At 41.2% G+C, this 144,179-nt stretch overlaps 1 protein-coding gene across 4 annotated transcripts; it reads left to right on the top strand.

Moving 5' to 3' along the window:
• Nucleotides 1-12,941: 12,941 nt before the first annotated feature.
• On the top strand, nucleotides 12,942-90,506 carry NGF (nerve growth factor). Of its 4 annotated transcripts, none has more exons than XM_069945198.1 (3): nucleotides 12,942-13,363; nucleotides 82,160-82,281; nucleotides 89,691-90,506. In XM_069945198.1, exons 1-3 carry the CDS (start codon nucleotides 13,231-13,233, stop codon nucleotides 90,399-90,401), a joined length of 966 nt encoding a protein of 321 aa, XP_069801299.1. In that variant the 5' UTR covers nucleotides 12,942-13,230; the 3' UTR covers nucleotides 90,402-90,506. The 4 variants fall into 4 exon arrangements, with proteins under 4 accessions (XP_069801299.1, XP_069801300.1, XP_069801301.1 ...); XM_069945199.1 differs by having other exon boundaries at nucleotides 82,163-82,281; XM_069945200.1 differs by lacking the exon at nucleotides 12,942-13,363 and adding an exon at nucleotides 17,383-17,607.
• The last annotated feature ends 53,673 nt before the right edge of the window (nucleotides 90,507-144,179 follow it).

The following is a 144,179-nucleotide window of genomic DNA, read 5'->3' on the forward strand; positions in this document are numbered from 1 at the left end:
TGGATGAATTGCAATTGTTTTTCCAATAGAGGCGATAACATCTAGGCATTCACAATATGTCACCATTCTGTCCCCGGTAATGCTGGATTTGATGTATTTATTACAGCCTAATCTCATTCCCATTAATATACATGGGACCCTGTCATCATTAATATAATGCACATTTCACATTGGACGTGTTTTGACTTCTGTGTTATCTCTATGGCACGTTACACTCTGCTATCCCAATGGCAGCAGACGAGTTGAAGCTACCATTTACTTCCCACAGAGCCTCTTATCTCAAGCACGTCAGAATATGGCTTGAAACGGAGGGTGCCATTCACGAGACCAGACAATGATGCTATAAATACGCAGTGAGAAATGAAGACCGCAGAAGGAGCTGGCACATTGCACACTCTAGTAATTCTATAATGAATATACTCCAGAAGGACGGAAAAAAGGAAAAGACGCGGGGAAGAGAATAAAACACAGGCTACCGGGGAAATAACCCAGTCTTTTTCTAATTGTCTTTTTGTCCTTGAAGTGTGGGTGTTCATCTGTCTGGCAGCTAATAGTGGGTGTATTTGGCCATGTCTCCTAGACACTTTAATGCCTTTTTTCCTCTCTTGTCCACTAGGGGGCACAAACACACCAAGCTGATATCTATTATTTAGTGTGATGTGATGATACACCTAGGGGATGTGACATTACCAGAACACCATTTTACAGTCTTGTTTCATTAAATATTACAAACTATTCAGATATCAACTACTAATTTACTTAATAGACGTGCTATGTACAAAGATGTTGGCTGCTCAATTCATTGCAAAAAAACAAAACAAACAAGCACAGGAGTCAGTGGCAGTCTTGTGCAATTGTCGTACTAGTGAATACATTAGGGGCATACATACAGTGAAGCATTTCAAACAATTATAATAAACAGAATTTAAACTGGCAATATGAGTCTAGACTACATTAGGTTGATCATCAGAGTCAGACTGGGGTATCTGGGGCCCACCAGAGGAAATGATCCTGGGGGTCCACCAATGAAGAACCAGTGAGAAACGACATGTCAGTCAGTGTAAGTGCAGGTTCTAAATTTGGAGGCCCACCGGAGGATTCTCCGGTACTCTGGAGGGCCAGTCCGGCACTGATCATACCTCAACTGCCTGACAGCAATGACAGCCAAAAAAACTCCCTAATTTCCCCATTTCCATGCACAATGAGACATATAAGCCAGACACATCTGCCTCATGGCATAGACCATCGTTGTCATATTAAGGTAATGGTCATTCTGGGTTACTCCAGCTTAGCTACCATTCACTTTAATCCAGTAGAGCTACTTCACAATGTATAGTGCTCTGTCCACTGTACATTCAGGTACAACAGTCTGGCAAACAGCTGCTCAGCTAGGTCCTCCAACCCCGACCAATCAGATATTAATTGCCTGGATAATACATTTTGCCTGGAAAACTTTTTTTTGACATCCAACCATCAGTGCTAAGAGTCCTAATCTTCATGACTTAGGAAAGTGTCTGACAAATCAAGGTATTTTCTTCCGTGGATCCTCTGGGTCTCTCCTGTTACACACACCACACCTTATCCTTGGGTCTGCACCCCAGATATTTTCCATAGACATACATCAGTGTTGTGCTCGTAGCACAATGCACTTAGGTGAGTGTGGCCCCTTTTCTTTTTTAGTTTTGTTCTTTTGTCTAACATCCAACCATCTTAGAGGTCATTAGACTACCTAACACGATCTACTTATCCCCTTACATTAGTTGGCATGAAAATCCCATTGTAAAATCTGACATCTATGACTACTTTGTGCATTCTGGACAACCTTTGCTGTATTCAGATGCTAAATATATACCTCCCCCCACCCCACTCCCTAATTTACCATGTTTTACACCTTCTCATAAATTATGGCAGAAATATACATTTCTGTTTTCTGTGTAGAAAAAAAAAATCTAAATTTCTGTGCCCCTGTGCATGTCCCGCCAGATCTACATAAGGGGTCTTAAAGGAAAATTCCTGCCATTTTCTTTTTCACTGCAATTTAAGCACATTACAAAGTAATATAACCTTGTAATGTGCTTTAATTACCAGTTAGGCCCCTTTCCCGAAGTCCTCATACCCTCGACCACCCCAGGAAGCATTTACAAGTATACTTACCGTACATCACCACTGTCAACCACGTAATCTTTGGCCGCCACCATCTTGGGTTGACGACGGGAGGGAGGCTGAGCTCCGATTGGCTGAGCAAGCTGTAAGCCATCTGAGCCGCTGAACGAGGGGCCTAACCAGGAAGTGGTGGAGAACAGAAGACAGTGATCAGTGCATGGCGGGGTCCCAGGATGGACACGTTTTCGAGTAATGACAGTCTCTACAGTGAGGGTAAGTATAAAAACTAGCTTTGGTGGGCTTTTTTAAATTGTTTTGTCAATTGTCAATGCCGGAGTTGTCCATTAATAAATGTGCACAAGCCTAAAGGACAGAAATGGCTGCACATTGCACCCATAATTGACACACAAGCTTGTTCAGGTACATTAACCCCTTAAAGACAGAGCCAATTTCGATTTTTGCGTTTTCGGTTTTTCCTCCTTGTGTATAAAAGGCCATAGCACTTGCATTTTTCCACCTAGAAACCCACATGAGCCCTTATTTTTTGCATCACTAATTGTACTTTGCAATGACAGGCTGAATTTTTTCTTAAAGTACACTGCGAAACCAGAAAAAAATTCAAAGTGTGGTGAAATTGAAAAAAAAAACGCATTTTGTTTATTTGGGGGAAATGTGTTTTTATGCCATTCGCCCTGAGGTAAAACTGACTTGTTATGCATGTTCCTCAAGTCGTTATGATTAAAACGATATATAACATGTATAACTTATATTGTATCTGATGGCCTGTAAAAAATTCAAACCATTGTCAACAAATATATGTCACTTAAAACTGCTCCAATCCCAGGCTTATAGCGCTTTTATCCTTTGGTCTATGGGGCTGTGTCAAGTGTCATTTTTTGCGCCATGATGTGTTCTTTCTATTGGTACCTTGATTGCGCATATACGACTTTTTGATCGCTTTTTATTACAATTTTTTTAGATTTGATGTGACCAAAAATGCGCAATTTTGCACTTTGGGATTTTTTTGTGCTTACGCCGTTTACCGTACGAGATCAGGAATGTGATTAATTAATAATTCGGGCGATTACGCACATGGCGATAGCAAACATGTTTATTTATTTATTTATTTACTTTTATTTATAACCTGGGAAAAGGGGGGTGATTCAGACTTTTATTAGGGGAGGGGGCTTTTAATTGACAACAACACTTTATTTTTTTTTTAACACTTATGCTAGAAGCCCCCCTGGGGTTAAGGTTATTCCCCCTGGGGGACTTCTAGTATATACACTTTGATCTCTCATTGAGTTCTTTGCTGTAAAGATATACAGCAAAGATCAATGAGATCGGCACTCGTTTGCTTTCGGCTTCTGCAGCCGATAACAAACGAGTGGCGAGCCGGAGACGGCACCATCTTGGAGCAGTCCCTGGTCGGCTTCAGTTACGGAGATCGCTCCTTCGGGATAACATCGGGATCCGGCGGCACCCGGGACCACCGCGGTTCAGAGCGGGGTCGCCACGCGGCCCCGCTCTGAACGTCCTTACCGGCAATAGGGCGTAAATATACGCCCTTTGTCGTTGAGGGGTTAATAACCAACATCAGAATTTGGTATATAATTTGATCAAACTATATTGCCTCATGTACTACGTGCAGGTCTCTGATACACAGGAGTCCCTAACCAAGCAACACTGTGCCGGTTAGCAAACGCAAAACCCGCAAAAAATGCGCAAGCAGGGAAGAAGGGCCATGAAATGGCCCTGCAGCCGCAATGTCACAGGACCAAACCCCAAGGGCCCCCCAAAACCCTGCAGGAGCACCGGTGGAGAAAGTGGCCACCAAGCAACACAAGTGTGAACAAGCTGTTGACTCTCACCATTGCTCCTGCAGGTAGAATGGGAGAAAAAAAGGAAGTACTTAACATATGTACACAGTTGCTTCCTGCCAATTTGGATCACATGGGTCATTAATAAATGTCCCTTTAAGACCATCGCCGTCCACAGGTTGTATCCTGTATTACAACTCAGCTCCATTCACTTCATTGGAAAGGAGCTGAAAAACTCACACCCAAACTTTCATCATTCTAAATAGATCCTTTCCAGTGTCACAAACAGAATGCCATAGTCTCCAGCCATTGACTGCTCACTGTATATTTGCCTCTTTACAACTCCATACTTAAAAGAAAGGGTGGAGGGGCAAATCCAGCAGTATACCTATAAACCATTGTAACCACTTTTTGCTAGCTAATGGGTGGCAGGTATGGCGTTCTCATAGATATCCAATCTGAATCTCTGTTTCTATCCATTGTGGCTCCAAGCATCTATCTGTTATTAAGTATCAGAGCTGCAGAGTTTTCAGATGCAAATTCCCACGTTTCAGATCTCTTGGGAAAATTCTTTCTACGTGGCGGCAGAGCGTAAGAACACAGATGACCTAAGGAACTGGTTTACCATAATCTACTGTTATGATCTTATACTAGCAGTGTTCAGCCATTGAGTTTAGAAATATAGCACTGTAGTTATATGGGAGAATACATTAGCTTTACATGGGGGAGGGAATCAGTCAGTTTCTGAAAACTATTTTCTTTATTAGAAATGAGATTATTCCACTTTGAAAACTTTATTAGCAAAAAAAGAACATATAAAGTCATCTTCTACTCCACAGATAATACAAGCAGTCTTTATGGTCCAAATAGAATACAGAGCTACCAGTAGAAAAATGTCATCCTCCCGGTTATGTCCATCAGAGGGCGCTGTAGAGATTGCCAGGGGCAGTATGGAGGACCAGGCTCAGTATGAGCTATTTCAGAGCTATCAATGGCTATGTTCACACATCGGAATTTTGGAGCTAACTTTCTGGACGGCCACCATCATGATCATTATTTGCAGCCGTCAAAGACGACTGCAACATTCCAATGTGTGAACATAGCCAATGATTTATTATGTGAGCCCATGCCTCTCAATCTAGGCTACGTGTACCCAAGGTTGTGCATGTTAAGTCTCTCAAGGCGAATTCATACTGCGCTTGATCTTAAGCACTGAGCAAATGCTTACCTGTAGTTACCCACACTGATGATATGTTATACACCATGCATGAAAGCATAACATGTTTAATTGTCTATATCTATATCATAAAAATCAAAGTCTGTCTGTCTGTCTGTCTGTCCTTCTGTCTGTCTGTCTGTCCTCTATAGACTTCCAAACGCCTGAACCGTTTGACCCCAAATTTGGCACACAGATACATTGGGTGCCCGGGAAGGTTATTGCGAAGGTCCCGTCCCTGCCAGATGTACAGGAGGGGAGGGGGAGGGGAAAGAGAGGCGCCCCATAGAGATGAATGGGAAAATCTCCTCACTGCAAACACAGGTGATATAATTAGCTGCAGCAGACACGGCAGTTGGAGCCTTAGCAACCAATAGGATTACTGCTTTCATTTTCACAGGGAGCAATGGTTGCTAGGGAAGCTGCCTCACAACATCCACAGTAATAACTGGTAGACCCCCTACTCCATCTATACAGTACATGTATATACAGGACCCCCAACTCCAACTATACAGTACATGTATATACAGGGCCCCCTACTCCATCTATACAGTACATGTATACAGGGCCCCCTACTCCATCTATACAGTACATGTATATACAGGACCCCCTACTCCATCTATACAGTACATGTATATACAGGGCCCCCTACTCCATCTATACAGTACATGTATATACAGGACCCCCTACTCCATCTATACAGTACATATATATATATACAGGACCCCCTACTCCATCCATACAGTACATGTATATACAGGACCCCCTACTCCATCTATACAGTACATATATATATATATACAGGACCCCCTACTCCATCTATACAGTATATGTATATACAGGACCCCTACTCCATCTATACAGTACATGTATATACAGGGCCCCCTACTCCATCTATACAGTACATGTATATACAGGACCCCCTACTCCATCTATACAGTACATGTATATACAGGACCCCCTACTCCATCTATACAGTACATGTATATACAGGGCCCCCTACTCCATCTATACAGTATATGTATATACAGGACCCCCTACTCCATCTATACAGTACATGTATATACAGGACCCCCTACTCCATCTATACAGTACATGTATATACAGGACCCCCTACTCCATCTATACAGTATATGTATATACAGGACCCCTACTCCATCTATACAGTACATGTATATACAGGGCCCCCTACTCCATCTATACAGTACATGTATATACAGGACCCCCTACTCCATCTATACAGTACATGTATATACAGGGCCCCCTACTCCATCTATACAGTACATGTATATACAGGACCCCCTACTCCATCTATACAGTACATGTATATACAGGGCCCCCTACTCCATCTATACAGTACATGTATATACAGGACCCCCTACTCCATCTATACAGTACATGTATATACAGGGCCCCCTACTCCATCTATACAGTACATGTATATACAGGACCCCCTACTCCATCTATACAGTACATGTATATACAGGGCCCCCTACTCCATCTATACAGTACATGTATATACAGGACCCCCTACTCCATCTATACAGTACATGTATATACAGGGCCCCCTACTCCATCTATACAGTACATGTATATACAGGACCCCCTACTCCATCTATACAGTACATGTATATACAGGACCCCCTACTCCATCTATACAGTACATGTATATACAGGACCCCCTACTCCATCTATACAGTACATGTATATACAGGACCCCCTACTCCATCTATACAGTACATGTATATACAGGACCCCCTACTCCATCTATACAGTACATGTATATACAGGACCCCCTACTCCATCCATACAGTACATGTATATACAGGGCACAACAGGTATACCAAACTGTGACTGTGTAACACTGCTACACCAGACCTAACCAATACCGCCATACTGTGCTGGATAACACTGTCATACCAGACCTGACCAATACCGCCATACTGTGACTGGATAACACTGCCATACCAGACCAATACTGCCATACTGTGACTGGATAACACCTCCATACCAGACCTGACCAATACCGCCATACTGTGACTGGGTAACACCGCCACACCAGACCTGACCAATACCGCCATACTGTGACTGGGTAACACCGCCACACCAGACCTGACCAATACCACCATACTGTGACTGGGTAACACCGCCACACCAGACCTGACCAATACCGCCATACTGTGACTGGATAACACTGCCACACCAGACCTGACCAATACCACCATACTGTGACTGGATAACACTGTCATACCAGACCTGACCAATACCGCCATACTGTGACTGGATAACACTGTCATATAAGAGCTGACCAATACCGCCATACTGTGAATGGATAACACCGCCACACCAGACTTGACCAATACCGCTATACTGTGCTGGATAACACTGTCATACCAGACCTGACCAATACCGCCATACTGTGACTGGATAACACTGCCATACCAGACCTGACCAATACCGCCATACTGTGCTGGATAACACTGTCATACCAGACCTGACCAATACCGCCTTACTGTGACTGGATAACACTGCCATACCAGACCTGACCAATACCGGCAAACTGTGACTGGGTAACACCGCCACACCAGTCCTGACCAATACCACCATACTGTGACTGGATAACACCATCATATCAGACCTGACCAATACTGCCATACTGTGACTGAATAACACCGCTATACCAGACCTGACCAATACCACCATACCGTGACTGAATAACACCGCCACACCAGACCTGACCAATACCGCCATACTGTGACTGGATAACACCCCCATACCAGACATGACCAATACCGACACACTGTGACTGAATAACACTGCCATACGGGTAAATACAACCCTGCAGGTATACAGGACACTACAGGTATACAGGACCCCAAAACTATACACTACAAGTGCATGGGACCTCCACAAAACTATATACTACAGGAATACAGGACCCCAAACTTTACACTACAGGTATACAGGACCCCAAAACTATATACTACAGGTATACAGGACCTCCACCAACTATATACTTCAGGTATACAGGACCTCCACCAACTATATACTACTGGTATACAGGACCCCAAACTATACACTACAGGTATACAGGACCCCAAAACTATACACTACAGGTATACAGGAACTCCACCAACTATATACTACAGGTATATAGGACCCCAAACTATACACTACAGGTATACAGGACCTCAAAACCATACACTACAGGTATACAGGACCTACACCAACTCTATAATACAGGTATACAGCACCTTCACCAACTCTATACTACAAGTATACAGGACCCCAAATATACTACAGGTATACAGGAACTCCACCAGCTATATACTACAGGTATATAGGACCCCAAACTATACACTACAGGTATACAGGACCTCCACCAACTCTATACTATAGTTATACAGGACCCTCAAACTATTTACTACAGGTATACAGGACCCCCGAACTATATACTACAGGTATACAAGACCTCTACCAATTATACACTACAGGTATCCAGGACCCTCAAACTATAAACTACAGGTATACAAGACCTCCACCAACTATACATTACAGGTATACAGCACCAACTATATACTACAGGTATACAGGACCCCCGAACTATACAGTACAGGTATACAGGACCTTCACCAACTGTACACTGCAGGTATACAGGACCTCCCTCAACTATACACTATAGGTATACAGCCCCCCCAACTATGCACTACAGATATGCGAGACCCCTAAAAACTATACATTGTGGGTATAAAGAACCCCTCCAACTATGCACTACAGGTATACACTAATTCCACTGATTAACTCAGATAAAACAATACCTTTAGCTTGGCCTCCTGGGCACCTTAGAACAAATCTAATTAACACACTGACACTTTATACCCGGGCAGCGCCGGGTACATTTTCTAGTAGACTATAAAGAAAAAGTGAAGATCTATTAAGCTCTTCCAATCGTCTTATGGTATAGAAATTTTCTTCTGTCTTTTGAAAAGTGATTAGATAATTGAGTTGGATTGACTGCATGGTGAGTACTATACACTATGAGGGACATTTATCAAAGTTATGCCCCAGGTGTACGCCAGGAAGAAGGCACAGATTCGTTCCTTATCCCTCACGTACGCCTGCCAAATCCCCTCAGGAGGTGGGCAGGAGGTTCTCTGGGGGGCGTGGCAAGGTGGGAAGGAGGCATGGCCTCCTCTCACCCCTCATTTATCATGATTTATGCCTACTCACAGGCATAAACTATGATCCAAATCTCAGGGTAGGGCACTAGGCCCTCCGGATTCACTAAGAGGCATGCGCCTCTTGGTGAATTTAACTGGAAAAGGGGGGGGGGGAGCTTATTTAAGACTAGCGTATTCACACATCAGTCTTCAGAAATCCCCCTCCCTATACATACTCTCTCTTTCTCTCACTCTCTCTCTCTCTCTCTCTCTCTCTCTATATATATATATATATATATATATATATATATGTATATATATTACAAACCAATGCCTGCACATTGTAGGTGTAAATTTCTTCTTCCATGCACTGTTTTCTTATATTTTTTTATTCACAAAAATATTGTTTAACAATTCCTTTATTCATAAGTATAACAGAAGATTGTAAGGTGTGTACATAAACTAACATTCACTTCAGCCTAAAGGGATATTCTGTAGAGAAAAAAAGTGTTTTTCCTCATCAAACCCCTCCCAGCTCACATGTGATTTCAATAAAACCAGAATGTATTATGCTTCCATCCCCTCTTAGCATGCTCCTTCCACAGTACCTTCCCCATCATGCCCCCATCAACAATGTTCCTCTTTATGATGCTCCTTCCACAGTACCTTCCCCATCATGCCCCATCCACAATGTTCCTCCTTATGATGCTCCCTCCACAGTACCTCCCCCATCATGCCCCATCCACAATGTTCCTCCTTATGATGCTCCCTCCACAGTACCTCCCCATCATGCCCCCATCCTCAATGTTCCTCCTTATGATGCTCCCTCCACAGTACCTCCCCATCATGCCCCCATCCTCAATGTTCCTCCTTATGATGCTCCCTCCACAGTATCTCCCCCATCATGCCTTCATCCATAATGTTCCTCCTTATGATGCTCCCTCCACAGTACCTCCCCATCATGCCCCCATCCTCAATGTTCCTCCTTATGATGCTCCCTCCACAGTATCTCCCCCATCATGCCTTCATCCATAATGTTCCTCCTTATGATGTTCCCTCCACAGTACCTCCCCCATCATGCCCCCATCCACAATGTTCCTCCTTATGATGCTCCCTCCACAGTTTCCATGCTTTGGGCAGTTGGTGGCCAGTAGCAGCAGCTGACTTAGCATATGCTAGAGGTGAAGAGGAGGAGCAGGGGGGCCTTTTTACTTCATGTACCTTGTGTGCCCTGCATATCCTTCTGTCTGTTGACCTATTCTCTGTTCATGTGGTGTTCCATTCCCGCATTGATGTGGAGGTGGTACGGCCGGTCACTTGCTAGGTGGTGGAGCTTGACGCCAGCTCTATGGCAGCCGGACCCTAGGGTTCTCTGCCTTTGTGGATACTTCCTGCAATGTGACTCTCCTAGTCCACGGTGTGGCTTGAGATGATCTCTGACTTGTCTTCTCCTCTAAAGGGTCTAACACTGCATAGTGTTGAGTACAGGGACTTGAGGAGAAACTTGTCTTGCTTCCTCACTGTACAGGAACTCAACTAAGACTGCATACTAAGGCTGGGGACCTGGCAGAGGGCCAGGGCCCAAAAGAACCAATGTAGGGAACGTTCTAGCTTGCGTCCTTCCCCTAAAAAGTCCAATATCAAAAGAAGCACACACTTCCTCTACCCACGTGACTTCGTATCTACAGCTTCCTATAAGGTGTACTGGGAATGGGTGAAGAGTGCATATAGAAGAAGTAACGAAGGAGATGATAGGACAGAAGAAGAAGATACTCTCATAGGTGACACATAAGCAAACAATAACCCTTTCCATACTACAGCTGTGCAGCAACTAAGTACATATACTTACAATAGCGACATCTTGTGGCGAAACTTTATCACTACTACATCACCACTCACTTACAAGAAAGTACAGGCTTTTGCAAAGGGTGCAACCAATAGCAACACCCGTGGTGGGACACCACATTTAGACTACTATAGCTTTGCATCAGAAGGAACTAAACATCACTGTGCAGTTAACATGACAATATGCCAGCACCACTATAGCAAAGACAGTTGGCATAGGCTGTATCCATGTTTTCCAGGCAGTCTTTGGGCTGCATCCATCTTCTCCAGTAAAACATTTGTGGCTCCGCACTTATACCTTAGAGAAGATTGGGTGTGATGCCATCAACATGCCAATATAATTGTAGACCATTTTAATCTACATTAGTGATGAGCGAATACTATTCGATTGAATAGATATTCGATCGAAGAATGAGATATTTGAATATTCGATAAATATTCGATAAGCGTTCAAATCCCCCAGCTTCCGGTTTTACCCTCCAAATGGTCAAATAGATGTTTTTCACTAATCGAATTCTTGTTCCCATAGACTTTAATGGGATCGAATATTCGATCGAAAATTCAAATATTCGCGGGATATTCGTACGAATATCGAATATTCGAATATCTCACTATTCGCTCATCACTAATCTACATATACTGTATGTTCCCCATTAGCCCACAGGTAACTGTACACATAGGGGGATATATATCTCAAGGTCTTCCCTTATTTCTGCACTAAGTCCCTAAAAATTGTGTGGCATTTTACCAGTCTACAGCCAGCTCGCCAAGTGGACAGCAAGGTGTTCCAGCACTGTATGAAGGGGGTTGTAGCCTCCCCGTGAGAAATGTGTATTCCAATATACACCTGCACACAGCCGTAAATCAGAGGTGTAACTGGAAATGGCCCCTTCCCGACAGACCGCTAACTTGTCAAGGGTCAGTGGCAGGACCCTGAAGGCCTGCTCGGCCACCAGGTGCTGCACTTGATGATGGTTTAGGGAGCCCAGTGTATTGAAGGAGTGGCGGCCATCAGTCACTACGCCCCTCGTAAATTGTAGTTTAAATATAGGCCAGCTCAGATGTGCTAGATTTATTGAGTGTCATGCGCCTTAGGCTAGGTTCACACTGCGTTTTCAGCATCCGTTTAACGGATCAGTTTTTTTTAACGTCCAGAAAAAAAGGGTCAGCAACGTTTTTTGGTCCGTTTTGGTCCGCCAAAAAAAACGGATCCGTTTTTTTTATAATGGAAGTCAATGGAAAAACGGATGCACACAAATGAATCCGTTTTTTGCAATCCGTTTTTCATGCGTTTTTTGCAAAAAAACGGATGCGTTAAACGGATGCTGAAAACGCAGTGTGAACCTAGCCTTAGGGAAGGGGTTTTCAGATTAGAGCAGGGCATAGACTTACAAAAATGCATTTTATATATATATATATATATATATATATATATATATATATATATGTACAGACAAGATGTGTCCTTCTATTTTATACAGGATATATCATCACAGAAAACAAAAAAATCTTGTCTGCAGCCTGATGAGCGTACGCAGAATAATCATCGTAAATTCTTCACCTTCTCTCCAGATATTCGGAGAATAAATTTGCTCTCCGCAGCCTGAAGGACAATTTCCACATTGACATATCAGCAGAAACTCATTCAGGAGTAGTTCTTTCATTGTCCTGGGATTATTCTTGATAAGCCCCTCCAGGAGCAGAAGGGTTAAGCCATTGTGACTAGCGATTATTTGAAAACACGACTGTTGGGATGAAGCTGATAGGTTCAGACGTAATCCCAGTTTAAACTCGGCGATCACTATAGGGGGTTATTATCAGCTGCTCTTCTGCAGATGAGAGGAGGATGCCTTCCAGATCCGAACGTTTCTGCGCAAAATCCCAGAGTTTGACTTCTCTATCCATTCGGTAGATATCTGCTAAACTGAATTTGGAGTATTCAGTCACTGGGCTGAACTGAGAGGAATAGAAGGGAAGAATGTGAAACACACCTGGTTTATGTCAGAAAGGCACTAGGACCTTGAAGAATAGTCCTGCCTCATGAGTCAGCCTTAGATCTCCAGCTCACAACTCCTGAAACCAGTGAATGAGAGGACAGACATGTGAATGGCTCAGCTGGGTTTCAAAGCACTTTGTGGACTGGGCTGCAAGAAGCTACGAGCCGAGTGGATCATCCAGGATTTCACCACCTTGTGACTGTCAGATCTACCTAAAACCAGGTAAGGATTAGCCTGCATGCGCCAATCTCTCACCGCAGAATTACTGATTGCATAAACTTTTCTATGCGGAATACTATTACTGCAGCGATCAGCCTGCTATCTCTTCAGACACTCCTAACCCTAAAGCTCTCGGGGTCTTTGGACTGTAGTGAAGTGTTTAGCATAGTATTGGTGTATTAGAACATTTTATGCATTCCTTTCTATATGGCTTCCTAGCACGCACTGTATTATTTAAGTAGTGTAATGCAGTAAGTTACCTGCTAAGGTAGCAAAGATGAGTGTGCTAAGTGACAAACCCATCTCTGCTGCTTGTATATTGTGTAGACTATATAATAAATCATCGATAAGACCTCGCATGCACACATGTACTCTTTTTTGCAGCAGGTGTTCTTTATCCTTTCCCTCCGATGCTGCGTCTTCTACCTGTTGCACACTGTCCATGTTGAAGAACTGTCCCGTGCCTGAGAAGGTGTGGCACAGCTTCACCATCTCCGGCGTTCTTGCAATATTTAGGGTTTGTATGATTAACCCTTAAAGTCAACCTGGCACAGATCAAAAGACTATAGTCCTGCCCATCCCAGCTCCCACAAGAGTTAAGCAGCGCCGGCTATTAAGTGGTTCCTAGTCCTCGGTAATCTTCTTTGGTTGCCATCGTCGTTCAGCTCGCAAAGCCGGCGGATGGAAAAGTAACTTCTTACGGGATAAATATTGGGTGTTTTCACGCATTAAAGCGCATTAAGTTAAACCTCGTGGAGTATTAGTCAATGAAAAGTCTGCCAGCTCCAGTCTATACACACACACCAAGCCGTCCCTGTACTGTCTAATCATATAAACATGTAAAGTGTAAGCATTTTGGCAGATCGCAACTTGTAATTCAGGTTTTTTCGGATGCAAAATAGTGTTGTATACAATCGATAGCTGTTTGTGTTCTTTTATGGAAACCTGGGTGTGCGATTTCTCCATAAAGTGTCTGTACTAAATCACTGGTTCTATCAAGTCGGCTTTACCACACATGTGTAAAATATCATGGGCTTTGGAGTATTACGGGGGAAGATGAAACAAAAGGAGGGAATAAAATAAATATGCTGGACGTCTGGAGCTTATTTCTATAATAAAGGAGCTGTGGGGTAGTAGTAGTCTGCTCAGCAAGTGTGCCTATTGTATAGAGCACATGCCTGCAAATAGCTCGGCTGTTGATGCCAAAGGCGCATATCACTGTGTCCTTTTCATTTTTTTTTTTATATGAATCTGTTGCAGACAAGAGTAACAGAGACAGCTTGGGGGATTGGATTGTTCCCATACTAACCTTGTATACCTTGCCAACAGTTGTTAACCCTGATTTTGCCATCAACCCTTTATATGAAAGGTTTGCGAGTTCCCTCCTTCCAAATAACATGTTTATACTGGATCGTGTTGCGATCTGGTGACCATTATACATTAACAACAGGATTCTCCTAGCTGCCATATGCTCCTGATTACATAGAGCAGGCTTGCCGAGAGTTTGCTGTAATTCACCGATACTGTTTATATTTGTCTATTAATCTGTGTTATGGGGATACTGTAACATTACTTCCATAGAGTTGTACTGGGTACATTAAATCTGGATACATAGTATAGGGAACAAAGCTGATTTGGTCATCTGGCAGAGATTATTTATCATTATTATAAACTGGGAAGAAAAAGTGCTGGAGCGAGACATAAAAAAACAGGGCAGTTTTTATCTAAGTCTCAGGTTAAAACATCAAGTACTTTACTGAAAGAGTAGTAGATGCTTGGAAGAAACTTCCAGCAGATGTGGCTGGTAAATCTACAATAACAGAACTTAAAGGGGTTTTCCAGTGAAAAATGTTTTTCTTTCAAATCAACTGGTTTCAGAAAGTTATACAGATTGGCAATTTACTTCTATTTAAAAATCTCAAGTCTTCCCGTACTTATCAGCAGCTGTATGTCCTGCAGGAAATATTTTCTTTCCAGTCTGACACAGTGCTTTCTGCTGCCACATCTGTCCAGAGCAGGAGGGGTTTTCTATAGGGATGAGCGAACCGGCCGAGGTTCGGGTTCGTATGAACCTGAACTATCGGCTTCTGATTCCCGTGGAGAGGGTGGATACAGCCTGAGGACCGCCTAGAAAACTGGGATCCAGCCTATGGCTATGGCTGTATTCCAGTTTTCCAGGCGGTCCTCAAGGTTGCAACCACCCTCTCCGCGGAGCGGCCAGACAGCGGGAATCAGAAGCCGATAGTTCAGGTTCATACGAACCCGAACCTCGGCCGGTTCGCTCATCTCTAGTTTTTTATGGAGATTTGCTACTGCTCTGGACAGTTCCTGTCTCGGACAGAGGTGGCGGCAGAGAGCACCGTGTCAGACTGGAAAAAAAACAACATTTCCTGCAGGACATACATCAGCTGATGAGTATTTAAATATAAGTAAATTACAAATCTAAATAACTTTCTAAAACCGGTTTATTTGAAAGAAAAAAGCTTTTCACTGGCTAACCCCTGGGATAAACATATATCTATCCTAACATAATAAGAAGGGAATGATTAAACAGGAAGACTAGATGGACCCAGTGGTCTTTTTCTGTTGACAATCTTCTATGTTTAAAAAAAGAGCAAAAAAAGAGAGAGTGATATGTAGCAGTATGTTTAGCAGAGCTGAGTTTGTCCTGTGGCATAGCTGATCTCTGCGTTCAGTAAAGTGACTTGTGTGTTTAGACATTGGTGAATTTGGCCGGTGGGATTAATCACCTCGTATCCAGAAGCAGTGGGAAATACCTTGGAGCATACTTATGTTAGTTCCTGTCTAAAAAAGGGAAAAAATATTCATGACTTCCAGCTGGATTGAGCCCTTAATCGAATATTTTTACCGTTTACTACCTCTTTTTTTTTTTTTTTTTGTCTGTAGTTTCAGCTGTTTTTGGAAAAATATTGAGCCCATAAAATGACTGGGCCTCGTCTGGATTATCTCCTGGTAGCGGCATACAGATGTGTTATAGGGATGATCTCATGTAGCAATCTGATTGTCCTTCATCCCTAAGCTCTAAAACTTTAATGGACGACATATTAATTTCCACAATGGTCTTGTGCAAATTTCTGATTAAATGTTGGATTATAATATGGACGACGGTTCCAGCTCCTATCATAATCTCTTTTGCTGATTACCATGGGGGAGGTTTTACTAAGCTAAATGCACTAGAAGTCTGGTGTGACTTGTGCCAGAATTACTGGTGGACATTCATGTTGTCAGATTTATCATGTGTTCTAGGCCCGAATCACACATGTAGTTATTGGGGCTGTTTTGGAGCCAGACAGAGGAGATGTATTATTACACTTACCTTTACCCACCTTTCTTTTTAGATCCATGTTTGATTTTGGTTTATAAACTGCCTATGTGATTCCGGCCTTAGACACTAGTCAGATTTAAATGGGTACTCTGGCAAAAAAAAAAAAAAAAAGTGCAAGATAAGGGGACTTATACATTGGTAGCCAACCAAAATATGGAGTGAACCTGCATGTTATAAGGATACTTGGTCATCATTAGTGGTTGGCGATCCTTGCTCTATTATGTAGAGATGGCCATAGGCAACTGTACATTAATATTAGGAATACCCACTTGGGGGACCTGTACTGTACATGGCATTGTGCTTCATGAACATGAGCAGTACTTCATGTATTCTCTTTCTAGTTAGAAGTTTGGCTTCTCCATTAAGGAAACTGATTTGCTTGTGACCATCGTGCATGTACGAGTATAAGATGCTGAATTGTAATAGACAACATACAGTACAATAGTGTGACGTGATCAAAGCTATTCTTGATGAGAAATATAGGAAAACCATCAGGTAGACAGACCACTATGTTCCTATACATCCTCCTCTTATTAATTGTAAATCTTAAGAGGTTGTCTCATCTAGTAAAACCCAACCCCTTAGACACGACCTCCTCTAATAACGGTTACGTGACAAAACCCACAAGAGGGGGTGCCTTCTGCTTATTGTATGAAGGACTCCAGTCTCTGGTAACCTTCATCTGCTCATAGGAAGCATTGGAGATCAGCCTTGTACGTGTCCAGTATCAGGCGTTTATACTTTCTAAGTCTTTACTCCGGGGAATCTTGGGAGAAGCTCTCTCTACAGAAGACTTTAACATTGTCATTACTGGCCGAATTTAGTGGATTATGGAAATTCTCCATATTACAAGCAAACATATAGTGGACCATTGCAACCTATGGATCTGTGCCTACTCCTGGTAGGTGGACTCTACTGATCCTGAAAACTATATGCTTGAATGATCCAACATCACGGAGGGGATTCATGTTTTATCGTATGATTCCTTTACACTGTTTTATACAAACTCTCTAAGGTGTTGTACATTTCTACTAGTGATGAGCGAATAGTGAAATATTCGAATATTCGATATTCGTACGAATATCTCCCGAATATTCGATCGAATATTCAATCCCATTAAAGTCTATGGGAACAAGTATTCAATTATTGAAAACATCTATTCGACCACTTGGAGGTAAAAAACGGAAGCTGGGGGATTTGAACCCTTATCGAATATTTATCGAATAGTCGGTGAACTATTCGATAATATTCGATAGCCTTATCTATCTTTTCCATCGAACAGTATTCACTCATCACTAATTTCTACATCATTCACCGCTTCTTTAGCTGCACTCTATATTACATTAATCAGTCATTTTGCATGTATTAGCATCATATACCAGACATAACCTTCGAGTACCTTACATTACCCATACACATATTTAACCTATGTTTAACCATCTCTGTTTTGTTATGTCCTATGTTTCTTTAGTTGCCATATTGTTCCATGGAACTAGATCATTCTAAAGTAGGTGACACTAATACTGTAGTTCGAAGAGCTTACAAACAAATATACTAACCGAACAATGGTTCGCCAGGTCCCAGTAATACAAAGGGAAAAAAAAAACTCTTTCACAATGAATGAAATGGATGTTTTGAATTACAGTTGATTCACTATGATGCTAAATATTGACTGGTACAACCATGTAATTTAGTTACAATTGATTGTATGCTGTACATTGATTTTACACTAGCACCCAAGGTTAGGACTTACCCTATGCGTGTGTGTTTATGCGTGATAATGTAGAAATCCATTCTAATATGATTTTCCTTTGATTATCTATTTTGACTTTTTTCGGTATTAGTAAATTCAAAGTATGTTGCCATTTGTTTAGTTTTTTTTTACACTGTTAAAATGTAAATACTTACTGTATACTAAAAATTGAGATAGGAGGAATACATGTTTGTGTATACCAGTTAGGCCTTAAAATTTAACACTATGATAATTTCGGTTATAAACAATGTTTATATGGGCAATAGTTTTGTTGGGTTATTGTTTGAAGCCAAAGTGGATGCAGTGCTGATAATGGTTGGGAAAAGCAATGGAGCAGACTTAAATTCCCCTCTAAACTGATGATGATATCTGAAACAAGCTATACTCACTTACCTTGATCTCCTTTTGATGTCTCTGGCACTGTTGTTTCCTGTGACATGTCAACCCCATAGGAACTGTCTCACTCAATGGATGAGTTATAGTTATGGCCCCTGATTAGCTGAATGTGGCAATTTTGGTGGGATCAACATGTAACTGGAATCGCGAAGAAGCCAATTGGACTGAAGACCAGAAGCACCTACACTTAGCCGGTGCTACATGGGGTGGTTATTATAGCTTATTTATTAGTTTTACAATATCCTCAGTCATGGAGATTTATTTTCCCTCTAGTATATTTTATTTATTTGCAATCCCCTGTAAATCATGTATCTTCCGACTAGCTATAAAATAAGCTTGGGAATTTTCTGCAGTATTCAATATTTTGATACATCAGTGTTTAAAATTCTAAATATACAAAAAAGCTCAACATTAGGGTGCTTTAACAAGTAAGTATTGTATTTCGGCATTTAATCTATAGATCTCCCATGGAGTTATGAGTATATACATGTAGGTGCATTTGCAAATCAACGAAGCTATGGAGTATAGAGTTGCACAGTGATCATTATAATTCCGGGGAGCACCAAAGTGGTTAAATCTTCATGGGACTATGTCCCAAAGATTTAAAGAGAATGTTTTGCACATGAATAGAATGGCGTAGGGAAGCCATGTGCACAGTGAATGTACTGATGTACATTTGCTTTAACCACTTTCAACGCTCCTGAAATCAAAATGATACAGGATGCCGGGAGGTCTGCCATTTCACTAGGCAGCTTCCATGATTTAAGGAGCGTGTGAATACACCTCTAAAAATTTCACATTTAAATATATTACCTGTAATCTGGAATATCAGTCAGACAGATTAAATTCAGGGGATATTCACAACTGGCAGCTTTGTTGCAGTTAAATCCCAAAATGATCCCCAAGAATCTAAAACATAACATTTGTTTACATAAAAAAAAAAAAAAGTCGTAAGATCACACCCCCACCAACAATTACTAGGCATAAAAAAGCCAAAACACACTAAAGCTACAGTATGTTCAAGCTACGTAAGAGACCGGCCATTCCGTAACCTGGCCAGGTCATGGAATGGCCAGTCTCAGAAAAGATCATCCCGGCCGGTACTGCAGTAGCGCCTGGATGATCTTTAGCACCTCAAATTTCTGATGCAGGTGCATCCTTGCGCATCTGCATCAGAACTCCCCACAGCACACTATGGAGCGTGCGACCGGAGCCGTGGAGTGGAGTGTGCACTGACTGGGTTTTCTGCGGCCGCTATTCAATGAATAGCAGCCGCAGAAAGCTGACATGTCAGTTTTCTACACCGCCGCTAGGGATCCCGGCCGGAGTGTATACTATGTGTATACACTCCAGCCGGGATTCCCTCAGAAGGCAGCACTACGTAAGTTCCGTGGGAGTATACACAAAATATGGTTCCGTGCGTCAATCAGTCAATTGTCTCTAGTACCAAAACTATAGCAAAGATGAGTGTGTTGCTCGGGTATGCTAACTGTGTACAGATCCAAGCATGTGATCGGACACATTATCCTGTCCACACATGTAGGGGAGCACCAGACCCAGTTGGTCCCTATCAGGTGCACCAGTCTACCCCTTCTCGCTCAGGGAGTAGTGGGGTGATTGCCCTAATAAGGATGGCCCTTGCCCCATACTACCCCTGCCGTCCTACCCCTTCCTATGCTCCTGACGCATATTTTGTTAATACTCGACAGGGGAATCAGCAGTAGGTAGGTATACCAACACTGGGGTACATGGCTTAAGACAACACATATAGAAACATGGCACCCTGACAGTGGTCAGAGACGCTAGACTCACGTGGCCCAGTGGCCAGGGTCCCATGTGACAATGGCATATGGCTTCAGCCTGTCCACCCCATAGTGAGGATGTATATACACTAGTAGCAGGAGCAAACATTGCACTCATCTGGCCCATGTTAATAGTATAGAACAAACCTGAATTTATAATCCACTTCTAGATAAACATATTTTCTCTATGTGCTTTAGTACAATTGTTGATACTGGATACAGATACTAACATACCTATATAGTTCAGGAAGTTTCCCAACATTTCTGGATCCGATTCATGGTTGATGCCACAAACTGACAATAAAAAGATTTATAATCTCTGTGTCTGTCTAAAGTATAACATCTGCGCAGCATCTGTGCCATTGAAATGCAGCAGCAGACCCCCCCATAGTAACTGTAGTAGTAGTAATGATATGATGTCAATTAGCATAGAAGGTCCCAGGCCGCCACTTCATTCATGTGCCAGTCCTCACCAGAGAAGGAGTCTCAGGGGTCTGACAACTTCTGTACACGTTACCTAGTAAGCAAGATAGTATGTGCTGATATACAGACTGGATGCTTGATATTTCCTGATTGAAGGTGTCCTCACACTTTAGCCAAAAGTTGATCAAAATGAATGATTTTAAATATAACAAATGTTGGTTTATGATAGGTCCCCATCAGGTATTGACCTTGTTTAAAGTTTTTGTCTGATGGATAGGAAAGTGTGAGCCCAGATTTATGCACCACAAGAAATACTTTTAGAAAGGCAAGAGAAGCCATCAGTGGATTTACCCTTTAAGAACCCATGGCTATCCACTATATATAAAGGATGTCCTTCTTTCCGGCAAATAATGTTCATGATCGTTCTTTGCATCCATCATTACCAACAGACGGCTGTCTTTTCACGCTAGACGGCTGTCGTTCAGAAAGAGGGGCGCCATTTCCTATTCTGGGAACATAGCCTAGAAATTTAAAATTTAGCATTTTCTTTATTTTCCTCCTCTCCTTCGAAGAGATTTTTTTGTTTCTTCATCAACAGAGCTACACTATATAAGGGCTTTTTTTGCAGGAGCAATTGCACTTCATAACAACATCTTTACATAAACTAAAGGGAACAAAAATGTGGGGTAGAATTAAGGGGGGGGGGGATATTTTGCAAATGGGGGGGAGGTCGTTTTTAACGCTTTTCACTATGCTGTAATATTGACATTTTATCTGTATTCCTCAGGTTGGTGCAATTGCAAAGAGAGCCAATTTGTATACTTTTTTCCCCATGATTTACTACTATATGGGGGCTAATTTTTTGTCCCACAATTTTTAGTAGTAAAATTTTAACTTAGATCGGACCTTTTCATTGGTTTTTATTACTTTTTTGCACATTTGTTGTGACTTGTAATGCTACAAGCAGCCAAATGATAACTGAATGGTCCAGTCTCAGGGGAAGGAGGCATGTAGTGGCTTCTAGCCATGCTTGTTTGAGTGAAATCCTAAATGCAGAGTAAATCCAGCATGTGGGGCATCGGGAACCTGGCAGGTTCCGTTTAAAGTTTATTTACCCACTACTATAAGACATTGATATGTCAGTCAGTGGAAAGAATGGAAATGAGGAGGCCCCATAGAAAAAAAAAAAATGTAATTGGCCACTCAATTTGGTGCTGGATTTTGCCGTTCAAGACTAAAAATGTACATGAGTAGTGTTTTTGCCTCCATACCCGTTCCATCATCCTTAGGCCAATTTCTTACCTCCTAGGTTGCTAACAATGCAGTTCTTCTTGATAGGGAAATATTGCCCAAGTTCAAACCAGTGAGTAGCAAAGAAACTGTATTCATCTAGCTAGTGCCCTTCCTTGGTCACCTTAAATGCAGGGTGTTTCTTCTCACATGCTTGATTACTAAAGAATGTTTACCTTAAAAGATAGTGGCCCAGATTTAGCAGTCCGCCTAAAACCATAGCTGTCTGCTTTTGCCCACAAAGACCAATCACAGCTTCTTACTGAGCCCTGCTAAAATGAAACCTTTGCCATGGTAGATTGATAAGTCCGGGCCATTGCTGTGATAAACATGGAAACTGATCACTATTCAGTATAAGAGACAGAGGGTATTATTACACGGGCCAATGGGAGCCCGATAATAACGGTAATTGAGCGGCGATCTGCTAGATCTGTGCTCGTTTACTGGGCCTATTAAACAGCCCAATAATCGTTTAACAAGGGCTGCAGGAACATCATTCCTCTAAGCTATGCTTTTTTGAGTAACTAAATGTATAGCTAAGAATGTCATCCTGCATTATCTAAATTTGGAAAAAGTAGTCCAGACACTAAGGGGGAGATTTATTAAAGGGTGTAAAATTTAGACTGGTGCAAACTGCCCACAGCAACCAATCACAGCTCAGCTTTCCTTTCAGCACTGCCTAAAGCTGAGCTGTGATTGGTTGCTGTGGGCAGTTTGCACCAGTCTAAATTTTACACCCTTTGATAAATCTCCCCCTAAAAGTTCCTTTATATATTTCAGAAGCCACAAAGAAAATAATAAAAAACCTACCCCACCCATGACACTTAGCGGGGATCCTCCTGTTACATCTTCAGGTCCCCTGCTGAATGTTCTGGCCATAACTTATGAGAGTTACTTTATTCTTCAGTTACTGCCTGCTCAGCCAATCATTGGCTACAGCGTTGACCTGCTTCACTACCACTGCCGAATCAATTCGGTCTTAATAGTGGCCAGAGCATTCAGTGGGAGCCCTGAAGACGTCACAGGTAGAGAGGAACGAACTTTCAGTTCAGTTTGGCAGGTTTGCCGAACTTTGAAGCAAAGTTCGAGTTTGGTTCGGATGAACCAAAACATTTCTTAATACCCTAAAATCTTACATTTTATATTAATTTAGGGGGTTAAGTAGCTGCACACATTTTATTTTCTGTATGCTAGCTTTTAATAGAAGCAATACCAGTGTATGCCGATTGAGTTCTACCCAGCCAGTTGATTTGTGTATATTTACTTATGACGGCATGCTTTTGTTCCAATGTTGCTGTTGGAAACAACAACAAAAAACAGCAACATTGTAATGAAAATATGTTGTCATAAATAAATATACACAAAGTAAGCTGGTGAAGTAGAAAGCAAGAGATGTGATCCTGTGCATGCATAACGTTTTCTACCCCACCAGCTTGTTTTGTGTATATTTACTTAAAATAGCTTGTTTTTTTTTTTTATCCAATGATGCTGTAGGAAATGAAAAACAGCAACATTGAAATAAAACTATGTTGTCATAAGTAGATATACTCAAAATAAGCTGCAGGGGTTCCCTGTGTATGTCTAATGCTTTTCTTTCTTTGATTCTTTGATAAGTAAATATAAACAAAACAAGCTGGTCGGAGGGCACCAGCAACCTGTAGGAGGACATGGAGGGGAGCAGACAGGTAAATATAGGTTTTTTTTAGTTTTTTACTGGCTACAAACTTTGGGGGGAAAAAAGCAAAATTCGTATTAATCTGGGTCTGTGATGTTCAGTTTGCTCATCTCTATTCATAGAAGGACTTCCTGAGGAGTTTTTTAATTATTTTCTTTGTGGCCCCAAAAATGTATAAAAATTCATAAGGTGGTTTCAAATCTCAACACTTTAGGGTAGATTTTTCAAACATGGTGTAAAGTGAAACTGGCTCAGTTGCCCCTAGCAACCAATCAGATTCCACCTTTCATTCCTCACAGACTCTTTGGAAAATGAAAGAGGGAATCTGATTGGTGAGTTTCCTCACTATTTTTAGATGACTGTCTATCAGGGGCGGATTAACTTTACCATAGGCCCCGGGCTGTTCACCAAGCCTGGGCCCCCCCACCCCACTGTAACTATGGCAGCACTAGCCTGGCGTTCACAGTACAGAACAGATAATGTCATGATGTCCTGATTTGTGCAAAATTGCCATAAAAAAATGATTTTTTTTTTGCAAATCATGGCGGAAGTGTAGCCAGGAGACAGTACACCACTGAAAGTATAAGTCTTTTTGAGTGGTCATGGGCCCCCCAGGAGCTCAGGGCCCCGGGCTGCCGCCCAAAACGCCCCTATTATAATCCACTACTGCTGTCTATGGTCAGTCAATTGATTTATAAAAGACTCATTCTGTTTCCAGTGGCATAGACACAGCATCTCCACTATGATCATAAAACATTTTCCGTGCCCGAGTAGCATAGAATTACTATATTGTTTTTACTATAGTATTAATCCCATAAAAAAAATCTTGACATACTTTTACAGATAAAATTTACTTTTTCCTCCTCATACTGAGAGACTTTTTCCTGAGAAAATCTAGAGTCTTTCATAGATTAAATTCACTTTTTCCATGTTGACCTTAAGTGTCCCACTTTAGATACCAGAAATGTTGGCAGGTACTGTATGTGAGTGTATATGTCAGCCATATGCTTCAGGGCCATGCAAAACAAAGTAGATAAAGCCCTGTGTAGCCCTATTTCCCATCGTTCTCATTGTCATATGTCATGGACTGGTCAAACTGTAGACAAGTATTGACATAAACACTAAGTCAAAGTGACACATTAGCTTTTTTTATCAACTTTGTACAGGGATTCCAAAGGGCTTAAGCCTGTGTATTATAATGTATACAACATTCATCCAGCCTCAATACTGAGTACAACTAGTATATATGAAAATAATCTGTGTTCTCCAGAGCTGCATTGCTTTAATTGTCTGTATAACATGCCATAGATTGTGTACATTTATAGAATATCTTATATACTAGACCTGATAACATACTTGCTACCCTGAGCTTTTTGAATATTTTCTTAGTTGAGTAATATTTAGGTATCTGGCAGCCTGGTTACATTAATGTGAAATCAACAAAATGGGGGTCCAAGTGATATTGCTATATTCATCTTCTGCCTTATTGGTGGCAATGAGTGCTGCTCTCTTCCTCCACCATGATTTATACTGCAGCTCTGGTTGCAAAGAATGATTGCTACTATATGTCTTAAGCTCCTATTACACGGGGCAATCATCGGGAGCAAACAAGTGATTTCAGGTCAGCGCTCTCTTGCTCCTCATTCCCCGCTCGCTACCTGTGCTATTACACACGCTGACAGCGAGCAGATAAATGCAGGGGGTAGGCACGGGGAGCTGCGGAGGGTTCTGCAGACGATCTTTAGATCATCCGGGAGCCCATAGAAGATAGCGGTGGTCTGCTACCGCTGCTCCTGTTGCATGGAGTGACGGCAGCACATGGTTTCTATCCTTGTCATGCGTCTTTTACCATGTTGAAAGACAACAATCCGCCGACATAATGTGTTTAATGTGTTTAAAATCGCTCTATTCCCATCTTTATAGCGCTTTTATTGTTTGGTCTATGGGGCTGATTGGGGTGTAATTTTTTGCGACACGATCTGTTCTTTCTCTTGGTAGCTTGTTTGCACTTATGCGACTTTTTGATCACTTTATTTTACATTTTTTCTTGATTTAATGGAAACAGAAATGAGCAACTTTGCACTTTGGCGGGTTTTTGCGCTTAAGCCGATTACCATGCGAGATCAGAAATGTAATAATTTAATAGTTTAGGCGATTACGCACATGGCAATACCAAATATGTTTATTTTTTTATTTATTTTTAATTTTTAATTTATAAAATGGGAAAAGGGGGGTGATTCAAACTTTTATTAGGGGAGGGGATTTTTTATTAATATTTTTTTTTTCACATACAGTAGTTAAAAGCCCCCTGGGGGACTTCTATATACACAGCACTGATCTCCCATTGAGATCAATGCTGTGTATATAATAGAGCAATGATCCATCAGATCGGTGTTCTATTATAATGGTCTGCTGCAGACCATCTAAATAGATTGCCAAGCCGGGATCAGCGTCATTCCGACACTGAGCCCCGGCCGGCTAAGTACACCGGATCTCCCCTCCGCGATTACATCGCGGAGGGCAGATCCCCCACTAGACACCAGGGAGAGGGGGCACAGATACTATTCAAATGCAGCTGTCAGGGCCCTTTTGCCCTACTGTAAACCTGATATATTGTGGTGATGAAGGGCTCTCTAAGAGAAATGCTACTATACAATGCATCCATATAGGGGGGAGCGTCAGTGGTTTCACACATCATTTTGTCATCGTAGTAAGCTACTTTAATTGTCTCATTGTGGTTACAGCAAATTGGTTATCAACAGCGCAAACAATCATTTTGCTATTCTGTAACTTGACATTTGAATCTTCTGTTTCCTTTGTAATGACACCAGTGTGAATGAAATGTTTGTCAGGAATTGAGAGTATCCTGGGTTTTTTTTGTTTTGTTTTTTCTTGATACACCCAAGAAAGTGTTTTGGAAAAAAATTGTCTTGTAACCTTGGTGGAATTACTGTTGCTACGTTTTAAAGCGGTTCTCCTGCAAAAAAAAAAGGTTAACGAGATTTAAAATAAAACATTTTTTGTTAAGAGTACCCCTTTAAGTAATCAAAGCTCACCATTGAGTGAAATAACTGAAGCATAAACGAGATAGACCATGTGGCCTTTTTCAACCAACAAAATTGTTTCTATGTTTCTATATAGGAATTAGACTTTCAATCATGATGGAACTTCTGTCTTCTGGCAGTTTGACCTACTGTAGTTATATTTAACCATCTCACAGCATGTTTTTTGTAATGTGTAGTATCACACACAAACCACAGACAAGAGTTGTGCTGGTTCTAAAAGAGAGCAGCTATATTTTTCCAATCCTAAATAATTGCTTTAAAGGGAACCTGTCAGGTGGTGTGCTGGGGCAGAACCCGCCCATCCCCCCGATGGAGCCCTTGATACTTACTCTGTACGGAAGTCCCGCTCATGGACCCCGTCCCGGGACGGAGATATCGTCGTTGGAAGAAGTGAGTGCGCTCACCAGAGATGAGTCCGAAGCCTATAGAAAATGACTGCTCCAGTCATTTTTTTATGGACATTGGACTCACCTCTTGTAATTAGCATACAGCGCGCGCTCAGCTTCCGACGGAAAGAGTAAGTATCCAGGGCTCCACCGGGGGGTCAGGCGGGCTCTGCCCCAGCACACCGCCTGACAGGTTCCCTTTAACGTCTTTGAAACGTATAGCATGGCACAAGTGCCATGATTCCTGTGAAGAAGTTTTATTTTTCAAGGTGTATTAATGGCATACACCATCATCACATTTCAAGACTTGCTTTTTTGGCTCTTTTTCCGAATGCAAAGTTCGGGGCAGAATAGTAATACTTGTGTTTTGTGATAAAAATTACTGCGTCTATTTAGTTCGTATACAGCAGGAATGCAACATGTATTTTTCAAATGGCTCTTTCAGACATTTTTTTAAATTATTCTTATAGAATAGCATTGGTTGTGTTGCTGAAAGCAATACTGACCTCTTCTGGTGCAAGACAAAGTGCAAGTTAGTAACCTCTACTCCATTGGCTACAGAAAATGCAATTGACTAGTGTGTATATTAGAAAAACTTTTCAATACTTAGTATAAAATTAACCATCTTATTGTGTTTGACAAGATACAAGCACAAAGAGAAAAATATAAATATATTTATCTGTATAGCAGAGTCTGCCCTGTATGGCAATCCATTTCTGTATGTTCTCACTGATTTTTCACTATTGGAGTGCCGGGACCCATATTTTGACGTTTATACACATATTTAGAGAGTGTTCAATAGCATATAAAAAAATATTGCAGATATAACAAAACTATGTTTGTTCAATAGCAGAGCATTCTGGCTTTATCCCTCCCACAAATTAAAGAAAATAATTTAATTAGTGACTTATGTCGTATGTTCTAAATCAGGTAGAGAAAAGAATTATGGATTCTCTAAAGGAGTCAATACAGACCTTACTGAGAAGTGGGACTTGGAAATGATGTCAACTATGAAACTGGAGGAATGTATATATGGAAAGCCAATGAGGAATATAGCAAAAGATGTTGGTTGTTCTCAGTCAAGTGTAAACAACATAGGAAGGTTAGAAAACTCAAAGCAATATTCTTTGAAATTAGAAGATGTAAATGGCAAAACACATAGGAAAGAAAAAAGCTTAAAGGGATACTCTGTCTGTTTTATATTTGATATATTGCTCCCCTTGCATAGAGTACAAATATAATATCTTATATATTATAATAATATCCTATATATTATAATATCCTATTATATTATAATAAGAAATATCCTATTTTTACTTAACCGGACTCGTTACTGTCCCACTTCAGTCAGTGGTTGGCGGAAGTGGCATTTCAGGGGAACCCTTAAGCAGTACCATTGAAAGACCCCAGGGGAGTGTGGTTAGGTAAGAAAAGGATGTTTATTATTTTCTATACAAGGGCGGCAAGCTATCAAAAATTTTAAATGGCCCATGTGCCCTTTAAATAGAAGTCAATTGGGGGGGGGGGGGTAAGTATTGCAATATCTCTCAAATCTCTTACCTCTCAGGCTTTTACTACCCCATGTACAATATTTTGGTGATCTTTTCTATTACTTCATGTTCAGTGTTTGTTTTTATTTCATAGAAGGCTGTGGCTACAGGGACATACTGGATGTTTTTCCAATGAATTTACTAATGACAACGGCTCATTTCTTACACCATTTTTTGTGCAAACTACACAAAAAAAGGTGTAAATCTCTTTTTATATTTTGCATCTGAATAGGGATTTACTAACTAGGATACAAAAAAAAATAGAATAAATAGCAGAAAATAGTAAATCTGTATAAAAAGAAGAATGAGAGGAAACTAGGCAAAGTGATCCATGGAGTGTGGAGGATTGGATAAAAGTGATATTCAATGATAAATCATCCCTCTGCATTGACCATGGAACTTATTGTGGGACTTTTTTCAATGCTGATGTTCTGATGACATCTTTAAAAAAAAAAAAAAAATTGCCTATAGCTGTATCTTTGTTTTCCCGTACACACTCAGGATGGGTTCACACTACGTATATTTCAGTCAGTATTGTGGTCCTCATATTGCAACCAAAACCAGGAGTGGATTAAAAACACAGAAAGGATCTGTTCACACAATGTTGAAATTGAGTGGATGGCCGCCATATAACAGTAAATAACGGCCATTATTTCAATATAACAGCCGTTGTTTTAAAATAACAGCAAATATTTGCCATTAAATGGGGGCCATCCACTCAATTTCAACATTGTGTGAACAGAGCCTTTCTGTGTTTTTAATCCACTCCTGGTTTTGGTTGCAATATGAGGACCACAATACTGACTGAAATATACGTAGTGTGAACCCAGCCTAAAGCTGCATCCAACTACTTTAGCCACTGGTATTAAAATGCAGAACATCGGACTGAAGCACGAGTTGCACTCATCGCTAGTCAGAAGTTAACGCAGTTAGTTTACCAAATCTGGATATTTAAAAATTTTTGCAACGAGGTGCCGATTCTAACAAACTGCATCTGAAATGAATTTTTGGAAATGTGTTGATCTCTTATAATTAATTGCTATCCAGTGACTAAAAAATAATTGTATATTTATGAGTAATCTTAATTTCTGCTGATGTCATGAAACTTGCCATTAGTCTTATGCAAAGTGGTTTATTATACAAATTGTTGACTCATTTGAGTCATGACGCTATAAGTCACCCAGAATGTACACGCACTGTAGCATTAGTACAAAGACTTATTTTCTGCATAGTTTTTTACAGTCCTTACAGTAAAGTGATTATCTGGAAAGGTGGCACATAGCTCTTGGCTCCTTCTTCTTCGTCTGTTTGGCTCGGAGATTTCCAAACACAATAACGTGAAAGTTATCAGAGTAATTTCACATTCTTGACTGCATTCTAAACACAGTTACCTTTGAACCATGCATCACTGCTGAGTATAAGCACTCTAGGCTTCTTACCGCTTTCTTTCCTTCACTGACTAAACTGTTTTCAACTCCTTGTATAGTCATTCATTTTTAATGTTAGAATGACTCGTGAAATGCTTTATTCTTACACAGTAATGTTGCAGTGTAGGAAATTTTTTATATCTATTTAATGTTATTTGTATTTGGGAATTTGACTTAAGGCCCTGTTATATCAAACGATTTTCAAACGAGTACTGCAGTAATGGCCGGGATGATCTTTTCAGAGACCGGCTGCTCCGTGCCCCGACCGGATCACGGACCGGCTGGTCTCTTACGCCATGTGAACATGGTCTAAGGGTCCGTTCACACTAAGGAAAACAGGCGGAAATTCTGAGCAGAACCCCCGCCCACTGACTCTGCTTAAAATATTGCTTGCTATCTGTTTCAATGGGATGCCTTGTTCGCCTCTGCTCTCCAGACCTCTCCGCTAATGGACAAGTTAATTCTTTGAGCAGAGAGCAAAGGCGCGCGAAACATCCCATTGAAACAGATAGCATGCTGGTGGGGAATTTAATCCTGTTTTCCATAGTGTGAACTGGCCCTTATTTAATGTACACAAACACATCACATATTGCTTTTGTCTGTTGTATAGAAAGTTAATGCAATGTCTAGTTATATAGTACATTGGGGTTAATAAACAGTTAAACTAGAAACCCATGCAATTATGAATAAAACCCATCAAAATACACAGACCTGTAAAAACCTCAGACTTGGCTGAAACTGTAAGACATTCAGCACAGGCACCAACACATTCTCTTCCTCTATAAATCTTACTCGATTGAGTCACCTCCATCAGCAGGTCACGAATAGCACAATGCAGGTTATGGGGAAAATTTGTTTCTGCATAGTCTATTGCCTCCATTCTTTTGGTTGTAATAAAATGATTAATGGTTATAAAGATGTTGAGTGCCAAGCTCTAAAACCCAGAATAGAAATGAAGAGTCTGCCATATGCCCCCCTCACGCATCGTTGCCAACACATTAAGGCATTTTATAAGTGAAAAATATTTCCAGAACTTTCAACATTTTATGTACATTTTATATACAAAGCATTCAAACATCACACAACATGGTGTGGGCATTGAAGATATTATGAAGGTGGCCATTAGAGGTGAGCTCATTATGCTTGAGTCTGCTCATACGGCATTTGATTACCGATGGATGCAGCCCTAGGAAGTCCTGGAAAACATGGATACAGACTATGGCCTATGGGTGTATCCATGTTTTCCCGCACTCCATAGGGCTGCATCCAACTTTTCAGTCACAGGTATTCAATGCTGAACAATCAGACTTGAGCATGCTTGAGTTGCACTCACCTCTACTGGCCGTGAATGTTAATTATAGGGCAAGTGAACTCACCAATTTAAGATCATTTAACCCCTTGCCTCCGCAGCCTGTTTTGGCCTTAATGACCAGGGTCTATTTTTCAAATCTGACCTGTCTCTCTTTATGTAGTGATAAAGACGGGACAGAGACCTGGTGAATTTTGGGGTCTTTTCTTATTTCAGGGGTCATTACAGACGTGGCGATACCAAATATGTATATCTTATTTATAGGGGATCATTTATAAAGGGGGGATGGTGAATGTGTATATTTATTTATTTTAATTATTTATTTATGTATTTATTTTATTAGTTTTTAATTAATTAATTAAATTATGTATTTGTGTGTGAGTGTTTTTTTTGGTTTCAACCTTTGCAGATATATATCATGCATTACAGCACATGATCTGTGCTGTAATGCATGATACAGTGAATGACCTGTCAGCTTTACAGCTGACAGCTCATTCAAACGATCAGTTGCCTGCAATGCAGGGACCTGATCGTTGAGCACCGGGAGGAAGCCAGAGTCGGGCAGGGGTGAGTCTTGGGAGGGAGAGGGAGCTGGGGGGGCGGGGGGAACGGGGGAGCCAGAGCAGTAGCGAGGGGGGAACAGGAGAGCGGATGCAAAGCTGGATCGGGGGGGGGGGGGGAGCGCAAGGGGGAGAAGCTGATGGGGGGGCCGGAGCGCATGGGGGAGAAGCCGGATGAGGGGAAGGAAGCAGGATCGAGGGAGGGGGAGCTGGAGCGCATGGGGAGAGGGAGCTGGACTGGGGCGGGGGGAGCAGCACGGGGTCGGAGAGGGAGGGAGAGAGGCGGGGGAGGACATCAGCAGTGGCGGCAGGAGGAGGCAATGTGCTGAAGCCGCCTCCTGCCACCCGATCAGCGGGAGGCAACGACCACGGCGTCTATGGGGTTAACTGCCCGCGGGGGAGCAAGGCTCCCCTCCGGGCATTGACAGCTGGAGGAGGCTGTGTGACACAGCTTTCTCTCGCTGCCCGATCTCGGATACGGACAGCTGGGGGAGGCAGAGAAGGCATGACGTCCAGGGACCTCATGTTGCAGAATCGCAATGCTTTTCATGACGTCCCTGGACGTCATATTGCCGGAAGAGGTTTATAGTATAGAAAACTACTTAAAGTGACACTGTCACCCCCTTTTGTGCATTCTGACATCTCTACACAGGTGTAAAGGGTAAATTTAGCAATTTTCATACCTTATTTTATGTTATACGTCATGGTGCTTGTTCAAGTAAAAAGTGATCTTTTATCAACTGCAGATTGTGTTAAGTGGGCGGGGCATCACGGCATTAGCACCACTTAGCCCCGCCCACAACAGCACCGTTGGTCCCGCCCCCTTGGTGGGCATTGGTGGGCCGACCTAGAGGGGGTGGGGCCTAGACTTTTAGGCCAGCCTGTTCCAATGGCTGGTGAGGGACGGGGCCACGAGGCCTCGAGGCCCAGCCCACTAAACATAATCTGCAGTTGATAAGAGATGACTTTTTACTTGAACAAGCACCATGACGTATGATCTAAATTAAGGTATGAAAACCGCAAAATTTACCCTTTACACCAGTGTAGAGATGTCAGAATGCACAAAGGGGGTTACAGTGTCACTTTAATATCTTAAAATATTAGATAAGGAAGAAAAAAGGATTGGATTTGCTGGATTTTAACATTAATCGAGTCTGGAGAATAGCAACAAATTCCTATGTACCTATCCGTCATCAGTTTGTGTCTGTCATACGTCTATGGAAGGCTCTACAGTGGTTGATTTCTGCAGCTCTTATCGTTTTCCATATTTTTTAGATTTACCAGCGCTATTTTCCCCAAAACCCCATTTCATCTTGTACTATCCACATCATTGATATAATAGTATATTAAAGTATAACTGTCATTTAAATGTCACTCTGCAGAAATCAATAGTGCAATTAATTTTTACAGAAACTCTGTAATAGGTTTTATTAAGCAAAAGAGTTTCTTTCTGTACTCTAGAACTTGTTTTCCTACCTCCCCCCTCACTTGAGAAAAATAAGTTTTTTGTGTTCATATGACATATGGGGGGGCGGGGGGGGGGGGGATAAGTGAGCACAGAGAGAAGAAAAGGCAGCCCTGCCCAACACAACATCCTGCCATCTTACCTTACCAAGTTGCCAGACCAGCACTGAGCAGTCTGACCTGTGAATCCAGCATTTTATGTGCCCAGTCTCTAAACTGCAGGATTGTTTGTCTGCTGTTCCTGCTCACTCATCCCCCTTGCCCCCTTGCCCCTACACAGTATAATGGACACAGCAAACCCCTGTTCACTTTGCTCCCCTGTAATGTATTGTAGACAACTTTTCCTTGAAAATAAACATATAAGAAGTGTGTGTGTGTGTCTGGAAAACAGTTTTTTTTAGTACAGAAATAAACTTCTTTGCTTAATAAAACCTATTACAGAGTTTTGCTTGTACTATTGATTTCTGCAAAAATAAATTAAATTACAGTTAAACTTTAAGCTGTCATAAGTAGTCCCTATAAGGCTATAAGATGTCATACTAAAAAGTTGCTGCTCTCTAAGACTAGATAAAGGAACCTTGTAAAGTGATGAAAACTAACAATACATGGAGTTAATGACCAATACAGTAAGTGACTTGGAACCTCCCAAAAACAATTAGTAAGGAAAGTCTCTTAAAGTAGCTGATGATCTGGCCATTCTGTGACTTCAGGCTCTATTGACAGATCTTGAAGAGGATATTCACAGAGAATAAGCCGTAAATTGATTTTAACAAGATGCACCCAATTTACTTAGAATTGATTTTAAGTATATATTTTCCGACAGGCCCTGACATGTACATGCTACTTATTCCCTCGGATATTCGTCTGGGCCATTATATTATGTTATGAATGATACTATGCATCAAAGCATTCCTAGATCTAGGGCACACTTCAGCATATTTACTACACTCCCTTCTTTATGTTCTTTTAGTTATGTTTTTTTTTTGGTTTGTTTGTTTTTTAACAATAGTGAAATACGCAAAGAGAGAACAGCATCCACATTCACGAGATTTATAAAATTTAATTAGAGTAAACTATTATGCAGTGTATGGGGGCCCTCCCAACTCCTCCCCTTTATATCAGGGAAGGGAAAGGTCAAACGTGATGGATTTTCAACATCTGACCATTTAAGTCTGGGGCCGATAAGCCACCACCAGAGCTGGCTGCAGCTTACCCCTGCTATGTTCATAGAAAAGATATGAACATTTAGCCATGCCAAAATTTTCAAGCGTATGTGGAGGCTGGAAGACGATTATTGAAAATATATAGACCCCTTTAAGCTAGGTTAACACATAGTAAAGCTAAAATACAACCATAATTCTGAGTGAAAATAGAACACTGTGCTAACAAAACAAAACAAAAAATGGCTGTATTTTGCAAAAACAGGTGGTAAATAAAGAGCATATTCAGTACCATAACAGTGGTAATTAATTACAGCAATTATTCCATAAAGTGTGTGCACTACCAGCCAATTGCCCATTGATTTCAGTGGAGCGAATTTTTATATTGAAAATACGGCTGTATATTTACTTCGAAATTACAGACCTATTTTGCCTTTAACGGTGTGTAAACTCAGGCTAAGAATGCAGCAGATTTATGCTGTTCAATAAATCTGGTGCATACTTAGACGGTCTAGACTAATGGTGCGTTTACACTGAGCGATTATCGTTCGAATTTTCGCGATAACTATCGCATTTGAGTGATAATCGGCTTTTGTAAACACAGCGAACGATCAAGCGACGAGCAACAAATCGTTTGTTGTGATCTTTCAACATGTTCTCAAATCGTCGGTCGTTCGCAAAAAATTTGCACATCGCTTCATGTAAACAGTCTATCACCGATTCACCCTATGTGAGAGATTGGCTTAAGTGATCGCAATAACAATTTTTAAACGATTTTTCACTTTGTCTAAACACTGAACGTTACGAAAACCAAATTGTTGCTTCAAAATCGTTAAGCGATCGATTGGGTGAATTATCGCTCCGTGTAAACGGACCATGAGGCCCAGAATTTTTCAATCAGTATTGCCTATAGCAATCATTTCCAGCTCTGCTTTTATTTAACCAGAGCTCATTAAGACATGTTTTACACAGACTGAAAAATCTGGGCCTAAGTTTGCATCACCTATTTTTAGTGGACAGTCACATTTAAAGGAGAAGTTTGGCCATTTCTAAAATGCAGCAGCAGACAGGGGCGGGGGATAATTGATTAGGAATTTACCTCTCCGTGTGTCTGCGGTGAGCAGCGGGACTGGCCTCGGGACCCCTGCCGGGCTCCAGGATCTCTGGCGCTGACAAGTCACAACTCGGCTGATAGACCGGTCGCTCAGCCAGTCAGTGACTGGGGCGGGGCGCCGCTCCAGATACTGATTAGCTGAGTGCCCAGTTTATTAGCCGGGACAGGCAGACAGAAATCTTGATGCCATCACAACTGAGGGGAAAATGCCTTCCAACAGGGGCCCTAAGGCTGGTCCCACTGCTCACCGTGACATGGGGCAAGGTAAGTTCGTACTTGTAATCTAATTTCTCCCTTTTAGCTGCCGAATTTTAAACATGGCCGGACTTCTTCTTTAAGCCATTACACCTTTGTATCAAAGCCACACCACATCATAAATAAAGTTTTGTGGAGAAAATTACGACAAAAATGAGACACATTTTCAATAGCAAATGGTCTCCTTCATTCTCACTAAATGACTGTTATTACAAATGCTTTTAACTTGGGAAATTTGTTATTGGTTAGTGTACATGGACCCTTAGGCTATGTTCCTTCTTCGGATGCAGAGCGGGGAAAAGCAGCCATGTCGTAATATGGATGAACATGATCATTATTGGCAGCCATCTATATTACAAGACAGCCGCCTTTCCTCGCTGTGTTCCAGTGGAGAAATAGCCCTAAAGGGGAACTCCATATGAGTAAAACTTGTTTTCTATTAAAAGTACATTAAAAGTTATATAGATGTGTCTATACAATGTATTACCGTATTTGTGCGGTTCTGTCACACTGGTAGCTGATAGAAATCTAGGAAGTGAAAAAAATGGCCCCTGTGCCAATTCACATTGTCTCCTGCTCCCACTGCTCTCCCCCTTAGGAGACAAATATTGCATGCCTCTGTCTCACATTGTGTGTGTTTGCTGAGGATGCAGACAGGGGCAGGGTGTGATGTCACAGGAGGCTTGGCTGGGTCCACCAATCCACCATCTCTGAATGGCCAGAAGCAGGTGCTGCACTAATTTTACTGATTGTGATGGGTGGGGGACTGTGATGATCAGCTGAGGGAAAGCATTGCATTCTGAGAACTGCTTAACCAGGAAGGACACAAACGCAATACAGAACAACCCCAGATTTTTGGTAGTTTCAAAACTGGGATAGACAGGTAAGCAATGCTATATGCTTCTACAGAAGTTTCATTCTTTTTTTTACCTCTACCTAGAGTTCCCCTTTAATGCAACACTGTTCACACACAAAAACTTTTAAAAAATTAATGTATATTTTAATTTAAAACCCCAATTGTATAATTGTGTAATTCCTGTACACGCAACTATAAGAAACAGATTCCCCATCAGCAAAAGATCAAAAATTTGTAGAAATAGCTATTATTTTTTAATAGCTATTCCCACTAGTTTTTTGATGTTTCAATTCAATACGTAAAGATAAGCATTCCTATAATGCAGTATATGATGTTGACTCTTTAACCAAAGGGCGACTTCTTAAGTTTAAAAAAATAAAATTAAATTTCCATGCTCATTTGCCAAGTAGTAATAATTGTCATCATTTGTTATAGATTTTTTTTTCTGCATGTTTCACAATGTGAAAATATATATTACACAGCCAAATACAGAAAAGGAAAAAAAAGAAAAAAAAAAAGTCTAGCGCAAGAATGTCTGGCAAGTTAGAACAGTGCATGACGTGCTTAGATGCACCCAAGCAATTTTCTCCCAGGACAAATATATGTGGATAATAAATTAGTAGCATGGCCAGACTCTCAGGGTAGGATGGACCAAACTGTTTAACAGTAGACAGAACAAATATATATAAAAATATCCGATCACTTCTTTTATCTGTAGATGTAAACTTGAAAAATTAAAGGGTACCAATGATTTTGAAAAACTCCTAATATGTCATTATTAGAGATCAGCATGTTTGAGTCCATCCGAACCCGAACCTTCGGCATTTGATTAGCGGTGGCTGCTGAAGTTGGATAAAACCCTAAGGCTATGTGGAAAACATGGATAGGCTATGTTCAGCTGTTTTTTCAGCTCCGTTTAAAATTACGTCCGTTATTTTGAGTCTAAAATAACGGACGTTTTTCGAAGCCTTGCATCCCCTTAATGCAATGACAGGTGTTTGCACATTATCTTAGTTCGGGGTTACTAATTGCCCTTAATTATTAATTATTAATTATCTTAATTGAAAAATCCATAGAATTTAAAGGACAACTCCGGCGAAAATTTTTTTTGGCTTATTTAACACACATTACAAAGTTATATAACTTTGTAATGTGGTTAAATACCCGGTCTGGCCCCCTTCCCCCACTTTCCGACCCCCGAACCCCCACCCCGGAAGTTAAAGAATGTATACATTACCTATTACGGTCGTCACGGTCCTCTTCTCTGGTGTCGGGTGACGTCAGAGCTGGGGGGCGGTTCGGGTCTTCTTCCTCTTCGGCGTCTTCATTGAGAGTGAATGGGAGAGAAAAGGCTGCTGGTGCACATGCGCACCAGCAGCCTTTTCATTGGCTGGAGCGCATCACATGGCTTCCAGCTTGCTCAGCCCTGATTGGCTGAGCTTGCTGGAAGCCATGTGATGCGCTCCAGCCAATGAAAAGGCTGCCAGTGCGCAAGCGCACTGGCAGCCTTTTCTCTCTCATGGACCCGGAAGCAAGAGACATCGCTGGACGGCGGACGCAGGTGACAGTGAGGCGGACGGCGGGCGAATGGAGTGGCGATCATCACCGGAGGGATGGTGAGTATGGTGTCTGTGTGTGTCTGTGGTTTTTTTTGGGGGGGGGTTCCCGCCGGAGTTGTCCTTTAATAGTAAAAACGGAGAAAGAACGGTGACAATAGAAGAACTGTGTGTGAACAACTAATACAAAACATCCGCTATTTGCAAAAAACGTCTGAAAATAATGTTCATGTTCATTATTTTGACGTCCGCGGCAAAAACGTCCGTTTTCCAATGCATTGTGTGCATAGGACATCTGTCTTCCCATTGACTTCAATGCAATTGCATTGAAGTTAGTTAAATCGGACGTTTTTTCTCCATTTTTGACGTTGTGTGAACATAGCCATATAGTCATTGGCTGTATCCATGTTTTCCAGACAACCTTAGAGCTTTATCCAAGTTCAGCAGCCCCAGCTAATCAAATGCCGAACGTTCGGGTTCGCTCATCTTTAGTCATTATGAAGTGGTTGACACCCTTTGAACTTGAGTCTAATTTGTTTCTAAAAGAAACACAATTACTTTTTATATACGTAAAGGACACTTGGTTTCCTAGGGTCCTATTATACAAATCATTTTCCATTTCCGCCGACTAACGCTAAACTATTGCAAACGAGAACTTTTTGGAATATCCTAAAATCGTTCATAATACACGGAATAATAGGTGTTAGTAATGATCACGATTACAATCCCAATTACAATCGTTCATATACTCTAATAGACGAACAATTGTGAACGAATGATGTGTACATACACTGAAAGATTTGCGATCGATTAAAAATGATTTTACGGTCACTTGAAAAGATGTGATCAACCACATACAAACAAATTTTCGTTAGTCGCTTGGTCATTGCCTGCATACACACGAAAACATGATCGCTTAAATTTGAACACTATAACGAGTTTTTGCACAATAATCTTTCCGTGTAACAGGACTGTATCACTCCTTAGTTCAGAGCAATGCAGTTTTCATGCACTGTCCTGGCTGCTATCCGAGTTGGTGTGATGAAGCTGATGAATCTCGATGGCATTGATGACTGTATTCTATGTGGGGGCGAATGTATGGTTTGTCTAGTGCCCATACCACTTGTGTTATGCCAGTGGATTAAGTATAATATGATTTGGTATAACAAATGGAATGAAAAAAATCTCTAAATGAAATTAGAAGTACATTGGAGGGTGCCGCAGTATAGTGGTATGCATAAGCCATAATTTATCATCTCACATTAGAAAAAAAAACTCTTGTTTCTAATAGTAGAAGACTAATAACAATGAAATAACCTCCCGAAGAAGCCGGTGGGGCGAAACGTACATCAAGGTCTGAGGTGGGGTCCCCCCTATTCCACGGTACATATTAAGAGCAGCATTTTTTATCTATTTGGAGCTTACATGCTCCTATTATTATACTCTGCTGTTTATGGGCATGTATATTTTGATGAAGGCTTGCGGGTGTCTGGTAGCAAATATATATATAAATATATATACTGATGATAGATTACATGTAATATGTGTGTGTTACCACTATATATCTGTAAGTTTACAAGTTTCTCTATAATAGCTGGTATATATTTTTGGGGAATTCATTGCTTCGTATACACCATATCTTATTATTGCACCTTATATTGATGAAGTTGCTGCTGCTAACATAATGTAACATTATTATGCAGGAATACAAGGGACCACACCTTTATGTTTTTGTTTTTAGGGGTGTTTTTAATCATGTTTCAAGATATTAATTTATATCAATCTTATTTTGTATTTCTTTTGGGGGGGTTGTAGGTGTTTATTGGTATTTTTTTTCCCCCTCGTACGGGATCTATTTGAATGGGGTTTTCCTGAATAGTAGGTGTACTTAATAACAATGAAAGCTGGCCAAATGTATTATTGGTTGACAGTTATTTCTTCCAACTATTTTTTTTTTCTGTGAAGAGGAGACAATTTTACAATAGTGTGCACATCTATAAGAACACAGTGTCTCTAGTACTTGGGAACTATTCAAATGTTGACAAGGGAAATGACATATTAGAATAACAAAGCAATTTACACCTTATTTTCAAATAGTCGTCTTCTCCCCTTAGAACATACAGCTGGTGTAAATTTTTATGACCAGTTTCCTGTTCCACTGTCTCCTGTGGAATGTAGCCTTCTGTTCATATGCTGATGACACAAAAGTATCTCTTTTGGGTAATGGCCCATGAACAAATGTATATTATGTGTGGTTATATGTTTTATGACTGCTTTGCGTGACTTAGACTTATGAATATTGAAAAAAATGAGTTTGGGTATGATGCCAAGAACTGTAGACAAGACGGGGATCTGACTGAATGAATAGAGGTCTTTGTGGTTATGAACTTTGCAAATCAAATACTATAGCCTGTGCTAGGAACAGCAATAGGGTTTAGCTAATAGGTATTTGGTGTGACCCATAAATTCCCTTCTTTTGAATGTTTTGTGCATTGTGATAAGGTCACAGCTAGAAAAGAGTGGAAAAAAGTCAATGTACTAATTCCATTGGGTAATTAATGGATTCAAATGATGCATCAATACATTGTTTTCAGACAGTAGATGTTTTATTGAAGACAAATTATCTCAAATTTTGATGATTCTTTATTCTTTTTGTTATAGCATGGTAAAAATATTCCTAGAATTATGTCACTGCTTTCAATCCTATTTACGAGGACAATGTTTGCTACCTGAAAAACTCTATATGCCTATGTTCACACAATATTTTTGCCTCTTTGTTTTTGGAGTAAAAAAAATTTTGTCCATCATTTCGCTGTTTGGCCGCCCGTCAGTGCAATGACAGGTGTTGGCACGTTATTCTAGTTTGTGTGGACTAACTGGCCTTTGGCTGTGTCTTAATATGAAAAGTCCATTGAATTTAATAGTAAAAACTGTAAAAGGGCGGTGAAAAAGAACAACAAAAAATAACGTCCGCTGTTTGTTAAAGACGTCTAAAAATAATTGACATTATTATTATTTTGACGTCAATGTCTGCCATTCTATACACTGTGTGCATTGGATGTCCGTCATTCCAGTGACTTCAATGCATTGCATTGAAATTAATTACATTGCAATAAAGGATGTCTTTTTAACCCTTTCACAACCCGGGGTCATTGATTCTTCAATATCCAGGTCATTTTAGGACATCAGCTTATGGGATCATAATGATCCCATAAGCTGATGTCCCTATGTTTTCCCCCTCTCCTCTGTCCCCTGCCTCAATCTTGTGAAAGCGGCAGGGGAGAGAAGGGAGGGAGCAGAGCTCACAGGCCTGCGCCCAGCCTTCCCTCCCTCCCCCCGACAGCCTCTGTAGCCAGGAAACCAGAAGCCTGAGGCTTCCGGTTTCCATGGCTACCATCGGGGGTCTGCAATCACTTTGCAGAGCCCAGATGGACAGCGGAGGGAGAATTCTCCGTCAGAAGCCCTCTAGATGCTGTGGTCGTGCTGACCGCCGTATCTATAGGGTTAACTCTCAGCACAGGAGTCGCGCAGGAGCGACGTTAATTTACAGTGCGGCGGCGGGAGGGGATTAAAGGGGTACTCCAGCGGGGGGCATTTTTTTCCTGGGACCAGGGAGGAGGTGGCTGAGGGAAACCACGTCTACTCACCTCCCCTGTTCCAATGGTGGGTCCCGCATCTCGGCGCTCCGGTCCCCGGTTCCCGGCCGCTTCCTGGTGTCTGACGCGGGCCCGAGATGATACGTCTCAGGTCCGCTCAGCCAGTCAGTGACAGTGGCAGAATCTGAGGCGGATTCGAAATGGATCCCGCCTCCGTCACTGACTGGCTGAGCGGACCTGAGACGTCGCTGACCCGCCACTGGAACCGGGGAGGTGAGTGGACATCGTTTCCCTTAGCCACTTTCCCCCTGGTCTCAGGAAAAAAATGCCCCCCCCCCCCGCTGGAGTATCCCTTTAAATAGAAAGGGTGGCTGCCTTTCCTCTTTTTCTTAACATTGTGTGACTATAGCCTATAACACATTTAGGCCATGTTTCCACAATGTAAAAATAAAAGCAAGTAATGGTTGTTGCTGCAAAACAGCCGTTATTAATGATCATGATTATTTTTAACCAGTAGGAACAGAGCCTTTTTTTTAATTAATTTATTTTTTATTTTAGATGATTAGAGATTTTGCACCTTTTTAAAATTAACATTTTTCATTGTATGATACAACATCTACCTATCCTCTGAACAAGGGTTGGGTGAAGAGCACCTCATAGTGCACTGCGCAGCAATTGCTGAACAAGGACCCTAAAACTGCCATGAAGGTGGCAAGGGTAGCAAAGTCAATGGTAAATGGAGATCTTAGCCTTGTTGGGGACTAGGAATAAGATGAGGAGCCATGCTGGGAACTATTCTGGTGACTATGTAGGAGATGGGGAGCCATGATGGGGACCAGTAAGTCAACATATGATAAAAAACATAACTTTGGAGTCATTCATTATGTGTGCTTATTTGTTGCTGTTCATGTTTGCTGACCCTTTTAGGCACTCAGGGCGAGATTTATTTATTATTTGTCCATAGCAACCAATAACAGCTCAGATATTCCAAATGATTGGTTGCTATGGGCAAAAAAGCACACTACTATAAGAAAGCTTGATAACCCCCCTTAGTGTATCTGTCAGTTGCAGTTGACACTGTTAGCTCATTTCCAGGAAGCAGGAAAATGTTTATAAAGTACAATGTCCCTGAATGTTGCAGGCTTTAATGCCTCCTGCCTCCTTGCTCCCCCTCCTATCCACATCCTTGCTTGCCCCAAAACACAAATAGACATTGTTGTGGACAGGTGGGCCAAAAGTCCTTAGATTTCTCTTCAATAAAAATTTGGATCAGGTATTTTTTTTAAGTATTTATCAGAACTTCACCAGCCAAGGCTTGGCATTGCCAGTCAATATGTGTTTCCTGTACTTAGTAAAGTTAAAATGATCATTAGGAGATCGATCAGCCCCAAAATGTTTTGGCTAAAGAATAAAATAAAAATTATTTTCTATTCAATCTATTGCTACTTCCGTCCCAACAGTGCCTCATCCCAGATGTGCTTTCTTTTTGACATGCAGACAATGCTCACAGGAAAAGCAATGATTGAGGTGGGTGACAATTACAACTAGTGAATAATAAATGGGTGCTTCCTGCATGTATAAACAAGTGGAGGATTGGCAAATGATTGATAGCTTCTTTTCAAATTTTAAGCCAGCTGAAGCTCATGACTAGTATAAAGCATTGCCCAACTGCATAGGCTGTATTGTACTTTTTTAAATTACCCCCAAACATCTGCGGGTTTAGAGCCAACTTGTTCCCTCTTCACTTATTTTTAACATTTTATAGTTTAGCAATTTAAGGCTATATTCCAAAAAGGCGGGAAAGGTGGCAGTCTTGTAATATATGTAGATGGCCGCAAATATTAGTCATGATCATTTATTTGAGGCCATTTATATAATGAGACGGCCGCCTTTGCCGGATATGTTCCCGGAGTAGTAACATGGCATTAAAGTTTACCCATCGCGATGGCCCACTTCTGGATCAGTAGTGGGATCCAGAATTTCAGGTCTCCATAGATGCAGAAACAAAATGATGCAACATAATGAACGCAACCACCATTGGATCCAATGGGGGCCACTTGCATTATGGTCTCATTGCAGCTCTGTATCCATGGAGACCTGAATTACTGGATTATCAGAGGATACCGCTGCTAATATGGAAACGGGCTGTCATAACAGGTACACCTTAAAGAGACTCTCTACCCACAATCTGCCCTCCCCAAACCACTTGTACCTATGGATAGCTGCTTTTAATCAATGATCTATCCTGGGGTTTGGCAGGTGATGCAGTTATTGTTCTAAAAAACAAGTTTTAAACTTGCAGCCCGTGCCAAATTGGCGTGGCCTAGAGTGTCTGTGGCCTAGGCCTGCACCGCCTCCCCATCCGTCCTCCCCACCCTCTTCATCATTAGGAATGCCCCAGGCAGGATTTCTCCTATTCATCACTTGCCTGAAAACTGCACATGTGTTGGATCGTTAAGGCACCAGTTTTGGCGATTAAAACAACAACCACTCTTGCCTCACTGTATTGTACTCTATTGGAACAACGGTTGTTGTTCACACAGTGTATTGAACAACATCCTTTGCTCCCCTATGGGCACAAAAATACTTGACTGGTCAAATTTTTGGCGGCCAGTAATGCAGGAACAACGGACGTTGTTCCCTCTTCGTTCACACAATGTATGGCCGTTCTGACGGCCGTACATTGTATAGACCTAAATGGTTAAATGGAGTGCAAGCACACCCACATATGCCCACATTCCAATAAAAATGAAATGATGTTCTTATGGTAATATCGGCCGCAAGAACATGTCAAACCTGGCCCCTTAACCCCCCCCGCCACCGGCTGCCAACTGCCCTGGCCCCGAGCATGCATTACCTGCTCGGCGCCGTGGCTGTGTGAGGCTCACCATTAGCCAATCAGTGCACACACACAGTCGCGGTGCCGAGCAGGTAATGCATGCTCGGGGCTGCGGGCGGGCGGCAGCGGGGGGCTAAAGGGGCCGAGTCTCATACAGGCATGTATGGGACCCATTCAGCTTCACACTACAGGATCCACAGCGGATTGCGATGCAAACTCGCAGCGCAAAATCCGCTGCGGATACAGTACGTGTGAAGCTACCCTTACAGTGGTATTAAATAAAGTCATCCAATGCATTCTCTGTATCTGTATGTGTACATATGTGACTGACATACTGTAGTAATTACACGTAATGTTGTGTACAGATTAGCATGGCAAGTAACAACACAATGGAGTTGGCAGTGCTGACCAAAACTGTTCACATAATTGATCAGAGTAGTTTTCCTTCTTTGCTTCAGGGATATAAAGATGACTCATAGAATTGGTGTTAAATCAATTAAAGTGTATAAATGTGGGCCGATGCTTATCAGGGAGAGGGACAGCGTAAGCTTTGTTTCCATATGCTTCTATAGAATCCCTATATATTGTGGATAAACATGACTGTAAGAAGTCTCATTAAAACTTGTGAGCTTAGTTTACATGAGACTGTAGCCTACCAAACAAGATCCGGCAGAGTGAAAGGGGTGTGTGTTCATTTAAGATGAGAAGATCCCTTTATAAACATTTGTCTTAAGGTGCTATCTCAAGTACAAGGGAATGATGGGATTTTTTTTTTTTAATTTATGCATGGCTTTCTGAAAAATGATTTCATCTATAAAACGCATCTGTATTACTATGTTAACAGAGCTTAGATGGAAATGATTGGAAATAACCACAGGCTATAGAGCAGAAGTGGAAATTAAATGTTCCTTTCCTGTTCATGCATGCACCATGCCATTTTCCGCTCATCAAAGTGGTGATAATGATGTCAAAGCTAAGTTATTATGGTTTTGTGCCCTGTCAAGTATTCTAATATTTCAGCGGGAATAGGTTATTCTCTTGTTACTTTGTGGCTGTATAATAATATCACAAAAATATCTACAGTATTTGCTTCTCTAGTCTAAACTGATTGGTGCCACTGATGAGATTGTTCATTGTAATGCTGGGTTTACACGGAGCGATAATTCGCCCGATCGTACGACTTCGAAGTAATGATTTTTCTTGTATAACAATTAGCGTTTAGACGGAACGATATATGGTACGGGAAATTCGTTTTGCGATCTCGCACATATGTAAAATAGGTGAACGACTGTTTACACGAAATGATCTGCAAATTTTTTGCGAATGACGATTTAAGAACATGTTTAAAGATCAAAATGAATGATTTCTCGCTCGTCGTTCGATCGTTCGTTGCGTTTACACGTACAATTATCGTTCAAATTCGAATCGTGCACATTTGCACGATAATCGTTCCGTGTAAACGCAGCATAATTCATACTTCTAGTGTTTTAGTGCTTACAATGACATCTACACAGGATCTATTTTTAAAATGGGTACAGATTAACCATCGTGGATTGGCTTACAATGGATTTCTACAGTTTTGATTAGGGTTCCAATTTTTTGACAGGAAGAGTAACACTGGTGTGGTATTCTTTCCACCAAAAATACTGGAATGACCTACAGATACTGTACCTAACAACAAGCCTGTTCTTCTATCTATATCTTCTCCCGTGACTAAGTTTATGATGGAAAACAGGCGTGAACCATGCAGAAATCTACACCTGCTCGGGAGCAGGTGTAGATTCTGCGTCTGCCATGTGGCAGGCACAGGTCCCATCAATTTTACTAAGAGGCCTGTGCCTTCTTAGTAAATCCGTCCGGGTACTTGGGAGTGGGGCTTTATTTAAAGGAGAAGTTCGTCTGATTATAAAATCCTGCACCCGGCAGGGGCAGGGGGGAAATTTAATTACAAGTACTAACTGACCTCTCTCTGTGCCCGCAATAAGTGGCAGGACCCCCTGCCAGGATCAGGGGAGCTTACACGTCATGACCCAGCTGATGGACTAGCCACTCAGCCAGTCAGTGACTGGGGCAAGACTCAGTCACTGATTGGCTGAGCGACCAGTCCATCAGCTGGGACAGGTCTCTTACCCCGAGTCATGATGTCATCACAACTCGGGGAAAAATGCCTTCTGGTGGGGGTCCCTTGACCAGTCCCGCTGCTCACTGTGAACACGTGGAGAGGTAAGTTATTACTTGAAATAAGTTTCCCCCTGCCCCTGCTGGCTGCAGGACATTGTAATCCGCCAGACTTCTCCTTTAAGACCGGCGTACAAATACGCCAGTCTTAATAAATCTCCCACATAGTGCTCCTACACCAGATAACCACAAACTTATAGGCATGGGTAGACCCTCTATTACAAAAGAGCATCCTTGCTTAAGAGCATATCTTGCTTAAAAGATAAGATTTCCCTTTTAAGGTTAACTAAACTTCACAGAAGACTTGCAATTATAATTTCCTTGCAAATTGAATGATCACTAGCGTAGAGCGGAGAGGAAACGTTCTGCAGGCTTGGGGAGTCAAATGCCAAGCGTTCAGGTTCGGAGAAGATTGCTGACCCCAAAATGGCTCAGCCTCTTCGCTCAACACTAATGATCACATCACAAAATGATCCTTTGTTGAGAGATGCTTATTTCATTAGTTTTCAATGTGACGATCATGATCTGTGGTTTGCAATATGTGCGATTGCAATTACTTAATAAACGTGATTGCTTACATAAAGTGCCATGTGCTTTATTTATTCCACAACATCAGATCAAAGTCAAGCAGTAATAGTATTATACATCAGGTTTATTATAAAGCCTTTCTTTTGTGCTTTTATCGTATGATGTTCTTACTTTTCCATCTTGTAGTAATTTCTCTAATCCCTGTTGTCTACCTCCATTAGTAATGTTTATACGATATTACTTCTATGATTTAGACGTTATAATTTGAGTTTGCATATATGAATATTATGCCTGTTCTTGACCTGCACTCTGGACACGGGTGTGTTTTAGGATTCTCTTCGGAATGAAATGTATTTGTCACTGTGTTAAAGTACTATTTAGGAAAAGTTGCTAGAGCTAAATATAATCTCAGAATACTTATAATCCCAAAAATACATAACCTCTGAGGGTTTATATCTGAATGATTCACACACTTATTGCCAGGAAACACTTCCTTTTGAAAGGATAAAGTCAAAAAAGCAATCCTGCTAGTCTCCAGCCCAAAGCCATTCCCAAACTTGTATACACAGAAGGGATGTAATATGCTCTGACAAGTAAGAACATTTTTTGACATATCAATAGTGTTGATTGGTCAGGGTCTAGTTTCCAACAGCTTAATCTACTCTGGATATACATTGAGGTTATTTCCATTATTTGAGATATTAAAAGGGTACTCCGGGCTGGGGTCGTTTTTATTGTACGGCCGGTGAGGGGGTGGATATAGAAGCCACCAGTCACTTACCTCCCCAGTTCCAGCGCCGGGTCCCGGATCGCGCCGCCCCGTTCTCCCGTTCTGCTCGTCACGTCTCAAGCAGCAGCTCAGACCAGGAAGCGGCAGCCAGAAGGGAGAACGGGTCGGCACGATCCGGGGGCCTTTGCTGGAACCGGGAAGGTAAGTGACCGGCGGCCTCTATATCCACCCCTTTCCCAGCCCGGAGTACCTCTTTAACATCTCAAATAATGGAAATAACCTCCATTCCCCTGCTCTTCTCTCATCTTCCTGCTTATGAGATGCATGTTTAAGAATAGGACCTGCCACCTCAGCCAGTCGCTATTCGAGACAGGACAGAGAGAAGATTGTAGAACTTAACAGGAGCTGCAAAAGTGCAAGGGGGGATGTCTTCTTTTCCCGAAAGACTCTTCCCACTCCGCCACTCCATTATATACATTTTTACACAAGGGGTGAAATTCCTTCTTAATGTAGCAGAGATCTAATAGATGACTGGTCTTGTCTGAGAACATAATTAGAGATTATTACAAATAAATTAGAGAATCCAGTAAATCAAAATTTGCTGTGAATAGGGCTGTCATGTCGCTTCCTTCTTCTAAGCAAATTCCCGCCAATTCGTCAGCCATGGTGGCTGCACATGCTGTCTGTAGCGTCACTGAGCGTGAGAAAGGGATTAACTATAATCCTTAGTTCCCGGCCAATCAGCTGCAGGCCCTTCTGTGATGTCAGCACCTCCCCCTCACCCTCTATATATGGAGGTTTGGTAGGTGGCAAGTCGGCTGTGTGTGGAGGAGAGAGCAGGATGGCAGCAGGCAGTTACAGCAGAGCAGGGAGAGACTAACCGAGTAATATAGGGACAGAGAGGGGAGGAATGGTGGATATTGGATGATTGACTGGCTAATTGACATGTTCTTTTCTGATTTTTGACACTTTTACCACAACATACTTTAACAAATTCGCTCTTCTGTAATGGCCCCAGTCCTCTAGCTACAATAGTTTGGGCTGTTTTATTGAAATTCATTGAGATTCGATTTGCAAATGTTAACGAATTTGACCAAAAATTCGCAAAGTTCGCGAAACGAATTCCCGGCTGCTTCGCTCATCTCTTAACATAATATTTCTTAAATTTTTTCCCATTTGTTTTGTTTTTTTGTATTTACACTACCGCCTTGATGTTTACTTTTTAGTTTTATTATTTTATATAGTTCTTCAAGTGTTGAATCTTTTTAAGCCATAGAATTGTGACAACAACCACAGCCCATTTTAACAGTCCATAAGGACATGAAGAGCACTGAGAGTATTATTCGTCTTATTATTTAATGATATAGTGTGATCTTATACAATACTTGCTTCCTAAAAGGTTTTACCACACCTTTCATGCTTTGTCTATAAAGTTCTGAGTGCAGAAAGATTCTACCATAGTAGTTTAGGTGAATCAGACTCAGACGTCTTTACCTTCCAAACCTGAAGGCACAATAATAATTAAACCTGACACCTCGGCCTAGAGCGAAAATAAAATCATTGTTGAGATGAAGAGATAGTTTAAAGACACCTGTTTGGGGGCTTGCAGGTGTTTTTTATTACTATACATTTTGCAACATGTATACTCTTATAAGTAAGGAATCTGATGTTTTTGTTATCTCTCTCCTATATCTAACATAATGAATGCTTACGATGGGCAATATTCGGGCCAGGTGGCTTATAACTACTCCTGTAAAAAGACCTTAATTTTACAGTTTTAAGGTTCACACAATTTTGTAGGTGAAAAAACTGTTGTTTTTTTAATGACTGTGGCAAATAATGTTCATGTTATTTTAACCCTTTCAAGACCACGGGTCATTGATGCCTCAAGGCCCAGGTTGTTTTGGACTTCAGCTCATGATCCTATAAGGTGAAGTCCCTAGTTCTTCCCCCTATCCTCTGTCCCCTGCCGCTGTTAGAAGCTTGTAATAGCGGCAGGGGAGAGAGGGGACTGGGCAGAATGCCAGCCTTACCTCCCACCTTCCCCGCTGGCCTCTGTAGCCTGAGGCTTCCAGTGTACATGGCTACCATCAGGGCTCTGCAATCACATCGCAGAACCCCGATGGTTACCAGACAGAGAATTCTCCCTCTGTAGAGGGAGAATTCTCTGTCTGAAGGCGTATAGATGCTGCGGTCATACCGACTGCAGTATTTATAGGGTTAAAAGTTGCGGCGGGTTTCAGGCTATCACTGATGGCTGGGACCCGCCACAGATGGCACAGGCACAGGCACAGCTTCTGTGCCTGTGTCATCATGCATTGTGGCCGAGGCTGCAGCAACGTTAATTTACTGTGCAGCAGTGGGAGAGGGTGAAAAACAACGGCCCTTAATTTGCCAAAAAAGACATTGTGGGAACGTAGCTCAAACAGGATTTGTTTTTCTTTGGTAAAGTCTGTGACATGGCAACATTGAACACGCATAAATGTAATTGGGTATTTTTTATTTTTGGCTTGAAGTGTAGACAGGTTGTTTTGTAGAAAAAAATGGGCCGGGTTTACTAAGAGTGTCATAAAGTTAACAGTGTAGGCAAAATAACTAGACGACACAGATGGAACCTGATCCAAATTGGTCAGTGTTGCTCACTGTAGGATAAATTTGCTGCAACATGCTGAACATATTAGATACTTCTCACAATACAGAAGAACACAGGAACACTCAGCCGTGCAGAATTTAGTCTGGATACCACTCTCTTTACTCAATTTTCAGACGACATTCTCGGCCTACTTTCCCCTTGTATTTTTTAGGAGATTGATATTTCTTCACTGGCAGTTCCTCTGTTTTCAATGTAGCCTGCAGAGCGGCTTAGCCACGAGTCCAGGACGTTACTTCCAGTTTCAGCACTGGCTGAGGTTATGCAGGCAAATATCTATGAGGCTAGCATTTCAGTTGGCGAGTCTGTAGTCGCTGATAGCCTCTCCTGCCACCTGCTACTGTGAATCATTGTGGAATTTTCTCAGCACAGAAGTTGGACCATAAGTCCCTGGTTGGGATTAAAGAGTTTGTTCTGTTAGGCCTTATTCACACGTACCGTAATCTTTGGATCTTTATTCTCATACCCGAGGAAGTGCGCGTTCATGTCTATTAGGCTATTCACACAATTAGTAGATTACAAGGACGCAAACCAATCCTCGCATAGAAATCAATGGGATCCGCTATTCTCGCAGATTCTCGCATAGAAATCAATGGGATCCGTTATTTTTCACGGATTGTAACCTTTTTGACATCCGTATTTCCATAAAGTCATTAGTCACACTGCACTGTTTCTGGGGTTGTATATTTGATGGACTATGAGCTATGAGAATCTTTTGTTCTAGCACATCCAACCGGATTAAGTGGCAGCTCCTGCAATGTATGTAAGTGGAGCCTATGCACATTGTTATAATTATATACACCCATATCACCTTGTTTTCTCTGTATAACATGAGTATGTTATCAATATTTCATACATATATCATTTGTTTGTTTGTTTTTAATATTTTTTTTTAACAAAATTTTCTTCCCGGAAGAAAGCCTGTTAGTAATAGGCTGGGTTCACACATTTTTTTTTTTTAAATCCATTTTTGCAAAACAAATGGATAAAAAAACGAAAGCATTCATGTGCATCCATTTTGATCCGTTTTTTTATTGACTTCCATTTTAATGTACACAAAAAAAAGGTCACCTACGGCCCTTTGGTCCTTTTTTAAAATAATGGAATGTAAAAATGAATCAAAATAGATGCGCACAAATGCATCAGTTTTTCCATCGGTTTTTCATCCTTTTTTTTTTTTTCTGCAAAAACGGATGAAATAAACCTAGTGTGACACATAGACAAACACAGCCTATAGATCTTGTGACATCAAATTGGGTAGTTGTAAAAAGCTCACACCATTCATATTAGGATAAGAAAGGACAAATTTAAATACACTCATCTGGTGGAGACCGAAATAGAAGTCGTTTCTTGGCAATCTTATGCCTTGCACAATACCATAACAAGGCAAGATAATCATAAAATAGACTCAGGTTTGTACAGATTTGGGCCATGTTCAAACAGAGTACTTTGGTCTTTTAACCCCCTTCATGTCAGCAATACGTAGATATACGTTTCTGCTGCGCATATCAACTGCGGGATCGCAGCTGCGTCTCATTAACCCCGTAAACGCCGCAATCTATAGCGATTGCGGCGTTTAAGGAACTCCGTGACAAGGGGTCCAGATCGCATGTACTGATGGGCGGGGGTAAGCCTCTTACCTCTGTCCTGTTGGTTCGGTGATCTGTGCTTAGAGTCTGCTCTCAGGCAGACTCTATACATAGATCGCCGATAACACCAATTCCCATTATAAAAATAAAGATATTTAAAAAAATAAACATATTATATATCGTTGCATGCAGAATTGTCCGATCTATTAAGATATTACATTATTGTTCCCGCACAGTAGAAAGCGTATATAAACAAACAAAAAAACACACCAGGATTGCTATTTTTTTTTTTTATTATTATATGTCAGAAAAAAAAATAATTAAAAGTGATCAAACATTTTCTGTTACACCAATATGATATTAATAAAACTAGAGAGCAAAAAAATTACACCCCATCAAGCCCTGTAGGTGGAAAAATAAAAGCGCTATGGCTCTTAGAAGGCGGGGAGGAACATTGCATTAATTTGACCCGGACTTTTGTGCATCAAAGGGCTCTTTCTTGAAGGGGGTAACCAAAACCAGGATTGGATCAAAAACACAGAATGGCTAGGTTCACACAATGTAAAAATGAAGACCATCTTTCATAACAGCGCACATCATTGTGCAAATAATGACTGTTATTTAAAACATTTTATTTGCGCAATGACAGAAGATGGACGCTATTTTTACATCGTGTGAACCTAGCCATTCTGTGTTTTTGATTTTGTGTGAACTTAGCCAAAAGATGCAAATCTTTCTGTCTATTCCAATCCTGGTTTTGGTTACACATACAGATACAGAGAAGAGGCTAACTGATCAAAATACTATGTGTGAACATAGCCTTAGTAGGGTTGCAAGTTGCAGATCTTTAGGCTAGGTTAACACACTGTAAAATAAAAACTAAATATGACCACAATTGTGAGTGTAAATAAAACAGTGTATAAATAGATGAAAAAAAATTGCAGATTTCTGCAAAATTTTGCAGATGTACTGTCAGTAGTGAGCATATTTATTATTTGGACAGTCTTAATCAGTTACAGCTGTTATTCTACATGGTGGTTGCACTGTGTCGTCTAATTTCCCATTGACTTCAATGAAGAGCATTGTCACGTGAATAAACCTATGTTTACACAATGTATTTTTTTTATTATAAAAACAGCTGTTGTTGCCGATTTAAACAACAGCCGTTTTTGTAATAAAAAATGTGTTTCATTGAGGTCAATGCAAACAACAGCCGTTGTTAAAATTGCTGTTGCTTTGAAATCAAAGAGTTTGACACTCAAAACAACTGCAGTTATTCTTGAGTGCCGAACAACAGCAGTTGTTCGTGCAATGCGTGAACATAGCCTGAGGCTATGTTCACACTATGTACCTATTTGACATGTTCCTGCAACCAATTTTACCATATTGGCCATAATTTTATTTATTTCGATTACAGGCATATTTGGGTGAGCCTGCACTCCAATTATCCATTAAAGTCCATGCAATGTACGACCATCAGAACGGCCGTACATTGTGTGGGCAGAGCGGGAACAACGGCCGTTATTCCTGCATTAGCGGCCCCAAATAATTGACAAGTCCCCCCAGTTTTCCCCATAGAGTTCAATGCAGTGCATTATTTTAAGGCAAGAAGGGCATTTGTTTTAAACGGTCATTGTTGTCTTAAAAAATACACTGTGTGAACATAACCTAAAAGTGTATATAGCTACCAAGAAGCATTTCTGTTATTTCAAACAACTTTGTCAGCATTAGTATTTTCATTCGGTATTTAATTGGTATTTTTGTTCAATCACTTGAAAACATGGAGTACAAGTAATTTTAATCCAATAGTTATGGAACAATGGAACAGAGCGAGTGATGCTCTGCCTTATTCCACCTGTCCACAAATCTCTCCGTATCACTATTCTGTAACATGCTGCGGCAAGCTTCAGAAACGTCATACAGCACAGGGTGAGAATCCTCCCAATTGCACAACTACTCGTTGGACCAGACAGATCACTTATTTCTATTATGATGCATTTAAATGAAATACCTTTTGTAGAGAGCGGAGTTTCAGAGCATTTAAAGCGACTTTGTACCCACAATCTGTCCCCCAAACCACTTGTACCTTCGGATAGCTGCTTTTAATCCAAGATCTGTCCTGGGGTCCGTTCGGCAGGTGATGCAGTTATTTTCCTAAAAAAATACTTTTAAAATTGCAGCCCTGTGCCAAACTGCCGGGGCCTAGAGTATCTGTGCCCTAAGTGTGGGTTCACATTGAGGAATTTTTGCGGATAAACTCCGCGGAATTCCGCCGGCTATACGCGCTCACAGACCCGCGCCGTTCCGCCGGCTCCATAGGCACCATTTTATGGGCCAGCTGATTCCACATTCCGCTGAAAGAACTGACATGTCAATTCTTTCGGCAGAATGAGCCGGCCCATAGAATGGTGTCTATGGAGCCAGCGGAAATGCGCGTGTCTGTGAGTGTGTACAGCCGGTGGAATTCTGCAGAGTTTATCTGCGAGAATTCCATAGTGTGAACCTGCCCTAACTTTGCACCACCCCTCCAGCTCATATGCCGGGCTGACACAGGTGATGAATAGTAGAAAATCTGCCTGGGGGTGTTCCTAATGATGAAGAGGCGATTTATTTTTGTTTAGTCGGCTACCATACATGTGTGAGCAATGCTAAGCAAGGGAGAAGGCTGGATGCCATCTTCATATCACATCCAGCTTCCCTCAACAATAGCAGGTCCCCCATGACAACATACCTATGTATGTCCAGATTCTGCATAGATGCAGGACCTTCCATGACATCAGCAGTGTGTGATCATTCACATATCAGAGAAGTCACAAAGCAACTTCAGGACTGCTTGGAGGCACACACTGACCTAACATGGTCCTGTGTGAAGAGACACACAAGGGAAAACCTCATTGGCTGCTCTCAGAGTGGGTTTCCTAGCGGCTCAAAATCAGCGCTTGGCTCAAAGGCAAACCTAATCGTTAGGGTGTCCGCATAGTAACCTTAAAGCGTAACTGTCATTTCAGGGCCATTTTTCTGAAAACATTAAATATCAACAGTACAAGTGATTTTAAGAAACTCTGTAATAGGTTTTATGTACTAAAAGAGTTTCCTTCTGTACTGAAAAAGCAATCTCCCAGCCTCCCCCCTCACATCAAATGAAGCAGGATTTCTGTCTCCATTATGTGGCTATGGAGAGGGGAGGGGCTGTTAGGAGTGACTGAGCACGGAGCAGTCCTGCACAGCACAACACCCTGCAATCTTCTCTCAGTAAGTTCATAGATAAGCACTGACCTTTCTGACCCCAGAATCCTGCGGTTTAGGTGCCCAGAGAGTCTACAAACAGCTGACCTTCATGTCACCTCTTCCTGCTCCCTCATCTCCCTCGGCCCCTCCCCCCTTCATAGGCTTACAATGGAGAGAGCAGAGCCCGTCTTCACTGGCTTCTCTGTAATGAAGACGTGTTTGCCTGATAATGTATAGATAAGAAGTCAGGGGGGGGAGGCTGGGAAATTGCTTCTTGAGTACAGAAGGAGACCTTTTTGGCTGATGAAACCTATTACAGAGTTTCTTAAAATCGCTTATACTACTGATTTCTGCAATAAAAAAAAAACATGACAGTTACGCTTTAAGCCTACCGTAACAGTTTAACCCTCCCTTTAAACGGAAAGTTTTTTTTTCACTGTGCTATTAGCAGTTTAATCTGTATGCTAATTAGGCATTTTGGTGCACTGGAGGCGGGCTTCCGTCCAAGGTGCACCGATCCACCCCGGGCCAGTCCACTCGGCTTCTTGCTCTCCCGCCCAGCCAATCAGTGTGTTGCCTAGCCGCAGCCACTGATTGATTGGGCGGGAGAGCAGGAATTGAAGGATTGAAGACAGATAATGTATACAGCGGGAGGCGATTAAGGAGTTATGGTCTGCATTCAGGACGTTCCTGCAGCCGATACCTCTGTATCGGCTGCAGGAACGTTCTTCTTTTAACATTGATTTGCGAGCATTGTTAGGTGTGCTCACAAATCAATTAACCATTCGCTTCAATGTAATGTGTGGCCACCGGCCAACTCTAAATTATGTGAACAGCTATTACTTCCGGACGCTGCTCAGTGGACAGCGTCCGTAAATAATAGGCAAGTACATTATTTTGACGCCCGTTCTAAAGAATGGGCATTAAAATAACAATGTGTGCATGCAGCGTATGGCATTGCATTGACTTCAATGTAATGCCGCTCCTGCAGTAAAGAACGGACGCTGATTCCATTGCAATCGGTTTCCTTTCTTTACTAAAATATAACGTTGTGTGAACATGGCCTTACTCTCAGCTCTCGTAGGCTGCAGGATACGCTGTGAAAATTGTGCTGCGGTGCTTCCTGTGCAGGCGCCCGCTGGAGGCAGAATTATTCTGGCAGCACCATTGTATACAAGGCAATCAACGACCGGAACAATTCCATCTCTGGCAAAGCTGTGTGTGTATGTAGAAGTATATCTTTGCATATATAGCAAGGGCTATGTATATGTGCTTGTAGTCGAGCTGTGTATGTATGTGTGGCTAAGCTGCATTTGAGTATTCGTCAGTGCTACATGAGTGAAAGTGTAATAGAACTGTGTGTGCACAGATGCAGCTGGCATGACATTACAGTGCTGCATCACACCAGTGCAGCAATTTAGGCGCTGGCTACAGTACACAATTTTATGCACTTTTTGTAGATCTGAGTACGGTACATTTGTAGACTCCCTTGTCTATGCTCATCGTGTCTCACCCAGGGAATCGATGCCGCCAACAGCAGTAACAAGCATTGACTGACTTTGGCAGTGTACAACCTGTATATGTGCAATTATATATGAGACCTTAAAGAGGACCTGTCACCCACCGTGTCGGGGTGACAGGCTCCCAACCCCCAGCTAGATCCCCTTATACTGACCTCATCTCGCCGAGTCCCGGAGCCGGTCCCGGGACGGAGATATCCTGGTCAGAAGACGCCGCTCACGCTGTGGAGATAGGTCCGGCGTCTATAGAGAATGAATGGAGCCGGACTCATCTCTGCAGCGCGCGTGCCGGCTTCTGACCAGGATATCTCCGTCCCGGGACCAGCTCCGGTAGCAGGACTCGGAGAGATGAGGTCAGTATAAGGGGATCTAGCTGGGGGTCGGGAGCCTGTCACCCTGGCCCGGGGGGGGGGGGGGGGGCGGTCTAGTTTGGGTGACAGGTCTCTTTTAAAGGGGTTATCCAGCGCTACAAAAACATGGCCACTTTCTTCCAGAGACAGTACCACTCTTGCCTCCAGCTTGGGCGGGTTTTTACTGCTCAGTTCCATTGAAGTGAATGGAGCTTAATTGCAAACCGCATCTGAACTGGAGACAAGAGTCGTGTTGTCTCTGAAAGAAAGTAGCCATGTTTTTGTAGCACTGGGTAACCCCTTTAAAGAAAATGTGTCATCAGATAATGACTTATTTTTTTTAGTTTTTATGTTAAACATGTTACTTAAGAATTTTTGGTGGCATTTTTTTTTCCGAAATTTTCATTGTTCTATCTATATTATAAAATAATCCTGAAATCTTGCAATTTTTCATTTTTACCACTGGGGCTAAAACTAAACTGAGACTTACTGTTGTGTCTGCTGCTGTAAAGTGATCTGTACGGCATTACAGCGACATGTGACACTAGTAAGTAGATAGCATCAGTACAAGACAATAGCACCTACCTGGGGAATGACTCTTTTAAAGGTAACAGAGCACGCTCAGTGATGTTTCACATTCATCTCAAGGGAACAAAGTCTGTCTATTGTCATCTATGTCCATGAGTCTTGCTGTAAAGCATGTCACTAAATGCTGCTAAGAACAGCTCAGGAAATATGGAAGCCCTTCATAATATTATACAAAAAGTGAAATAGAAAAAAATCAAGTCAGAAAGTAGAAACAGATTATGCTTATCCTAAACTTTTAGAGCTGTATCTGTATAAACATATTATTGCCAGCATAGATTCATAGCTTTGTATTCCTTACCAATGTGAGCTGCTGCACTTGATTATCATATTGTCTGTTCTTCCAGTGCTTTTTCTATGTCAAATAGTAAAATTGTAACATTATGCCAAAATCCAGTTTTTTGCCTACCTGCTGTGTAGTAGACACATTTAGAAAAATATGTCTTGGCTGCCGCATAAATATTGATTGCAGTTTGGCTTTACCAGCTAAGAACTCTTGGCAGTCGCTGTAGGAACAGTTCCCCAAATGCTTAAGATGAAGATGGCTTCAAAAGCTATCTTGTAGCAATTCAACAAGCTTTATTGTATCAGAGAGGAAATCCACCTAAAAGTAATTTTGACATATTTATATACATTTCTGATGATGACGACACTGATGAAGACTGTAAGCGTGGAACTACCAGAAATGTACCTATACACATATTCCCTTCCTTTTCCTTTCCTTTTGGCTTTATCCATCCTAAGGCTATGCTCACACTCTGTATGAGACCAGTCGTTCCATGACCTAGCCGGTCTCATTAAAGGTCATCCTGGCCTCAGAACTCCCTACTGCACACAATGGAGCTAGCGGCCGGAGCCGCTCCCTCCATAGTGTGCATTGACAGGGTTTTCTGCAGCCGCTCTTCAGTGAATAGCAGCCGCAGAAAACTGACATGTCAGTTGTTTGCGGCGCCACTAGGGATCCCGGCTGGAGCGTATACTATGTGTATACGCTCTTGCCGGGATTCCATAGACGGCAAGGTAAAGTAAATTTTCGTATTAATTACGGCCGTTGTTGCAATCGGCAACAACGGCCGTACTTTTACGAAAATATATGTTGTGTGAACATGGCCTAAGATGAGTGGTGTGAGATGTTCCCTTGAAATAAAAATTATAACAAAAAAATATATATATTATTTTGGGAAACTCTGTTAGGACATGTATACGCTATAGTTCATATGTGCAGCCCCCTGGTGGTTGTGATGTGATTTTTTTTTTTTCTAGCATGTTATAATCTATTAAATTTGTATTCTAAGAAATTAAAGTCCTTGACTAAATGTATGGAAAGATAAGGCTACATGGGACCTATACTGTAGATATGTTTCATGCATTTGCTGGGACCTGTCAAACTTCATACCTTAATGTAAAGAATAAAACCAGGTCCATTTACTGTCACTTCCGTTATTTGAACCCCAGACTCTAAGGCCTTATTCATGTGTCCAGTGGTTTCTAAAGCGACTCTGTACCCACAATCTGACCCCCCAAACCACTAATACCTTAGGATAGCTGCTTTTAATCCAAGATCTGTCCTGGGGTCCATTCGGCAGGTGATGCAGTTATTGTCCTAAAAAACTACTTTTAAACTTGCAGCCCGTGCCAAACGGGAGTATCTGTGCCCTAACTTTGCACCACCACTCCGTCCCTCCTCCCCACCCTCTTCATCATTAGGAATGCCACTGGAACATTTTCTCCATGCTGAACATTGCACAGGTGATTAACGATCCAGCCCATGTGCCATGCTGACACAGGTGAGGAATAGGAGACAATCTGCCTGAAGCATTCGTAATGATGAGGAGAGTGGGAGGAGGGACGGAGGGGTGGTGCAAAGTTAGGGCACAGACACTCCCGTTTTGCACGGGCTGCAAGTTTAAAAGTTGTTTTTTAGGACAATAAATGCATCACCTGCCAAACGGACCGCAGGACAGATCTTGGATTAAAAGCAGCTATTGGAAGGTACAAGCGGTTTGGGGGGGTCAGATTGTGGGTACAGAGTGGCTTTAAGGACCATGATTTAAGTCCGCTAGCTAGCTCTGTGATTCGTAAAAAAAAAAAAAGTCTGTGATTGCATCTGTTTTTTAATCCATGTCCATTTTATTTAACTGATGTGCATCACATTACCCCAGTATGTATTCCACTTTGTGTAGCTTTCCCCTTCCCCCAATCCCCCCTTCAGTATGTATTCCACTATGTGTAGCCCCCCCATATGTATTACACATTCAGGCAATCCCCCCTTCAGCACCCCACCTTCAGTATGTATTCCATTATATGTAGCTTTCCACCCACCCCCAGTGTGTGTTCCACATTCAGACAGTCCTTCAGTATGTATTTCACGTTTAGGCATGCCCCCTTCAGCAACACCACCCCCATCCCAGTATGTATCCCATGTGCAGATATCCCATTTCCCAAGACATGTGTTTCATGGCCCAATCTCCCTTTACTAGAAATAAGCAAACTTTTCAAAAGTTCGTTCCGACCGGATTTTTTTGAAAAGTTCGGTTCGACCGAATTTCGGATTTCTTCGGAAGTCATAGTTTAAAGCATCTTTATAATACGGGGGTAGTGTAGTTGGTTGAATTTAGGGCTCTACATGTCAGTAACATCATTATCTTTTCAATATCTCAAAGTCATTTTTTTTTTTTTAGACTTCAATATTTACCATCACAGGGTCTATGCAGGAAATTCACCATTACAGGGTCTTTTCAGGAAACTCAGCATTACAGGGTCTATGCAGGAAACTCAGCATTACAGGGTCTATGCAGGAAAAAGGAGCAGCAGTAGTCAATGCAGTGGAGGTCCAGCAATAGTCATTTGAGGCCAGTACAGGGGCAGCAGTAGTCAACATGGAGGCCAGGCAGCAGCAACAGTAGTCATGCACGAGGTATATATTTGTGCCTCAGGAAAACAGCTATGTCATATACACTCTTCCAAGGGTCCAACTATAGTACTTGTATATCTGTATAGCACATTTTTGTTCTGTGCCCCCTTTGTTCTCCTATGCCTAATCTATCTACCTATCTATCTTTCGCCCTCTCTATTTTTCTTCCTCAATCACTATATGTTTCTCCTCTTCCCTTTCCTAGTAATCTTTTTGTCTTTGCTTTTGTACAATATCTTCTCAGTACAGCAGCGTGCAGCAGCAGCGTTATGTCACTGACAAGCTCTGTGCACTGCTAACAGTCTCCTTCCTCTCTCTGTGCAGACTGTGACGTGCGGTCATGTGACCGCTCCTCTTAAAGCAATACCGATGTCACACAGGGGGTGGGCTAGTGCAAGAACAGAGAGAGGGGGCAACCCCTTCTGGCCGGAGGTAGAACAATGCTTCTACCTCCGGCCACAAGATATTTCTCAGAGAGGGGAGCCAATGCACTCCTCACTTTGTAAATCACAATGTACTGGCCAAGTGGGCCCCGGCCGTGAGCAATGGAACAGCCCCCGGAGGCTTCAGTGGACCTAGGAGCAGTTGCCCGCGCCTGCACACACCTATTTTCCAATACAGATTACATGGAATCCGTCTTTTTCATGTATTCTACAGATTTCCATAGAATCAGTGAAAAACACAGATCCTATAGATTTGCATTAGGGAATCTGTCGCAATCTTGCTCGTCACTAGGATATGTCCTATTTTTTTCGTGGCAGAGATCATATGAATAGAATTATAACATTCAATGGGCCCTAAAATTTGCTATAGCAGACAATTGCATGGGATGTATGAATAAGGCCTAAATGCTGGAATGATAGACCCTGGGGAGATGCTGAGAGACTTTGGTGTTGTATATATGCATCTAGGGTTAGAGGGTATGGTGTTGTATATATGTACACCCTTTCAGTCTGGAAAATGATGGTCCAAGTTATAGGCGACAAAATCTTCTATGGCTTGATTTGCCAAAATGCTGATAGATGTGAATTAGACACTGAGCAAGTGAACTCTATAGCTTGTACTTGTTTAAACTATTTTGCCTAGATTAACTCGATGTCTGGTCTGTAGCTTCAGGACTATTAAGGTGACTCTTTTTGATATTAGCTTTTTTACAATCTGCATTAAACATGCTGACACAGTTATTAATCCATTATAAAGTACGTAAGGTAACTGTTACTAGAGATGAGCTAACTCCTCAACGTTTTTGCTGCCTAGAAAAGATGGATACAGCCTAGGGCTATGTTCACACAACATATATTCACAACATATATTTTCATAAAATTGGGATTTATACGAAAATATACGTGTCATTGCTGCCTATGGAATCCCGGCCGAAGCATATACATATAGTATACGGTCCGGCCGGGATCCCTAGTGGTGCGGCAAACAACTGACATGTCAGTTTTCTGTGGCTGCTATTCATTGAATAGCGGCCGCAGAAAACCCTGTCAGTGCACACTATGAAGCAAGCAGCTCCGGCCACTCGCTCTATAGTGTGCTGTGGGGAGTTCTGATGCGGGTGCGCACGGATGTGCCCGCATCAGAACCCTGCGGCTCTAAAGATCATCTTTTCAGAGACCAGCCGTTCCGTGACCCGGCCGGGTCACAGAACAGCCGGTTTCTTACAAAGTGTGCACATACTGTAGCCTATGACCTATGGCTGAACCCATATTTTCCAAGCATCCATCTTCTCCAGCCACCGGGAATCAAATAGCAAACGTTTGAGAGTTGAAGAACCTGTAAATTTGCAAAATATCTTGTAGTAAAAGTCTCAAGTTTTATTGCACTGACATATATAGGAATTCCTCTTTTGGTGGTTTAATTAAAGGGGTTGTCCGGCGATAAAAAATTATTCACAGAATAACACACATTACAAAGTTATACAACTTTGTAATGTATGTTATGTCTGTGAATGGCCCCCTTCCCCATGTTTCCCCCCACCCACGCTAGACCCGGAAGTGTGGTGCATTATACTCACCGCACCTCGTGTCGTCCACGGTCTCCGATCCTCAGCAGTGACGTCTTCTTCGAGAGACCGGCGGATCTTCCCGAGTGCCGCGTCATCAGCCGCTCAGCCGCGATTGGCTGAGCACAGTTATGCTCAGCCAATCGCGGCTGAGCTTCGGATGACGCTGCAGAGGGCGGCCGGCACTCGGGAAGATCCGCCGGCCTCCCGAAGAAGACGTCACTGCTGAGGATCGGAGATCGTGGTCGGCACGTGACAGGTAATGTATAGCGCACCACACTTCCGGGTACGTGGGACACGGGGAAGGGGGCCATTCACAGACATAACGTACATTACAAAGTTGTATAACTTTGTAATGTGTGTTATTCTGTGAATAATTTTTTATCGCCGGACAACCCCTTTAAGTTTATATTAAGAACACCTAGTTTAGACCTTACATGCATGGTCCATAACCAAATACCTGTTGCAAGGAAAATTCTGGCAAATTGAATGTATAAAGAGAAGAAGAATACTAGATAATTGTTCTCTTTTCGCCCCCTTGTTCTTTCTTAATGTCTTGGTCACAGCTGTTTGTCATGCACAGTTGTTTGTCTCATGCAATATGGAGAATTAACAGAAAATGCCCCAATTGCCCCAAAAGTGTAGTCATTATAATAACATTTAACTGCAAGTGCTCATCAGTAGTGCTTGCAGTTCAAGGGACATTTGCCGCACCCTGAAGACCCACTTGGCCAATGGGTGCTGCAAATGATGGTGGCTCAGGGGGCCCAGTGTATTGGAGGATTGGGTCACCAATCTCCCTGATGCGGAGGACCCTGTATCAGCCTTAGCTGCAGTTGTTATGCCCCTAGATATAATTTATACACTATGAAATAGATTCATACCACTTTGACATGATGCATGTCATCGCAGTCCTCAGTAGGGAGAATATCAGGAAACCCCTGCACTCCAGGAGTTCTTACACTGCTAATATTAAATTATAGGTAGAGGCTCTTGTGTATCTGCTTTAACTGGTGGGCATGCGTCAGTTGTCCTCCACATTGACATGGTTCTCCCACTGCAGCCTACATTTCCCATGATGCCTCTTACTTTGCAGAGACAGAGGGGTCACTGATTTACTCTGAGTGTTAGCTAATTGCAGAAACTGATCAGCACCACATTATTTCTGTCCCTTAATCCACACTATAGATTATCATATTGATTGCAGCCTTGGGGCATGTTCACAAATGGCAAGAACATCGGCCGTTGTTTGACACAGGCGGTGTTTGACCTGTCAAATAACAGCTGACGTCTCAGATGTTCACCCGGCCAATACTGCTGTATCGGCCGGGTGAACATCCCTTTATTTGAATTGGAATGTGGGCACATTTGGGTGTGCCTGTGCTCCAATTAGCCATAGAGTACAATGTAAAGTACGGCTGGGAGCTGTACTTTACATTGTGAGCACAGGCTGTTCTGTGCGGCCGCTGTTCACTGAATGTCAGCCGCACAAAATAGACATGTCAATTATTTTGTGTGTATACACTACAGCCGGTGTTCTATACACAATAGTGTGATTCAACTCTGTCAATAAATGGCGTCCGTTGTAGCACTCTGAAACAACAGCCATTGTTTATTGTAAAAATACTCTGTGTGAATGTGGCATTAGTCTGTCATATTGTTAGGGCTTCTCACTGCCATCTCTTATAAGCAGTAGATCAGTGCCAAGCTGCTAGATAAACTAGAGAATCTGCACATGGCAAATGAAGATGGGGGAGGCATTTATCAAGACTCATCTCAAATAAAGCCCTGCTCCGATGCAGACCATTGGATTTACAAAGAGGGGCGTCTCTATTAGTAATTCAGCCGGGACCGGCTCCTGCTGCACAACCAGTGGTATAAACCCTGATAAATCAGGCATGGGAGGAGAGCTCGCCTCCTCCCCAGCTTGATGCCCTCCACCCATTAGACGAGCAGCCATTCTGCTGGGTCCGGGTAGTTGTACAACTCAGCAGGGAGTGTCGGTCAGAGTAGTTGTACAACTCAGCAGCTAATCAATGGATGGGTATGCCTATGATATATCTCATATATATCACTATGTATATGACTATTAGATCGCACTCAATTGATATTTTGCTATTTTTCAACAAATTAAGTGCTTTTTTATGGATTCCTTTGCTATTGTATGTAGATTTTATACTGTGCATTTTTAGCATGTAGTTGTGATATATGATGTTTGGTATACATTCAGCTTTCTTGTGCATTTGATTAAAAATTGCAGCTTTATTTCTTTTGAGTAGCTATGGCATTTTTTACATTCTTTACTAAACATAATCCCGACTCTTAACTCCCCATTTTTAGATGCAGTTAGGTATTTTTTTTATGTGTATAACATTTTTCTTAAAGGAATTTTGGCATGCAGAAACACCAATTTATTGAAAGGACACATATTTTTAAAAATCTGTAAGTAGTGATTCAGTTTTTACATATGGCAAAAAAGTCCAGGGTTTGACTATCCTGAAATATTTAAAGGGGTACCCCTGACAAAAATCTTTTTCATTCAAATCAGCTGGTTTTAGAAAGTTATATAGATTTATAATTTACTCCTAATTAAAAATCTCAGTTCTTCACATACTTTAGCTGTTGAATGTGGAATTGGTCTTTTGTTTTCAGTCAAAGGCTATGATTACACATCGTTTAACACCGTACATTGCATAGCAACGGACGCTGTTAAACAGTCGGCCGCCGGGCTGAACTCAGCCCGTTCCTACACCCAATACAGATGTATCGGCTGCAGGAACGGGCTAAGTGCAGCCCGGTGGCCAGCTGTTTAACAGCGTCCGTTGCTATGCAACGGACGGTGTTAAATGATGTGTAAACATAGCCTATGACTGAAAACAAAAGACCAATTCCTGCAGCACATTACATTCTTTTTTCACAATTGATTTGCGGGCACCGTTGGTTGTGCCTGCTAATCAATTAGCCATTCACTTTAATGCAATGTACGGCCCCCACTGCACATTGCGTCGTGTAAACAGCTGCTGTTTCCGGACGCTGGTCAGTGAACAGCATCTGGAAATATTTGACAGGCACATTATTCTAACGTCCGTTCTAAAGAACTGGCGTTAGAATAACGATATATGAACACAGCGGGCAGCATTGCATTGACTTCAATGCAATGCCGCCCCTGCAGTAAATAACGGGCGGTGAGGCCACTGCAATCAGCGTCCGTTCTTTACAACAAAGAAAACGATGTGTGAATTTAGCCTGACATATTGCTCACTTCTGACATCTCTGTTCAAGGCAGGAACTCTTGTGCTCTGGACAGTTCCTGTCTCGGTGTGTCAGACTGAAAAGAAAACACCACTTCCTGCAGGACATTTAGCAACTGATAAGTATTGGAAGACTTGAGATTAGGGATGGTCCGAACCTGCCGAGGTTCAGGTTCGTATGAACCCAAACGCTCGGCAGCAGATTCCCGCTGTCTGCCCGCTCCGTGGAGCGGGCGGATCCAGCGGGAGTAACGCCTGGAAAACTGGGATACAGCCTATGGCTATGGCTGTATCCCAGTTTTCCAGGCTGTCCTCCCGCTGGATCCGCCTGCTCCACGGAGCGGGCAGACAGCGGGTATCATTACCAAGGGTTCGGGTTCGTACGAACCCGAACCGAACTCTGTTCGGACCATCCCTACTTGAGATTTTTAAATAGAAGTAAATTACAAATCTATATGAGTTTCTGAAACCAGTTGATTTGAAGGAAAAAGATTTTCACCAGACAACCCCTTTAATAAACCATTCTCTACAAGGAGTTTAAATAATGAATCGCAAACAATGGGAAGTTATTTCCAAAGCTATGAGGGATTAACTGTTATAGCATATATCAAAGTAAGAAGGGAGGCTGCCAAGCATTGAGAGGGATTCTCTGTTTCTGATTTTTTTTTTTTTATAATGGTCTCTTTTGATACCTTTTATAGGTGCCAGTTCTTATGTAAAACATTATATTGTAGACTACAATTTATTTCCGTGTATATGATACGGATCTGTCGGAGACAAAGGGAATAATCACAGTGGAAAGGGCTTGGCACCATCCAGTTGGGCTTCTGTTACTCTGGTAACACCTGTTGATCACTGGCTTCTGGTTGCGCTCTTACTACGATCAGTTTTCTTACTTTTGCTTTGAACTTATGCACTTTCGTATTATGTCTATTGTGATTATTAAGTGAACTTTCTGAATTTTTTAATTTTTCAGCAGTTATGCTTTTTTTTGTTCCTATGATGCCCCTATTCCTTTCTTGTCATATGTTTTGGGGGATATATATTTCACCTACTAATGTTATTTCTATATGTCACTAGAAAACAAGCTTAGAAAAAAAAATGTATGATTTTGTACTGTGTCAGGAGATGTATACGCATTATGGGGAAGATTTATCAAGCATGGTGTAAAGTGAAACTGGCTCAGTTGCCCCTAGCAACCAATCAGATTCCACCTTTCATTCCTCACAGACTCTTTGGAAAATGAAAGGTGGAATCTGATTGGTTTCTAGGGGCAACTGAGACAGTTTCACTTTACACCATGTTTGATAAATCTCCCCCTATGTGTCTGTGTAACTACCTAGTAGTTGTGATGTGAATTGCAGTGAGCTTTGCTACCACATAGGGATGTTAAACTAAACTGGTGTCCCTGGAAATGGAAATCCTAAACAGAATTTGTGCAAGGGTAGACCTGTATATGCATTGTTGTTGAATCCCAGAATTTCTGGAGTAACATTTGTTAAAGGGGTTATCCAGAATTTAAAAACAAAAAAACACAACACAGCTACTTTCCTTTCAAAGCAGTGCCTCAAGTTGTAAGTGGTGTTATATTCTCACCACCTTTACTTTAAACAGATGTTTCACCCTAACCAAGCTGGTCTTATTCAACAAGTCCCCCTGAGTATTTTGAGTTGCCTCCTGTCTTTCTAGCTGCCGCCGTTCCTGAGTTACAATTTTTTCTAAGAGCCAGTCCACATGAAAGATGGTGCTGGCCAAGAAACTGCATGGATTGCACCTCAGAGACAGCTTCCAAGTATCCGCCTCATCCGCCTAGTATCTGCCCATTGCTTGCTCAATCTGCTTCTGCTTTAGGCCATGTTCACATGGCATAAGACACTGGCCGTTCCGTGACCAAGCCGAGTCACGGAACAGCTGGTGTCGGAGAAGATCATCCCGGCTGGTACTGCAGTACTGGCCGGATGATTTTCACTGCTGCTGAATTCGGATGTGGGCACATCAGTGTGCACCCGTATCCGAATTCCCCGCTGTACACAATGGAGCGTGCGGCCAGAGCTGCCCTCTCCATTGTGTGAACTGACAGGTTCTTTGCAGCCGCTATTCAATGAATAGCAGTCGCAGAAACCTGACATGTCAGGTTGGATTAGAAAGAGAGGGTGAGTGAGAGAGATAAAACAGCTGTGTTTCCTTTCCACTATACTGCTCAGGAGGCTGTCACTATTCTGTTGTTTCCTCGCCCCTTGGCCAGGTGCTCATTGATTGGTGTGATGCCAGTGGTGGGTGGGGTTACAGCTTTCCTCGCAACAGAAGATACAAAAATCCTGTGACTTTGGTCTCAGAAGGGAGGGGGAGGAAAGAGGAGCTGAGGATGTGCTGCAGACAAATGGTCCAATTCATGTAATAGAAAACTATTACAAACAAGCTTTGATTAAAAGTTAGGATTGAGTTTAATCTTTCTTCAGTTGAGTACCCCTTTAATGGAACTTATCTGCAAAACTCCACCCAAACTAAGAACAGGAATTGTGCTGTTTCTGGAAGAAAGTGGTCTTGTTTAACTAAGCCTGGACAACCTGTTCAATGTTTAGCTTTTAGGAGTGTTTATTTGTATAAAATGGGGATAAGCAACAAAGTAAAATATTATTCATATGATCAGGGAAATGTTAGAACAGTTGGTAGTACGGGTTGGATGAGGGGTAGGAATGTGACCAGCCACTCACAAGCTTTGGATGTAATTAAGTGGGAAGGGGAGACATCTCAGTAGATTTGGATGGATTGGGGCAGCATATAATACAGCCCATAATTATTTTTCTTACTACTTCAATGCCTTGAGAAGCACTCGCCTTGTTTCATTTCATTTATTTTTTTTAGGCTATGTTCACACTACGTTAAAAACACGGCCATATTTCATAACAACTGGCATAGTTGCGCAAATAACGGCCATTATTTTACTACGCCCGTTGTTATGAAATACGGCCGTGTTTTTTTACGTAGTGTGAACTCAGCCTTAAGGTTAGGTTCACACTATGTAAAAATGACGGCCATCTTTCATATAAATTATCATCATTGCGCAAATAACATCAGTTATTTTTTTTAATAATGGATGTTATGTGCACAATAACAGCCGTGATCATGAAATATGGTTGTCATTTTTATAGTGTGAACTTAGCCTAATATTAAAAAAAGCCATACAATTATTTCTCTTATCTGGTGACAGAGAGAAGGGAATGATGTGTAGATACTATGCAAGCATTAGCATGGGGCTAGGGAATTTTAACTGCATATTATTTAGTCACATGAGTAAATGTAGAGTAAATTGCATCACACGTCAGCGTCTCAATGAGTCATTGAACAGCAGGTTTACTGTGAAGTGGTGACTGATGGAACTCCTCTGGGTCTTGCACTGCATGTAGGTGTAGAAATTGCAGGGCCACCACGAAGCAGATTATTTATGCTTCAATTGAGAAGCACTGACACTTCTGAAGATGAGGTTTTAAAACTTGGGTTTGGGTCTAAATTAGTTTAAATAATTTTGGTCTGAATCTGGAGATTTAACGGTGAACATCTGAGGTCTGAGACAAAGTAGTGGAATAAATAAATTTTGAGGGTCATGACAAGAGATGAGCGAACCTCGAGCATGCTGGAGTCGATCCAAACCTGAACGTTCAGCATTTGATTAGCGGTGGCTGCTGAAGTTGGATAAAGCCCTAAGGCTATGTGGAAAACATGGATATAGTCATTGGCTGTATCCATGTTTTCCAGACAACCTTAGAGCTTTATCCAAGTTCAGCAGCCCCCGCTAATCAAATGCTGAATGTTCGGGTTTGGATCGACTCGAACCCGAACCCGGTTCGCTCATCTCTAGTCATGATCATGTGCTCTGAATGGAGGGACAGGAAAGTGATGTTATAGCGGCCAGCTACTCAAGTCTATTTATTGGGCTACTCCCTTGCTGTCCCAATGAATTCAAAAAGGAGAGGTGCTCCTTTAAAGAGGGCAAATGAACAATGTAGTTACAGCTAATAGATAGGAAAGCAATTTATAGGGAATCATATTGTTAGAGAAGATGTGTATGCGTGGGCAAATGTACCACAGATGAAAATATGTGCCGTTATGTTTCAGACACCTCCAGCAGGTGGCCAGTGTAGAGAAAAAAGGTGTTTTTTTCCCCCTAACATTGCTTCAACTCTTCCAGCCACACTCATCAAAGTACAGTGGCATAGCTATCATAAAGGCAGACCACGCCACTGCTACGGGGCCTGTGCACTAAAGGGGCCAAAAGGCACCTGGCTTTTTAACCGTAATGCTTTCTGATGAATGCCCACAGTTAAATGTTGTGGAGCTCTGTATGACAGAGCAAGAAGATATTGGCTTCCTGCTCTGCCAGTCTCCCTTGTGACCAAAGGCAGCATTGCACCTTCAGCCACAAGAGCCCCCCATACACATAATAATCTAGTGTTTATTCTCCCAGCTCCCGGCACACCAGTTACATCACTCGTGTGTCTGGGAGATGGGAAAATGAAGGAATGCCTGCATTTTTACAGTTGGTTGGACTTCTCCTTTAAGGTAACCAATTAAACTTTCTTGTATACCATAAGGACCATTTTATGTCTTTATTAGTGATGAGCGAGCATGCTCTTCTGAACTTGGTACTCGTTTGAGTATTTGTGTACTCGATGGTGCTCGTTACTCGGACGAGCATATCGCAATACTCGAGACAATGGCATCTTCCTCTTCCTGCATGTTTGGCGGCTTTTTCTCGGCCAATCATCATGCAGGAGAGCCTTTGGAAGCTCGTAGCATCACGTGGGAACCCTACATGTCGATAGCAGCGATTGGCTGGCCAGAGCAGATGACCTGGGCATATAAGTATCTGGGCCTGCAATGCTCGCTTCAGATGCAGGCTGGATGAGCTTAGGGAGAGAGCTGCTGTCTGTCAGGGAGAGTGTTAGGGTTTGGAAAATAGTGTTTGTCAGGCAGGAATCATCCACAAAGAACCCAACAGTCCTTCTAAGGGCTACAACTACATTTTTTTTGGCCTCCTCTTGGCTGCTGGCTGGGACTTGTAATGCAGCTACCGCCATCTTAACTGCACACTGTGCAGAGTGACTGGTGCCAGAAAGGGGACAGCACGTGGTCCACATAGACCCCAAAGAAATTGCCCAAAGTCCTCTCAGTACTCATTTTTACTACTTCTGTACCTTTGCTTGCTGGGACCTGTAATGTAGCTACACCTATCCTGGCTGTGCAGTGTAACGGGTGCTCTAAAACAAACAGCACCTGGTATCTGGTACACATAGACTATACCAAAAGTCCTCCCAGTTGCACCTAGTTGGGTGCTTTCCTAACGTGCCAGAACATGTGCCTTGCCCATCTTGCCTTGCCACCCGGCTGTTGCCCATAATTTGGCGTAATGTTGTGATTATCCAGCTCCAGAGGCATCCATGCATGCTACCCCTGCTGTTTCCTGTGCATTTCCGTGTTGTTTCCATCATTTTCTGTGGTTTCCAGGTTTTCAGGCAACCTTCCCTGTGCAGAGCTTTGGTCCCCTGCAAAAGTGCTTGAGTTTGCCATTGACTTCAATGGGGTTCGTTACTCGAAACAAGCACTTGAGTATCGAGCACCCGAGCATTTTAGTACTCGCTCATCTCTAGTCTTTATATCTAACATTCTGATGGTTATTGTTAAATCAAAAGAAAAAAATCTTTAGCAGAAATGTACATGTAACATGTCGGCACACTTCAGTTACTGATTATTTACAGTGAATTCATTGTGAAGACTCCTTCTCCGGTTTTGTATTCATTCCAGCAGACAGATCATTTAGTAAAGTCTGTGAAGATATGTACTTATAAGGAGAGATGGTATATGTTACTCTATTTGTCCAGCATATTAGCAATTCTTTGTGTTGCCGTGTGTCTCAACATGTCTCTTACTGGCTTACAAGTCTTCTGAGACATTCGTATATATAAAATACTCCTATTGTGGTGCTATTGTTTTATCACATACTCTATAACAGATGAGGATAAAATCCAACTTGCTTTTGCAGGTACTTAGCCAGTTATTTACTACTATGTTTTTTGAACCATCCATGTGATTTGTACTGGGGCTCTCGATTCTTTGGCTCTAGCAGGTGGACAAAATGATATTTCCCTTGTAATGACCAGGTCTATTGCTTCAGGTGGCAGATTTGCATAATGGCTGAAGGGCAACAGGTTCCATGTACTAGCCATAAATCCTGACACCACTGACCTCATTGACCCCATGACCTGTATATGATAGCTTGACACAAACATGGAATGCAAGGCAGTAAGGACTGCAAACCTTTTGCAGGTATTGTTGCTATTGCAGGTATTGTATGCTTCAGGCAGAAAAAGTAATCACTGCCCCTTTAAATGGAATTCAAGGTGTAATGGTAGCATGCTCTCTTAATTTGGAGAAGCAATAAAGATTGCAGAATTATTGTATACTACTGTACATACTCATGGAACTGGAAACTTTTAAGACTTTTTATGTGTTGTTTCCACCAAGAATGGAAGGAGTGCCTAAGCTGGGTAATTTATAGTTGAGTTGTATGCAATTATTGTGATATGCTGCAGATTTTCTGCAAACACCTTTCTAAGGGTTCTTTTAGAGACAAAGGGGGACATTTATCAACATTATGGCAGGGGCATACAACAGGGAGAAGGAGCAGATGTGCCCCTTCTCCATGCGGTGTCCCCCGAAAAGGCGGGGAGGAGGTGTGATCTCTTCCCGTCCCCCATTTATCAAGATATACGCCTAAATCATGATCCACATCTAGATTTGGTACACGGTGCACAGGGTCGGGCGCACAGCCAGCCAGATAAACTAAAAGGCGTGCGCCTTGTAGTGAATTTGGATGGGGACAAGGGGACATGGCCTAATTTAAGACTGGCATACATCTTGATAAATCCCCCCCAAAGATTTCTCAGCCGAGGGGACCACAAATGAGCGCCAATCAGCGCAATCGGCAGCTCGTTTTCTGTGCCTTTACACAGCACAAGTAACAGAGCAGATGTGCTGCATAAACGGTCCTTGCATCATTCATGCAGCCCTGTAAGTTTCCAGATCACAAGCAGCAGTCTATACTTAAAATTCCTCATGTCTGTCATATCTTCAGGACCCGCCTCCTCTGACTGTCAATCATATTGGAGGGGGCAGGGCCTGAAGTTATAGCAGAGGCCGGAGGACTGGAGAACCAGATGCCGGAACACAAGCAGTGTGACTGGTAAGTTTAGACTGGTGCTTGTGATCTGGAAACTGACAGCATGGATATATACATATTCTAGAACCCTATATATACATAAATGTGCTGTCAGTTTCCATTTTCAGCCGCAAAAATCGTTCATCCTTTTCAGCCGCAAAAACGCTGTTTACACAGGGAGATGTGCAGACTCAAAAATGTGATCAGCCGATAATCATTAGCCCGTTCTTCAGCTAAATGCTGTCACTTTTATACAGACCAATTATCAACTTCAGAAGCATTTCTATCGATGCTCCTGGCCAAAAGAACCAGTACTTCTAATTTTCAATGGAATCTGACTTATCATAGAGTTTTATAGTCTGCCAGTAAATCCTTACACCACTCACTTGGCTTAAGCTAGGCTCAAATCTTTCCCTTAAAAAAAAAGGATGTAAACATAAAATACGGTGTATCCATTCACTTCTATAGCACAACGTATATACAAAGTGAATCCTTTGTGTGCCCATTTTCATTTTGCTTATAATGTGTTGTTATCCTTTTTTTCCCCCACAAAGTATGCAAAATAATGAGCAGACGCCAAATGAACAAAGTGGAGACAGACTGTTTTGCGCCCAATGGTGCTTCCACAGATCTCCTTGGAAACGCCGGTGGGCATGAAACAGTCTGTCACCACTCCGTTCATTTTTCCTCTGATCATTGTATGTCTGCACTGTCCAATAATATTCCAGTATTTTATGACATCATTATGACTAGAGATGAGCGAACCTGGAGCATCCTCGAGTCTATCCGAATCCGAACTTTCGGCATTTGATTAGCGGTGGCTGCTGAAGTTGGATAAAGTCCTAAGGCTATGTGGAAAACATGGATATAGTCATTGGCTGTATCCATGTTTTCCAGACAGCCTTAGAGCTTTATCCAAGTTCAGCAGCCCCCGCCAATCAAATGCCAAAAGTTTGGATTCGGATGGACTCGAACACGAACCTGGTTCACTTATCTCTAATTATGACTTATCAGAAGTTTTTCAAAATGTTGAGTACACTTTAATATGGTTCAATCAAACAAATTTAACTGGATCTTGAAATTTAATTTGTTCTACTGTTCTTTCCCTTCAACAATACGGTAAACATTCTTACTTCCAAAGTTGCGAAACTAGGTTGAGATTTTGTTTTTAGATCTAGCTGACCATAGGCTATAATTGGATATTTGATTCCCTTTGTCTAGTTGGGAGCTCAGGGCTCAGATCCAAGGATTTTCTGCTCTAATTTCACCCACTAACCGCTATTGCAAATATAAAATTATAAAATAACTTTAACATGTTGTTTTGTCATGCTCATAGACCTCTCTGTAAACCGCAGTACATCACAGCAAGCATACCATTCTAGTGGTAAACTATTGCTTTAGACCTATATGCACCAGTATTTGAGCCAAGCACTATGCATGCTGCTGATTAAAAACAGATCTACACAAAGTACTAATGTTTGTTTTGTTAGTTTACTGCTTAGCGTTAACATATAGATTCTAAATTAATTCAAAAGAATTTTTGTTAAATGATACCCCTTTGCTCACCTCTTGGTCTTGTTACTGTACTGTACACAGGACCTTTTGGCCAATCGTTGCCCTCGATGTACTGTGCACAGTGTACAGTAACATTACTAGGGCATCTCCAACCTCCACTGTACACATTCCAGTCTGGTGGTAAGGCTAAGCAAAGATATGAGTAGCCCCCATCATCCATTCTCTGCTCCATGGGGAATTTTGGCATAGGGCTGGGAAAAAGCTTTAATTAGCCAAAATATAGGAATATGTGAGTACATTTAGATACATTGTTTCCCAGGATCTTTACAAAAGACAATGTAATACAATTATGGAAAGTATTGCGTGCCATCAATTTATCATTTCCAACATGAGGGATGGTAAAATATAACAAAAAAGCAATAAAATGGTGCTATGTGTTATTAATAACCTTCCATTGGTGGGAGACATTGCAATGTTCAGAAGCCTCATGGAGAATAAATGAAGCACTGACGGCACATACATAGAACACTCCATTCACTCCAAAGTTCAATTTATTTTATTTTATTTTTTTCATTCTATTTATTGGTGGGGTCCCAGCAGTCGGACTCTTACCAATCAGCATCTTATTCCCTATCCAATGTGTATTGGATAACTTTTTGAGCAGAGGATACCCCTGTAAGCTTCGGATAATAAACCATTTAGAAAACATTGTCAAGTTAGTGTTCACTTATTTTTTTTTTCTTGGTTAATCACAGGACCTTTTTAATAGGTCAGTATTTTGAATCAAACTCTTTAGCTACTAGTTACCATGTGTAAAGGGGTCTTTACTAGAGATGAGCAAACAAAACATCATGAATCAAGATTCATTTGAGACTTTTTGAAAATTTTGGTTTGTTCCAGATCCAAACTTTTTGCAAAGTTTGTAACAAGTTCGTATAGAGGGATGGCTGCACATTTTAATACACGTAGAAAACAAAAAAGGGTATATTTACTTTTCCTCGCTCCCCCAGTGTTCTTCTATTGTTCTCTGGTCTCCACTGGTGATCGCAGTCACCTCCACTTCCAGACTGAGATGAGAGTGATGGCGTGCTCATACAATCACTGACCACTGTCTTGTCTGTCATCCTGGAATAATATTGATAAGTATGGGACTGTTCCGTGTCGTCATCTTTGGAGATTATGGATTCTAATTGTAGATATACAAATGGCTATGCAAAGCTCTCCAGAGAGTTTACAGTTGAAGAATTCTTACGTCTCTTGCAAGGTTCAGACAGTTACTGTATTTTTCGGCGTATAAAATGACTGGGCGTATAAGACGACCCCAAACTTTTCCAGTTAAAATATAGAGTTTGGGATATACTCACTGAATAAGACTACCCCTCTTCCAACACACACACTAAAAAGAAATTCATAAAAAAAAAACATCAGACAGCAGTGAGATCTGAGAGGCAGAGAAGGAGGTACAGTAATACTGATAGGATACAAGGGCGGACAGACAGGTGAAAGAGGTGAGTTTTTCTGGGCACAGCACCACTCTACAGTATCTCTTTTTTCATACTCTGGACGCCTGCAGCTTGTTCTGCCCTTCATACGGTCGTCGAATATGATGGGGATGTGGCTGTTTTTAAGCTCCCCCCACCGTATGTGGCAACTGCAGATTCTCCAGTCTGGTTCCAAAGTTTTTCAGCACCCGCCCTAAAAGACAACACCCAGCGTATAAGCGACCCCTGTATTTTTAAAAGATTTTCCTGGGTTAGGTTAAAAAGTAGTCTTATATGCAGGAAAATACAGTAAATAAAATAAATTACATTATAACACTCTCTTAATTTTTGACTTCAGGTACAAGCCAGTTCCTGTTTGGGGATATGGGTATTTGACAACCATCCTATTAAATAAAAAATAAAAAAAATAATAATACTGTATTAATTGACAAAGCGTTCTGTGTTTCCCATTGTCTAGTAATAAATTTAGCTTAAATCATTTTAAGACTCGTTGCTTGCAGCCAGCCTTCAGTAAAAGCTGCTAAACTGGCTCTTCATTGTAAGACAAAACCACAAATATTCACATGCCTCTCTAGAATTCAGAAAACATAACTGTGATAGACACGTGGCTGGAATATGCAGAATAATTTGTAATGCTGTCAAATAAAAATCTGTATCGGCAGCAGGCATGAGGCCTGGGCTATGTCCATAACAGATTTAGGAACAAATAATACATCTAGTATTCATTAAGTTGGAATTAAAGTCTTGTAATATAAAAAAAAAAAAAAATTTTGATCTGATATCTGACATAGCTCTAATACAAATACAGTAACAGCAGAGCTGAATATGATGATATGATGTTGACCTTTTGTGAATAAGGTATATTGCTTAGTTAAAGAAGTGTTCCAGTGAAAATCTTTTTGTAATTTACTTCTATTTAAAAATCTCAAGTCTTCATCAGCTGCTATATGTCCTGCAGGAAATGTTTTGTTTTTTTTCAGTCTCACACATTGCTCTCTGCTGCCACCTCTGTCCAAGACAGAAACTGTCCAGAGCAGCACCAATTCCCCATAGAAAATCTCTCCTGCTCTGGACAGTTCCTGTCTCAGACAGGGGTGGCAGCAGAGGGCACTGTGCCAGATTGAAAAGAAAACATTTCCTGCAGGACATACAGCAGCTGATAAGTATGGAAAGACTAGAGAATTATGAATCAAAGACAATTACAAATATTTATAACTTTCTGAAACCAGTTGATTTGAAAGAATTTTTTTCCCGCTGGACAACCCCCTTTAATATGATTATCTAGGAATATAGCACAGAGAAAGAACGTACAGTAGTATTGTGGTGTTGCATAATTGTGATGTCGATATTGTTCTTAACGCAATAAAATACTCTTCACTGGTCAGCTTTATGCTGTCTGTAAGGCTTTTAGCATAAGAAATATTACATATATTAAACATGATAATGCTTTAGTATGATTTATATTGTTCTAAAGTCCCTCTATACTTTCCTGGACTGGGAAAACATTGACACTACACAATCAACATTTACCAATTTGTCAAATTGGTGCAATTATATATAATCCAATTTATTTGTGATACTTCCAAGTTTCCATGCAGCTTTAGGTTTTTTGACTTCCATTTATGAATAAATTTGACCCTGAAAAACTAGTTCAACCTATCTTCATCAAAGGGGTTATACAGATCACATTAACCCAAACTGTACATATCCTATTTTGGATATAAACACTTACGCTGTATATGTGCTCTCATGCTCAAATGAATGGATTTAAAGGGATATTCCACTTAAACATAACTTTTCATAAGTTGCTGCCCGTGGTGAGACTAACAATTCCTTCAATACTTGTTATTATCTATTCAGTTTCCTTTCCCCAGTTCTGAGCTGCTGCTTTCTGCTGAAGACACAAAAATCTGTGTGTAAGCTTTTCTCTCCATCTCCCCCTCCTCCCCATCCCTTCTAAGACGGCTAATGTAAACAAATCCCTGGCTGGCTTTATCTGCCACTTTGTAATGAAGGGAAAGATAATCAACGTGAGTTCATCAGCAACTTGACCTCACTTTAACCAGCATTACAAAGAAGCTAAAAAGTTGCAGATAGGGACTTTTTTACATCAGTGATCTCGGAAGGGAGGGGGAGACTGAGAGAAACGCTCACACAGTTTTTTGTTTCTTTAGTAGAAAGCAGCAGCTCAGAATTAAGGAAAGAAGACTCAATAGGTAATAACAAGTAAGGAAGCAATTGTTAGTGTCACCATGGGAAGCAACATATGAAAAGTTATGTTTGAGTGGAATACCCATTAAAGCGAAAGTTCCACTAGGTATATGGCTTTGTGTGTTTTACATGAACAGATTCATGTAATAGAGCTGCGTCACAAAGAGGAGGGTGTTTTGTCAAACTTGGGGCCAGAGGGCCATGTGCTTCATGCTAGGATGGTGCTTGCGAATAGACTAACACTGTGAGCGGGAACTGGGCAGCAGTTCAAAAAAAGGATATAATTATAGTCAGTGCATCAGGTATCATCATGTATGGGATATCCTCAAATCATGGCCTGTTGGTCATCCTTGAGGACCAGAGTTGGGGAACATTGTCTCGGAGGATTCCTTAGGCACAACAGACATAATAGTAGGTTCTAATGTGTTATCGTAGAAAAAAAAAAATACTGTATCTATATCAGTGGGTACACCAGCAGTTCACACTTTACTTATTTATATTGTATTCAAGTACTGTGTAAATGATTAGATATAACATTGTGTTAGTAATGGGGGAATACCCCATTACTTACTATAATATCTGTTAAATCCATGATGTTCCGTCCATTGACCTTCGCTGAACCGGTTGCTCATAATTTACAGTTATCAAAAATCTCAACAAAAACATTAGTAAAGTTAACCGAAAACTTTTTTGCTTTCCTCACTCACTTCGGATCCTTGACATCTGTCAGCATCTGCAATACCTCAGCCATTCTTATGTTTATGTTAAATGAAATATAGGAAACGTTTCCCGACTTCCTATTAAGCGCTTATAAACAAAGGCAGAACTTGTAATTGATTATTAGTAGACACAACATTATTAGGACTGTTTTAGAGTGATTATTGTGGATCCTTATGGATGATTTGTTTTTCTGCAGTATAAACATAGCAAAAATAACCAAAAAGCAGCATAAAGAAAGTGTAATGTTTCCTTAGGACAATGATAAATGGCTGTCCTAACATTTTTTTTCTCCACCTGTTTGGTCCTGTGCCACCAGACACAATTTAAAGGCTCTTAACCAATGTAAACCAGACTGCCCTAGTGAGAACATGTAAAGAACATAGATATGTTTCCAATTATTATTGGTGAAATGCTGTAGGGTCTTTTTTGTTGTTGTTTTCGGCTCATTTTTGCATTGCCTTTTTTCCCATCTGTTTTTGCAAAAAGCGGATGAAATAACAGCAGGAAAAACAGAAGCATTTGTATGCATCTATTTTGATCCACTTTTCTAATGACTTCCATTACAAAAAAGAAAAAAAGGATCAAAACACATCCCTTTTATTTTTTTTTAACTTACAAAAAAACGTAATTGACCTTGTTTTTGTGTACGTAAAAAAAAGGATGGAAGTCAATGGAAAAACAGATCAAAATGCATATTAAAAAAAGCATCCTTTTTTTTTAATTCAATTTTTCATCGTTTTTTTGGGCAAAAGAATAACTGAAATCTATTGTTTTACCTGAAATCTTAAAGTTTATAATACATATAAAAAAATTTATTTCAATTAATTTAGATTAGTTTTGTTAAACTTAAAGGATACCTCTCACATTACAACTGTGGCAGGATCCGCTAAAAAATACTGCAGGTAAGCTCCTCGCTTCTAACACAAAGTGGGGTACGGAATTCCTGGAAGCGCCACAGACTGCATTGTACGTTTAGTACAATACTGTCTATGGCTATTCTGGGAGTTTCTTACCCCCAGCTCATGTCAGAAGAGCACCCCTTTAGATTTTTTTTGGGGGGGGGGCTTATCCTGGCCGAGGTCGTGAAGTGATAGGCAGCCTTCAAATATTTTCCTGCATCGATAATTCAGTGTATGTTGGACACTGTCACTAAAAACAACTTTTGATGTCGGAGAGAAATCAAAAGTTTTCATCAGTCGGGGGTCTGAGTGTTAAGACCATGACCGAGCGAGAAAGAAGTCCACAAGCAACACATTCACTCCCAACTTTGTGTCACCTGACCTAGAAAGGATTTCAGTGTAAGTCTATGGTGGCCATCTAGGTTGCAGACACAGAGCGAGGAGAGGAGCATGTGACCGCATGGTCATCTCCCGGTTCACTCTACTGATTGGTCAGGGTCTGAACATTCCAACCCTGACTGGCTAAATCTTTTGATATGTCTCTCTGAGCCCTTCTGCAGCTCCCTGAGACCCCCTGGGTCTTACCCGCTCTCTGTCGAGGGGTGTAATAGTGACGGCAGCGAGCAGGGAATGAGGAGCAAACGAGCGCTGACAGCGTTCATTTGCTCCTTTGCATCACCCCATGTAATAGGGGATTAAGTCTTTTTAGATGCTGTTTTGAAACTGATAAATTATAGAAAAATCTAATTATTTATATGTTATATGATAGATTTTTTTGCACATTTAGTTTATCAAATAGTTATATTGGTACAGGTAAAAAAGAATGAGTATTAAAAGTGGTTACACAACACAAGGAAATGCTAACAAGTTTCATCAAGATTCAGGATGGTTAAAATGTTAGGATCTGGCATCAGAACGAGACATTGGAGCACGCTGGCAGTTTACGGCTCCAATAAAAACAGGAGCATGATATCAGATCATTTCCTCTGGCTCCAAAGCAAAAACTATCTGGAATGTAAATGCAAATCTCCATCAGTAAGGAAAGTATTCTTGGAAATTGTGTTTGCAGTGCATGAGGTTGATGATCTTTCATTACTCAATAATGCAATTCCACATAGACACTTGCACGTGCCAAATGGCTTTCGAAAACGTTTTGTTTTAAATTAACAAACTGTGAGTTATTCAGATGATGTTTATTATATTATATGGGATTAATAAAACTGTCTACATTTTATGTGTAGGAATATACAGCAAATGAGTAGGTCAGCTCATCCTCCCGTTGCATTGTGCTCCCTATTTTTTAGAGCAAGTGTCTTTGTGTTGTAATGTTGATTTTATTTTATTTTTTAATAAATGCTTAATGCCATTTGTTGTGTTTTTCAGCAGGAAGGCACCTCCAAGACATCTCCTTGTACAGATGGTATGCTGGGCCTCAACTCAGCCCAGTGTTTGGATGGAATAGAGGCCTCTGGGATAGAGCAGCTTTGTACACTGTACACCCAAAGGTAGGAATTTTTTAATATATATATGGTATCTATCTATTGAAGTGTATATACAACTAAGAGTAAATGTTGTAAGAAGCAGCCCATTCAGCTCTTGATGATAGGTGGCCAAGACCAAGCTGCTCCTCTTCCATTTGCTATTAGGACGCAAAAAGTCTCCAGATTAACCGTTTTTATTTTAGGGAACAAAGCGGTTGGCAGAAGGTCATCTGGGTACGTGATGTAAAGAAAGAGGAGGGAATGTGTATTGGAATGGTTTGTATCATGTATAAAAATTTTAGGAGCTATGTCTGTCTTTTGTTTTTTTCTTCCTATCCAGAAGATAATTGGTAAATTAAAGTTTTCCAACTGGTTCCCAACTGAGTAAGGGTGGTATTACACGGGCCGAGCAGGGCCCGATAATACCTGTAAACGAGCGCCGATCTGCTAGATCGTTGCTCGTTTACTGGGCCTATTACACGGCCCGATAATCGTTTGACGAGAGCTGCAAGGACATCGTTACCGATGTCCTTGCAGCCCTTGCTAAACTGGCATACATTACCCATCCACGCTCCAGGGTTGCTCTTGCCGTCCGCTTCTCCCGGGGTCCCGCGCGTGCTCTAGCTTCACAGCGGCCTGTCAGCTGGTAGGCCGCTCAGCCAATCACAGGCCGGGACCGCCGCGGCCTGTGATTGGCTGAGCGGCCTATCATCTGACAGGCCGCTGTGAAGCTAGAGCACGCGCGGGACCCCGGGAGAAGCAGACGGCAGGAGCAGCCCTGGAACGTGGATGGCTAATGTATATCGTTAGTCGCCGGCCATGCACCGCTATTACACGTAGCAGTGCGCGGTCAACGCCTGACAAAAATAGGGTCTAACCTATATCAACGATCAGCCGCTAATCATTGTCATCAGCTGATCGTTGCATTTATTACACGGAGCGATAATCGGCCGAATCGGGCCAATGTTCCGTGTAATAGTACCCTTAGGGTGATAACTGATTGAACATAAAGTCACAGGAGAGGGGGTTAGATTAATTCCAAGGAATTTAATAGGTTTAGTAGGCCACGAGAATGGTGACGTATATTTGATCAAAGATGCTTCTGTAGGAGAGAGTGTTATGTTCAATATTTCAGATTTAAAAAATTTATTTTTAGATTGGACTTCACACCAAACACCAGAATCAAAGCTGATTTTACACCAAATACCAGCCCCGGTGACAAGCAGACCCCTGGACTGGACATGTCTTAATGCTATCACTTTGAGTGGAAGCATGCAATGGTGATTTCCTCATCTCGAATAATTTATTGAAACAATACCTAACACTAGTGGTCGGTATACACCAACCAAAAAATGACAATGTCTCAATAACTTGTAATGTGCTTTTAAGGATTGACAGCAACGTCTTATCCTCATAAGGCCTTATTCACACGATCCGTGCCGCGATCCAGAGGAGGATCGCAGCACGGATCCCCTAGCCGGAGCCTCCCCCCCCCCGCCGCCTATCACAGATCCCTCCCCCTCTCCTGCAGAGATGACAGGAGAGCATGATGTGCTCTCCTGTCATTGCATCTACTATTCACCTATTCTCCCATGCTGACCGGCTACATGTGCTCACTGGAAGTGATCGGGACTACATTGCCGGGAGAAGAAGGTAGCGTTGTCCCGGCCATTTCTGGTGAACATGAAGCTGGTCAGCACGGGGGATTTGGTGAGTAGTAGATGAGATGACAAGACAATTTTAAGGGACGTGTGAATGCAGTTTAAGTCAACTTATTTTCTGCTGAGGCATAACATCCCACTCTTCTTGAAGGGTACCCCTCAGGTCATTGAGGTTCTAGGGTACAGAGTTATAAGCCTCTACATGGTGACTCAGCTGATCCCATAGGTTCTCTAAGGGATTCAGGTCTGGAGAAAGTCAATTTGAGGTCTCCCAGTCACCAGCAGCCATTCCTTAATGATGTGACTTTGATGAGCTGGAGCATTGTCATCCATGAAAATAATATTAGGCCTCTGTTATAAAGAAGACACACTAACTGGATTACTGATGTGATTCAAGGAGTATGGGCTTGTCATTTCACCATTCAAAAAGTGAAGGGCAGTTCTGTATTGACACAACACACCTGCCCCACCAAGCACCACCTAACAAGCTCCTTGTTGGAGAACAGGATGTTGTGCAAAAAGTTCTTAAAGGTGGTGTTTGGTGGTGGGGTTACCGTGTAGGCAGGTGTGTCTATTCAATACAGAACTGTCCTACACTGCATAAATGGTACAGTGACAAGCCCATACTACTTGAATAATCCAATCAATAATCCAGTCATTGTGCCTTTGCATGAACAACACAAGCCTAATTTAATCATCATAGACGAAAATGCTCCAGTTCATCGAGGTCACATCATTAGGGAATGGCTGCTGGAGACTGGGGGGGGGGGCACACATGGAGTGGCCTGCACTTTCTCCAGACCTAAATCCTATAGAAAACATAAGGGATCGGCTGAGTTGCCGTGTAGAGGCTTGTAACTCTGTACCCCAGAACCTCAATGACCTGAGGCACACCCTTCAAGAAGAGTGGGATGTCATGCCTCAGCAGAACATAAGTCAACTTAAACTGCATTCACACGTCCCGTAAAATTGTGAGCGCCTGTAGCTGGTCAGCACGGGAGAATAGGTGAGTAGTAGATGCGAAGTTATTGAGGCAGTGACATTTTTTTGGGGTGTATACCCACCACTGCTGTTGAGTTTTGTTTCAATAAATTGCTTGGGATGAGGAAATTACTATTGCATGCTTTTACGTAAGTGCTCTACTCTCATGATATAATATCACTGGAGCTGGAACTTTTTACATTTTCCATAAATTTCACCTGCAAGTCAAATATTTCTAACATTTTTTGAGTAGTCTGTATGGGTAGGTGTGTGTGTGTGTGTGTGTGTGTGTATGTATATATATAGTGTGCAGTAGTGTGTATATAAACAGTTTGACTTTGCTAGAATCACTCCTGCTGTGAGCCTGTTCTGGATTACACACTCGAATATTCCAGGTATTTCCAAGTAGGGAAAAAATGCTAAAAGTGTTTGATGTGCTATATAAAAGTGGCCAGGCTTTGATTTGCTGCCTTCTATAATAGCTTCCTCATGACAAATAGGGGACTTGTTAACTTTAACAGGGATAAAATCAAACACACATATTAAGCCATCTGATCTACATTACATTGGCCATAAGGATATTAGGCAATGTATGTAGGTGGTAGTAGTAGACATAATAACTCTAGGCAAGACAAACATCTAGAATTGACTGTGATTATTTTTCTTCCTATAGATTATGGGATTGCAGCAAATTTATAGGATTAGAAAATCATAGAAAGGGAATTTCTATTTGTTGACCTAGGATTAATTCACAAGTTTGGATTCTTAGTTTTTTCTTTACCTATGTCAGTATATTAATTAATAATAATAATAATAATAATAATAATAATAGTGTCTAAAACCAGTTAGATAATATTTAGGAACTAAACCAATTGTCTGCTGAAGATGAACTTTATTCATATCCCTATTTGATAAAGAACTTTCTAAATCAAGGTAGCACCCTTAATATGTCATAATACTGCATTCTGCATATTCCCTTTATCTAGTTTCTGTTTTTTTGTTTTGTTTTTTGTTTTGTTTTGTTGAGAAAAGACAAAAAGATCTATGTAAATGGCTAAATAAATCGGTGTTATATCCAGTGTATGCAGGGTCATAGCTAGGATTCATGGAGCCCCATAGCAAAAAATTTTTAAGGGGCCCCCCTCCCCAGGCACAACAGAAAACACTGCACATAGAAATAACTATTTATAGCAGAGAGCCAATGGCTGCTTGCTATGACAGTCCACTGTTTTTACCTATCAGGGCCCATTAGGAGCCCTTTTGGTTAAATACATAGGTGCAGGAGTGGACTACCTTCTGCTTAACCCCTGATGTACTGCAGTGTGTAAGTGACCCAAAGTTTAGAAGACAAAGAGATATCTGCTTTACTGCTTCTGCACTGATAACCCCTGACCTCTGCACAGCAGTTGGAGAACAGAGGTCAGAGGTTATAAGAGGAGATCTTTGTCTTCTGCTTGTTAACCCTTTTTTTGTATTGCAGCTTGTAAGTAAATATTAGGTCACTTATACACTGCAGTACATAAGGGGTTAAGCAGAAGGACACACGCTCTTACCTTCTCCCCCGGGCCCCCCTCCTGTACGGGCCCCATAGCAACTGCCTACCCTGTCTCTATGGTAGCTATGCCACTGAGTGTATGGGTACATGCACAGTACGAAATACATGTGTAGACTTTAAGTGAATTACACCGAACGCCCTCCAGTTGAAGCTTTGCCTGTCCCATAGACTGAATGATATTTGCTGGCAAATTTTACCATCTGCCTAAAGAATTGATGCGTGGAACTTCAAGCAGAGGCCGCGTGGTGGAATCCGCTTGAAGTCTCTGCGTGTATTCTGTAGTGTGCACATACCCTAAAAGCAGCTAGATGACGTAACTCTCTGGTGCCCCCCACCCACCCCCCACCCACAGACTCAAAAGCAAAGCTATGTAAATCCCAGTTGTTGCTTGCAATGCCCATGTGCTGCTAGCTTTTTTTTTTACCTCAGTTGCTTGATTGACTAGGCTCTCGACACTGGAAAGCTCATTCTGTAAAATCAAGATCTGTGTGAAATCAGACTGAGAAGCCCCATACAACTATGCCCTTATTTTAGCCCCACACTTAGTTTAGTCTGTCCACAAATATTTATTTATTGGGGAAAGACAAGAGATTACTGGAGTTTATTTTTCTTCACTTAGAGAACAGAGATATTACAGCAGTGTTGTACTGTAAGAGGGTACCTGTGGGCCAGTGCATAGAGCAGCAGGGCTTATGGGACAGCACTTGTTTGACTCATTTCATTAAATTTTTTTAATAGTGAAAAGCCATAACATTATTTTTCTCATCTGGTGACAGTGAGAGAAGGAAGTGATGAGTAGACGTTGCTCACACATTGGCATAGGACTAGGGAATTTTATCTGCATATTAATAAGTCACATGAGTAAATGTAGAGTAAATAGCATCATACATCAGCATCTCAATGAGTCATTGAACAGCAGGTTTACTGTGAAGTGGTGACATCTGATGGAACTCCTCTGGGTCCTGCACTGCATGTAGGTATAGAAGTTACAGGGTCACCACTTAGTAGGTTATGCTTTTATGGCATCGCCGACTATGAAAACTGCAGGGCATAAGGGGTACTTTGGGGGAACATGAGGTTTTAAATCTTGGGTCTAAATTGATTTGGGGGATCTGAATTAAGTCTGAGTCTGAGAACTAACCTTGGATATCCGAGGTCTAAAATAAAGTGGTAGAGTAAATTAAAGGGCACTGGTCATTATAATTTTCAAAATCTAAATCAACAGGGGGATGAAATAATGCATGTTTGCAATTTCCTTGGATACCTGGACACAAGTAAGTATAGCTTTATCATAAAGCATGATAAAAAAAAAAAACTATTATGTAAATTGCAAACTTGCTTTATATCACATCCCCTGTTGAGTTAGATTTTAAAAGTTATAATAGTGCCCATTTAAGGGGGAATATCTGGCTAGTCCTGTGCTTCAAGACTCTTAAATGGGGCTCCACAGGCTCGTCTTTTGCATATTCATGTTTCCCAGGGAGCAATGCACCTAGGATTTCACTGCATTGAGCTCTTTAACCAGCAGCTGACAGTGTAATCTTTGGGCTGATCTCCCTGAGATCAGCGATCTGTTTCTCTTAATGCCCATTTAAAGAAGTCATCCAGGCTTAGCATATCTCCAGCCCATAGTAATCGAGCACTAATCTCATGGATCAATGCAGTGCATATGTGCTACATTGATCTCTATGAGAGATCAGTCCTGTGATTATAGACATCCCCTGTAGTTAAAATATATATGTGTGTGTGTGTGTGTGTGTGTGTATATATACATATATATATATATATATATATATATATATATATATATATATATATATATATATGTATCCCATAATAAAATTTTAAATCACCCCCCTTTTCCCATTTTATAAATAAAAATATCTAGAAAAAAAAATGATTTTTTTTATCGCTGCATGCAGAATCGTCCAAACTTTTAAATAATGGCATTCCTGATCTTGCACAGTTAATGCCGTAAGCAAATTTGCATAATTGTGTTGCACATTTTGTATATGATTTACTAAAATAGTGGAAAAGCTGCAGCATGTTTTGGGAATTGTATGAAAGACATGTCTAGACTCCTACATGTGGATAAGTATATCAACAGGACATGGAGAGAAAGGAGCTGCTGCACCTCACACCTATGGCTGACACAAATGCCTCTCGGCTACATTTAAAAACCAACGCCAGGATGTTGGTATATAATTTGATCAAACCATATTGCCTCATGTACCACGTGCAGGTCCCCTGGCCCACATGAGTCCCTACAGTAACTAAGCGACCGCCAACCCCGCAAAGCAAGCGCAAGCAGGGAAGGGAGGCCATGGAAATGGCCCTGCAACCCCACTGTCACAGGACCAAACCCCAAGGGCCCCCCCAAACCCAGCAGGCGCCGCCGGCGGTTGGCGGTTGCTGACCAACACAGTATTGATTTAGTGTAGGGACTCATGTGAGCCAGGGGACCTGCACGTAGTACATGAGGCAATATGGTTTCTAAACTCTGGAAGACCTTTAACTGTTGTATTACAGTGCTTCCCATTGTCCCTCTGTTTTGCTCATTGTAAGCCTTAAAAAAGTCAGTTTTTCAGGCAAAGTTGAAAAATAAAGCTAAGAAACATCTGTTACCCCCACCCCCAAAAAATGGAATCTTAGGACTTGTATGTATTTTTGGCCAAATTACATGTCAAAACATGGAAGTTATTTTGGCATGTAAATAGATGAAAATAGGCCCAACATTTTTTTTGTAGCCATAACAATTACAGATGTAAAATTCTTATGTGTGGGCACTAGGGGATGCTTTTTAAAAATAACTTTTTTGAGAAGTAAAATGAAAAAAAACCCTACTGAAAATCTGTCTGTCTAAAGCTACTACTAGGGGAAATTTAGCCTCTTACTGCACACTATAGTTTAATAGTACTGTATTCAGAAAAAAAATAACCTACCTTTTTTATAGCTGCAGATAACCATGTAGTTTTATTTAAAAAAAATTAGACTGCTGCCTATAGATATGAAAAATTATATGAAAAGATACTAGTTTAAAATTTAGGAAAGGGTTATGAGTCTTATCTATATATTTAATACGGTATATCTCCTCGATCTTTTACAGAGGAATCAACAAAATTTATTCAATGAATTTTGCAACTCAAAGACATTGCTGTTTTTTGTTATCAAAGTTGTGCTGTCACTGGTATTCTTTTTTTAATTGTCTTTAAGAATTTTCTTTCTTTCTTTTCTAGGCGGAAAGAGTAATGTCCATGTTGTACTACACTCTGGTTATAGCATTTCTGATCGGCATACAGGCTGCACCAAAGACAAAGGACCATGCCCCAGCCGGCTCATCAACAAAGCATCGTATTCAGCATCATCACGCACATCGAACGAAGTCTCTTCACCGAAATCATGGCAGAATAGAGACAAATGAACCTGCATCTTTTCACAATATTACAGTTGACCCTAAACTTTTTAGGAAGAGGAAATTTCGCTCTCCAAGGGTTTTGTTTAGCACCCAACCTCCACCATTGTCAGAGGACCTACGGAACTTGGAATATTTAGATGATGAGGAGTCGCTCAATAAAACTATCAGAGCTAAAAGAACGGTGCATCCAGTGCTTCACCGGGGGGAATATTCTGTGTGTGATAGCGTCAGTATGTGGGTTGGTGAAAAAACCACAGCCACTGACATCAAGGGCAAGGAAGTAACTGTGTTGGGGGAAGTCAATATAAACAATAATGTTTTTAAACAGTACTTTTTTGAGACCAAGTGTAGAGATCCAAAGCCAGTTTCAGGTGGATGCCGCGGGATTGATTCAAAGCATTGGAACTCCTATTGCACCACCACGCATACATTTGTCAAAGCTTTGACGATGGAAGGGAAGCAAGCAGCGTGGAGGTTCATACGGATAGATACAGCTTGTGTCTGTGTGCTCAGCAGGAAGGGCCGAACATAAGTAAATACTTCTTGCTGCTCCATCTTCTCCCCACCCCTACCTCAGCCTGTAAATTATTTTAAATTATATGGACTGCATGATATATTTAAAATTTTTACTGTAAAAAAGAGAATATTTATTAAAAACTTTTCAAAATGTTATTTTTTTTGTTTGTTTTTGACCTAATCAGACATTTTTGTGATAACATTTCTAGGTTTGACCATAAAGTTTTATGTTTATACATAATTATAAATCTGGTTGTCATAGAGAAGTTATTTTCAGTGTTGTTGCAGTCAAAAAATGATTCTAAATGGTGGGGCACGTGACGAGATTCATTATCCTCCCCTCTGCACATATGTTAGTTTTCTAGGTGTTCAGGAGCCGTACAAGCACAAGTGATGGTACTCTATCAAGCTTTTATCTATGCGGATGTGGGCCCTGGATGTCTACAATGAGTTTTAGGCTAGGAGTGCACTGTGATCTTGGCCATTATTGGGGTCAAGCGAACAAAGTTCACTGTGTTTATCTGCGAGGATTGTGCTGGGTCATAGCTAAGCAAAGTACATGTTAGTTATCCACAAGTGTCTTGTCAGTGCTGGTTGGGCCAAGACTTGAGGACGTTAAAGGGTCTCTCAACTATGAGAGACAAAATGAGAAAACAAATCCAGAAAATAACATTGTCGGATTTGGAAAGCATTTATTTGAAAATAAGTAATTGGACAATAACAAAAGCTCATCCCAATACTTTGTTCTATATTCTTTGTTGGCAATGACAGAGGTCAAACGTTTTCTGTAAGTTTTGACAAGGTTGGCACACACTGTTGTTGGTATGTTAGCCCATTCCTCCATGCAGATCTCCTCTAGAGCAGTGATGTTTTGGGGCTGTCGCTTGGCAACACAGACGTTCGACTCCTTCCAAAGGTTTTCTATAGGGTTAAGAACTAGAGACTGACTAGGCCACTGCAGGACCTTGAAATGCTTTCTATGAAGTAATTCCTTCGTTGCCCTGGCGTTATGCTTGGGAACATTGTCATGTTGAAAGACCCAGCCACATTTCATTTTCAATGCCCTTGCTGATGGAGGGAGGTTTGCACTCAAAGTCTTACAATGCATGGCCCCATTGATTCTATCATGTACCCGGATCAGTTGTCCCGGTCCATTTGCAGAGAAACAGACCGAAAGCATAATATTGCCACCTGAATGATTCACAATAGGTATGGTGGTCTTTGGATGCAACTCCAAACACAATGAGTTGTGTTTCTAACAAACAGTTCTACTTTGGTTTCATCAGACCATAGAACATTCTCCCAATACTCTTCTGGATCCAAATGCTCTCTAGCAAACTTCAGTTGGGCCCGGACATGTACTGGCTTAAGCAAGGGGACATGTTTGGCACTGCAGACATTCCTGGCGGTCTAGTGGTTTACTGATGGTAGCCTTTATTACGTTGGTCCCAACTCTCTTTAGGTTATTCACTAGGTCCCCCTGTGTGGCCCTTGGATTTTTGCTCACCGTCCTTGTGATCATTTTGACTCCACGGGGTAAGATCTTGCATGGAGCCCCAAATCTCGCTTGTTTGTAAGCAAATACTTATTTTCCACCATAATTCGCAAATAAATTCTTTCCAAATTAGACAATGTGATTTTCTGAATTTGTTGACCTGTGACGTCAATTACACAGGCCTCTCTCATCTTTTTAACTGGGAAAACTTGCACAATTGGTGGCTGCCTAAATCCTTTTTTCCTCACTGTACTTAAAGTGGAAACCCAGCATTTATTATTATTTCAAATCAATGGGTACCAGAAAGTTATATAGATTTGAAATTTACTTCTATTCAAAAAATCTCCACTCTTCCAGTACTTATCAGCTGCTGTATGTCCTGCAGGAAGTGGTATATTCTTTCCAGTCTTACACAGTGCTCTCTGATGCCACCTTTGTCATTGACAGGAACTGTCCAAAGCAGAAAAGATTTTCTATGGGGATTTTCTACTGCTCTGAACAGTTACTGTCACAGGCAGAGGTAGCAGCAGAGAGCACTGTGTCAGAGTGAAGAGAATACCGTGAAACCTTATATCTCAAGTAACTTTGTTTAGGGGCGTTTTGAAAGACATGCTAACAATTAAGAAAAAATGTATTTCTGTAAACGAGCAAAATTTAATAGCATGACCAGATACCCCTGTGTCCCTATTCTGATACTGTACTGGGTGAAAAACCCTTATTTTAACCAACTGCTATTTGATCTACTCTGCTGGTGATCGGACGCCTTCCGGCTCTCCTCTGGGGCCCATCCACATCACTGTGGCTTCCCCCTGACACCTAACTTTCCCTCTGACACGTGCATTTGATTCTTGCAGCCTCGAGAAAATGGATGCAGGCCTAGAGCTGCCTAGGAAACATGGATGCAGCCATAGGTTGTAATATATTTTATGGTAAATTGAATGAAAATATAAAAAAATACAGTTTGTCCTACCAACAACTAGTCTTTATACACTGATGAGGAAATAAGATGGTTACGTTTTTTGGAAGCGAAGTTGAAATGTTAAAAAGTCGTAAAGGGGTTAAACTTCCATGTCCCCACAACCCTCATGGTGTCAGCAGAATATTTGCCTATTACGACCATGTAATGTGTAATCTCCTGTGTACAATAAACAGAGCTAAGATCTGCCAACTTATAATAACTATAATTATAATTGATGGCTAAATAAATTTGACTGAATTTAAAATTATGAAAAACAAAGGAGGAGAAGGAAACCGGGAGCAAGGATTGCCCTCTAGTAATCCTGGATGGTGGCAAGACATGTGGCAAGACTGCTCCCTTGTCAGGCCCATCCGCCACTCAGTTGGTATTTAGGGAGATGTAACGTCTCTGACCATACTTAATGTCCATGTATCGGTGGTATTGTGGACCTTGTCATTGATGTTGTTGCACAGGGCACACAGTGTCTTCTCTCTAACTTGTTGGTGCAGGTGAGGGATGGCCCGTCTACAGGAGTAGTTGCAGCTGGGAATGACATACTAAAGGACAGCCCCCGTTTTAAGAACCATTAAGTTCTTGAAACTCTCAGTTTCTACGAGACGGAATCTGAGCATTTCAAAGAAAATAAGTTCAAGGAACTGCATTTTCCTCTCTCTTTTTGTAAAGTTATGGACACGGCTGTGCATTCTGGTGGTGGAGGTGCTGCTGCAACAGCTTTCTTTCTAGGGGAGACAGGTGGGAATTTAATTTGGCAGGTGAATGTTGAGGCAGAGAGTACGGAAGCAGAGGAGGGAGTGTCACACTTTTGCTGTTTTTTCTGGTGTCTGACCCAGTGCAGCTCATGCTTGGCATTTAGGCATCTTATCATGCATGTGGAGAGGAAGCTGAGGTTATTGACTTTAACACCTCGTCTGAGGGCATGATGGCACAGTGCGCAAATCACTCATGTCTTGTCCTCACGCTGCAGAGGTCCTATGAACTGTTTTGGGTTCGCTCAGTCTTTTAGCGCATTTGCCACCTGGCAGTTGTTTCATCATCGCCTGACATGTCAGGTGCTGGTCCCCTGCCCATTTGCACCACCCTTCCCATGTCCTCATCCTCCATCATCAGTGGTTGGGCATCGGTTCATTGCAGTTGTTCAATTGGGTTAGGGTGATGGACCATTAAAAGGGTACTTCAGCGGGGGGGCACTTTTTTGCTGGGACCGGGGAGGAGGTGGGCTAGGGAAAAGACGTCCACTCACCTCCCCGGTTCCAGCGGCGGGTCCCGCATCGCAGTGCTCCAGTGCCCGGTGCGGAGATGTGACATCTCAGGTCCGCTCAGCCTCTCAGTGAAGGAGGCGGGATCTGAGCGGACTTGAAACGGATCCTGCCTCCTTCACTGAGTGGCTGAACGGACCTGAGACGTCACGTCTCGGGCCCGCGTCAGACACCCGAAAGCGGCCGGAAACCGGGCACCGGAGCTCCGCGATGCGGGACCCGCCGCTGGAACCGGGGAGGTGAGTGGACGTCTTTTCCCTCGGTCCCAGCAAAAAAGTGCCCCCTCGCTGGAGTACCCCTTTAAATTCATGGAAGCGGAATCCTCAAAGAGCACTAGCGATTGCTCCATCACGGAGGCTCACAGTGTTTAGAAAATTTGCAAGGGGGTGAAGTGGAGGGGGTCGATGGTTTCAATAGAAGAGAAGTGGGTGGAAAACAACTTTATTGAACTGAAAAGTAATCAACTTAATCTTGATTGAAAATTCGCTGGCCGATATTAGGGTCTGGAAAGTTACACTGTATTCCCTGCCGCCTGCTTGCACTAAAGGCAGGCCCAGATCTCCTCTGTCCTACAACAACAGCAGCAGCTCTATCACCACCACCACCAGCTGCATCACTGCCAAGTCCCTTCTTTGTGTTTTTTTTTTATGTTTTGGTCAAAACAATTGTCTAACTCTGGCAGTACTCCAACTCTTAACAAAGATCGTGGTTGTGGTAAAAGTAAAAACATTTCTTGGAGGAGATACAGTGGACACGACTATATCACAGGCCTACCACTTTAAACTAAGACCGCAATTGTGGTTAAATTTAAATAAGAACCCTGTTTTTAAGATACAGTGGACCAAACTAGGTCACAGGCCACAGAATTTTAAGTTTCATTTTCAAGAAGAACCCTTTAGTAAAGCATATACAGTGGACCAAACTTTGTCACCTGCGTTTAACCCTTTTAAATGAGCCAAGCTGTGGTTATTTTCATGCAGCACAGAAGTTTTTGCAATACACTTGAGAAGAGTTTGCCCCCTCGTCCTGTCTCACTGATGAACTGAAAGCCAGCAGCTCCTCAGCAGAGACTAGCCCACTTTTATAGTGAACTTTTTCAGGACTTTGTATCCCAGCCTCAGTCATCAACCTTTCCCTAATGTGAACAGAGGTGTGAATCTGTTGTCGTTTTTTTCCCACTCTCTGACAGCCAGCAGCTCCTCAGCACTGACGACCCCACGTAAAAGTAAGCATATCTATAGAGTGACCAGAAAACAAGGGCTCAGGAGAAGCATATTTTTCTTTTAAGCACATTACATAATACCTGTATTTCTTCCTCCTCCTATCTGCATCAACAGTTAAACATAGTAACATGCATCAATATACTCTGAGGCAAAATACCACCCATGTGAACAGAATACTATCAGATTTCAATTCAGATTCCTATTACCCACTTACATTAGAGAAAACACTAAAGCAGACCGTGTGATCTCGGCTTTTATATTAAGCCTCTGGCAATTTTCATCTATGTGAAATAACAGGTTACACAACCATTAGCTTTGGTCTTTGTACAGTATGTTAACCTTTTTGTCTTTTTAAATTCTCAGACAAGGGTCACAATATTTTTCTAAAGAACGTAACTGGGTTGTGTCTAAACTGTTACATGTAGAAAAATGTGTAACCGTCCGTCCTCTAATAGGAAAAAACATCTCACATATTGTAGATGAATGTAAACTGATAATGTAGATAAAACAATAGACTGGTCTGAAGAAGCGTGTGAACATGCGAAACAGCTGTCACACTATTCAGTGAGGTGACACTAGATGTGAGTACCTCTCATCATTTTTTTTTTCTCGGATTATGCATTGACTGTAACTTTCTTAAGAGTAGCATCCCGTGTGTCTTAACAAGAAATCGCTTCTACCAATGTTAACACAACACATGGCGAGAAGTGGGTAGTGCCAGTTCTCTTTCTCATCTGTGAAAATAATACACTGAACCTGAGTAACAATCTGTATGACAGTCAAGAAGTGATTGTAACTTAAGAACTGTCAACAGGTTTGTTTACAGATACATCGCTTTATTTAGTATGAATTCTCTGAGGCCAGCTCCGGACAGATGTCTTGCATGCCCACTTTGTCATGGATATGCTTAAAGGGGTTATCCAGCGAAAAACGTATTTTTTAATCAACTGGTTTCAGAAAGTTTTATAGATTTGTAATTTACTTCTATTTAAAAATTTCAAGTCTTCCCATACTTATCAACTGCTGCGTGTCCTGCAGGAAATGGTGTTTTCTTTTAAGTCTGACACAGTGCTCTCTGCTGCCACCTATGTCCGAGACAGGAACTGTCCAGAGCAGGAGAGGTTTTCTATCTGAATTCGCTACTGCTCTGGACAGTTCCTGTCTTGGACAGAGATGTCAGATGTCACTGTGTCACACTGAAAAGAAAACAACATTTCCAGGAGACAGGACATACAGCAGCTAATAGGCATGGGAAGACTGGAGATTTTTAAATAAAAGTAAAATACAAATTTATATAACTTTCTGAAACCAGATGATTTGAAAGAAAAAGATTTTTGCTGGACAACCCCTTTAAGGATCTATGAGTTTGAAAACCCCATCAGTCCAATCACACCAAATTAATGCAAACTTGCTTTGTGAACTATGCCCCCCACTGTCAAAATGACGGTCGTTTTATCAGCCTGCAAATAACAGCTGTTACTTGTCGGCAAATGATGGCCGTCCAATAAAAACGTCCATCTTTTTGATGGGGTGGGAACATAGCCTCAGCCCGCAGCAATTTGCCACTCCTGGACCGGGCCTTTTAAGGTATTTAAAAAGCAGTTTTCCGAAGCAGACAACCTTTTGTTGGTTTGTGTATGGCTACGTAGAAAGGCATTGTCTCCATCATGTCAGCTTACGTTTTCATACTTGGGTGGATGTGCACCTTCCATCCTTTAATGTCAAAGTTGCTTTAGGAAACCCTTTAATCCCTTAATGAAAATTGCCCTTAACTATTTGTCTTGAGAACACGGCGAGACATGCCTCCGTACAGAGAACACAGCACTTGAGCCAAGCATTGGAGTTTATGTCAACGTCATCGAGATCTGAAACATAACACTGGAGTTGTAAACAGTCTGGAAAATATGGGTTTCCAAGCAATAAAATTCTCAGGTTTGATTAAATACTTAAAGTCAACTTGTTGTGAAACAGATACAATGTGGGCGTTGACCTATCTCTATAGAGAACTCGGCTTTGTATTTAGATGGGTATGAATACTTAAAAACACATATAGACTGTAATGCATGTATATACTATTTTCTGCTGGCACAATACAGCCGAGGTGGATCAAAACCTAGCTATGTCAAACAAATAGGATGATCCTAGATAATAAGCAGGTATACTAGCGTGCCCATATGTGTTTCCCACATTATATAAATACACATACCTATACACAGTATAACAGCCTAGGCGGCTGCAGCTAGACTGATACTGTTGGTTGGGTCTTACCACACCCATGCTGGAAAGCACAGGAAGACCAAATGTGAATTTTTAAGAAAAAGCCAGCACCCATGAATATTAAAGGGGTTATCCAGCAAAAATCTTTTCCTTTCAAATCAACTGGTTTTAGAAAGTTATATAGATTTGTAAAATACGGACCTAGAGAGAAATGAGTGGTTGCACCTTTCACCCATGGTTCACACTAATGCATCTTGGCTATATTCAAAAACCAAAGCCGGAATCTAGTATATAATTTAATCAAACCATATTGCCTCATGTACCACGTGCAGGTCTTCTGGCCCTACACTAAAAACAACACAGTGTCGGTCAGCGACCGCCAACCCTGCCAAGCAAGTGACAACAGGGGAGGGATTTGTAATTTAAGTCTATTTAAAAATCTCAAGTCTTTCCATACTTATCAGATGCTGTATGTCTTGCAGAAAATGTTGTTTTCTTTTTAGACTGACACAGTGCTCTCTGCCGCCACCTCTGCCCGAGACAGGAACTGTCCAGAACAGCAGCAAATCCCCATAGAAAACCATTCCTGCTCTGAACAGAGATGGCGGCAGAGAGCAGTGTGTCAGACTGGAAAGAATCCACCACAGCAGCTGATAAGTACTGGAAGACTGGAGATTTTTAATTAAAAGTAAATAAAAATCTCTGGCACTTTCTGACACCAGTGGATTTGATAGAATATTTTTTTTTCCACTGGATAACCCCTTTAATGTCTATGGAAAAAAAAAATGTGTCAAACAAGGACTTTTACTTTGTAGACAGAGTGAAAACAAAGGCTTTATATGTTTTCTTTTACTTTTAAGCCTTTACAGACGCCCCAGAATTTTACATCAAAGTCACATACTAAAGTCACATTTAGTTATAAAAGTCTCCTAGATTAAAACACTGAAACTTAAGTGGCAGCAAATCTTATATAAGTACTAAAAAGTATTAAAAGTGCGACATTATTAAAGACAATACTTAAGAAGCCGACACATGGTTTGATGGATGTGGTTTATGGCACCTGATGAACAGATGTTAATAGCATCCATCAGCCTGATTGGTAAATGTGCATATAACACTTTTCAAACCTCTTTCAAAACAACCGAAAGTTCAGGTTACAGAGTTGAAGAAGCCGAATTTTGTTGGAAATGGTTAAAAAAAAAATGCAAAGTCAAACAAGTTCATGGTTTTGATAAATGAATCCAGACGAGGGTAAAACATGGAGACATTGTCAGTCGGGAAAAATCCAATATCATGATGCCAGGCATATTTCACTGTTAAAAAGATTCTATTTATCTTTTTTTATTTTCCTTTAGTGCTATAGTACAACACACAGTATATCATGGGCAGTTTAAAAAAAATAAAAATAATAACCTATAGTGCCATAGAGTATGTGTACTAGTGATGCATGGTTGACTGGCCACACAGTCGGTCTGTTCATCACATTAAGGGCAAGAGATGATAGACAGACATATTGATCATCATTCTACAGATATAGCACAGTTAAGCCTGGTAATAAAGCAGAAGAGAGTTTGTCAATGAATACACACTAGACACAAGTGCAATGACATCTTTTTCAATAGAACATGATGACACAGGAGAAAGAGCTGTTACAGACTGCTTGTGCCGAAAGAGATTTGTGGCTTCTATATGGTACCATTTAAATTAGAAAATGTGGAGGGCACTCACCATAAAATCCATCATTTTACTGAAGATCAAATAGTAAAATGCCATCTCGGACCAGAGAGGACGCCAGTACCTTAAGTCAGCGTGACAGCTGTTTCGCGCTCTGTTAATAAGGACTGACGTGCGCAAAACAGCTGTTGCACTTCCTTAAAGTACTGGTGTCCTCGCCGACTGCTCGGTCTGAGATGACATTTTAATATTTGATCTTCAATAAAGTTATGGAGTTTATGGTGAGTGCCCTCCACATTTTCTAATTTTCTACCATATGAAGACTGTCACTGTATCTGTTTGGAAAGGAGCACCCCTGCCTAAAACAGACTCTGGTTCAGTTATTCTTTTACTGGACTTTGGATTCATTACAATAGTGCCGATCTCTATCATTTGATTTTTTTACATAGTTACATACATAGTTAGTGTGGTTGAAAAAAGATGCTCCATTCCCCTTATTAGTTTAGTTGCCCATCTTTGTACCCTCTCAAGCTCTAGGACATCCTTTCTATGAATCGGGTTCCAAAACTGAGCCGCAAACTCCAGAGGAGGCCGCACCAAAGCTTTATAAAGCGGTAATATTATAGCCCTGTCCTGAGAGTCCAATTAATTTATGACAATTAGAGATGAGCGAAGTGAATCCAGTGAATCAAAATTTTTCTCATAATCACGCCGCTAATTCACTTTGTTCTGAGAAGCGAAATTCCACCCATTCTTCGCAAAAAACAAAATGGGGGCCGCACATGCTCCCTGGAGCATCACTGGACAGAAGAAAGGGATTAACCATAATCCCTAGCACCCATCCGATCAGCTCCAGGTCCCTCTGTGATGTCAGAATCTCTGCCCCCACCCTCTATATGAGACGGTTTGGTAACAGATGCGGACAGTTGGCTGTGTGGGGAGGAGAGAGAAGGATGGCCTCAGCCAGTTAGAGCAGAGCAGGGAGAGACTAACAGAGTGATAAAGGGACAGAGAGGAGTGGAGAGGGTAAGATGGCTGTGGGTTATTGTTTGTTGTAGCTGCCAACCAAGTTTTCAGTTTACCAAGTAACTGGAAAGATATGGACCTGTAAAGATACAGTTCATATCATTCACTCACTGGGCACTGTAAACTCCTGTAAAATCCTATTGAGAATTTACTGGGAGTGAACTGAGTGTGCGCTTTACTTAATCAGTGGTCACACTCCACTCCTACTGTGTTATACAAGTTGGGTTTTATTACTAAACTGAGTGTGCGCCTTACATAATCAGTGGTCGCACTCCACTCCTGTCCTCAGGAAAAACACCACTGATCCACCAAGGTCCACTGCCATCCATGGCGGAAATTGGTAGATTTACTTCTTTTTTTTTTTATTCAGATTTTCCAATTTTTTTTTTTTTACTTTTACAACACAATGCTTTAACAAATTTGTCCTTCTGTTATAGTCCCAGTACTGTAGCTACTATAGTTTTGAATGTTTTAATGAAATTTGTTAAGATTCGATTTATGAATCTTAACAAGTTTGACCCAAAATTTGCGAAGCTCGCAAAGTGAATTTCCGTCTGCTTCGCTCATCCCTAATGACAATAACTAGACTAAAAGTATGGAAACAAATCTGGCAGTGGATCAATTCATTTTAATTGATTGAATGTAGTCTATGAAAAACTGTTCTAAATTTCTAAATATGTACTTTTATTTTGTGGGACTCAAAAGAAACATAAAATAAAAATTTGAAAAATTGACTGAACTTAGTTTCTACTGCCAACTATGTTCATTCCATTAAAATAAATAGGCCTGCCATGGGTATGCCACAGAAAACAGTGACCCGCATTTCTGCTGCTAAGTTAAAACATGCCATAAACGTAAAGTCTTTTTCGAATGTAAACTTAGCCTCCCCTGATAAGTTCCTTTATGTATTATTTAATTTATATTATCTTGTACACTTGCGGTGCTTAGTTTATAATGTGCATATATACTCTCCTTTCTGTCCTTATGGTACCCTTGATCATCACCCACACGCCATAAACCATTGTAAAGGTAATAAGTCTCAAGGTCATCCTAGAATATCAAAGCAAACTGGGAACTGCTTAAATTTTAACCAAAACATTCTGTAAAATAGACTTCTGGGGATACAAAGTCATGTATAACAACATCAAGAAATCAATCTCATGCTGGTCCAGTAAAAAAAAAAATATCCCAACCTGTTGAGTATCCTGTCGCACTCACTGAACATTTCTCAGACCTTTGAAGTCTTGGAAAACCCTGGACACATGCAGTAATATCATGTTATCTGCCTGCTGCGAGAGTAGTTACAACTTCTATGTGGAGCCTTGTCTTTTTTCTAAGGTTTTAAAATGAATATCAGTCTCGAAAAGTGAGAAACCTGAACTTTTTAATTATCTGACATATGGTAATATAACGGAGGGAAAATTGAGGAATGTGTGTCTCAATGGCAGGATAGCATTATCAATAGGATTCATATTTCTTTATATTGATTTACTAGAAAACAACCATCGGAAACAGGAATTGGATTTAGAGATGATGTCCAATTTGAGATCTCAACTTGACCCGTCCATGGAAACTGTATAAAAAGCAATCATTTATAAAATGGCTTTCAAGTTCAAAAACGGAAAAAACAAACAAAGATAACGCTGCTGTAATGTAACAAAACGAATGACGAGAACTAATAAAGATACTTAACTAGAGTGATTAATGAGAAGACAATAGGAGAGCAGGTGCTACTGTTCCCTTGTAAAAATACAAGGCAAGAGTAGTGGAACCCGGAGAAACCTTTAAAGCGACTCTGTACCCACAATCTGAGCCCCCAAACCACTTGTACCTTCGGATAGCTGCTTTTAATCCAAAATCTGTCCTGGGGTCCGTTCTGCAGGGGATGCAGTTATTGTCATAAAAACAACTTTTAATCTTGCAGCCCTGTGTCTAACGGCCGGGGCTTACATTTGTATATGCATTAGGCTGGCACACCCTCTCTGTCCTTCCTCCCCACCCTCCTCAGTATAAGGAATAATCCAGGAACATTTACTGCTGTTTGAGCTTTGCACAGGTGTATTAACGATCCAGCCCATGTTCATTATGCACGCAGCTAAGGAATAGGAAGCAATCTGCCTGGAGCATTCCTAATGATGAGGAGGGTGGGGAGGAGGGACAGAGAGGTTGTGCCAGCCTAATGCATATACAAATGTAAGCCCCGGCCGTTAGACACAGTGCTGCATGATTAAAAGTTGTTTTTATGACAATAACTGCATCACCTGCCAAACGGACACCAGGACAGATCTTGGATTAAAAGCAGCTATCTGAAGGTACAAGTGGTTTGGGGGGTCAGATTGTGGGTACAGAGCCGCTTCAAATATCTGGGAATTAATGTTTCAAGAGATGTAATGGAATTTCATCAGTTAAATACTAAGGCTATGTTCACACACAGTATTTTGCAACCAAAACCAGAAGTACTGTAGATGAAAACACAGAAAGGCTATGCTCACATACTGTTGAAATTAAGTGGATGGCCGCCATTTAATGGCAAATAACAGCCATTGTTTCAACAGTGTGTGAACATAGGGTTTCTGAATTTTCATCCACTCCTGGTTTTGGTCCCAAAATACTGACCAAAATACTGAGTAAAACTACTGTGTGTGAACATAGCCTAAACCTGTAATTAGGGAACAAGAGAAGACAGTGAAAATATGGATTGATCTCATACTAGGGCGGATAAAATAGTGTTAACTAGATCAGTATTGCTCCCAAAGATTTCATACCTGTTAACAGCTACTCAAATTCGGCTAGGAGACACCATCCTTAAAGGAGAATTCTGGGAAGATAGATTTTTTACGAAAGTGCTGAGGAGAGAGATGAAAAAAATAACATGGCCTTACCTCCCTTGCTTCCGCACTGGTGCCCGCTCACTAATGCCCCAGTACCCTGGTCCTCGGCCGCTTTCTGGTTAGAGAGAGGACCTGGGATGTGACGTTCAAGGCCCAATTAGCCAGTCAGCAGCCATAGCAGGGTCCCGCCTCTGTCGCTGCATGACTGGGTGGGCCTGCAGTGTTCAAGCATGGCTGCTCTAATGATCCTCATTGGTCTTTGTTTTTTGCTCTCTAGTGATGATGTGCCCAACTACCCGCATGACCACTTTTTAACTTCCCAGATTTCTAGTTATAGCTACTCTTATGAGGCTATTCATATCCATGTATATTCCGTATTAGGACAAAGAATATAAAACAAGTCACTCCAGTAGCTATTAATCATGTTTTTTTTATTTTTAAATTTTTTTTTTAAAAGGAATCTTTTATTTTAGTATAAACGTTAAAACATACTAATTCCATAAAAAGAAGAAAGCAGAAATAATATTTAACAACCCATTTAGTGCAGATAGACCATTTAAAGATCTAGAGATAGAAAGCCATAAGATCTGCATCTTTATTATTTTCTTTCCAATGGGCATACGTCAGAAAATCGCCATTAAATTGTAGATACTAGAATCTATTATATCCCTTCTTAACTCAAGGTTCTTAATTTAGTAAATATATTGTCAGTCCACATAACCGAGACAACAGGGCCGCCGGGCCAGACCCCAACATCTCCACTGCCCACTATCCCCCCAGAGGGTTTCTCGTCTCTCCAGACCACACTGGATCTCAGGCGAAAGAAAGTTTACACATTATTATTTCTTTTACCTTTCTTTTTCCTTTTTTTTACTTTTTACGTCCTCCCTTTACTTCCCTATATCTATTTTTGTTTTCACATTACCATTACACTTTACTAAATCTTTTTAACTGAAACTTAATAGAGCATTCTCGATACCCACACAACAAGACCCACCTGAGAGATACATCTATCTATGAGCACTGCTCTTCTCAGGAAGTGCCTCTCCAATTACTCTATTTAGATAGACCCCTGACACCTTTCTGAGGCGGGTTTACAATTGAGCCAACCAAGTCCCCTCTATTGACCCAATTTACCTACCTTGCATCCATCCATTCTATTCATATTTTTTGTCTCATATATTTTTACCCATAGCGTAGATTTTACCCATTTAACCACTCCATTTTTCTTTTCATATTTAACCTTTAAGCTTTTTAATATTTAAGCTTTTTCTCCAGTCAGATCTGTCTAGACAAGGCCCACCAGGGAAGCCCCGAAATGGAATATGCGAGATGCGACCCCACCTCCCCCCATCCTGATCATGGGTCCGCCACACTCTTATACCCTTCCTGTTATTATAACTGGCGTTTAGGAAACATACTCACCGGTTACAAATCCATACCAGAATATTTACATTATTCTTCTCTAGATACTGTACATCCATTTTGTCTTCCATTCCCAGGGGGGCTTCTAGTATAAGTTTTTTTTAAAAAAAGTGTTAAAAAAGTGTCCCCTAATAAAAGTTTGAATCACCCCTCTTTTCAAATGTTATAAATAAAAATAAATAAATAAACATGTTTGCTATCGCGGCGTGCGTAATCACCTAAACTATTGATTTATCACATTCCTGATCTAGCATGGTAAACGGCGCAAGCGCAAAAAAAATCCCAAAGTGCAAAATTGCGCATTTTTGGTCGCATCAAATCCAGAAAAATTGTAATAAAAAGCAATCAAAAAGTCACATATGCGCAATGAAAGTACCAATAGAAAGTACATATTATGGTGACACTTTACACAGCCCCATAGATTAAAGGATAAAAGTGCTATAAGCCCGGAATGGAGCGATTTTAAAGAACATATATTTGTTAACAATGGTTTTAATTTTTTCAAGCCATCAAATAAAATAAAAGTTCAAAATTTTATATACTGTATCTTTGTAATTGTAACAACTTGAGGAAAATATAGAACAAGTCAGTTTTACCCCAGTGCAAACGGCGTAAAAGCAAATACCCCCCAAATAAAAGAAATGCTTTTTTTTCACCACACATTACATTTTTTTCTGGTTTCGCAGTGTACTTTATGCAAAAATTCAGCCTGTCATTGCAAAGTACAATTAGTGGTGCTAAAAATAAAGGGCTCATGTGGGTTTCTAGGTGGAAAAATGCAAGTGCTATGGCCTTAAAAGGAGAGAAAACCGAAAATGCAAAAATTTAAATTGGCCCGGTCCTCTAAGGGTTAAATTTCTTCATTATAAAAACCTCCAACTTTTTTGCACATTTTTACCCATGTAATAGTCTGGTGTTTGTCAGAATTGCTTACCTGTACATATATGGAGTGATACAAAAAAGATACATACTTGCAAGCTGTTGGACTCATTTTTATGAATGAATTGGAGTGATGTGGGCTAGTCTTCACATAAAGCTCATGTGCACTCTATTATGGAATATGGTAGTGAGGTTCTTCACAAATCGACTATTATCAGGACCTATAGACATCATAAAGATAAGTTCTGTTCTTAAGATTATTCTCTATAGGCCAAGAGTAAAAGCAGCTCCGTTTGTGACAAATTTGCCTAAGGTATATATTACATGGCTGCTGCATGGGTTAATGTATGACCAGACAAAGCTAATATTCAAGACACATTCTCCTGACATGTTCCCTACATGACTAGCCTAAAGAGGCAACACCACTACACTGAATACGAGTATAGTGTGGGCTCCGGACAGCTGACCGGCAGGGATGCCAGGTGTCAATACTTTGCTGCTCAATTATTGGCTTACTATTACTAACAGTTCTGTTCTGAGATCTATTCCTGACACAATCATCTGTTGGGATAACACTATTCACAGCACATATCATGTGTTCCCACAAATAAGACAGTGTCTTATATTAATTTTTGCTCCTTAAAGTGTACCTGTCGTTATAAATTTCAAAATCTGAATCAAAAGTAGATGTGATATAAAGCAAGTTTGCAACTTACGTTCATTACAGCACTTCCTGTTTTCTGACTTTTTTTTCTCAAAGAAGGCAGTCGTGTGACTGATGGACACATTGAGCCGTGACTCTCTATACTGGCCGGAATTCCTGTGTTTAGTCCTTTTATTTCAACCAGCACAAGTGAGAAAATCTTCCTTCAGGAGACAGGACCTGGATATCTGGTAAGTATAGCTTTGTTTTACAGCATGATAACAACAAAAAAATTATGAATGTATATTGCAAACTCTCTTTATATCACATCCACTGTGGATTTAGATTTTAAAAGTTATAATGTCAGGTACACTTTAAGATGCGCTATTTCTTATTTTCAGGGGATGTCTTATTTTTCCATGAGGAAGAATTAGCACTTATTGTTGAACAAAAAAAAAAATATTTATTATAAACTGTGTAGTAGTTGTCATCACAAACCAGCATAACCAGACAGTGGTTTGGGGGTGGGAGGCAATTGTGGGTACAGAGTCGCTTTAAATTTAGAAACTAGATATACAGCATAGATAGTTGAGAGGAGTGAGAACTTATTCACGCCTCCTGTAAATTACCGGCCCTATGCACAGGGAATTCCTCAAAAGGAATGTTTCCCCGTCTGGCATGAAGTGTCAATATCAAGCCGGGAGTAGAGCTAAGTGAACCGGCCGAGGTTCAGGTTCGTATGAACCTGAACTCTCGGCTTCTGACTGCCGCTGTCTGCAGGCTCCGTGGAGAGGATGGATACAGCCTGAGGACCGCCTGGAAGACTGGGATACAGCCTCAGCTGGGTTCACACTATGTATATTTGAGGCTGTATTTGGTCCTCATGTCAGGTCCTCATAGCAACCAAAACCAGGAGTGGATTGAAAACACAGAAAGGATCTGTTCACACAATGTTGAAATTGAGTGGATGGCCGCCATATAACAGTAAATAACGGCCATTATTTCAATACCACAGCCGTTGTTTTAAAATAACAGCAAATATTTGCCATTAAATGATGGCCATCCACTCAATTACAACATTATGTGAACAGAGCCTTTCTGTGTTTTCAATCCACTCCTGGTTTTGGTTGCTATACAGCCTCACAAATACAGCCTCAAATATACATAGTGTGAACCCAGCCGTCCGCTGTATCCCAGTTTTACAGGCAGTCCCCCGGCTGTATCCACCCTCCCTACGGAGCGGTCAGACAGCGGGAATCAGAAGCCAAGAGTTCAGGTTCATACGAACCCGAACCTCGGCCGGTTCGCTCATCTCTAGCCGGGGGCGGGGAATATCTTTGAATCTCAATGACACTGTAGTGACAGAGCCATGTTTCCTCATCTGTTGAATGAAATCTGCCTTAGATACCAGACAACAAAACACAGTAATCACTGAACTCAAGGAGAACAGTGAAAAAAATTCCAATGAAGTACTCAATCAAGAGTCTCCACTGATGCCCCCAAAAATTTAAATATGCAAAACAAGAGTCCGTGGAGCCTCAGTTACGAGTCTCAAAACACGGGATAGCCAGATATCTCTAGCCTGTTGCCAACGGGGTGCCTCCATGATGGGGAGAGCACCACACCACCCTGATAAATAACCCCTTAAGTCCCACTCAGTTGCGAGTATTGGAACATAGACAGGGAAACAACAGGGTGGCCCCTTTTGTCAATGTCTAACTCAAGGTGTGAGTATTGCGATCATGACAAGGGCTTGCAAAGGCAGGCTTCCACCCACAGACAGCCGTTTCTGGGTTTTTGCCCCTCGTCAGTGTGGAGTAGGATTCTGGCTAGTTGGGGCAATAAAAAATCAACCAACAAAACACAGTAATCACTGAACTCAAGGAGAACAGCGAAAAAAATTCCAATGAAGTACTCAATCAAGAGTCTCCACTGATGCCCCCAAAAATTTAAATATGCAAAACAAGAGTCCGTGGAGCCTCAGTTACGAGTCTCAAAACAAGGGATAGCCAGATATCTCTAGCCTGTTGCCAACGGGGTGCCTCCATGATGGGGAGAGCACCACACCACCCTGATAAATAACCCCTTAAGTCCCACTCAGTTGCGAGTATTGGAACATAGACAGGGAAACAACAGGGTGGCCCCTTTTGTCAATGTCTAACTCAAGGTGCGAGTATTGCGATCATGACAAGGGCTTGCAAAGGCAGGCTTCCACCCACAGACAGCCGTTTCGGGGTTCATTGGAATTTTTTTTCGCTGTTCTCCTTGAGTTCAGTGATTACTGTGTTTTGTTGGTTGATTTTTTATTGCCCCAACTAGCCAGAATCCTACTCCACACTGACGAGGGGCAAAAACCCCGAAACGGCCGTCTGTGGGTGGAAGCCTGCCTTTGCAAGCCCTTGTCATGATCGCAATACTCGCACCTTGAGTTAGACATTGACAAAAGGGGCCACCCTGTTGTTTCCCTGTCTATGTTCCAATACTCGCAACTGAGTGGGACTTAAGGGGTTATTTATCAGGGTGGTGTGGTGCTCTCCCCATCATGGAGGCACCCCGTTGGCAACAGGCTAGAGATATCTGGCTATCCCGTGTTTTGAGACTCGTAACTGAGGCTCCACGGACTCTTGTTTTGCATATTTAAATTTTTGGGGGCATCAGTGGAGACTCTTGATTGAGTACTCCATTGGAATTTTTTTCGCTGTTCTCCTTGAGTTCAGTGATTACTGTGTTTTGTTGGTTGATTTTTTATTGCCCCAACTAGCCAGAATCCTACTCCACACTGATGAGGGGCAAAAACCCCGAAACGGCTGTCTGTGGGTGGAAGCCTGCCTTTGCAAGCCCTTGTCATGATCGCAATACTCGCACCTTGAGTTAGACATTGACAAAAGGGGCCACCCTGTTGTTTCCCTGTCTATGTTCCAATACTCGCAACTGAGTGGGACTTAAGGGGTTATTTATCAGGGTGGTGTGGTGCTCTCCCCATCATGGAGGCACCCCGTTGGCAACAGGCTAGAGATATCTGGCTATCCCGTGTTTTGAGACTCGTAACTGAGGCTCCACGGACTCTTGTTTAGATACCAGACAGTATTAATTCCCATTTTGTAAAGCGACCCCAGAGTGCAGATCTGGAAAACATTGTACTGTACATTAGTTTTATTGTTATGATCACTGGCTATTAAACTTAATTTACTAGAAAATGGAAATCCCCTTTAAAATTCTCAATTTTCTTTCATTTCCTGTGGGACCATAGTCCTTAGTTTTACAGCTCTGGAAAATCCTTTTTTAATTTACTTTTAGCTTCAGAAATTGACCTTAAATTTTCTCTGAGGACTGTAAATAGGATACATAATACCCACTGATGCCGTTCCCCTGTATTCTTCAGTCTCACTATTAAGTAATGCCAGAATGTGAACTGCATATTACCCCTCATTGGGGTTCTAGATCGGTGTATTCTTTTTCATTGATACAACATGTCTCAAGGTGGTTAGTACGGTAACCCAGGAGGCCATTGTGACTTGTCTTTTGTTGAATCCAGGTTGTACATGTAAAACATAATTTAGGGCATTAATTAATGGAGATTATGGTGTATTAGATGCTATAAAAAATGTAGACACTGCCATATATCCTGATTATGATTAATATTTCTTGTTATTTAATATATACAGTATAGCCACTAGTGTTTAACAAGTAAAATAAGCAGTAAAGTTTTCAAAAACTTACAAGGTTTTCAAGGTTCAAGTGCTCAACACAACTAACAAGCCCCATTGAAATCAATAGGAGACTTCAGCTTTTAACCAGATGCCCCCTGCTTGGCAGAGTGGAAGGTATCTGGTTTACCTTCAAGGGATGCGTAATGAAAAATTAGAGAGAGAAAAATGCAATATGTAATTGCAAGGCACATTAGAACTCCAGTGGTATGCCATCAACTGACGGTATACTGCTGGGGTTCTAATGTGTCTTGCAGTAACCTGTGCCCCCCGAGGTTTCCATGCTTGATAGAGCACCCCAGTGCCTCAATAGAGCACCTCAATTCCTTGATAGAGCACCCCGATGCCTCGATAGAGCACCCCAATGCCGCGACAGAGCACTCTAATGCCTCAATAGAGCACCCCAATGCCTTTATAGAACACCCCGATGCCTCAATAGAGCATTATCACAGCAGCACTGATTGGCTGAAGAGGAGCGAGGGCAGCCGGGAGCTTCACACAGCTGCGGTGCCGAGCAGGTAATGTATGCTCGGGCCGGGGCTGCGGGCTGCGGGCAGGCGGGGGGGTTAAAGGGTCCGGGTCCTATACAGGCAGCGTATGGGACCCATTCAGCTTTACAGTACAGGAACTGCAGCGGATTACACTGCAAACTCACACGTGAAATCCACTCCGGATGCGGAAGACATTGTGGGAGATTTATCAAACTGGTGTAAAGTGAAACTGGCTCAGTTGCCCCTAGCAACCAATCAGATTCCAGCTTTCATTTTTCAAAGCATCTGTGAGGACTAAAAAGCGTAATCTGATTGGTTGTTAGGGGTAACTGAGACAATTCTACTTTACACCAGTTTGATAAATCTCCCCCATTGTGGCTGCTGCATACCCACAGCAAGGCCATAGAGTTTATTGGACCAAACATAGTCTGCTAGCAATCATGTTTAGTCCGTTTACTGGTGGTGCCCTTGTTTAAAGGTGCCAGACAGAAACAAGGATTTTAGAAGATGTATTTCATAAAAAGTGGTGAGTCTCTGGGTCTCTGTCCCTAGTTTGTTCTGCCCCCTGAAAGGATAGCATAGAGCAAGTGACAGTGCCCTTTCCAACCAATCACAGCTCAGATTTCATCTTTCCAAAGCAACAAGAAGAATGAAAGGTGAGCTCTGGTTGGTTGTTATTATTAGCAACAACAAGAATCTTATTATAAGACCTCTGGATATGTTTTCCCATATATCTTTTTGCATTTTCAAAAACCGCTCACCTTAACCAAAATGAAGGAAATGATTAAAATTCCTGAAAAATTATAACTACACAGCTATGGTCTCCTGCAGTTTTCGTCAGTAAATCACTAGATTATGAGGTTTATTTTTCAGATTAGAGATCCTGAACTAATTTTGTGTAGCATAGTGCGTGTTAGACATCAAAAACAAGCAATAAATCAACATTTATTCAATGCCTAGCTTAAATTTCCACAGGCTTATGCTCTTTTACATGGGAAAGGAAAGTCACGTACAATGTCCTACACTGTAGTGTACAATTTTACGTCAGAAATCAACTGAGAAATATAAGAATCAATATATTGGATAATTGGTCCATTTATATGCCTGCATACAAATCAACAAACAGGCATGAATACCTCCGTCGAGTCAAATGGGCGATCTGTAGAGTCTGCTCTCAGGCATACTCAGTGTACAGATCGCTGATAGCACTGATCAGTGCTATGCTAGCATAGATAGATCAGTGCTATGCTGGCATAGATAGATCAGTGCTATGCTAGCATAGCATAGATAGCATAGCATAGATCAGTATATGCAATCTAATGATTTGTTTTACAGTAAAATAAAACTGTAAAAAAAGTGTGATAAAAAATAAATTTTTTAAAAGTATATATTTTTTTAAATTAACCCCCCCCCCCCAGAAAAAAAAAAAAGTTTAAAATACTTCCTTGTTCATTATAAAAATATATAAAATAAATGAATAAACATATTACATATCGTAGTGTTCAATCTATTAAAATATTACATTATTGTTCCCCGCACATTGAACAGTGTAAACGGGGGGGGGACAGGATTGCTGATTTTTTTTTAATTATATATCAGGGGGAAAAATTTTATAAAAAGCTATCAAAAATTTCTTTTAGATATGATATTAATAAAAACTAGAGATGATGGTGCAAAAAATGACAACACAACCAGCCCTGTAGGTAGAATAATAAAAGCACTATGGCTCAAATGGTCCCTTTACATGGAGTGATAATCGTTCACATTTTCGCAATTGAAAGATAATCGGCTTGTGTAGACTTAGCATTTGATCAAGTGACGAGCGATAAATTGTTCTTCTTTCAACATGTTCTAAAATTGTTGTTGGTCGTTCGTAGAGTTTAAGGAGTTCTCTGACAAACATTCTTCTTGGCTACTAACTCCCTATGGCACCCTGACTAATTGGTCAATGTACTATTGTTAGAACCTTTCTGCCATTTTGGTGCATGAGACATCCAGAATCGTCTTTTGGTTTACCTTTATATCATGTGCCATTTATTCCTTGGTCTACATTGTCATTACACCAACCTCAATATACATGATGTTACTGTATTCTTCTTTGACACTGGTCTGCAGCCCCAATCTTTCATGTCTCCGTCCCACAGCCCTTTTCATAACAGTGCATACAGTTGATAGTATCAGTTGATAGTATCATGTTTTTACAGTAATTTTTTCACTAAAAAAAAAAAAAAAAAAAAAGAAGAGCAATTTTCCCATGACTGGGATGACAGCATGATAATCCGTTTCTCTTTGTATCTCTAAAGTAGATAAGAGACTATACGTATATAGTCAGGGACACTGAGCTGTCATCCATAATAACTGTGTGACAGGAGCTGTATAATCATTGTCAGTAAACCTAATGGGAGATTCAGTCTTCCATAGAGCGTCATCATATAGGATGTTCTACTGGCTGATATGATAACCCCACGGAGAGCAAAGAAGCACATATAATCTCCATGGGGTCACTATTGGATCACATGGCCCAAAAGAATTCCAGGAATTTTCTGATAACAAAGAATAACTAAGGGAGGTAATACTAGCTGAATTACATATATTGGCTGACTGTCTGCAGAATCAAACAAAAAACTCGTAGAACTTTTTTTTTTATTTTTTTTAAACAATTACAACTAGACTTAATTACTAAAGATGAGCGAATCTCGAGCATGCTTAGGTTCGTCTGAATCCAAATGCTTTGCATTTGATTATCAGTGGCTGAAGAAGTTGGATTGAGCCCTAAGGAGTCCTGGAAAAACATGGATGCAGCCTATGGCTATGGTCACACGTAGTATGAGACCAGCCATTCCATGACCCGGCCGGGTTACAGAATGGCCGGTCTCAGAAAATACAACTCAAAAAGTAAAAATAATCGTGCCGAATCGCACTGTGTGTGAATAGTCCCGAGCCCAGCCGCCTCTCTGGGCCAATTCAACATCCGATAAGCAAAAAACCAGGACACATAAGTATCTTTAGAATAATTCTTTGTTTGTAGGTATTTTTCTTTTGCAATGAAACTTTTCACAAAAAAAGTAATAATCAGAGTAACAGATATCACCACAGTGCTCAGGAGTAGAAGAATCCGGTGTTCACGCCGTAGCGCTGGTAAGCTCCATTCCTGTCTGAAGACTCTCACTCTTCACAGGACGTAAGATGACGAAACACGTCTTGCTACGTTTCGGAGGTCCGCCCCCTTTCTCAAACATAATGAAAGTGCACCCTTTACCATATTTATAGCAGTTGCTCATTAACATATCAAATCACTATAAAAACAATAAATATAGGTTACAAATCTATAATAGAGATGGTTACTATAATACACTAGTATTTGCACACTCTGAAATAGTATCAACCACCAATATTATTATCGTCATCATAGGATAATGAAAAATGCTAATCCACCCTTATAGAAATACTGCAAAATTGCATATTTCATTTAGCCCTTTCGGGTACAAGCTTTCTAACTGATATATCTAGAATGTTTCTTTCTGTAACAATTTCCTTTTAACGTCGCTATTACTTACTCCATAGATTTCCTCTAATACCAGCCACCTGTGGTGATATCTGTTACTTTGATTATTACTTTTTTGTGAAAAGTTTCATTGCAAAAGAAAAATACCTACAAACAAAGAATTATTCTAAAGATACTTATGTGTCCCGGTCTCAGAAAATATCATCCCGACCGGTACTGCAGTACCGGACGGATGATCTTTAGCACAACAGTGCGCACCTGAACTCCCCACAGCACACAATGGAGTGTGCGGCCGCAGCCGCTCGCTCCATTTTGTGAACTGACAGGGTTTTGACAGAGACATGTCAGTTTTCTATGGCGCCGTTGGGATCCTGGCCGGAGTGTATACTTTGTGTATACACTCCGGCAGGGATTCCCTCAGCCTGCAGCACTACATAAGTACCGCAGAAATCCTGGCTGTTGTAACAATGGCCGTGATTTCTGCAAGACTTACGTAGTTTGCATATAGCCTATGGCTGTATCCATGTTTTCCAGGTATACTTAGGGCTGCATCCAACTTTTTCGGTAATCAAATGCAGAGAGTTCAGGTTCTCACAAAACGTAGGGCCATATTACACGGATCGATAATCGGTCGAATTGGCATGATATGGCCGATTATTGCTCTGTGTAACAGAGACAACGAACAGCCGATAAAACGATCATTGGCTGAACTTTTCTTTATGTCCAGACCTAAGATCATTGGCATCGCTACATGTAATAACGCTTTGCCGACGTCTGACAATTGAACAAACAATTAATACATTACCTATTCTCCTGCGCTCTGCATGCATCGCAGCACAATGGTGCCAGCTTCAGAGCGTCCTGTCTGAGCTGACAGGCCACTCACTGGTCACAGCCATTGATTGGCTGAGCGGCCTGTCAGTTCAGACAGGCCGCTTTGAAGCTGCACTTGTGGCCTCGGGAAACATGCAGAGGGCAGGAGCAGACTGTGAGCATAGACAGGTAATGTATTAACTGTTTAGGCAAGAACTGCACGACCATTGCTAACGATGTCCGTGCAGTACCTTGCTAAAGATTAATGGGCATTGTAATAGGCCCAGTAAATGAGCACTGATCCAACAGATCAGTGCTCATTTACAATATTGATCAGGCCTTCAATTGTCCCGTGTAATACGACCCTGAGCGTGCTTGAGGTTTGTTCAATGTAACAATGTCTGTAAGACATATTGGAGACTGTTTAGGTAAGAGCTAATATTTTTTGAAAATTCCATGCTAAACATCTAGCTTTATTACATAGCTTAACACTACAGCCATTTCCAGATAGAGATATTGAATAGCTGCTGTGGTATCTAATGCTCTACAAAGAAGTCCAAGACTGGCCTAGTTTACGATGATAAAACAGAACCACATTCTCACACATAATCAGGGATAGAGATATATTTGTGCAGTGACATATACAATTTATTTACCTATTATACATGATTAGGGTAAATCTCTCAATAAGATCCTCTCTGATTAGACCTACAGGCAAGAATCATAAATCCACAGAACTTTTGCCAAACATCGAGGTGAAATCAGGTCAAGGAAGCTGAAAGAACTAGATTACTAGACACAATCCAAATAAAAACAAAACATCATATCTGTCATCTTTAATATCAAAGCAGCTCGGCGAAATGACAGAATCATCAATATGCTCCAAACTGGAAGAGAAACAGAATACTTTTAGGAATGAAGTATTTCTCCATAGACCTAGAAGGTGATGAATCTAAAGAAAACAACTTTTTCTACATCGTATTATTTTGTGGACCCAAAAATTCAGCCAAGTGAGTTCACATCCCATATGGATTTTCACTGAAACATTGTAAATATCATCTGTATTCTTCTTCAAAGACTTGCCGTTTTGGTGCAATAGTTCATGTTCTCGACACATTGCTCAATAAGAAATATTTATTTATTACTTAATCAAATTATTATATTATTAGTACAGTGGTGCCTTGGATTATGAGAATAATTCGTTCCGGGACTGCGCTTGTAATCCAAATCCACTCTTAAACCAAAGCAAATTTTCCCATAAGAAATCATTGAAATGCAGAAAATTGGTTTTACACCCCAAAAATAATGATTTATTATCCTGAATAACATGTAAAACAAATGAAATGAACATTCAGAAACAGCAGATTATGTGATATTATAAATTACTGTACAGTAATGGAGAGGATGGGAAACACAAGGGCTGACAGAGACTGCAGGGAGCATGAAGGAATGAGCAGGGCAGATGTGGGCACATACATACATGATCTCCCCCCCCCCCCCCCCCGCAATGCGATCGTGGAGGGGAGATCCGTTCAAATGAGCCAGCCGGGGCTCAGCGTCGGAATGACACTGATCCTGGCTCAGCAATCTATTTAGATGGTCTGCAGCAGACCATTATAATAGAGCACCGATCTGGTGGATCGGTGCTCTGTTATATACACAGCATTGATCTCAATGGGAGATCAGTGCTGTGTATATAGAAGTCCCCCATGGGGGCTTCTAATTACTGTATGTAAAAAAAGAATAAAGTGTTTTTATTAATAAATAACCCCCTCCCCTAATAAAAGTCCATATCAACCCCCTTTTCCCATGTTATAAATAAAAATAAATATATAAATAAATAAACAAACATGTTTGGTATCGCCGCGTGTGTAATCGCCCGAAATATTAATTTATTCAATTCATGATCCCTCACAGTAAACGGCTTAAGCGCTAAAAAATTCCAAAGTGCAAAATTGCGCATTTTTGGTCGCATCAAATCCAGAAAAATTGTAATAAAAAGCGATCAAAAATTCACTTATGTGCAATCAAGGTACCGATAGAAAGTACACATCATGGTGCAGAGCTGTGTAACGCCTGGAGTAGTGGATCCACTGGACCGTCACCTGCGATGGCACTAACCTCACCAGGGAGCGGAGTCTAAGGGGCTGCTGGTTTTCACCAGAGCCCGCCGCAAGGCGGGATGGACTTGCTGCGGCAGGCGACCCCCAAGTCGCTACCCCTGGCTTGGTTGCTAGTGACGGCAGGCGAGGCGTGGCAGGAGCAGTAGGCAGGAGATGGTGCTGGCAGAGGTCTGTAGGCGTAACCGCAGGTGACAGGCTGAACACAGGAGCAATGAAGTGACAGGGGAGCAGGAACCAGGAACAAGGACTAGGGACCAGGTAGCGGATAGGAATCAGGAACAAGGACTTGGGACCAGGTAGCGGATAGGAAACAGGAACAACAGGGGGCTGGGCCAAACGCTATGGGAAGCAAGTAGAGGCTCCAACACAAGGGACAGGGCATGCTGGGATTTATAGGGAGTGATTGGTGCAACTAACCAATTAAGGGCGGACTGGCCCTTTAAATCTGAGACAGCCGGCGCGCGCGCCCTAGGAGGCGGGGACGCGCGCGCCAGCCGGCACAGACGGAGACAGGAGTGGAGGAGAGGTGAGGCGCCCCCAGGGGCCGAACTAGCAGCAGCGCCGGGTCCGTGCACAAGGACCCCGGCGGCTGCATGGGGCAGGAGGAGGTCGCGGCGGCGGCCCGGAACACGGGACGCCGCCGCGGCCGTGACAACCTGTCAGAGTAGACAAAACATTCTATTATCATCAAGCACAAGAAGTCTAACGGGTGTAACACAATCTCCAAAGACCTTCACATCTTGACTTTAACAGTTCAAAATGTTATCAATAGGCTTGCTGCTCATTGAACAGTCAAGAGAAGAGCCTTCCAGGACACAGGGGTTGATGATAGAATCTTACAGGAGTTGGTTCAAAATTTACAACATCCAAACAACTTTAGACTGAAGGCATCTAGAATGAAAGGACGGACATCCAATGCACACAGTATATTAAATACCAGACATCAAAGTAATGATCATGACAATTATTTGCGGACGTTTTGGGCAAACAACAGACATTATTTTTTAGTTGTTACACACATTTATTTTTCATCGTCCTTTAACCACCTTTACTATGATATTCAATGGAATTTTCAATTCACCCAAAGGGCAATTGGTCCACCTGAACTAGAAAAATGAAACAACTACCGTCATTGTAATGACAGAAGCCCGAAACTCGAAATTACTGACGCCATTTTGAACTCAAAATGACGGATGTCCTTTTTAAAAATAATAGACGGGGAAGGAAAAAACATCCTGTGAACATAGCCTATAAAATGACTCCCTTTACAAATTGAGGCTAAAACAAGTTTGTATGATTTATGTTTCCATAGCTATGATAATGTTTATTTATGGTTTTCAGTAATTTCCCAAAACCCTGTGTGACACATTATGAACTTTGTGCCTCCTTTGTGCTTATTTTGGGCTGAATGGATGAAGACAAATATTCAAAAGTCTCCTGTTTTGGAAGATTTCAGCAAAAGCAACGTTAGAAAGACATTCAAACTATTCCCAATATCCAAGTGATACATTCCAGAATGTTTTTATGCTGTTGTTAAACTTCCTTTCATTATTTTCGAACGTCCTTTCTTGTAATTGTTGGGACTACTGCATTACTCAGTGTCAGGCCAATTCTTTATTTTTTGGAAAGAATAATATGGAATATCAATGCCTGATCCAGTATGTTGCAAATATTTCTCAGTGGATTTTATTTTCCTTTTAATGAGCAAAAAATATACAGAATCAACCTAGACTAATGTGTTTCAATGTAGACTAGTGTTGAATGAACTTTGAGCACTCTGCGTTCAGTTTAAGCAGCCACCGATAAGTAACATTCGAGTTCAGATGATGTGCTTTTGGGTTTGGACGTAGACATGGCTCTGGGTGTTTGCCAATAATCCCAAAGTGTATAAAGAGTTCCCTTCTCTCTGTAATCACAATATAAACCTATGGATAACAGATAAGACTGTGAGACTTGGCCTCGTGTACATGGCTTATAGGCTATGTCCCCACGACTGGATTTTAGCGTGAAATGATGGACGCCTATTGATAATGACTAGAGATGAGCGAGTACTAAAATGCTGGCACATGTTAGGAAAGCTCCCAACTAGGTGCAACTGGGGAGGACATTTGGTGTAGTCTATGAGTCTGTGTGTACCAGGTACCCAGTGTTGTTTTTTTTAAAGCACCTGTTACAGTACACAGCCAGGATAGGTGTAGCTGCACTACAGATCCCAGCAAGCCAAGATAAAGCAGCAGCAAAAATGAGTACTGAGAGGACTTTGGGCTATTTCTTTGGGTTCTATGTGCTGTCCCCTTTCTGGCACCAGTCGGTCTGCACAGTGTGCAGCCAAGATGGCAGTAGCTGTACTAAAAGTCCCAGCCAGCAGCCAAGAAAAAGCCAAAAAATATAGTTGTAGCCCTTAGAAGGACTTCTGATGATTTCTGCCTAACAGACACTATTTTCCCCACCCTAACACTCTCCCTGACAGACAGCAGCTCTCTCCCTATGCTCATCCAGCCTGCATCTGAAGCGAGCATGGCGGGACCTGATTGTTATATGCCCAGGTCATCTGATCTGGCCAGCCAATCGCTGCTATCGACACACAGGGTTTCTATGTGATGCTACAAGCTCCCAAAGACTCCCCTGCATGATGATTGGCTGAGAAAAAGCCATCAAACATGCAGGAAGAGGAAGATGCCATTGTCTCAAGTATCACGAGATGCTCGTCAGAGTAATGAGCACCATCGAGTACCCGAATACTTGAACAAGTACCAAGCCCGGACGAGCATGCTCGCTTATCTCTAATAATGACAGCTGCAAATAATGTTCAAGATCATTATTTATGGCCATTATCATCAATAAACAGCTATTATTACATAATGGCACATTCCTGTAGTAGCCTAATATGGTACATTATTAGGTTCTAAATATGGCATTGTTTTATTTTGCTATTGTATCTATTTTGCTGTTGTATTTGGCTTCTACACTACTATTTGTGAACATAACCTAAATGTTCTTTTAAGTCAAATTAGGGGAAGCATGGACACATGCTGTGTCTCTGCTATATGCAATATCAGTGTTCCCCAACTCCAGTCCTCAAGGCTTACCAACAGGTCATGTTATAAGGAGTTTCTTAGCATTTACAGGTGATATAATTAGTACTATGGGTAGGAGACCTTAAAAAATAAATACTATGCATTATTTCTACTTTTCCATGATGCAGAAGGGCCCACAGATCAGTAATATCCAATAATAAGCTGTATACCTCTAGAGACCAATAATAACGCGTAACTCTGTTTACATTGTACTCTAGGGCTCGGCAACAAATGGTAATAAATTGTATATCGTATTTTCCTAGAGATTTGTAAAAATTAGCAACATACTGTATACTCCTAGAAATCAGTAATAACTAGTAACACACTGTATACTTTGTACTTTAAGAGATCAGTGATACTGGTAACTGGTAACATGCTGTATACTGTATACTTCCGGCAATCAGTAATAACTGGTAACACATATTATACAGTATACACCTAGCGATAACCAGTAACATGCTGTATACTGTAAACCTCTAGAGATTAGTGAGGTAGTGTTCTCTACACCTCTGCATTCAACCTTTGGCATTGTGTTTAGTGATGTAAGGCTGTTGTTGTTACCTTTTAACGATAGCATGATCATTGAGGATCCAGGAGAAAAGAAATGTTATGAACTGACTTTGGGCAGTGGTGGCATCCAGTTATCGTACCACACTGGAATTTATTAACCTATTCTTTTACAAATGTTTGTAATGGCAGACTGCATTGGTAGGAACTTGACTTTATATACATATGGCAATGGGACTGCATGAAACTTTTGAATTCAATGAGGTTGATCCCAATACTTTTGTTTGTGTAGTAGAGAGTTGTATAATGATCCAAAGGATAAAATAAAAAGCAATACATAATAAGTTTATTACTACTATATTGGGAAGACTAAAAGACCCCTGTGGAACCGCTTTAAAAAGCATTGTTATTCAGTAAGAATGGGTAAAGGAGTTCCCCTTCTTATTAATCATGTTCAGAATGTTCACGGCGGCAACACAGGGGTCTTGCACTTTCTAGGATTAGGAAGTGACGACTCTGCCCCTAGAGGCATGGATAAGCATTAATATTTTCTACAAAGAGAATCGATATGGATTGCAGATCTGAATGCAACAGGGTCTCTAGGAACGAATGAAAAAAATGTGACGTGTACCTGTCCGGAAGAAGGGGGGCGTTCCCACGAAACGGCTGTTCTAGGTCAACGCGCGTGCACCTGTTGCATCTCACCTTATCGGCTTCCTGTGAGACATGATGAAATAAAGCTACTGAAGAGAAGTACCTGGTGAGTGCCGAACCTCTCTACACTTTCATTACCGTCTCCTTGTCTTACGTCTAAGCATCTCATACAGAGTTCAGTTATTCATAATCCCCCGTGTCCGAATCCTCAAGGCTACCTACGTGAGCTCTAACTGTGAGCTGTGCCGGACAGCTGTCGCTGTGTTCCATATAATAAGTTACTATCTGACTTTGCTTCCAAGTAGTAAATTGAATTCAATTTTAGTTTAAGGTAGTTTTACCTGAAGTATTATCATTCCATTTATATATACAATAAGAATGACAGAGACTGAAAGATTATTATTTGATCCATCTTTGTCGTCCTGAAGAAGGTTCCACCCAATATGAAGCTATACCACTAATCAAGGTATTAGGTTATGTCAAGTTGGGGGATTGATCGGTCCCTATACAAGTTGAATAAAGATTGACAGGACCAACAAACATAAAGAAAATCCCCCTCAGCAGGGACAGGATTAAAGGTTGTGTGAAGTCTCATTAAAATCACAGTAATCTCTTTATGTATCCTTCATTTCGAGGAAATGTTTAAAAGAATAGTCAGGAAAAGGCTCTTAAATTGTGCCTCTGGCTATGAGGTTTTTGAGGAAAAAACTATTTTAGGATATAAATGAACAGCAGATATTCAAACCCAAACAAATAGATATTTCCCCATTATTAATACTTTCTTCACGTTTAAGCTTGTTTGGAATTTCAATACAGTATATAGATATTTTGTCTAAAATGTGATCAGCATGTAGAAATCATCATTGCAAGGAAATCCCACAATAGCGTACAACATTGTTATTGCTTATAAAAAAAAAAAAAGTAATTTTGAAATTATTTATAATAAATATAAGGATAATGCATACATTCAAGCTCAGTACAGTGAACAATAAAAGGCAGGGGTGTAACTACCACTGTAGCAGACATAGCGACTGCTATGGGGCCTGCTGCATCAGAGGACCCGGTGGCCCACTCCTGCAATACACTGGGCCCCCTGAGCTGTCATCATTGCACCACCTGGTGGCCGAACGGGCCTGCTGGATGCTTTTAAATATTCCTTTACCTTCAAACGCTCCTGATAAGCACTTGCAGTTAAATTTTAAAGGTTAGGACTACACTTGATGGGTTTGTGGTCAGTCGGGGGGCAATCAAAAGTTTGCTATGGGGCCCAGACATTTCTACTTACACTCCTGATAAGAGGTATAAAGAATAGGTGAAAAAGTCAATTACTCTGGGACATTCACCATTTAGGAATATGAACAGTTTTTTTCAATTACTACTGGCTTTACACTTCTTTGTAAGGCTTGTCAAAAGTTATTAGGGGGAGAGTTATCAAACTGGTGTAAAGAAGAAATGGCTCAGTTGCCCCTAGCAACCAATCAGATGCCACCTTTCATTCCTCACAGACTCTTTGGAAAATGAAAGGTGGAATCTGATTGGTTGCTAGGGGCAACTGAGACAATTATACTTTACACCATGTTTCATAAATCTCCCCCATTGATTGTAGCAGGTCTCGCTGCTGAGACCCACTACAATACAGAGATACAGCCAGGGAGAGAGCACAGCAGCAGTGTGGTCCACTCCCTGGCCACTTGCTAATTCTGACACTTTATCCCTATTATAGTCTATGAGGCCAAAGTGTCAGAATTAGAGAAAAGGCCAGGGAGTGGATCACACTGCTGCACACTCACTTGCTATATCTATGTATCACAGTGGATCTCAGAAATAAGACCTGCAGCTGTCCTGAGACACAGCCAGGAAGAGTGCAAAGCAGTTTGCTCCAATTGTCAGCTGGCTGAAGATAAGACTGCTTTGCTTCATAGACTATAATGAAGTGAAAGAGTAGGATTTAATTGAGCTGGGGAGAGACACATACTGCCATGCACTCCCCCCAGCTGTATCTCCGGATCGCAGCAGGCCCGCTTCGATCAATAACTTTTGACGTGTCTGATTATTATTTAACGTTATTAAACATGACAATAGATTTGCTGTAGATCTGCTGATTGATAATATTCTTTAAACTGATCACTGTATGTTTAAAGGGAAACTAACAGAAGGTTAGAAGACTTTAACCTGCTGTTATGATCCATAGCTCACAGAATGCTCTCGATGAAGGTCATTTTTGGCCTTTATCCTCAGTGTCATTTTTTCCCCTTAATCTTAACTTTAATCAATATATAAATTAGGTGGGATTACCTAGTTAGTGAACCAGTCTCCCCTGCCGCCTGCCCCTCCTTATAACCCCTCCTACTGCATAGTGTTGCCTCTATATTCTGGAGCAGGGGTGGGCCAGCCGGGCAGATTGGTATACTGAGAGTTGTAGCTCCACCCCCAGTGCACCAAACTACCACATTTACATAAAGATTAAAGTAAGTTTAGTGAAAACTGCTTTAAAGGTAAGAAAATTATCTTCATTCTCAGCATTTCACACGGTTTCTAACCTGCTGGTTTTTTTAAAGTGAGTTCATTTTATACATAGTTTAATTTCATATTTTGGCCCAAATTTACTAGTACTGTCAAATGTTCTCTGGCGCCTTGTCTACTAATGGAGGGACCCGGTGTCCTCTAGCAACAGACTCAAGTTATAAAGTTATCCCAACATGAGAGTAATGATTTACCGTGCCTCCAAAAACTTAAAATTTTTATGGTCAAATAAAAAAATATCAAAGTTTAAAGATGGTACCATGTTTTCCTTCTGAGACCTGCTGCAAACACAAAATATATCCAGGGAAAGTACACGTCAATGCCCTTCACTCCATGACTGTCAATCAAATTCGACTAATTCACTCCATTCTAGTCTATGCAGAGCACCATCATAGTCATAGTCAGCAAAGCACCCTGCACTGGGTCTCAGGAGTGAGATCTGGTGCAATCCTTAACTTTTGACATGTCTGACGACGCTAATTTATTTAGCATTGATAAGTTAAGACTGGTAAAAAACAATTCCAAGGTTTGGTGATTTGGCAACAGTATACTCACCAAGAATCAATTAGTCCAGCCATGAAAGACAATATAATAAATATTCAACTTAATGGTACAGTATGTATACCCATGAAAAACAATGCATTGTACTTCACTAACACTGTAAACACACAAAAGGTTATCATTAAAGAGCTTGTACTTAACATTGTTTTTGTGTGTTCTTTCATAAAACATTGCAGTGAGAATCCCCAATGTGCATGCCTGTTCCAAGAAAGCATAACCATACTCATAAATCTTTACAGGTTCGTATCCTATTGTGTTAGTCAAGAAATACACTCTGTTATTTCAGCACCTGATCTTCAGCCATGAATAGAATGCTTCAAATGGCCAGCCTCAGAGGTGTTTTAGTAGCTCAATAAAAGAAGGTGCTGAATATGTATATATATATATATATATATATATATATATATATATATATATATATGTTTTTGCGGAAATCAATAGTTCAGGCGGTTCTAAGAATCTTTGTAATTGGTTTTATTAGGCAAATATGCCATTATCTGCAATAAAAAAGACTTTTTCAAGGTCCCCCCCCCTCTTTCTCATATTCACTGCTTATTATCAGGAAATTGTGTCTTCTTGCATCAGACATTCCCCAGGTAAATATTAAAGGGCAACTCCGGCATTTTATATTTTTCCCGTAATTTAACACACATTACAAAGTTATATAACCCCCAAAAGTGAAAGAAAGCATACATACCTAATAACTGTCGACCACGTCCTCTTCTCCTTGCGCCATTTTGTGTCAGTGTATGGGATTGCCTGAACAACTTGGAAGGCATGTGATGCGATCCAGCCAATGAAAAGGCTGCTGGTGCGCAAGTGCATCATTAGCCTTTTTTCTCCCATTCACTTCACTGGAACCCGGAAGTGAGGGAGATCCGAAGACACTGACCAGAGTTAACAAGGTTGTGGCCGGCAGGAGATTCAAGTGGCGATCATCACAGGAGGAACGGGGAGTATAAAATGTATGTGTGTCTGTGTTTTGTTCTTTTCCGACCTTGGAGTTGTCCTTTAATAAAAAGTAAAAAGGTGATAGGCACCTTGGGGGAGATTTATCAAACTGGAGTAAAGTAGAATTGTCTTAGTTGTCCCTAGCAACCAATCAGATTCCACTTTTTATTCCTCACAGATTCTTTGAAAACTGAAAGGTGGAATCTGATTGGTTGCTCGGGGCAATTAAGACAATTTTAATTTTCACCAGTTTGATAAATCTTCCCCCTTATTTTTTTTCCCTTAGGCTGGGTTCACACTACGTTTTTTTCATCCGTTTTTTTCATCCGTTTTTTGCAAAAAAACGGATGAAAAACTGATAAAAAAAAAACAAATGCATGTGTGTGCATCTGTGTGTGATCCGTTTTTTTTTAACGTACACAAAAAAGTAGTCGACCTTATTTTTGAGTCCCCTAAAAAAAAAATGATCGAAACGTTTCGATCGTTTTTTTTTTTTATATATAATGGAAGTCAATGGAAAACGGAACGAAACGGATGCACACAGTTGCAAATGGATTGCAACAACGTAGTGTAACCCAGCCTTAGCCATCCAAAAAAATTAACAAATAAAGAAGAGAAGATCCATGAGAACGAAGCAATGCACAAAGCCGTACCCTTTAGCAAAGATTGACCTTTACAAGTATTAAAATTCTGCATTTAGAAGAGGCAATGTCATGTGTTCCAGTGTTACATGAATTTAGAAATATGAGACTCTTCTGTATCACTCATTTCATAACATAGACTTTTCATGCGTAAGAGCCTATGGTTGAGCTATAGTCCATAAAACAAACCTCTAACCTCATTAGTGATGTCGCCAAGTGCTACTGTATTCCAATGGTTCCTTCTCCTTGTTGACTTATTAGGGTTATTCCCTTCATCTTTCTATCAGTGGGAACGTTGTGTCTCTAAACTTCCCATAGACCTACATGTTTATACAGAAATAAAATATTCTTACAGCATAAATTATTGTTATCTTTTTCATGATATCATCCTTATGTTCGTATTTACTGGAAATAATACATAATGATAAAGTATTTTCATACACTTGAACTAAGTTCCATAGTAAGTATGTGGCTTTCAGAAAATGCAATGGGGATGGTTTATCAAATTTAAGTTGTGTGAATACAAATGGAAATACATTTTATGCGAAATTCTTGGTCAAGTAATAGCTTTAGCCAATTGGTTTATTTAATTCATGTTTGTTTTTTAAATAATAATAATTATTATTATTATTATTATTATTATTATTTTTGGCAGGAAAGATAGATAGATAGATAGATAGATAGATAGATAGATAGAATAATTGACCACCTTAGATTGCTTCATTTCTATATGACAGTACGCTTAAACATAACTTTTTATATGTTGCTGCCCATGGTGAAACTAACAATTCTCTCCATACTTGTTATTATCTATTTAGTCCTGTTCCCCAGTTCTGAGCTGCTGTTTTTTGCTGAAGACACAAAAACTGTGTGAGCTTTTTTTCTATGTCTTCCCCTCCTCCCCCCTCCCTTCCAAGACAAGTCCTTGGCAGGCTTTATCTGCAACTTTGTAGCTTCTTTGTAATTCTGGGAGGGTTAATCTAAGGAAATGTTCATATTGAAGAATCCTGGCAGATAACCCGCCCCCACTTACCCCAGCGCACATCTCTGCCCTTGCCATAGACTCCATTTATGGTCAGGAAGATTCTGCCGTCCGTCCAAAGAATGAACAGGTTCTGACTATAGAATGGAGTCTATGGGAATGATGGAAATTCAATTAGGAGCGCGGGGGGAGGGGGAGCGTGTGGGGGGGGGTCGGCACGGCGAGCGTTGGAATCCGCAGCAGGTTATCCACGTGGATTCCTCAGCGTGAACGTACCCTAAGGTCAAGTTGCTGATGAACTCACTGTGATTAATCCTCCCAGCATTACAAAATTGCTACAGAGTTGCTTAAGGGACTTGTTTACATCAACTATCTCGGAAGGGAGGATAAGGAGATGGAGACAAAAGCTCACACACAGTTTTTTTGTTTTTTGTGTCTTCAGCAGAAAGCAGCAGCTCAGAACTGGGAATAGGAGACTGAATAGATAATAACAAACATGAAATGAATTGTTAGTCGCACCATGGGCAACATGTGAAAAGTAACAATTGAGTGGAATACCCCTTTAAGAATAATTAAGTGGCAATGTCCATTACAGCAGTATGTTCATCTTCGCCATCCATGTGCATACATATAGAACCCAGTCATTTCTATCTAGTCTCAACCATCCTCCCCCCTGACTTAAGATTCCCACAATGTCAAGTGTTCTCACAGCAATCATCTTATGTATAAAGTTCAGAATCCCATTGATGAAAGTGGCTTCAAGGGGATAGTCGACTTTAATTATATTGTTAGCAAAGAAAACTATAGAATCTGTAAAATATATTTCATTTCTTCTCTTTCATCTCCTGTTTATACCTACGAGCTCCAATAAGCTGTTGCTGATAGATGGTATTATTATTAAGTGTTACTTCCGACTTTTAGTCCTATGATTCGGATTTACTACCATCTTTCTACCCATTTGGCTTATCACTTTGATTCCTGAACTGGGACATAGGCTTTGTTGGTGAGCCCCCTCCTCCCTTTCTCCGTAAGGCATGGCATACCTTCTATACGTCCCAGATTTAGATGGTACCATTGCATCTAGTAAAGTTTCTGTGCAACCTGATACAGAAAAAGGAAGGTACAGATGACCCATGACTGTTTATTGGGGCTCTATAACTGGTACTGAAGACCCTATGACTTCTAGTGGGAGCATTACCATCTTCTAACATGGATGTCTAAAGCCTAGTCTTTATCAATGGTTTTGCTGGTGAAACCCTCGAGAATTATTTCAGAAGTCCCGTATAAACATATTACTACTGCTCTTTGTGATTTTTCATAGGTTAACCCTTTCATGACCTGGAGTCATTGATTCCTTAATGCCCAGGTCCTTTTAGGACATCAGCTAATGGGATCATAATGATCCCATAAGCTGATGTCCCTGTGTCTGCCCCCTCTCCGCTGTCCCCTGCCGCTGTTACAATCTTGTGACAGCGGCAGGGGAGAGAGGAGAGGGGGCAGAGCTCACGGCCGCGCACTCAGCCTTCCCCCCCCTTCCCCCGCCGACCTCTGTAGCCAGGAAAGCCTGAGGCTTCCGGTTTTCATGGCTACCATCGGGTCTCTGAGATCACTTTGCAGAGCCCCGATGGACACCGGACAGAGAATTCTCCCTCTGTAGAAGGAGAATTCTCTGTCAGAAGCTCTATAGATACTGTGGTCATGCTCACCGCAGTATCTATAGGGTCAACTCTAAGGACCGTAGCGCGGCCCCGGCGCTGAGAGTTGCGGCGGGTCCCCGCCGCGGGTGACACAGGCGCAGCTCCTGTGCTTGTGTCATCCTGGATCGTAAATTAACGTCGCTGCAGCATCAGGTATAGGCTGCAGCAACGTAAATTTACTGTGCAGCATAGGGAGAATGCTAATTAAACTCCATAAAAGTTTATATGTCAATGACAATAGGTAATTTATATGTTAAAGGGGTATTCCAGCATATTTTTTCCAAATCAACGGGTGCCAGAAAGTGCCAGAGATTTGTAATTTTCTGCTATTAAAAATATCTCAAGTCTCCCAGTACTTAGCAGCTGTATATCCTACAGGAAGTTATTCATTCTTCCCAGGCTGTCACAGTGCTTTCTGTTGCCACCTCTGTCTGTGATAGGAACTGTTGAGGGCAGTAGCAAATCCCCATACAAAGCATCTCCTGCTCTCCAGAAAGAAAACACAATTTCTTGCAGGACATACAGCAGCCGATAAGTACTGAAAGACATGAGATTTTTAATTAGAAGTAAATGACACTACCCTCAGAATATTATGGGACATTTGGGTGCTAAATGCCCGAGATATGGAGTTGTTGGGGCACACTACACCCACATGATGTGGAGCTGCCCTGATATTCAGATATTTTGGTGGGAGGGGAATCAATGTATAACTGAAAGGCTGGGGGTGGTGATACCATATAATGCTGTATATGGATGTTTACTTCAATTTGAAGGTAGAAAGTATTTTGGGGGGAGATTTATCAAACATGGGGGGAGATTTATCAAACTGCTGTAAAGTAGGATTGTGTTAGTTGCCCCTAACAACCAATCAGATTCCACCTTTCATTCCTCACAACTCTTTAGAAAATGAAAAGTGGAATCTGATTGGTTGCTAGGGGCAACTGAGCCAGTTTCACTTTACACCATGTTTGATAAATGTCCCCCATTGTTTCTAAGTTACTATTCCTAGCAAGATTGTTAATTTTGATAAATTGTAGGAGGGCTGATCCACCGATTAAGGGGAATTGGCTGAATATTGTGGCCACGGTACAAAAGAATGGTTGGGATAACGTCTTAGAGACTTGGTACTTAGCATTTATGGAAGATGGAAATTGTCTAGATTATTGGTACTGTTTCTGAGCCTTGTGTCTAAGATTGAACTGTGATTCCAGTTTTGTTGTGAATTAAATGTATAAAAATAAATAATTAACCCTTAGAGGGACCCGGACAATTTCGATTTTTGTTTTTTCCTTTTTCTCCTCTTTGTGCTTAAAAGGCCATGGCACTTGCATTTTTCCACCTAGAGACCCACATGACCCCTTATTTTTTGCGCTACGAATTTTACTTTGCAATGACAGGCTGAATTGTTTCCTAAAGTACACTGCGAAACCAGAAAAAAATTCAAAGTGTGGTGAAATTGGAAAAAAAACACACATTTCTTTTATTTGGGTTTTTTTCGTTTTCACGCAGTTCGCCCTGGGGTAAAACTGACTTGTTATATATGTTCCTCAAGTCGTAATGATTACAATAATATGTAACATGTATAACTTTCATTGTATCTGATGGCCTGTAAAAAATTTAAACCATTGTTAACAAATATATGTCACTTAAAATCACTCCCTTCCCAGGCTTATAGCGCTTTTATCCTTTGGTCTATGGGGCTGTGTCAGGTGTAATATTTTTTGAGCCATGATGTGTTCTTTCTATCGGTACCTTGATTGCGCATAGGCGACTTTTTGATCATTTGTTATTACAATTTTTCTGGATTTGATGTGACCAAAAATGCGCAATTTTGCACTTTGGGACTTTTTTTGCGCTTACGCCATTTACTGTGCGAGATCAGGAATGTGATTAATTAATAGTTCGGGCGATTACGCACGCGGCGATAGCAAACATGTTTATTTATTTATTTTTATTTATAACATGGGAAAAGGGGGGTGATTCAAACTTTAATTAGGGGAGGGGGCTTTTTATTAATACCAACACTTTTATTTGTACTTTTACACTTAGGGTACTATTACACCAACAGATCTGATGACAGATTATCTGCCAAAGATTTGAAACCAAAGCCAGAAACAGACTATAAACAGTGATCAGGTCATAAAGGAAAGACTGGATTTCTCCTCTTTTCAAATCCACTCCTGGGTTTGGCTTCAAATCTTTGGCAGATAATCTGTCGTCAGATCTGTTGGTGTAATAGTACCCTTATACTAAAAGCCCCCCTGGGGGACTTCTAGTATAGGTGCACTGATCTCTCATACAGATCTATGCTGCATAGATATGCAGCATAGATCGATGAGATAGGCACATCGATTGCTTCCGGCTGCTGACAACGGCATCCGATTACTGTATTAGCGGACACGGCGATCGGACCGTGCCGTGCTAATAGCCGCGGTCCTGGGCTACGAGCGGCACCCGGGACCGCGGCGGCCGCGCTCTGAACACATGGAGGCAGCCCTGGACGTACGGGTGGCACTTTCTGGCACCAACTGATTAAAAAAAAATGTTGCTAGAGAACCCCTTTAATATGACCATTAAAAAAATATTGTACTGTACAAATTAATCGAAAGTAAAGAAAAAGTACCAAAAAAAAAAAAAACAATAGTGAAAATATTACAAAGTAGCTACATTTTTCTTTACTATGAATCAGGGCCAATGTGGGTTAGTGATGAAGCTTTTAATACATTTTTAGAAGCTAAGGAGGAAGGTAAATATTTTTTGTGATTTGGCATAGACCAAGAGCTTCAAACCACAGGCATTCTTCAATCCGGAGTGTTACTAAGAAATACAATCTCTTTTCTTTGTTCTAGTAACATTTTACTAACACAGATCAGGTCATGTCTTGAGGTGTTACGGGTCATGTCTGTGTCTGGAGTCAATCATATATAAGATACAGTGGTACCATGGTTTAAGAGTAACTTGGATTAAGAGCGTTTTGGTTTAAGCGCTCACAGTTTTTCAAAATTGTGACTTGGTTTAAGAGCATTGCTTTGGTTTAAGAGCTTCCTGTACTGGTTGGGAGCGCGAGTTGGGGAGGGGCATGGTCTGAACAGGGGGGTCTACAGCCCTGTACTCCGACCCAGGAAGTCTCCCTCACTTTCCAAATCATAACAGATCAACTTCAGGCTGGGGCTTGCGTCAGGGGACAGGACTGTGGAGCTAATCTCTTCATAGCTGTAACCCCTCTCTCCCCGGACAGAGAGTGCTGCATGTATGTGCCCACATCTGCCCTGCTCATTCCTATGATTCCTATGCTCCCTGCAGTCTCTGTCAGCCCTTGTGTTTCCCATCCTCTCCATTATGGGGATCTGCAGTTCCATCCTGTACCTACAAACTGCTGCTGTTTATTCAGGTTTATGCAGTTACTATAATTATACTCCACATGCTGATTGCTATACTGTACAGTAACTTATAATATCACCTATTCAACTTTTTATAAATGTTTTTTTTCATTTGTTTTACATGTTATTTATATTATTATAAAAAATTGGGGCAGTGAACTAATTGTCTGCATTTCAGTGATTTCTTATGGGAGGTTTTGCTTTGGTTTAAGAGTGGATTTAGATTACAAGTACATTCCTGGAATGAATTATGCTCGTAATCCAAGGCACCACTGTATATTGCATTCAGCGCATTTACCCCTTACGGTCTATTTTTTTTTTTTTTTTTAAACCTACCAAATTAATGTATGACTACAGGATCAAACCATACAATGGTTGATGTGGAGCTCATATAATCTCTGTATGTTTCCATGGTTACAGAATATAAACAAAGGCAGGATTGAACTGTGGTGTCCCACCACTAGTGTTTTTCCCTTGGCACCTGTCCTAAAGTTTCCACTCAGGTTAACCAGTAGGAGATGAAGTATTATTTGGATAGTAGTGCCTCTGGAAGGATTTCTCCTATTCATCACCTGTCTGAACATTGCACATGTGCTGGATCATTAAGTTGCATGTGCAGTGTTCACACAAGTGATGAATAGGAGAAATCCTTCTAGTGATGTTCTTAATGGTGAAGAGGGTGGGGAGGAGGGACGGAGGGGTGGTGCAAGGTTAGGGCACAGGCCATACCAATTTGAGAAAGGGCTGCAGGACAGATATCAGGACAGATCTTGGAATAAAAGCAGCTATCTGACGGTACAAGTGTTTTTTTTGTTTGTTTGTTTGTTTTTTGGGGGGGATTGTGGGTACAGAGTCACTTAGTCACTTTAAATTGTATAATATATATATATATATATATATATATATATATAGTTTTTTTTTTGTTTTTTTAAGGCTGGTAAATTATTATTGTATGCAATGTGTGTAATATCTAGACATCAACACAAATTCATTTTGGCAGATATGGACTTTTGCTTTCTACCTTGTTGTAGGAAGCCCAAATTGTGACAAACTAGTTCAGCTACTTAAATAAACTGCAAGGCTTGCAGAGCTGTCACCCATTACACCTAGGTAATACTGGCTTTAAGAGTCATGCCTCAAGCTATGTGTTGTATAAACAGTTGTGGTATACCCCCAAGAGAAAGACCACCTACTGTATGACAGATCAGCCCATGGAGAATTTCACCCCATACTTGTTTAACTCCTGCTCGAGCTCATTTCCCCACAAATGTCCTTTAGGTAACATCTGTGTTTAGAAGAAATACTTCAGTGTTAATTACTGAAAAACAATTGTATATGAGGCCAAAAGCCATATGCCTTGATCTGACAAGTCGTTTACACAAGAATGTGCTCTCTTCTCCTATTAGAAAACACATAGCAAGTTCTCTTATCACACTGATTGTACTTGTTTACTTTTTAATGATTCTTTTTGACAGTTTATTTAACTTAGTAAAATGTGCAATATTCCCATGCCATGTCGTCCCTAGGCTTTATCAGCTTAAAGTCTGCCAAGTATGGTAGTCACCGGTTAGAATCGTCCAGCGCCGACCCCTTTTTGAAGATTAATTTGCTTCTATGTCTTCATAATTCTTTCTACAAAAAAACAGAAAAACAGTAAAATATAAGGTTTCAATATAAAGAAAATATTTATATACCTCATAAGGTTTTTAGTCATAATCTGGCTGTATACATGGATGCAAAATAATTTAAATTCTGATAGCATCTGTACTAAACCTGAATTCTTCTCACATGCAGATTGCTCATTTTGAAAGCCTGGGCGGGCTCTTTGACAAGATCGCCAATCAGATGGCAAAGAGGTAAGTAGAACTCCTCCGGTAGTCCAGGAAAGTGATCAGGACCCCCACAATCATACTAGAGGGTCCCAATCAGTAAGGGACAGGAGCGGCTCTTGTCACTTACACTTAAACGCTGCAAACTCTATATTTACAGGTGAAGTTTGGGGGGGGGGAGTAAAAAAAAAATCACTATTGGCAGGGGGTGGAAGGCAACTGAAAAAGCAAATATGCTTAGCGGTCCTTGAGTCCACACTGCACTGAATTACTGAGCTCCCAGACCCCACCAGCTGTCATTTTCTCCCCAGTTCCGGGTATGTCATGACCCAGGTTTCACATGGGATACAGCCCGCTCAGCTAATCAGTGACTGCAGCGGTGTCCCGCCCCAGCCACTGACTGTATAAGTGGGGCATCCATCAGTCGGATTGTGACGTGACTGGAAGGGAGCTCAGTGGACAGCCAGTGGGGTCAAGGAGTGGGAAGCCTCTAAGTGCGGGCACTGGGACAGGTGTCTAAAGCTTTTTTTTATTTCACCCCCTGCCCATAATGATTTTTTATCCCCCCCCCCCCAGACTTTTCCTTTAAATGCCAAGATTGCAGCGTTTAAGTGTAAGTGACAAGAGCAGCTCCTGTCCTTTACTGATGGAGACCCTCTAGTATGATTGTGGGGGTCCAGATCACTTCCCTGGACTACCGGAGGAGTTCTACTTACCACTGTGCAGTCTGATTGGCGATCTTGTCAAAGAGCAAATGATCTGGCAATTTTTGGTAGTAGTCAGAAGTACCATAGTTTGATAACTGTTGGCTAATTGAAAGAAACATATAGCAAAATCGGCAACAATGGCCGTGATTATTACGAAAATATACATAACATTGTCGCCTATGGAATCCCAGCCGGAGTGTATACACATAGGGGGAGATTTATCAAAGGGTGTAAAATTTAGACTGGTGCAAACTGCCCACAGCAACCAATCACAGCTCCTCTTTCCTTTCAGCGCTGCCTAAAGCTGAGCTGTGATTGGTTGCTGTGGGTAGTTTGCACCAGTCTAAATTTTACACCCTTTGATAAATCTCCCCCATAGTATACACTTCGCCCGGGATAACTAGCGGCGCCGCAAGAAACTGACATGTCAGTTTTCTGCGGCCGCTATTCATTGAACGGCGGCCACAGAAAACCTTTTCAGTGCACACTATGGAGTGAGTGGCTCCGGCCGCATGCTCCATTGTGTGCAATAGGGAGTTCTGATGCGGGCGTGCACGGATGCGCCCACATCAGAACTCTGCGGTGCTAAAGATCATCCGGAGATGATCTTTTCTTACATTGTATGAACATAGCCCAATTCTTGTCCCAGTGACCACATAGTCTGCTTTCCTAACAAATCAAATTGTGATGGTCACAGACAAGAATTCTAGTTGAGGCTTGGAGGAATCAGAGCAGTAAAGTGCTATCTATTTAGCCAAAGGCAGCTATGGAAGGTGGCTCCTGGTCATCACTTAAAGAGAACTAATCATGGAGGAAAATAAAAAAAATATACATTTATATTTAATTATTTTTATGGTCGCGTTTTTTAATTATACATTTTGTCCTTTCCTGTCTCACGCCGGCTCTTTTCAAAAGAGCTAACACGAGACAGGAAGCTCCCGTCCTGCAGAGCGGCAGCGAGGCCGGGAGCCGACATCTTGATTACGTCGCTTGCATTCCAGGGGTGGAACGCAAGTAATTTAATCAAGATGGCGGCGCCGACCTTGCTGCACCGATCAAGAGGATTAGGTAAAGTATAAGATACAGACTGCAAAGGCAGTCTGTATCTTCATTTTGTCTATTTATGAAGATACAGACTGCCTTTGCAGTCTGTATCTTATACTTTACTTAATCCTCTTGTTCGGCGCAGCAAGGCCGACGCCGCCATCTTGATTACGTCCCTTGCGTTGCAGAGCAAGAGGGGTTTTCTATGGGGATTTGCTACTTCTCTGGACAGTTCCTGACATAAGCAGTGGTGGCAGCAGAGAGCACTGTGTCAGACTGGAAAGAATATACCACTTGCTGCAGCACACGGCAGCTAATAAGTACTGGAAGATTGGATATTTTTAAATAGAAGTAAATTAACTTCCTGAAACCAGTGGATTTTAAAGAAAAGCATTTTCGCCAGAGTACCCCTTTAAGCATCATCACAGCTACATAGTTTTAGCAGGTCAAGCACAGTCAAAAAACCTTAATGTGGTCTCTGGGCCCCAGTAGCTACTAAAAGCTTTGCTTTCTTTCCAAGAGGATACATACTACCAAAGTTGCCTATATGGCTGCCATGACACTCTTTAAAAGAATTTTTTTTTAAGTTTTTTACACCATCATTTTGCCAAATGAAATTTTTAAGGAAGATAAAATTTGGATCTTCTGAATTTTGAATCAAGCAAAGTTTTATTCCTTGCAACTTAGATACAAATTGTTTAGGTTAAGTTGTATATTGAGTTATACAATGCAAACTGCATTTTATATGCTGGTAATGTCTGTTTAAAAGACGTTTCAGCATCATCATGCATCTTTCAATAATTTCTTCTCAACAGCTTATCCTTGTAGCCAAAGCTAAGTCAAACAACTACCTGAAAGACCTCAGAGAGAAAAATGTTTCCACCACATTTGCTGAAACTGACACAGAACATCTGCTGCAAAGCTGTATGGTGGTACAGATGGAACATATTTCATAATGAATGTCTACAGATAAGATTTCAGGGATTTGAGTCCACCGCTTCTTTTTATTCCTGGTATGTTTTTGAGGAAAACGTGTATTAAGCATTTATTTTGTTCTCTTTTTTTCTGCATCTTTTCCTTTTATTATTAGGTTTTCCATTTAATATCCATCACGCCTCATCACCTGTGTCCAGAAAAAGTAAAAACCTATAACATAAATGCCCCAGATGTGACTTGGAGGTATTCCAATGTCTCTCATGTAACAGATATTTAATATACAGATTGCATTTCAGCAGCCATATAACCAATGTCATGTTTGGTAGACAACTAACTACAAAAAATATCTTAGTAAGGCCAACAAACTGTTCCATATTTGTCTGGTATAATCTCCAAGATCACCTTACATTAAAGGAGAAGGTCATTGATTTTTAAAATTTGAAAGCCAGCAGGGACATGGGGGAATTTGAATACAAGTACAAATTTACCTCTCCCCATGCCCGTATTGTGCAGCGGGACCGGCCTCAGGACACAGCCCCCCCCCCCCCGGAAGACATTTTCCCCCAAGTTGTGATGACGTCATAGCTCTGGGTGAAAAGTCCTGTCCCAACTGGTGGACTGGCCACTCAGCCAATCAATGACTGGATCTGCGTCACTGACTGGCTAAGCGGCGAGACCATCAGCCAGGTTGTGACGTGTCAGCACCAGAGATCCAGGAGCACGTCGGATCCCAGAGCTTCTAATTTAATCAGCTAAAATGTGCTAAAATGGTGAGTATAATGCTAAAATATATTATTTTTACACACTTTTTACACAATGCCAGACCTCATTCAATAAAGGAGAGAGAATTATCAAAAAAAATGTGGCTTTGCTGAAACAATTTTGTAAAAATTTGTAATTTGAAGGGGGTATCAAGAGAGCAGAAAAGGTCTAACCTCCTCTGCTCTCCGATACTCTACTTCCACCTCTGCCCATCTGGGCTGATAACTTTCGTAAACAAGAAGGGGTGGGAACAAGTTGTGGCAATGACCAATATTTGTCTGATGTTACTGATGTCATGGTGACATTGGGCAGCTATTGGACATTGAGTGCTGGCATGACTTCAACATGCTCAACCCCCTCTCAACTGCAGAAGTTATCAGCATAGATTGGCAGAGGAGGGAAGTAGAGCGTCGGAGAGTAGAAGAAGTAAGACCTTTTCTGCTCTACAGATAAGCCCTTCACCAATATTTTAGTACCTGACACAAGGGTAACCCAACTTATAGTTGGTGCACTAGATGCACTAGACTTATTAACCAGCATGAGCCCTTTTGATAAACCATTTAAAGACACTAAGCATCTGGAAGTGGAAGATTAAAGTATCTGGAGAAATTTTTGGACTATATTTTTCTGGCAGATTATATTTCAATACGTATGAAGATTATATATGTATTTCAATTATCTTCTTTTCAAAACTTTAAAGTGTCACTGTTGTTATAACTTTCAAAATCTAAATCACGAGTAGATGTGATATAAAGCAAATATACATTCTTTTTGCAGTATACATTCCTTTTTTTTTTTTTTTTTTTTTTTTTAGTTATGGAAAACACGGCACTTTCTGCATTCTGACAGTTTTTTTTTCCCCAAAGAGTCAGAAAACAGGAAGTCCAGTGTTTCCTAAGAGATTTATGGACACATTGAGCCGTGGCACTCAGATTTTCTGTGTTTAATCTGTTTTTTTCAACCAGCACAAATCTAAAAATCTGCCTTCAGGAGACCTAGACTTCTGCTGTCTTTAGGTTTGTTTTTTTAGCATGATAACAACAAAAAACATAATGAATGTATATTGCAAACTTGCTTTATATCACATCTACTGTTGATTTCGATTTTGAAAGTTATAACGACAGTGACACTTTCAGGGTATAAACCCACACACCGTATACGCAGCGTATTTACTGCTGCGATACGCAGCAAATACGCAGCAGATTAGATCTAAATAACTGAACACATCATCAAATCTGCACCATCAAATCTGCTGCGTATTTGTTGCGTATCTGCTGTATATACGGTGTGTGGGTTTGTACCCTTACTGTATAATTTTATATAACATATCTTATTTAATTGAGGTGTGTGCTATTTTATTAACAGGACATGCCTTGTTTTATGATGTATTATTTAGATGTCAAGGAATGTGTGAAAGTTCACCGGCACTACTCCTTGGTGTGGTGTGAGGGAGGCAGTCGGGCGTGCTGGGGATTATAGCCAGTACACATAGGGGGTGCTCCTTTCTAATGCACGTGTAAATAGCGTAACACACTTGTGAGTAGAAGGAAAGATAAGGGCACTCACCCGTTAGTAGTGTATGAACTTCAATCTTTATTTCATAGTGCGGTAAAACATCCGATCGCACGCTGGGTCAGAGCAGACGCCATACACCATAAAGCTATGTCATGATGGCCATTTCGTGCGCATGCGCGCTTCCTCAGACCCGACTGCCTCCCTCACGCCACACCAAGGAGTAGTTCCTCGGACCCGAGGAAGCGCGCATGCGCGCGAAATGGCCATCATGACATAGCTGTATGGTGTATGGCATCTGCTCTGACCCAGCATGCGATCGGATGTTTTACCGCACTATGTAATAAAGATTGAAGTTCATACACTACTAACGGGTGAGTGCCCTTATCTTTCCTTCTACTCACAAGTGTGTTATTTAGATGTCACTTACTAGCAAAAAGAGATGTTGTCATGTAGTTCCTCTCTAGTGGATCAAGCATGTAATACTATTTTTCAAAAGTCATTGCCAAAGTTTCCCCAACAATGTAATCTGATTGCCAGGGGTTTCTAAAGCCACACGCACAGCGTATCAGCAACTTTGCTCAACAGTGTTGTACAGGGAGCAGTAGACAGCTGACACCTTCTACTCCCCACCATTCACTTCTGGCTTTTCCGCGTCTTGTAAGTATTCCTTCTGAGACGTGGAGGGACAGACACATATAGTAATCATTGCATGTGGGCGAGACTACGTCCGCATCCAATGTCCTAGAGCTGAGCAATGTCACCTCAACATTAGCCCTCCGTGTCTCTGAAGGCTTACGTCCAAGATGTGGAAAAGCCAAAAGTGAATGCCAGGGGGCAGAAGAAGCAAAACTTTCTTTACCAAGCCCCTACTTATGTTTTATAGGAGCCCCCCAACCACCACCACTGCCACACACCCTGATCTCATATTTCTGATCCACAGCTTGACAAAAGGAAATTACCTCTCATCCGATCATTGTCTACAGAGGTGACCCTCCTCAGGTAGTGATAAGCTGAGAAGGCATATCTTTGTGTCAAAAAGGGGAGCAGGAATTCTAGATCATTGAGAACCTGGGCACAATCATAATGTTAGTTGGGAGAGATTTGTGATTACTTAATATTACTCTAAGTGTCACTGTCGTTTCACAAAACCTTTGACATGTCATAGAGATGTGTCAAAAGTTTTGATCGGTTCAGGTCTGAGTGTTCAGACCCTTACCGATCAGGAGATAGAGGCGGGAGATCGTGGTAAGCCTGGTCCTCTCCCGACTCCGTGTCACTTAATCAGTTGGACTTACAATAAAGCTCTATGGAGCCCGACTTATAAGTCTGACTGATCACATGACACAGAACCGGGAAACTCAGACCCGGACCGATCAAAACTTTTGACTTGTCTCCATGACATATTTTGTGAAATGACAGTGACACTTTAATAGTACTTTTTAGTTTTTTTTTTTTTTTTACTAAGACTGTCCCCTACTGAGCAATCCTTTTCCTCATATATATAATATATTTACTATTTCTCAGATTCTTTTTTTTTTTCATAACTTTTCATCCTAAAATATAGATCTTATTAATGTCTTACCGAAACATTTTTCCTGCGTTGGCTAACATTACAATTCCTTTGTTGTATTTCCTGTTGTCAATTATAATAAATTATACCAGTACCTCCTGATATTTGCCTAAAGCAGTTTTTTCCCATCACTACATTTTGATTGACAGTTTAGCCTCATATTTGTGATTTTTTTGTTTTAATTTTTTTAACTATTCTAGAATGGGGCAATTGGCATATAAATAATACCTCAAAGCTGAGAACTGAGCGGTTCTCTGGAATCTATTTCCTCTCAACTTGGAACTGTCTTGGCAGTGAAGATACCATGACTGCTTGAACAGAACCGCAAGTAGTTATTTTATAATCAATCTGTCAACAAATTCACTTGAAAGTTTTCACTCTTTGGATTTTCAATATGTTTTCACTAGAACAACAATTGTAGTTCCATCTATTTTAATTGAGCTGAAAAAGTCTCGGTGATGTAATCAACTTCTCCACAACGTTCTCTGCCATAAAATAATATCATGTATAAGACACTATCCCTCAACACTATAAGTTTCTCCTGTTTTAGGGCTTCTGTGATGGATGTGAGCAGGGCCGGCGTCAGCACCAGGCATACTCGGGCAAGTGCCGGGGCCCACAGTGCCTCAAGGGCCCCCCCTGCACTTGCCCACACCATTTCTTCCCCTCTCCCTCCCCTCTCACTGCGCTCACACACTGACACACATCGCACTGTGTGCAGGTGGTGAGCGCACACAATCATTACCTGAGGCTGTGGGGGGAGGGGGGATGAGCCGGGCGCAGGGATGAGGGGGGCGCTGGTGAGCCACTTAAGTCATTTTGTGGCTCCTCCAGGCCTCAGTCTCTCAGCGTCGGACCAGAGGAGAGGGGGGCGGGGCTCACTGCACGGCAGCCTGTAGAGGCCAAACAGCAGGTCAGGGCCCAGAAGCCTCCTCACAGTGCTGCCTGTGCTGTGCTTCCCTGCCCCCTCCTGTATTCCTGGGTCTCCTGACCCCTCCACAGCGGCCCCGGCAGAGGGAGAAGATGTAACAGGACTGCCAGATACAGAGGTGAGTGTATGTGTGACTGAGTATACATGCATATGTGTGCAAGTCTGTATGCAGGTGTTGTGTGTGTGTGTGTGTGTGTGTGTGTTTGTGTGTGTGTAAGTCTGTATGCAGGTGTTGTGTATGAGTATCTGTCTATGTGTGCTGGGAGTAGGAAGGTAGGGTCACCTGTGGCATATCTGCTGCAGTGGATTTATTGCAGATTTTCCCCTTTACTTTCCATGGGGGAGTCACAATATGCAATAAATCCACTGTTGTATTGCTATTTTTTTCTCTCCATTTAGTGTAGGTGATCAGCAGTGTATTATAATAAGTATATAATACACTGCTGATCACCTACACAGAATGGGGGGGGGTAATAAGTATATAATACACTGCTGACCACCTACACAAAATGGAGATATATATATATATATATACACACTCATACAGGGGGGATAATAAGTATATAATACACTGCTGTATACCTACACAGAATGGAGAGACATATACTTATTATCCCCCTCCTGTATGAGTGTGTATATATCTCTCCATTCTGTGTAGGTATACAGCAGTGTATTATATGCTTATTATCCCCCCTCCTGTATGAGTGTGTGTATATATATATATATCTCCATTCTGTGTAGGTATACAGCAGTGTATTATATACTTATTATCCTCCTGTATGAGTGTATATATCTCTCAATTCTGTGTAGGTATACAGCTGTGTATTATATACTTATTATCCCCCTGTATGAGTGTGTATATATATCTCCATTCTGTGTAGGTATACAGCAGTGTATTATATACTTATTATCCTCCTCCTGTATGAGTGTGTATATAATACACTGCTGTATACCTACACAGAATGGAGATATATATACACACTCATACAGGGGGATAATAAGTATATAATACACAGCTGTATACCTACACAGAATGGGGAGATATATACACACTCATACAGGAGGATAATAAGTATATAATACACTGCTGTATACCTACACAGAATGGAGATATACAGTATATACACACTCATACAGGGGGATAATAAGTATATAATACACAGCTGTATACCTACACAGAATGGAGAGAGATATACACACACATACAGGAGGATAATAAGTATATAATACACTGCTGTATACCTACACAGAATGGAGATATACAGTATATACACACTCATACAGGGGGATAATAAGTATATAATACACAGCTGTATACCTACACAGAATGGAGAGATATATACACACACATACAGGAGGATAATAAGTATATAATACACTGCTGTATACCTACACAGAATGGAGAGATATTTACACACACACATACAGGAGGATAATAAGTATATAATACACAGTTGTATACCTACACAGAATGCAGAGATAGAGACCCTCTAAAAGTGATGCCACATGATTTACTATACAAAGGGGCCCGCTGAGGCTCTGTCGCCCAAGGGCCCACCAAAACCTGGAGCCGGCCCTGGATGTGAGCATGTTCCTGTAAAAACAGTTTGGACAATCTTTACTGCATGTCGGGGAAATGTAATTTTAGATGGTGCCCATTAGAATCAATGAGTCACCTGGGCGTGACATGGAAGCCAATACCTGGTTATAGCCAAAAAGTTTTCATTTTGAAGACCAACAGATGGCCAGAGAAGCTTCTGTGAGGAGACTGAGCCAGCAGGACATGCCTATATTGCTATGAATGAGACTTGTGTGTGGTACACACTAACTCCGGATTAGTACAGTAATATATTATATTATCTCAATAAAGTATATAGTATATCTAAATGATGGAAAAACATGGACATAGACTTAAGGTTTTAATTTCAGTACTACTAATATGCTAGTGGAAAACAGTGGTAGACAATTTACTTCATTCAATCAAACCTAATTCAGGAAGGAGGACTCTTTATTTATAGAATATTAAATTATGATGCATATTGGGTTCGGGACATCAGTATGTTCTAATGAAGAACAGACAAACCACTGGAAGCATTACTCATACCACTTTTTTTATTGACGTTATTTTAGACTAAGTTTTGTTGGTTATGGAATGCTCTCCAGCTAAATCTGAAACTATAGATTGTATTTGCTGGATCTGGCAAATAGGGGTAGATAAAAATGTTCCCACGCTGAAGTAAATAATGTTAGTTATAAAGTTAATAGGGTTCTATAGGGCACTTTAAATGGTATGTACTGGGAAATAGTAAAGTTCACGGTCATACTTTGCTATGAGTTATCTGTACAATTTGGTCCTTGGCTGTTACAAGGTGAAGTGGAATCTGCAGGTATTCCTCCATTAGTTTACTCATGGAAGAACATTGAGTAACCGTTTACCGTAACTTTGCACGTGAATGAGTTTAACTGTCGCCGCGCAAAGTCCGGCAGTCATAGTTTCACTTTAAATTATGTCAGAGTGGCAAAAGGTCCAAGAAATATGGCAAATATGTCATCCGCATCCGCATTCAAAAAGAATTTCCCCAGGTTCCCCCCCCTCTCTCATTCACTGCTCATTATCAGGAAATCTCGACTCTTTTACATCAGTCGGGTCCTGTCTGTTCTATGGAGAGGAGAGGAGGGAGATTAGTCGCCAGCAGAGAGCAGAGAACAAAGGATTACACAGTGGGATCTATGTGAAAGCCATATTCAGAGGTCAGAGAGTTCAGTGCTGACTTCAGAGGAGATAGCCCGGTGATGTAGCTTTAAATTACCTCTTTGTTGTCCTGTTTTGGTGCCTCATCTCCCTCCACCGATCCCCTCTCCATAGAAAATCATGAAGATGGGGGGAGAGCTTCAAACTGCTTTTTCATGATAAAAATAATTTTTTTTGGCTAATAAACCCAAGTACAAAGTTTCTTAAAATCGCATGTACTATTGATTTCTGCAAAAAAAAAATGTGAATTTGCCAATCTTTTTATGACATTTTAGAGCAAAAGGGGTATAGCAACCAAAATTTACTACCAACACAGAGTACATTCTGTCTCAAGAAAATGTTCTCAGAACTTCTTGGATAACTTTAAGTTTCACAAAGATATTAGCACATAAAACAAGTTCCCTCAAATTTTGGTCTTGGTCCTTAACGCCAAATGTGGTAATAGGTTAAAGAGCTTATCTTTCAAAAACAGTCTCCTTTAAAAGGAA

This window comes from Dendropsophus ebraccatus, chromosome 11, assembly GCF_027789765.1.
Source record: "Dendropsophus ebraccatus isolate aDenEbr1 chromosome 11, aDenEbr1.pat, whole genome shotgun sequence".
Taxonomy (NCBI): domain Eukaryota; kingdom Metazoa; phylum Chordata; class Amphibia; order Anura; family Hylidae; genus Dendropsophus; species Dendropsophus ebraccatus.

Excerpts from the sequence above, each read along its gene's own strand:
- NGF (XM_069945198.1), top strand. The coding sequence starts at position 13,231 with ATGAGAGGACAGACATGTGAATGGCTCAGCTGGGTTTCAAAGCACTTT. Across the intron at positions 13,364-82,159 it reads TCAGATCTACCTAAAACCAG|CAGGAAGGCACCTCCAAGAC; the intron begins GTAAGGATTAGC and ends TGTGTTTTTCAG. Across the intron at positions 82,282-89,690 it reads TGTACACTGTACACCCAAAG|GCGGAAAGAGTAATGTCCAT; the intron begins GTAGGAATTTTT and ends TTTCTTTTCTAG.